At 33.3% G+C, this 144,179-nt stretch overlaps 3 protein-coding genes across 9 annotated transcripts; all 3 read right to left on the reverse strand.

The window, feature by feature from the left end:
- Positions 1 to 21,774: 21,774 nt before the first annotated feature.
- Positions 21,775 to 65,604, reverse strand: LOC143059884 (uncharacterized). 6 transcript variants are annotated; one of them, XM_076233463.1, is made up of 8 exons: positions 65,481 to 65,604; positions 57,189 to 57,335; positions 56,015 to 56,159; positions 51,187 to 51,300; positions 50,493 to 50,618; positions 43,182 to 43,292; positions 33,740 to 33,806; positions 32,673 to 32,984 (listed from the first exon to the last, which is right to left on the reverse strand). In XM_076233463.1, the coding sequence occupies exons 1-8, from the start codon at positions 65,481 to 65,483 to the stop codon at positions 32,915 to 32,917; spliced, it is 783 nt and encodes a 260-aa protein (XP_076089578.1). In that variant the 5' UTR covers positions 65,484 to 65,604; the 3' UTR covers positions 32,673 to 32,914. The 6 variants fall into 6 exon arrangements, with proteins under 6 accessions (XP_076089579.1, XP_076089578.1, XP_076089582.1 ...); XM_076233467.1 differs by having other exon boundaries at positions 33,725 to 33,806; XM_076233464.1 differs by lacking the exons at positions 32,673 to 32,984; positions 33,740 to 33,806 and adding an exon at positions 21,775 to 27,628.
- A 12,048-nt stretch (positions 65,605 to 77,652) lies between these two features.
- LOC143059886 (fibroblast growth factor receptor 3-like) lies at positions 77,653 to 90,480 on the reverse strand. The gene is made up of 3 exons (XM_076233471.1): positions 89,084 to 90,480; positions 81,339 to 81,588; positions 77,653 to 80,099 (listed from the first exon to the last, which is right to left on the reverse strand). Exons 1-3 carry the CDS (start codon positions 89,086 to 89,088, stop codon positions 80,046 to 80,048), a joined length of 309 nt encoding a protein of 102 aa, XP_076089586.1. The 5' UTR covers positions 89,089 to 90,480; the 3' UTR covers positions 77,653 to 80,045.
- A 1,722-nt stretch (positions 90,481 to 92,202) lies between these two features.
- LOC143059885 (uncharacterized) lies at positions 92,203 to 119,263 on the reverse strand. 2 transcript variants are annotated; one of them, XR_012973654.1, is made up of 6 exons: positions 118,677 to 119,263; positions 109,182 to 109,337; positions 107,671 to 107,791; positions 101,687 to 101,902; positions 99,585 to 99,860; positions 92,203 to 99,117 (listed from the first exon to the last, which is right to left on the reverse strand). XR_012973654.1 is itself a non-coding variant. In XM_076233470.1 (5 exons), the coding sequence occupies exons 1-5, from the start codon at positions 119,159 to 119,161 to the stop codon at positions 99,669 to 99,671; spliced, it is 1,170 nt and encodes a 389-aa protein (XP_076089585.1). In that variant the 5' UTR covers positions 119,162 to 119,263; the 3' UTR covers positions 92,203 to 99,668. The 2 variants fall into 2 exon arrangements, 1 of the variants encoding a protein (XP_076089585.1); XM_076233470.1 differs by having other exon boundaries at positions 92,203 to 99,860.
- Positions 119,264 to 144,179: the final 24,916 nt, after the last annotated feature.

A 144,179-nucleotide genomic window follows, 5' to 3' on the forward strand; every position in this document is an offset into this window, starting at 1 on the left:
TCATTATTGTTACAGGATAAATCATCTGACTGTGATAGACTGATTCTTACACTATGTCTATAACTCACAGTATCATCATTGTTACAGGATAAATCATCTGACTGTGATAGATTGATTCTGACACTATGTCTATAGGTCACAGTATCATCATTGTTACAGGATAAATCATCTGACTATGATAAATTGACTCTGACACCATGTCTATAGGTCAAAGTATCATTATTGTTACGGGATAAATAATCTGACTGTGATAGATTGACTCTGAATCCATTTCTATTGGTGAAGGTATCATTATTGTTACAGGATAAATCATCTGACTGTGATAGATTGACTCTGACACCATGTCTATAGGTCATAGTATCATTATTGTTACGGGATAAATATTCTGACTGTGATAGATTGACTCTGACACCATGTCTATAGGTCAAAGTATCATTATTATACGGGATACATCAACTGACAGATATAGATTGACTTTGACACCACGTCTTGAGGCCACAGTAACATTATTGTTACAGGATAAATCATCGGACTGTGATAGATTGATTCTGACACTATGTCTACAGGTCACAGTATCATTATTCTTATAGGATAAACCATCTGACTGTGATAGATTGTCTCTGACATCATGTGTATAGGTGACAGTATCATTATTGTTACGGGATAAATCATCTGACTGTGATAGATTGACTCTTACACCATGTCTATAGGTGACAGTATCATTATTATTACGGGATAAATCATTTCACTGTGATAAATTTACTCTGACACTATGTCTATAGGCCACAGTACCATTATTGCTACAGAATAAATCACTTGACTGTGATAGATCGACTCCGACACCACGTCTATAGGCCACAGTGTCATTTTTGTTACAGGATAAATCATCTGACTGTGATAGATTAACTCTGACATCATGTCTATAGTCACAGTATCATTATTGTTACAGGAGATATCATCTGACTGTAATAGATTGAGTCTGACACTATGTCTATTGACAACAGTACCACTAGTGGTACAGGATAAATCATCTGACTGTGATATATTTACTCTGACGCCATTTCTTTTGGTCAAGGTATCATTATTGTTACAGGAAAAATCATCTGACTGTGATAGATTGACTCTGACACCATGTCTATAGGTCACAGTATCATTATTGTTACTGGATAAATCATCTGACTGTGATAAATTGACTCTTACACCATGTCTATAGGTCACAGTATCATTATTATTACGGGATAAATCATCTGACTGTGATAAATTGACTCTGACATCATGTCTATAATTCACAGTATCATTATTGTTACAGGATAAATCATATGACTGTGATAGATTGACTCTGACATCATGTCTATAGGTCACAGTATCATTATTGTTACAGGATAAATCATCGGACTGTGATAGATTGACTCAGACAACATGTCTATAGGTCACAGTATCATTATTTTTCCGGGATAAATCATCTGACTGTGATAGATTGACTCTTACACCATGTCTATAGGTCAAAGTATCATTATTATTACGGGATAAATCATCTGACTGTGATAAATTGACTCTGACACTATGTCTATAGGTCACAGTACCATTATTGCTACAGAATAAATCACCCGACTGTGATAGATTGACTATGACACCATGTCTATAGGCCACAGTACCATTTTTCATAAAGGATAAATCATCTGACTGTGATAGATAGACTCTGACAATATGTCTATAGGTCAAAGTATCATTATTGTTACAGGATAAATCATCTGACTGTGATAGACTAATTCTTACACTATGTCTATAACTCACAGTATCATCATTGTTACAGGATAAATCATCTGACTGTGATAGATTGATTCTGACACTATGTCTATAGGTCACAGTATCATCATTGTTACAGGATAAATCATCTGACTCTGATAAATTGACTCTGACACCATGTCTATAGGTCACAGTATCATTATTGTTACGGGATAAATAATCTGACTGTGATAGATTGACTCTGAATCCATTTCTATTGGTGAAGGTATCATTATTGTTACAGGATAAATCATCTGACTGTGATAGATTGACTCTGACACCATGTCTATAGGTCATAGTATCATTATTGTTACGGGATAAATATTCTGACTGTGATAGATTGACTCTGACACCATGTCTATAGGTCATAGTATTGTAACGCCGTAGGGCTATGCTTAGTTCTTGTGTACCTTAAACCGTGTGATAAACGATTCGTATAATAGTGGGACTTTGACTGTTTATAGTTTTACCGGTCAAAGTTACACCAATATACAAGAAAGGACTGTACTATCCAGACAAGACTACTAAATACAAGAAGAACCTTTAATATAGCCACAACATTATGTTATCTATACGGGATCGTTGAGTCTCTGGCTTTTGGTGAATATGAATGAGAAAGTTGGATATACAATATATAATTTATTAATTAGTATATGAAATATTTATAATATATTATGAATAAAAATGTTTTATTATTGTCAATATATTTCTGGGTAGCTGCCTGATCCTCTTGCACAATGTATTTTTCTGCGGAAAAATACTCGGAACCTTTATATTGATATGGAAATAACGGACAGTCTTCTTTCTTTAACTGACGGTTGCTATGACGTAGTAATATTCTATATTATAACTCTATACAATTTATAAAGTATCTACTCGATACGTTATTTATTTGTACGATAATAATTTATACTGTTGCTTTAATTCGGACAAGTAACTAAATTCCTTTATATTCAGGAATTTTCTATAGGAAATAAATATACATATATTTTTCCTTAAATACTACTTTATTTGCTTTTAGCTGAATTTATATTTAAATTCAACTTTTGTACTTCTGAACCTTAATTGTTATGTACGAACACCGTTCACAATTTATTACTTGACTAAGTGTAAGTAAAAGACACCCTCTTTGTATATTAAATTAATTTCTCTTTCAGAAATATTCCGTCTATAGAAACCTTTCCTTGTTTCTCTTTTAGACAAATAATTAAAACTGCTCTTGCCTTCCGCCTAGCAGTTCTTTTTATTTTTTAGCTTCCGCCTTGAGTCTTGAAGCCAGACTGCCTAACACAGTCTGTGCATGATGTTTTATAATAATATTTACGTGCAATATCCTCGTGCTTCTCACGAGGTCCCCTATGGTTACCTCAACAACCAATCAGCCAATCAGAAACTGATTTCTACGGGAAACGTCATACTTCCGTTTCCTACCTGAACAAACTTTTGTAAATATCTCTTTATTCCGTATTAACATATTCGGGAAATTTGTATAATTATATTCTAGACATGGAGAGGAATTTAAGCATGTCTCGTTTATTATGATACGAGTTTTCTAAGTGATCAGCCGCATGAAACAGCCAGGAATATTATGCCGTCTAGATTTCGATCGGAACAACGTCAGTTTGTTATCAACTCTAGACCGTCTATTTGTATATTCAGCTGTCACCTTCTATTAAAATTGTTATGAAGTTATTCCTAGGATTATGTGTGTTCTATGGACTATTCATTTAAGCTGGTAAGACTTATGTACGCCGAGAACGACGATTATTGCATCCAGATTATCTACCTTGTTCTAGACAGTGTTTGTTTACGTCACATTCCAAAGAATGACAATGTCATAGATGTGTATAAAATTACAATACACATCTCTAAACGTTATAACGTTTGTAACAAAACCGATGTTACTATGAATTTCTATAACTACAACAATATTTATGTATAAGAATACATATTCTTTATCAACTATGATCATTACGACTCTTTGTGTAAGGAAAATAAATATAAAAACTGTAAACAGCCTGGCTGTTTGTTTTTCTTTAAGACCTCTACAGGCTCTTGTGCGTACTATAATTTTTCATAGATATTCGGCGTATGGTACATGGTTCATGGCCGTGACAGTATCATTATTGTTACGGGATAAATATTCTGACTGTGATAGATTGACTCTGACACCATGTCTATAGGTCAAAGTATCATTATTATTACGGGATAAATCATCTGACTGTGATAGATTGACTCTTACACCATGTCTATAGGTGACAGTATCATTATTATTACGGGATAAATCATTTCACTGTGATAAATTTACTCTGACACTATGTCTATAGGCCACAGTACCATTATTGCTACAGAATAAATCACTTGACTGTGATAGATCGACTCTGACACCACGTCTATAGGCCACATTGCCATTTTTGTTACAGGATAAATCATCTGACTGTGATAGATTAACTCTGACATCATGTCTATAGGTCACAGTATCATTATTGTTACAGGAGATATCATCTGACTGTAATAGATTGACTCTGACACTATGTCTATTGACAACAGTACCACTAGTGGTACAGGATAAATCATCTGACTGTGATATATTTACTCTGACGCCATTTCTTTTGGTCAAGGTATCATTATTGTTACAGGAAAAATCATCTGACTGTGATAGATTTACTCTGACACCATGTCTATAGGTCACAGTATCATTATTGTTACTGGATAAATCATCTGACTGTGATAGATTGACTCTTACACCATGTCTATAGGTCACAGTATCATTATTATTACGGGATAAATCATCTGACTGTGATAAATTGACTCTGACACCATGTCTATAGGCCACAGTACCATTATTGCTACAGAATAAATCACCTGACTGTGATAGATTGACTCTGACACCACGTCTATAGGCCACAGTGCCATTTTTGTAACAGGATAAATCATCTGACTGTGATAGATTGACTATGACACCATGTCTATAGGCCACAGTACCATTTTTTATAAAGGATAAATCATCTGACTGTGATAGATTGACTCTGACAATATGTCTATAGGTCAAAGTATCATTATTGTTACAGGATAAATCATCTGACTGTGATAGATTGATTCTTACACTATGTCTATATGTCACAGTATCATCATTGTTACAGGATAAATCATCTGACTGTGATAGATTGATTCTGACAATTTGTCTATAGGTCACAGTATCATCATTGTTACAGGAGAAATCATCTGACTGTGATAAATTGACTCTGACACCATGTCTATAGGTCAGTGTATCATTATTGTTACGGGATAAATAATCTGACTGTGATAGATTGACTCTGACACCATGTCTTTAGGTCACAGTATCATTATTATTACGGGATAAATCATCTGACTGTGATAGATTGACTGTGACACCATTTCTATCGGTCAAGGTATCATTTTTGTTACAGGATAAATCATCTGACTGTGATAGATTGACTCTGACACCATGTCTATAGGTCACAGTATCATTATTGTTACGGGATAAATAATCTGACTGTGATAGATTGACTCTGACATCATGTCTATAGGTGACAGTATCATTATTGTTACAGGATAAATCATCTGACTGTGATGGATTGACTCTGACTATATGTCTATTGACCACAGTACCACTAGTGGTACAGGATAAATCATCTGACTGTGATAGATTTACTCTGACGCCATTTCTATTGGTCATGGTATCATTATTGTTACAGGATAAATCATCTGACTGTGATAGATTGACTCTGACACCATGTCTATAGGTCACAGTATCATTATTGTTACGGATAAATAATCTGACTGTGATAGATTGACTCTGACACCATGTCTATAGGTCACAGTATCATTATTATTACGGGATAAATCAACTGACAGATATAGATTGACTTTGACACCACGTCTTTAGGCCACAGTGACACTATGTCTACAGGTCACAGTATCATTAATGCTATAGGATTAACCATCTGACTGTGATAGATTGTCTCTGACATCATGTCTATAGGTGACAGTATCATTATTGTTACAAGATAAATCATCTGACTGTGATAGATTAATTCTGACACCATGTTTATAAGTCACAGTATCATTATTATTACAGGATATATCATCTGACTGTGATAGATTGACTCTGACACCATGTCTATAGTTCACAGTATCATTATTGGTACGAGATAAATCATCTGACTGTGATAGATTGACTCTGACATCATGTCTATAATTCACAGTATCATTATTGTTACAGGATAAATCATATGACTGTGATATATTGACTGTGACATCATGTCTATAGGTGACAGTATCATTATTGTTACAGGATAAATCATCTGACTGTGATGGATTGACTCTGATACTATGTCTATTGGCCACAGTACAACTAGTGGTACAGGATAAATCATTTGACTGTGATAGATTTACTCTGACGCCATTTCTATTGGTCAAGGTATCATTATTGTTACAGGATAAATCATCTGACTGTGATAGATTGACTCTGACACCATGTCTATAGGTCACAGTATCATTATTGTTACGCCATAAATAATCTGACTGTGATAGATTCACTCTGACACCATGTCTATAGGTCACAGTATCATTATTGTTACGGGATAAATCACCTGACAGTGATAGATTGACTCTGACACCACGTCTATAGGCCACAGTACCATTTTTGTTACAGGATAAATCATCTGACTGTGATAGATGGACTCTGATACTATGTCTATACGTCAAAGTATCTTATTGTTACAGGATAAATCATCTTGCTGTGATAGATTGATTCTGACACTATGTCTATAGCTCACAGTATCATTATTGTTATAGGATAAACCATCTGACTGTGATAGATTGTCTCTGACATCATGTCTATAGGTGACAGTATCATTATTGTTACAAGATAAATCATCTGACTGTGATAGATTAACTCTGACACCATGTTTATAAGTCACAGTATCATTATTATTACAGGATATATCATCTGACTGTGATAGATTGACTCTGACACTATGTCTATTGGCCACAGTACCACTAGTGGTACAGGATAAATCATCTGACTGTGATAGATTTACTCTGACGCCATTTCTTTTGGTCAAGGTATCATAATGGTTACAGGAAAAATCATCTGACTGTGATAGATTGACTCTGACACCATGTCTATAGGTCACAGTATCATTATTGTTACGGGATAAATCATCTGACTGTGATAGATTGACTCTGACATCATGTCTATAGGTGACAGTATCATTATTGTTACAGGATAAATCATCTGACTGTGATAGATTGACTCTGACACTATGTCTATTGGCCACAGTACAACTAGTGGTACAGGATAAATCATCTGACTGTGATAGATTTACTCTGACGCCATTTCTATTGGTCAAGGTATCATTATTGTTACAGGATAAATCATCTAACTGTGATAGATTGACTCTAACACCATGTCTATTGGTCACAGTATCATTATTGTTACGCGATAAATAATCTGACTGTGATAGATTCACTCTGAAACCATGTCTATAGGTCACAGTATCATTATTATTACGGGATAAATCAACTGACAGTGATAGATTGACTCAGACACCACGTCTATAGGCCACAGTACCATTTTTGTTACAGGATAAATCATCTGACTGTGATAGATGGACTCTGATACTATGTCTATACGTCAAAGTATCTTATTGTTACAGGATAAATCATCTGGCCGTGATAGATTGATTCTGACACTATGTCTATAGCTCACAGTATTGTGATATGTTTCCTCTGACGCCATTTCTTTTGGTCAAGATATCATTATTGTTACAGGATAATTCATCGGACTGTGATAGATTGTCTCTGACACCATGTCTACAGGTCACAGTATCATTATTGTTACGGGATAAATCATCTGACTGTGATAGATTGACTCTTACACGATGTCTATAGGTCACAGTATCATTATTATTACGGGATAAATCATCTGACTGTGATAAATTGATTCTGACACTATGTCTATAGGCCACAGTACCAGTATTGCTAGAGAATAAATCACCTGACTGTGATAGATTGACTCTGACACCACGTCTATATGCCACAGTGCCATTTTTGTAACAGGATAAATCATCTGACTGTGATAGATTGACTATGACACCATGTCTATAGGCCACAGTACCGTTTTTGTTACAGGATAAATCATCTGACTGTGATAGATTGACTCTAACACTATGTCTATAGGTCAAAGTATCATTATTGTTACAGGATAAATCATCTGACTGTGATAGATTGATTCTGACACTATGTCTATAGGTCACAGTATCATTATTGTTACAGGATAAATCATCTGACTTGTGATAGATTGACTCTGACACCATGTCTATAGGTCATAGTATCATTATTGTTACGGGATAAATAATCTGACTGTGATAGATTGACTGTGACACCATGTCTATAGGTCACAGTATCGTTATTATTACGGGATAAATCATCTGACTGTGATAGATTGACTCTGACACCATTTCTATTGGTCACAGTATCATTATTGTTATAGGATAAATCATCTGACTGTGATAGATTAACTCTGACATCATGTCCATAGGTGACAGTATCATTATTGTTACAAGATAAATCATCTGACTGTGATAGATTGACTCTGACACCATGTTTATAGGTCACAGTATCATTATTGTTACAGGATATATCATTTGACTGTGATAGATTGACTCTGACACTATGTCTATAGGCCACAGTATCATTATTGTTACAGGATAAATCATCTGACTGTGATAGATAGTCTCTGACATTATGTCTATAGGTGACAGTATCATTATTGTTACAGGATAAATCATATGACTGTGATATATTGACTCTGACACTATGTCTATTGGCCACAGTACCACTAGTGGTACAGGATAAATCATCTGACTGAGATAGATTTACTCTGACGCCATTTCTATTGGTCAAGGTATCATTATTGTTACAGGATAAATCATCTGACTGTGACAGATTGACTCTGACACCACGTCCATAGGTCAGAGTATCATTATTGTTACGGGATAAATAAACTGACTGTGATAGATTGACTCTGACACCATGTCTATAGGTCAGAGTATCATTATTATTACGGGATAAATCATCTGACAGTGATAGATTGACTCTGACACCATGTTTATAGGTCACAGTATCATTATTGTTACGGGATAAATCATCTGACTGTCATAGATTGACTCTTACACCATGTCTATAGGCCACAGTATCATTATTATTACGGGATAAATCATCTGACTGTGATAAATTGACACTGACACTATGTCTATAGGCCACAGTAGCATTATTGCTACAGGATAAATCACCTGATTGTGATAGATTGACTCTGACACCACGTCTGTAGGCAACAGTGCCAATTTTGTTACAGGATAAATCATCTGACTGTGATAGATTGACTATGACACCATGTTTAAAGGCCACAGTATCCTGATTGTTACAGGATAAATCATCTGACTGTGATAGATTGACTCTGACACTATGTCTATTGGCCACAGTACCACTAGTGGTACAGGATAAATCATCTGACTGTGATAGATTTACTCTGACGCCATTTCTTTTGGTCAAGGTATCATTATTGTTACAGGAAAAATCATCTGACTGTGATAGATTGACTCTGACACCATGTCTATAGTTCACAGTATCATTATTGTTACGGGATAAATCATCTGACTGTGATTGATTGACTCTGACATCATGTTTATAGGTGACGGTATCATTATTGTTACATGATAAATCATCTGACTGTCATGGGATGACTCTGACACTATGTCTATTGGCCACAGTACCACTAGTGGTACAGGATAAATCATCTGACTGTGATAGATTTACTCTGACGCCATTTTCTATTGGTCAAGGTATCATTATTGTTACAGGATAAATCATCTGACTGTGATAGATTGACTCTGACACCATGTCTATAGGTCACAGTATCATTATTGTTACGCGATAAATAATCTGACTGTGATAGATTCACTCTGACACAATGTCTATAGGTCACAGTATCATTATTATTACGGGATAAATCACCTGACAGTGATAGATTGACTCTGACACCACGTCTATAGACCACAGTGCCATTTTTGTTACAGGATAAATCATCTGACTGTGATAGATTGACTATGGCACGATGTCTATAGGCCACAGTACCATTTTTGTTACAGGATAAATCATCTGACTGTGATAGATGGACTCTGACACTATGTCTATACGTCAAAGTATCTTATTGTTACAGGATAAATCATCTGACTGTTATAGATTGACTCTGACACTGTGTCTATAGGTCACATTATCCTTATTGTTACAGGATAAATCATCTGGCTGTGATAGATTGATTCTGACACTATGTCTATAGCTCACAGTATTGTGATATGTTTACTCTGACGCCATTTCTTTTGGTCAAGGTATCATTATTGTTACAGGATAATTCATCGGACTGTGATAGATTGACTCTGACACCATGTCTATAGGTCACAGTATCATTATTGTTACGGGATAAATCATCTGACTGTGATAGATTGACTCTTACACCATGTCTATAGGTCACAGTATCATTATTATTACGGGATTAATCATCTGTCTGTGATAAATTGACTCTGACACTATATCTATAGGCCACAGTACCATTATTGCTACAGAATAAATCACCTGACTGTGATAGATTGACTCTGACACCACGTGTATAGGCCACAGTGCCATTTTTGTTACAGGATAAATTTTCTGATGGTGATAGATTGACTATGACACCATGTCTATAGGCCACAGTACCATTTTTGTTACAGGATAAATCCTCTGACTGTCATAGATTGACTCTGACACTATGTCTATAGGTCAAAGTATCATTATTGTTACAGGATAAATCATCTGACTGTGATAGATTGATTCTGACACTATGTCTATAGGTCACAGTATCATTATTGTTACAGGATAAATCATCTGACTGTGATAGATTGACTCTGACACCATGTCTATAGGTCACAGTATCATTATTGTTACGGGATAAATAATCTGACTGTGATATATTGACTCTGACACCATGTCTTTAGGTCACAGTATCGTTATTATTACGGGATAAATCATCTGACTGTGATAGATTGACTCTGACACCATTTCTATTGGTCACAGTATCATTATTGTTATAGGATAAATCATCTGACTGTGATAGATTGTTTCTGACATCATGTCTATAGGTGACAGTATCATTATTGTTACAAGATAAATCATATGACTGTGATAGATTGACTCTGACACTATATCTATAGGCCACAGTACCATTATTGCTACAGAATAAATCACCTGACAGTGATAGATTGACTCTGACACCACGTGTATAGGCCACAGTGCCATTTTTGTTACAGGATAAATTTTCTGATGATGATAGATTGACTATGACACCATGTCTATAGGCCACAGTACCATTTTTGTTACAGGATAAATCCTCTGACTGTGATAGATTGACTCTGACACTATGTCTATAGGTCAAAGTATCATTATTGTTACAGGATAAATCATCTGACTGTGATAGATTGATTCTGACACTATGTCTATAGGTCACAGTATCATTATTGTTACAGGATAAATCATCTGACTGTGATAGATTGACTCTGACACCATGTCTATAGGTCACAGTATCATTATTGTTACGGGATAAATAATCTGACTGTGATATATTGACTCTGACACCATGTCTTTAGGTCACAGTATCGTTATTATTACGGGATAAATCATCTGACTGTGATAGATTGACTCTGACACCATTTCTATTGGTCACAGTATCATTATTGTTATAGGATAAATCATCTGACTGTGATAGATTGTTTCTGACATCATGTCTATAGGTGACAGTATCATTATTGTTACAAGATAAATCATATGACTGTGATAGATTGACTCTGAAACTGTGTCTATTGGCCACAGTACAACTAGTGGTACAGGATAAATCATCTTACTGTGATAGATTTACTCTGACGCCATTTTTATTGGTCAAGGTATCATTATTATTACAGGATAAATCATCTGACTGTGATAGACTGACTCTGACACCATGTCCATAGGTCAGAGTATCATTATTGTTACGGGATAAATAATCTGACTGTGATAGATTAACTCTGACATCATGTCCATAGGTGACAGTATCATTATTGTTACAAGATAAATCATCTGACTGTGATAGATTGACTCTGACACCATGTTTATAGGTCACAGTATCATTATTGTTACAGGATATATCATTTGACTGTGATAGATTGACTCTGACACTATGTCTATAGGCCACAGTATCATTATTGTTACAGGATAAATCATCTGACTGTGATAGATAGTCTCTGACATTATGTCTATAGGTGACAGTATCATTATTGTTACAGGATAAATCATATGACTGTGATATATTGACTCTGACACTATGTCTATTGGCCACAGTACCACTAGTGGTACAGGATAAATCATCTGACTGAGATAGATTTACTCTGACGCCATTTCTATTGGTCAAGGTATCATTATTGTTACAGGATAAATCATCTGACTGTGACAGATTGACTCTGACACCACGTCCATAGGTCAGAGTATCATTATTGTTACGGGATAAATAAACTGACTGTGATAGATTGACTCTGACACCATGTCTATAGGTCAGAGTATCATTATTATTACGGGATAAATCATCTGACAGTGATAGATTGACTCTGACACCATGTTTATAGGTCACAGTATCATTATTGTTACGGGATAAATCATCTGACTGTCATAGATTGACTCTTACACCATGTCTATAGGCCACAGTATCATTATTATTACGGGATAAATCATCTGACTGTGATAAATTGACACTGACACTATGTCTATAGGCCACAGTAGCATTATTGCTACAGGATAAATCACCTGATTGTGATAGATTGACTCTGACACCACGTCTGTAGGCAACAGTGCCAATTTTGTTACAGGATAAATCATCTGACTGTGATAGATTGACTATGACACCATGTTTAAAGGCCACAGTATCCTGATTGTTACAGGATAAATCATCTGACTGTGATAGATTGACTCTGACACTATGTCTATTGGCCACAGTACCACTAGTGGTACAGGATAAATCATCTGACTGTGATAGATTTACTCTGACGCCATTTCTTTTGGTCAAGGTATCATTATTGTTACAGGAAAAATCATCTGACTGTGATAGATTGACTCTGACACCATGTCTATAGTTCACAGTATCATTATTGTTACGGGATAAATCATCTGACTGTGATTGATTGACTCTGACATCATGTTTATAGGTGACGGTATCATTATTGTTACATGATAAATCATCTGACTGTCATGGGATGACTCTGACACTATGTCTATTGGCCACAGTACCACTAGTGGTACAGGATAAATCATCTGACTGTGATAGATTTACTCTGACGCCATTTTCTATTGGTCAAGGTATCATTATTGTTACAGGATAAATCATCTGACTGTGATAGATTGACTCTGACACCATGTCTATAGGTCACAGTATCATTATTGTTACGCGATAAATAATCTGACTGTGATAGATTCACTCTGACACAATGTCTATAGGTCACAGTATCATTATTATTACGGGATAAATCACCTGACAGTGATAGATTGACTCTGACACCACGTCTATAGACCACAGTGCCATTTTTGTTACAGGATAAATCATCTGACTGTGATAGATTGACTATGGCACGATGTCTATAGGCCACAGTACCATTTTTGTTACAGGATAAATCATCTGACTGTGATAGATGGACTCTGACACTATGTCTATACGTCAAAGTATCTTATTGTTACAGGATAAATCATCTGACTGTTATAGATTGACTCTGACACTGTGTCTATAGGTCACATTATCCTTATTGTTACAGGATAAATCATCTGACAGTGATAGATTGACTCTGACACCATGTTTATAGGTCACAGTATCATTATTGTTACGGGATAAATCATCTGACTGTCATAGATTGACTCTTACACCATGTCTATAGGCCACAGTATCATTATTATTACGGGATAAATCATCTGACTGTGATAAATTGACACTGACACTATGTCTATAGGCCACAGTAGCATTATTGCTACAGGATAAATCACCTGATTGTGATAGATTGACTCTGACACCACGTCTGTAGGCAACAGTGCCAATTTTGTTACAGGATAAATCATCTGACTGTGATAGATTGACTATGACACCATGTTTAAAGGCCACAGTATCCTGATTGTTACAGGATAAATCATCTGACTGTGATAGATTGACTCTGACACTATGTCTATTGGCCACAGTACCACTAGTGGTACAGGATAAATCATCTGACTGTGATAGATTTACTCTGACGCCATTTCTTTTGGTCAAGGTATCATTATTGTTACAGGAAAAATCATCTGACTGTGATAGATTGACTCTGACACCATGTCTATAGTTCACAGTATCATTATTGTTACGGGATAAATCATCTGACTGTGATTGATTGACTCTGACATCATGTTTATAGGTGACGGTATCATTATTGTTACATGATAAATCATCTGACTGTCATGGGATGACTCTGACACTATGTCTATTGGCCACAGTACCACTAGTGGTACAGGATAAATCATCTGACTGTGATAGATTTACTCTGACGCCATTTTCTATTGGTCAAGGTATCATTATTGTTACAGGATAAATCATCTGACTGTGATAGATTGACTCTGACACCATGTCTATAGGTCACAGTATCATTATTGTTACGCGATAAATAATCTGACTGTGATAGATTCACTCTGACACAATGTCTATAGGTCACAGTATCATTATTATTACGGGATAAATCACCTGACAGTGATAGATTGACTCTGACACCACGTCTATAGACCACAGTGCCATTTTTGTTACAGGATAAATCATCTGACTGTGATAGATTGACTATGGCACGATGTCTATAGGCCACAGTACCATTTTTGTTACAGGATAAATCATCTGACTGTGATAGATGGACTCTGACACTATGTCTATACGTCAAAGTATCTTATTGTTACAGGATAAATCATCTGACTGTTATAGATTGACTCTGACACTGTGTCTATAGGTCACATTATCCTTATTGTTACAGGATAAATCATCTGGCTGTGATAGATTGATTCTGACACTATGTCTATAGCTCACAGTATTGTGATATGTTTACTCTGACGCCATTTCTTTTGGTCAAGGTATCATTATTGTTACAGGATAATTCATCGGACTGTGATAGATTGACTCTGACACCATGTCTATAGGTCACAGTATCATTATTGTTACGGGATAAATCATCTGACTGTGATAGATTGACTCTTACACCATGTCTATAGGTCACAGTATCATTATTATTACGGGATTAATCATCTGTCTGTGATAAATTGACTCTGACACTATATCTATAGGCCACAGTACCATTATTGCTACAGAATAAATCACCTGACTGTGATAGATTGACTCTGACACCACGTGTATAGGCCACAGTGCCATTTTTGTTACAGGATAAATTTTCTGATGGTGATAGATTGACTATGACACCATGTCTATAGGCCACAGTACCATTTTTGTTACAGGATAAATCCTCTGACTGTCATAGATTGACTCTGACACTATGTCTATAGGTCAAAGTATCATTATTGTTACAGGATAAATCATCTGACTGTGATAGATTGATTCTGACACTATGTCTATAGGTCACAGTATCATTATTGTTACAGGATAAATCATCTGACTGTGATAGATTGACTCTGACACCATGTCTATAGGTCACAGTATCATTATTGTTACGGGATAAATAATCTGACTGTGATATATTGACTCTGACACCATGTCTTTAGGTCACAGTATCGTTATTATTACGGGATAAATCATCTGACTGTGATAGATTGACTCTGACACCATTTCTATTGGTCACAGTATCATTATTGTTATAGGATAAATCATCTGACTGTGATAGATTGTTTCTGACATCATGTCTATAGGTGACAGTATCATTATTGTTACAAGATAAATCATATGACTGTGATAGATTGACTCTGACACTATATCTATAGGCCACAGTACCATTATTGCTACAGAATAAATCACCTGACAGTGATAGATTGACTCTGACACCACGTGTATAGGCCACAGTGCCATTTTTGTTACAGGATAAATTTTCTGATGATGATAGATTGACTATGACACCATGTCTATAGGCCACAGTACCATTTTTGTTACAGGATAAATCCTCTGACTGTGATAGATTGACTCTGACACTATGTCTATAGGTCAAAGTATCATTATTGTTACAGGATAAATCATCTGACTGTGATAGATTGATTCTGACACTATGTCTATAGGTCACAGTATCATTATTGTTACAGGATAAATCATCTGACTGTGATAGATTGACTCTGACACCATGTCTATAGGTCACAGTATCATTATTGTTACGGGATAAATAATCTGACTGTGATATATTGACTCTGACACCATGTCTTTAGGTCACAGTATCGTTATTATTACGGGATAAATCATCTGACTGTGATAGATTGACTCTGACACCATTTCTATTGGTCACAGTATCATTATTGTTATAGGATAAATCATCTGACTGTGATAGATTGTTTCTGACATCATGTCTATAGGTGACAGTATCATTATTGTTACAAGATAAATCATATGACTGTGATAGATTGACTCTGAAACTGTGTCTATTGGCCACAGTACAACTAGTGGTACAGGATAAATCATCTTACTGTGATAGATTTACTCTGACGCCATTTTTATTGGTCAAGGTATCATTATTATTACAGGATAAATCATCTGACTGTGATAGACTGACTCTGACACCATGTCCATAGGTCAGAGTATCATTATTGTTACGGGATAAATAATCTGACTGTGATAGATTGACTCTGACACAATGTCTATAGGTCACAGTATGATTATTATTACGGGATAAATCATATGACAGTGATAGATTGACTCTGACACCATGTTTATAGGTCACAGTATCATTATTGTTACGGGATAAATCATCTGACTGTGATAGATTGACTCTGACACTATGTCTATTGGCCAAAGTACCACTAGTGGTACAGGATAAATCATCTGACTGTGACATATTTACTCTGACGCCATTTCTATTGGTCAAGGTATCATTATTGTTATAGGATAAATCATCTGACTGTGATAGATTGACTCTGACACCATGTCTATAGGTCACAGTATCATTATTGTTACGGGATAAATAATCTGACTGATAGCTCGACTCTGACACCATGTCTATAGGTCACAGTGTCATTATTATTACGGGATAAATCATCTGACTGTGATAGATTGACTCTGACACCATTTCTTTTGGTCAAGGTATCACTATTGTTACAGGATAAATCATCGGACTGTGATAGATTGATTCTGACAATATGTCTACAGGTCACAGTATCATTATTGTTATAGGATAAATCATCTGACTGTGATAGATTGATTCTGACACTATGTCTATAGGTCACATTATCATTATTGTTACAGGATAAATCATCTGACTGTGATAGATTGACTCTGACACTATGTCTATTGGCCAAAGTACCACTAGTGGTACAGGATAAATCATCTGACTGTGACATATTTACTCTGACGCCATTTCTATTGGTCAAGGTATCATTATTGTTATAGGATAAATCATCTGACTGTGATAGATTGACTCTGACACCATGTCTATAGGTCACAGTATCATTATTGTTACGGGATAAATAATCTGACTGATAGATCGACTCTGACACCATGTCTATAGGTCACAGTGTCATTATTATTACGGGATAAATCATCTGACTGTGATAGATTGACTCTGACACCATTTCTTTTGGTCAAGGTATCACTATTGTTACAGGATAAATCATCGGACTGTGATAGATTGATTCTGACAATATGTCTACAGGTCACAGTATCATTATTGTTATAGGATAAATCATCTGACTGTGATAGATTGATTCTGACACTATGTCTATAGGTCACATTATCATTATTGTTACAGGATAAATCATCTGACTGTGATAGATTGACTCTGACACCATGTCTATAGGTCACAGTATCATTATTGTTACGGGATAAATTATCTGACAGTGATAGATTGACTCTGACACCATGTTTATAGGTCACAGTATCATTATTGTTACGGGATAAATCATCTGACTGTGATAGATTGACTCTGACACTATGTCTATTGGCCAAAGTACCACTAGTGGTACAGGATAAATCATCTGACTGTGACATATTTACTCTGACGCCATTTCTATTGGTCAAGGTATCATTATTGTTATAGGATAAATCATCTGACTGTGATAGATTGACTCTGACACCATGTCTATAGGTCACAGTATCATTATTGTTACGGGATAAATAATCTGACTGATAGATCGACTCTGACACCATGTCTATAGGTCACAGTGTCATTATTATTACGGGATAAATCATCTGACTGTGATAGATTGACTCTGACACCATTTCTTTTGGTCAAGGTATCACTATTGTTACAGGATAAATCATCGGACTGTGATAGATTGATTCTGACAATATGTCTACAGGTCACAGTATCATTATTGTTATAGGATAAATCATCTGACTGTGATAGATTGATTCTGACACTATGTCTATAGGTCACATTATCATTATTGTTACAGGATAAATCATCTGACTGTGATAGATTGACTCTGACACTATGTCTATTGGCCAAAGTACCACTAGTGGTACAGGATAAATCATCTGACTGTGACATATTTACTCTGACGCCATTTCTATTGGTCAAGGTATCATTATTGTTATAGGATAAATCATCTGACTGTGATAGATTGACTCTGACACCATGTCTATAGGTCACAGTATCATTATTGTTACGGGATAAATAATCTGACTGATAGATCGACTCTGACACCATGTCTATAGGTCACAGTGTCATTATTATTACGGGATAAATCATCTGACTGTGATAGATTGACTCTGACACCATTTCTTTTGGTCAAGGTATCACTATTGTTACAGGATAAATCATCGGACTGTGATAGATTGATTCTGACAATATGTCTACAGGTCACAGTATCATTATTGTTATAGGATAAATCATCTGACTGTGATAGATTGATTCTGACACTATGTCTATAGGTCACATTATCATTATTGTTACAGGATAAATCATCTGACTGTGATAGATTGACTCTGACACCATGTCTATAGGTCACAGTATCATTATTGTTACGGGATAAATTATCTGACTGTGATAGATTGACTCTGACACCATGTCTATAGGTCACAGTATCGTTATTATTACGGGATAAATCATCTGACTGTGATAGATTGACTCTGACACCATTTCTATTGGTCACAGTATCATTATTGTTATAGGATAAATCATCTGGCTGTGATAGATTGTTTCTGACATCATGTCTATAGGTGACAGTATCATTATTGTTACAAGATAAATCATATGACTGTGATAGATTGACTCTGACACTGTGTCTATTGGCCACAGTACAACTAGTGGTACAGGATAAATCATCTGACTGTGATAGATTTACTCTGACGCCATTTCTATTGGTCAAGGTATCATTATTGTTACAGGATAAATCATCTGACTGTGATAGATTGACTCTGACACCATGTCCATAGGTCAGAGTATCATTATTGTTACGGGATAAATAATCTGACTGTGATAGATTGACTCTGACACAATGTCTATAGGTCACAGTATGATTATTATTACGGGATAAATTATCTGACAGTGATAGATTGACTCTGACACCATGTTTATAGGTCACAGTATCATTATTGTTACGGGATAAATCATCTGACTGTGATAGATTGACTCTGACACTATGTCTATTGGCCACAGTACAACTAGTGGTACAGGATAAATCATCTGACTGTGATAGATTTACTCTGACGCCATTTCTATTGGTCAAGGTATCATTATTGTTACAGGATAAATCATCTAACTGTGATAGATTGACTCTAACACCATGTCTATTGGTCACAGTATCATTATTGTTACGCGATAAATAATCTGACTGTGATAGATTCACTCTGAAACCATGTCTATAGGTCACAGTATCATTATTATTACGGGATAAATCAACTGACAGTGATAGATTGACTCAGACACCACGTCTATAGGCCACAGTACCATTTTTGTTACAGGATAAATCATCTGACTGTGATAGATGGACTCTGATACTATGTCTATACGTCACAGTATCATTATTGTTATAGGATAAATCATCTGACTGTGATAGATTGTTTCTGACATCATGTCTATAGGTGACAGTATCATTATTGTTACAAGATAAATCATATGACTGTGATAGATTGACTCTGACACTGTGTCTATTGGCCACAGTACAACTAGAGGTACAGGATAAATCATCTGACTGTGATAGATTTACTCTGACGCCATTTCTATTGGTCAAGGTATCATTATTGTTACAGGATAAATCATCTGACTGTGATAGATTGACTCTGACACCATGTCCATAGGTCAGAGTATCATTATTGTTACGGGATAAATAATCTGACTGTGATAGATTGACTCTGACACAATGTCTATAGGTCACAGTATGATTATTATTACGGGATAAATCATCTGACAGTGATAGATTGACTCTGACACCATGTTTATAGGTCACAGTGTCATTATTGTTACGGGATAAATCATCTGACTGTGATAGATTGACTCTGACACTATGTCTATTGGCCAAAGTACCACTAGTGGTACAGGATAAATCATCTGACTGTGACATATTTACTCTGACGCCATTTCTATTGGTCAAGGTATCATTATTGTTATAGGATAAATCATCTGACTGTGATAGATTGACTCTGACACCATGTCTATAGGTCACAGTATCATTATTGTTACGGGATAAATAATCTGACTGATAGATCGACTCTGACACCATGTCTATAGGTCACAGTGTCATTATTATTACGGGATAAATCATCTGACTGTGATAGATTGACTCTGACACCATTTCTTTTGGTCAAGGTATCACTATTGTTACAGGATAAATCATCGGACTGTGATAGATTGATTCTGACACTATGTCTACAGGTCACAGTATCATTATTGTTATAGGATAAATCATCTGACTGTGATAGATTGATTCTGACACTATGTCTATAGGTCACATTATCATTATTGTTACAGGATAAATCATCTGACTGTGATAGATTGACTCTGACACCATGTCTATAGGTCACAGTATCATTATTGTTACGGGATAAATAATCTGACTGTGATAGATTGACTCTGACACTATGTCTATTGGCCAAAGTACCACTAGTGGTACAGGATAAATCATCTGACTGTGACATATTTACTCTGACGCCATTTCTATTGGTCAAGGTATCATTATTGTTATAGGATAAATCATCTGACTGTGATAGATTGACTCTGACACCATGTATATAGGTCACAGTATCATTATTGTTACGGGATAAATAATCTGACTGATAGATCGACTCTGACACCATGTCTATAGGTCACAGTGTCATTATTATTACGGGATAAATCATCTGACTGTGATAGATTGACTCTGACACCATTTCTTTTGGTCAAGGTATCACTATTGTTACAGGATAAATCATCGGACTGTGATAGATTGATTCTGACACTATGTCTACAGGTCACAGTATCATTATTGTTATAGGATAAATCATCTGACTGTGATAGATTGATTCTGACACTATGTCTTTTGGCCACAGTATCACTAGTGGTACAGGATAAATCATCTGACTGTGATAGATTGACTCTGACGCCATTTCTATTGGTCAAGGTATCATTATTGTTACAGGATAAATCATCTGACTGTGATAGATTGACTCTGACACCATGTCTATAGGTCACAGTATTATTATTGTTACGGGATAAATAATGCATTTACGTTGGATAACTGTATATTGATTTGGGGTATGATCTTCATATCATATAAGAATAAGAATAAGAATAAGAATAATTTTATTGCATCATACACCCAAAAGAGGGTCAACGCAAAACAAACAAGTTCACAACATAAAGAACATAGACAATTATAGTCCAATGATAATCACAAGATAACAAAACAAATACAAATACATAATACTATCTAAAACATGAAATACATAGAAAAAATAAACGAAAAACAACAATCAAGTTTACAGGGTCAGAGTTTGATATATAAATATGCTATTGAGAATCTTACATTATTAATGGTCAATTATTATATTAAATTTAATCAATTCATTTGAAAGTTCACCTTTCAAATAAGTTCCCAAATGAACCCCGGAAATTTGTCTCCTGGTTTGATCTGCAATAACGTTTTGACGTCATATTTTAAATATTGTATATAAGTATAGGTCATTCTTTCTTAAATATTTATATAACTATAGGTACTGAATTTCAGTGAATGTTATATTAAAATGGGTACGTTTTTTGAGGCAAAAATGGCACACCCCTACCAAAAAAATATCGAAGTTAATACAACACATCTCAAACAATCTTTCATTTCTATAGTAAATCATTTTTTTTAAATTTCAGTTCTATAAGGGACTTACTTACTTTGAAAGCAAAGAAAGGGGACTGGGCACTGTGTGTTTGTTTTTTGTTGTATTTTGCTTAGATTTTGTTTTTTCGTTTTGTTTTTATTTATTTGATTTATTTGCTTATTTGCTGTTGTTATATTTTCATTTATCTTTTTTTAAGATTAAAAGTGCCGGAAAGAAGGAGGAGGTGGGGGGGGTGTCATTCAGATTCTTGAAAAAAAAACTAATTTGTCCAGACAACGGCGACGACAAAGTATTTTTAAGTATCCTATATGACTGTCCATTTTCAATGGATAGTAACATGTAAAATTTAAAAGAAAATATATTTTTGAGATCTGAAAAATAAACCAGTTAAGACTTTTGTCGTGTTCTAAAAAAATGGTATTGCTAAAAATTACTAGGAAAATGAGAAGGCTTTCTTCATATGTAATCCCCGTTTCAGAATCCTTGGAATTGACCCAAAAGGGGTAAGAGAAACAAAATTCAAAATCATGCAGTTCAAAAGAAGGCTCGCAATATATTTGTTTAAATCTAATGAAGTGTACATTACATTTATGGATTTTTAGGGTCATCGGACGCAAAAATGAAAATTGAAATGTCAAAAATTCATACGCATTTAAACAACAAGCGTGTTACATATAATGACTCCTAAAGGACACCGTAATTAACACCCCTGAAGAAATCAGTAGAGGACTTTGCTATGCACTTCACGTTACCCGTAGCAAAATACTGAACATCCATTTTAAGTGAACTAAGATGATCATATTCTGTGAACTATAGACATTTTGGTATTAAATGAGACTCTAGTAGGGATCATCCTGCTTGCCCTACATTCTCAGTTTTAGATTTTAATAGATAGTTGCCAAATTTTATGCAGTGTTTCTCCAGCCAGTGGAGGAATTTACAGAACAACAACACCCCCAGAAAGGATACGTTACAGGTCAGACATTTTAAAAGTTTTTGTTGTCTTATTTTGGTTTTCATTTTTTTTTTTATTAAATTTGACTATATACTGCACAATTATTGTAAAAAAAACACAGCAAAAGCGTACTTGGTATGTCCTACGTGGAGATTGTAAGTTCTCGTTGATGTTACAAGAAACAGTAAAATCATAAAAAAAACCGTCAGATCATAGATTTATTATCTATGTTCAGATTTACTGATTACTCGAATTCATGTCAATTTTTTCATGCAAGTGGCTCTCCGTACGAACAATTCATACGGCGAGTCCCAGGGCTCCTAGTACGAACTGCCATATAGATGAAACGTATACGAATTTCCAAATTTCGGTCTTGGAATAAATCCCGTGAATGGTGCATTGACTTTGACCCAAAAAAATCATTATGTCGAAATATAAAATCATTCAATTGATAGACTAGCCTGATGTTTAGTGACTATATGGACATGTATCCTACAAAATTTTAGATGAAAATGCCAAACACACTAAGAATACGCAAACATCTTAACTGACGATGGCTGGTTATTGTTAAAAGAATTGATGATTCAGAATAAGGAGCATCATGAATGGGATTGTTTTGCTTGTAAACAAAAACTTGGTGTTAAGGAAACTCTGGCATGTGATTGCTGTCTAGAGTGGCACCATCTGCAAATGTGTCCATCTGAAATGTGTGCCCAAACAAACGTATTGGATCTGTAAATCTTGTAAGTAGTTTCATGCGTTTAAGGCAAAATACAGATTTGAACTTAATATATTTAAATGTAAATTATATGTCTATTGTAACATTGAAATTAAATTTCCTACTTCCATGAACCCCATAGTACGTAAGTTCAATGATGGCTGATAATTATTTTAAGTAATTTATATTTCTTATTTGATATGAGCATGTTTATATTGATTCTATATTCATTATGTTTCCTTCTATTTCTCTCATTGCATGAATTTGTTTTCATTTTAAGTCATGTTTAAAATTTATTGACTGTTTTACATTTTATTTAAAATTGTTAAAGACATTTTAATCTGTGGCTCTATGTGGATTCTGCATATTTTAAGTATTTGATTTTAACTGGGATCAATATAAAACGATTGGGATTTGAATCTCTCAGTATTTCTATGATACAACAGTAAATTTTCTACGTCGTGTCTCAAACTTTCACCTATAACTTTTGATTTACTCATCATAAAATTATTCTAAAAATTATGCAGGGAAGCTGATTTATTACTGATTTGCAAGATTAAATTTTCTTTCGCATAACAATAAAATCCTAATTTTAGAAAAATAATAAAGGCATGAGGGGTAGTTTTCTTGTGAAAAGAGGTCGTAAAAATGTCAAGAAACCTTCCAATAAACAATTGAAGTTATCGATGATTAACGAGCGGCGGAATACTAGAAATCAAGAAAATTGCGTAACTTTAACTGGTTAGTTTACCTGTTAAATTCCACACTACTATTATGAAATTTAACCTGGATAAAGCTCTTAATATTGGCTTTGTAACCATATAAAATTTATGCAGGTGAGAATATTTACAGTGTGATTTTAGTTTTACTGACGTGACCCCACTAACGGAAATTTACATCAAATTTTTGGGGTTCAAAAACTGAACTTTTCATTATATATTTTTGAACTAAATATTCAACTAAATTTAAAGAAAAATATATCATAGGATGCCTCGAAGTTTCCTCTTTTCAGTCATATAATTTTAAAGTATGAAATATTTTTGGGAAAAATAGAGTGTTCCCAAATTCACGCCTACCAATCTCTCTCATTCACCACCAAATGTGATGCAAAGAAATTAATGAGAGAGACACCCGGTGCTGAATGAGAGAGATAAATTTTAGATCAATTAGAGGTAAGTACGTAAATTAAGACCCCTTATTCAATTTGTTTTAAAAATCAGAGAATGCTATTCTGTGGCAAATTCATTTCTCTATACGTTGGTATTCATTGCTTGCATGTAAACACAAAACTGACAACGTAAGACGTTTTCTCCTACAAACATGTCAATGGAAATACAAGAAAAAAAGTCAAACAATTGTCCAGAAATCAATGTTAATCTAATCTTATCTTACCAATTTCACTGTTGTAGAAAGTTTACCAGCAAGGTATCACTACCATGTCATATCAAGTGTCAGACTCTATCCGTTTTCTCTCAATCATTCTTTGAAGTTAGTGGTGATGCATGAGAACTAGTGGTGATGCAGGAGAAAAGTGGTGGTGCATGAGAGGACAATAAATTTCTTTATGCTTATATCAAAGTGTTCGACAATTATCATGTGAAATGACTGTTTCAAGTTTCAGTTATTCATCAAAACCTGAAATTGTCTTTCTGGGGACCTTAATTATCATGTTTACCTGGTTCAGTCGACATTGCGAAAGCAATGCGATGTCTGCCTTTTTGATTTTCTCTATTTTCTGATAATAAAGTTACCATTTTCATGTAATTTATCAAAATAGAGGAAGATTACCAAGAGCAATTTTTGTCCGTCCCGCCTGCAACAAAAGTCATGAAGGCGAGACGTAGCGCTCCTTAATTTCGTCGTCGTCGTCGGCGTTGTGATGATCAACATCTGGTACACCCTGTGTTTAAATTCCTTTAAACATTAATAACTTAATCAAATCATTATGAAATCATTTGAAATTTAGACAGTGACTTTATGTTGAGGAGGCACTATCTATAACAATATTTTGAGAGAAAAAAAAGTTTTATTATTTTTTCTGAATTTTATTGGCAAATGGACAGTATGTTGCACATCATATTTTGTACACGCTATGGTTAAAAAAAATTTCAAACATCAATGACTTCATCAAATCTTAATCAAATCATTTGAAACTTGGATAGCAGCTTCTTCATGATCAAGAGATATAGCATGTTTCAAAACTAAATTTTGAGAAAAAAAAAAAGATTTTCTTTCTGAATTTCACTGGTAATTGGAATAAGTTTTTTGCACTTTACATTTAGGTTCAGTCTGTAGTTAAAGTTCTTTAAACATCGTTTACTTTATCGGCATGTCTCTTTGGAATTCCTTCTAAATTGGATCGAGGCACCTTTATGATCAAGAAATTGTACCTAAAAATATTTATCTATTTTTCCACAATGTACTGATAAATGGACTTAGGTTTGTTTTTTTTTTTAATTTTTTTTTTTTTGCATTTCACATTAAAGGGTAGTGTATTGTTAAAGTTTTTAATTATCAATATTTATATCAAACCTTCATGAAACTAACTGAAACTAGTACCAAAGCTTTTAGTGATAAAAGTACAGTGTTTTTATCAAAATTTAACAACAATATAGATTTTTCCAAAATTGATTGATAATAAGACTTATTTTTTGTCAATTTACATTCTGGTACAGTCTGTTGTAAATCTTTCCGTCATCAGAGACTCTTATTAAGTATTATGAGGTGGGGAACATTTTTCTTCAGGACAGTTTTTGAAGATCAACAAATTAAGAGTTACATGTTATCACTGATTCCATGGAACCTTAACGAATTTTTATAGTATGGATTTATTTTTCCAAAGGCCACATCTGTCTAACCCCTCGCATGCATATGCACCAGTTCAAAGGCAGGAAAATATTGGCCATGGGTACATTTAGTAGTTCTATTTTGTATGTTTGTTGATGTTGTGACAAACTAATGTGTTATACTGTTCGATATATATTTTTTTTAAATCTTGTCGGGGTCATTCAGAGCTTGATACCCTGTTGAAAAACTTGAGGTGACCACAGTGAATTTGTGTCTTGTATTATGACCGTTTTTTATTCATGCCTATGCCGTTCTAAGCCAAGTCACCATTCATGCAAAAGTTACCTTTATCAATGAGCAAATTTGAAAATACTGATCATATACACCATTGGAAAAATAAAACCATATTATAAAAAACACTCCAGGTATTCTTCCTCTATTTTTACAAATTGAGATGCAAATGGTAAAGTTATACCGAAAATAGAGAAAAATCAAAAAGGCAGACACCGCATTGCTTTTGCAATGTCGACTGATTCAGGTAAACATGATAATTAAGGTCTCCAGAAAGACGATTTCAGGTTTTGATGTATAACTGAAACTTGAAACAGTCATTTCACGTGATAGTATAGAGAAATGAATTTGCCACAGAATAGCATTCTCTGATTTTTAAAACAATTTGAGTAAGAGGTTTTAATTTACACACTTACCTCTAATTGATCTAAAATGTATCTCTCTCATTCAGCTCCGGATGTCTCTCTCATTAATTTCTTTGCATCACATTTGGTGGTGAATGAGAGAGATTGGTAGGCGTGAAATTGCGTCATGAAGTGAAAAATTCTGCGGTAGATTTCTATAAAAACAAAAATTACCCAACTTTTAGAGCAAAATTTCTGTACTTTGGAATAAAACTCTCTGTCAAAAAACTATATCATCCCATGCAGGAATCTTTTCTCTTTAAAATTTTCGGATTAATCAGATGAAGCATTTTTGAGTTACTGTACGACATTCAAGAAATATGGCATTTTTTTAAAAATCAAAGTCCCATAACTCTGGACACATCGCAAAATTGGAAAAAAAAAGGTAACCAGACATTACCAATTCCAGCCTAATTTTAAAATTTCAGTTCAATTGGATGAAGCATTTTTGAATTCATGAACGACATACAAGAATAAAGAGCTTGGCCGAGTGCACCATGATATGACCGCAATGATCGACAAGTGTTGACACACTTCTAAAGTGGACACAATAATATGTTTGACACAGTAATTTGCTGGACACAGAAATTTCATTAGTACTAAAAAGCACCACTTTGGCCCTTAATAGGTTGGAAAAACTGCAAGTCCTAGCTAAAATTCTCTGTTGGAAATTTCATAAGGACTCTAAAGAAAAAAAAAACCTTTGAAATTGGACGAGAAATAAAAAAGTTTGTTTTTTGGGATTGAGCACCACTTTGGCCCCAAATAGCTCGGAAACGGTACAAGCTACGTTAAATCCTTCGAGACTCTATCAGTGCAGAAGTTCATAAGGAAAACAATGAAAAAATCAAAATGAAAATAAGATGAAAAATAAAAATTTCATGAAAAAAAAAGAGAAGTCCGTTTTAGCCCCTTTTAGCTCTGAACCCTTAAGTCCTAGCTCAGATCTGTAAAAATTCACTTATTTTCTATGATACTCTTTGATCTCACCAATCTTAGTATTTACAATTACGTGTATTTCATTTCTCAAACAAAATCTTCATATTAAGTAGTGTTGTCAAATTGAACAATTATGCCTAACCGGTTAACCGAATAATCGTTCGACCGATTAACCGGTTAACCGGTAGTTACGTTGATGTTCAAAGTCTTATACAAAGTACTTCACGAATGACTGGTTTTATGATACAATAAATTGACATTTATCCCAGGGTATTATAACACAATAATGCAAACACTAACACAATTAGGATTTCAATATGTAATAAATTACAAAAAAAACAAATTTATAAGTATGTACATTTAGAAAGAACGAAAGAAGAGTTATTCACATTTTTCCTCGGGTACATAGTTTTTATTCAGGAATATTATCTGGTCGATCACAGAGGAAGATAGTCGATTTCTCAGTTTAGTAACAATGAGACCCGCGCATGAAAAGATTCGTTCTGACGGAACAGAGGTAGCAGGAATACTTAAATATTGTCTAGCTAACACAAAGAGTCTGGGGAATTTACAATTATTTTCTTTCCACCACTCGAGTGGGTTTGAATCTTGCACAGCACGCTCCTTGATGTATAAGGACATTTCCGATTCATCTTGAAAGGACGTATCTTCGTCGGTGTCAAACAAAAGAAAGTCCAAAGATCGTTGGACTCTTTGTTTCTTGGCTGGTTGCTTGTCAACTTCAGTTCCAAGGTTTTTTTATGACGTTTTAACTGCGGGCTTTAATGGCACATCGTCTAACTTGGACTCTAACATTTCAATGGCGACTTTTTTTTGTTCTGGGGAGAAAAAGTTAAGTGTTCTATGCCTCGGATCAAGTAAGGACGCTAAAGCATGCTGTGTAGATGCAGTTTCAATGTCATACGGTTTAAAGCAGGTGATGAGTTCTTCTGAAATACTTGCTTTCATTTTATGCGCAAGAGCACTATCCTCTTCAGAGTTTTTTAGGTGTTTTTTTAAGAGTCCGTTGACAATAGGAAGCATTACAGAGGCTGATACGTCCTTTTCCAGACACATGTATGTTGTAACATGAGACATTTGCTTCAATACTGCGGAAATTTCAACCAGATAATCCCACTCATGATCTTTGAGAAGCATATGTGTGTCACATTTCTTAGTAACAGTTGTATCTAGCATTACATCCGTAATAACTCTGCGTTGTTCACATAGGCGTTCAATCATTAGCTGAGTCGAATTCCATCTCGTAACTACGTCTTGTATAAGTTCGTTCTGTCTTAGTCCGAACAACTTTTGTCTTTTCCTCATTTCTGCAGTTATTGTAGTTGAATGCTTGAAATGTCCCACTAACTTACGAGCACGTGAAGTAAGTTTGGCAATAGCGGGTATTTCCAAGCATGGTTTAATGCAAAGCTGAATGGTATGACCAAAGCATCTCATATCGTCAAAGTCACATTTCTCTGATGCACAATTCATGTTCCTAGCATTGTCATGTACAGAACTCACAATTTTACCGTCCAATTCAAACTCTGAAATTGTAGATTTCAGTCGTTCAGCAAGATTTTCGCCTGTATGGCGTTCAGGCATTTCACGAGTAACAAGCACATTTGACTGTAAATTCCAGTCTTTGTCAACGTGATGTTCTGGACTGTTAAAAAGCTTTTTGTAGCATTCGATGTCCATGTATCAGAAGTAAGGGATACGCTGTCAATGAGATTTAACTCTTTAATCAAACTCTCTTTTTTGTCACTATATGACTTTTCTATTCTGGATTTTATAGTATTTCTAGACGGAATTTTAAATTCTGGAGCTATTATCGACATAAGTTTTGAAAATCCTTTTCCCTCAACAATGCGAATGGGTAGGTAATCCAATATAATCATATCCACTATTGAATTTGTTATTAGTTCAGATTGAGTAGACGAAAATCTTCTAGATTTGGGTGTCTGAACAAAGTCTAAAACCGATGACTGCTTAACTTTCTCAGGCGTTTCAGAAAAGTCATTGGGATGCTTTAACTTCAGATGATTCAGCATATTACTTGTACCACCAGTATAGACTAATTCCATTTCACATAGTTTGCATTTCACTATTTTGGAGTCAGCATTACGTTTAAAAAAAGACCAAGCCTTAGATGACGGAGGTGGCATATTTACATGTACGCACACACAATATAAAGTCAAAGTGAAGAAATAAACTAAATCGTAAAATTTATTCAGCATGTTCAGCTTACAACTGTTCAAAATAAACTTAATATGCTAATTATGTTTACATTATACTTGCCCGGAGCTGACAGACAAGTTGTCTATGTGCTAATTAAGTAATAAAATTTAAATGTTTTCAAGGTTAACAAGATTAATCAATAAACTGAACAATTGATCTGTCTAATCAAGTACCAATCAATTCGTACAATCATTTCACATTATTTACTAATGATTTCAGTACACATTTACATCAATTTTATTAAAATTTTAAAAAGGTCCGGTTAACCGGTAAGCGTTTTTGGTATTCGGTATTCGGTCGTTCGACCGGTTAACCGTTGACAACACTAATATTAAGTGATCAATGACTTGTTTGTAGAGCTTTTATTGCTGATCATTTTTGCAATTTTTAATTTTTTTTTTATCTATTAAAACTTATTAGATAATAGCCAAAAACATTAAAATTGGCCAAAAATAGTCTTTTATATGCAATAACCCCTATGCGGGGGCCATCCGACAATTTTAACTCAAAAGTAACTAAGGTAGATCTTGTCAATCTGAACATTTGTCACCCTGTCAGATTTTCTCAATCTGTTACAGTTTCCAAGATGGCAGTTAATATTTGCATTTTACCCCTATGTTCTATTTTTAGCCTTGGCAGCCATGTTGGTTGTCCGGCAGAAATGTCGTTCACAACATTTAAACTAGTTACCCTAAGGATGATTGTGGCCAAGTTTGGTTCCATTTTGGCTTGGCAGTTTCAGAGAAGAAGATCTTTGAAAAAGTTAAAGGACTGACGATGACAGACGACGACGGACGCCAAGTGATAGAAATAGCTCACTTGGCCCTTTAGGTCAGGTGAGCTTAAAACTAGAAATTTATATACCTATAAATTTGCTTCCATTTGGTCTCATCAGTCAGGGTAGGAATCAAATTCATGGTTTCAAGAAATATCTATATCATCTGACTTTCCCTGAGACCTTCCTGGTTCTAAAAGTTAGTACATAATTGTTAATGTACATAACTATTCCAAACTTGAGCTTTTAATTTTTTAAAAATCATCAATTTTTATTTTCATTTCAAAAATTGTATTCAGAGGATATTTAATATTTGACAACAAATAAAAATAAATAATTCTAAGTTTAATTTAAACTGAACCAGGAAAGTTTCGACCTGCCAGTTAAGCATTAGGACATGCAAGTATTTACATATATATATGAACATAAATACAATAAAAATTTGATGCCTGAAAACTGTAGAAGCAAGACAAAATACTCTACCAACTGAGGATTACCCCATACAATTTAGCTAATCTATTGGGAGTCCTCAAAACAAAATTATATACATAAAATAATATACAAAAAGGTGAGTTGACCAAAGAAATAAAAAACAATACCTTATACACAACAAACAAGCAAGTAAAATGTCATATGAAACAAGTATTAACTATTATATTAATTTTACACAGTATTTTCAGAAAATTTCCAAATCTTCAACTGTCCATGTTTTATGGGTGAACAGAACTTCAGCTGATAATGTGATTAAACTTTTGTCGTATACATCCTTTGTATAGTGTAATTCATTAGTTTGAAGTGCAGATTTTGAATATTCTATAGGAAAAGTATGATTTAAGGCGTATAATACAAGCATATCAATAACAATATAGACTAGCTACATCCCTTTTTGATATTTATCCCATGGCTTTTTTTCAAGATGCACTTTATATTTTCTTATCAAGTTAGTTATAAGAATAGAGGATGTGGTATGATTGTCAATGAGACAGTCATCTGGAAAGGTTCCAAGTACAAATAAAAATTTATCTACAGGTTACCGTACGGCTTTCAACAATGGACAAGAATCCACAACATAAAGTAAGCTGTAAAAAGCCCCTAAACAAGAAAATGTGACACAATTCAAGATAACAACAAACCTTTATAAATTTAGATTTACCTTTATAAATCAAGGCATCATGCATCCCCTGTAGGTCGATATTAACAGAGATTTTCCTATACAATGCTATAAACCTCTTTATATAAGCAAAAGTAATACATGCATATAACTGCCAATAAGTGCACTCTAAATCTAAGACTACTTTTTAACTCATGTAATTTATATCAAAAGAGCAAAACCTAAGAAGATATAATTGTAACAGGATGCTGTTATAGATGTCCAAAGAAACACAAATTGAATTCTCCTTCAAATCAAAAACTATCTCCAGGGCCTGTATAATTCTAGAAATGCCCCTCAGGGCACTAACCTTGTATGATCAGTGAATGTGCCTTGCTAAAACATAGGGTAATCCATGATTACAAAGTTCGCCTCATCTGCAACATTCTTTGTACCTAAGACAAACCTATAAAACACAATAATTCATAAAAGTAAGAGCTTTACCTAAGGAGGGTCAACTATGCATGAAATGTAGGTCAAATTACATGATCCTAGACCATATAGTGACTGAGAAATGAACTCGACATAAACTTTAACCAAAGTCAATCAAGCATGAAATGTAGGTCAAATTGACCTATTTTGGTATGCATGCTGACAGGCTCCCAAAGTTACATCCCCACATCAAGTGACACGATCCTAGGTCATAAAGTATCCGAGAAATGAACTCGGATGTAAACTTTAACCAAAGTCAATAAAAGCATGAAATGTAGGTCAAATTGACCAATTTTGGTATGGATGTTGCAGGCTCCCAAAGTTACACTCCCACATCAAGTTATATGATCCTAGGCCACATAGTATCTAAGAAATGAACTTCGACGTAAACTTTAACCAAAGTCAATCAAGCATGAAATGTAGGTCAAATTGACCTATTTTGGTATGGATGCTGACAGGCTCGCAAAGTTACATCCCCACATCAAGTTACATGATCCTAGGCCACATAGTATCTGAGAAATGAACTCGGACGTAAACTTTAACCAAAGTCAATCAAGCATGAAATGGAGGTCAAATTGACCTATTTTGGTATTGATGCTGACAGGCTTGCAAAGTTACATCCCCACATCAAATTACATGATCCTAGGCCACATAGTATCTGAGAAATGAACTCGGACGTAAACTTTTAACCAAAGTTAATCAATGTGTACTTACATTTTTGATACTTACCAATCACTTGGTGTGAAAGTTGAAGGAGCCTTCCTTTTTCTCTTGCCAGTTTTGAGTGATACAACTTCTATTAATTCATTATTATTACAGGTTCAAGATAGGAATTAAATATTAAACAAGATGAACTGTGAGCTATTACTCACAAAAGTCTACCCCCGCTAACCATATCATTATAGGATCTGCAAGTTCGTAAACAGGAAGTAGAAGAGCAGCAGACCTGAAAACCACTTAAACAATACAGCACCCCAACCTGATACTTGATAACAAATATCTAATAGCTGTAATACATAGTAGTTGAGAAAAGTGTTACGAAAATTTTTCATTAATATCCCTGTCTAATTTATGTACTAAGTCCGTAAACAGGAAGTTGAAGAGCGACAGACCTGAAAACCGCTTACACAGTACAGCACCCCAACCTGATGCTTGATATCAAATATCAAATAGCTGTGATTCATAGTAGCAGAGAAAAGTCTTACGAAAATTTTTCATTAATACCCCTATGTCTAATATATGTACTAAGTCTGTAAACAGGAAGTAGAAGAGCGACAGACCTGAAAACCGTTTACATGGTACAGCACCCCAACCTGATGCTTGATACCAAATATCTAATAGCTGTGATACATAGTAGTTGAGAAAAGTGTTATGAAAATTTTTCATTAATACCCCTATGTCTAATATATGTACTAAGTCTGTAAACAGGAAGTAGATGAGCACCAGACCTGAAAACCACTTACACGGTACAGCACCCCAACCTGATGCTTGATACCAAATATCTAATAGCTGTAATACATAGTAGCTGAGAAAAGTGTTACAAAAAAGTGTTACGGATGGACTGACAGAGGACGGTGTTACGGCCAGAAATCGCCTTTAAATTGTAGCCAACAAAAGACACAAATCAATAGTAAAATTTAACAACATTTAATATACAAAAGTTTACAAAAGGTATTAAACAAATATTACTGTTAACTTAACTGTCAAAATATGAGTCCAATCTGTTATCTTTATCTGTATCCGGAAATCTTTCGGAATCCAATTTGAATATTACGTTCACTACTAATGTCACAATCCAGTATGATGTTGTCTTTAGAATAAAAGTGTCAATCCAAATGCTATGAATACTAATGTCTATCAATGTCTATGTCCAAGTTTAATTATGAGAGTTTAACTTTAGTGTCTGTATATATAGTGTTGTCATGGAAAATTCTAGAACACTCTATAATGGAACATTGTGGAAAATCCTGGAAAGTTTAAGGATCATTCTAGAAAGTTCCAATCATTCTGTGATTGTTCCAGTGATTCCTAAACTGCACAGTTATAAGATTATTTGGTAAACAACTATCAGGCCATACAACACAAATTAGGCCAACATAAATAAACATAATAATTACAATATCATAACACCTCCCCCCTTAAAAGAAGTTTTAGTGTAACAAAAACTTATCATGAATAATATGAACAAAAATACATAATATATACAAAGTGATTTAATAAGCTCTAGATAAAGCATCAGCTATTACATTATCTTTACCCTTAATATGTTTTACAATTACATCATATTCCTGTAACAATAAACTCCACCTAGTCAACCTCTGATTCTTGTTTCTCATTTTATGCATGAAGGTGAGAGGATTATGATCAGTATAAACAAGAATAGGATATACAGTGGGATTCAAATATACATCAAAATGTTGAAGTGCTGACAACATTGCAAAACACTCTTTTTCAATAGTTGAATAATTTTTCTGATGTTTATTTAATTTCTTAGAAAAATATGATATAGGTTTTTCAACATTATCATCTGTCTCTTGATATAAAACAGCTCCTATTCCTACATCGCTTGCATCAACGGCAAGTTTAAATTGTTTTTCAAAGTCTGGAGTAATCAGAACTGGACTATTAATTAAAAGTGATTTGCTATTTTCAAAAGCTTTTTGACAATTTCCGCTCCAGATAAATTTAGAATATTTCCGTAAAAGATGAGTCAATGGTTGAACAACAGTAGCAAAATTTGAACAAAATTTTCTGTAAAATCCAATCATGCCTAAATATCTCATAAGTTGTTTTCTATTTGTAGGAGGTGGAAATTTGGAAATAGCTTCCACTTTAGCCATAATAGGTTTTACTTGACCTTGGCCAACTGTATGCCCTAAATAATCAACAGTGGCCTGACAAAATTCACTTTTACCAAGATTAACAGTCAAATTTGATTTTGACAATCTATCAAAGGTATCATATAAATGTGTTAAATGCTGTTCCCAGCTATCACTACATACAATAAGATCATCAATATAAGCATAACAACGGTCTAAATCTTTTATAACATTATTGATCATTCTTTGAAATGTAGCTGGAGCACTTTTCATGCCAAATGGCATTACAGTATATTGAAATAAGCCATTTGGTGTAACAAAAGCTGATATTTCACGAGCTCTCTGTGTCAATGGAACTTGCCAATAACCTTTCAATAAATCAAATTTGCTCACAAATTTTGCTTGACCAATATTGTCAATACAATCGTCTATCCTTGGAATCGGATAGGAATCAGATTTTGAGACTGAATTTACTTTTCTGAAATCAGTCACGAAACGAAAAGTTTTATCTGGTTTTGGCACAAGGAGACAAGGAGAGCTCCATTCACTGTTACTCGGCTCAATAATATCATTGTCAAGCATATATTTAATTTCTTTTCTCATAACTTCAAGTTTGAGTGGATTGAGCCTGTAAGGATGTTGCTTAATTGGACAAGCATCTCCGACATCAACATCATGACAAACAGCAGTGGTTTTGTTTGGCACATCTGGAAAAAGATTTTTAAAAGAAAATACCAAAGTTTTTATTTCTTCTCTACGATCAAAAGACAGATGTGCAAGTTTTGAATCTAAATTTGACAAAATTTCTGAATTTTTCAATCTAACTGTCTCTTCCATAGTTTTACAACTAAAAATTGGTTCAATTACATCTGGTTTGTCATGATTGTTCTCAAATTTAACCATGCCTAAAGTGGCAACTGGTTTACTATCACATAGAACATTAGTACGCTCAAAATATGGTTTTAACATATTAATATGACACACTCTATTTTGTTTGCGCCGACCTGGAGTTTTTACAATATAATTCAAATCATTAATTTTACTCTCTATTGTATAAGGACCACAATATTTAGCCTGTAAAGGATGTCCAGGGACTGGCAAAAATACAAGTACCCTATCACCAGGCTCAAAAACTCTGTCCCTGGCATCTTTATCATACCATATTTTCATCTTGTTCTGTACATTTTTTAAGTTTTTCTGAGCAATTTGACAAGCAGTATACAATTTTTCTTTAAATCTAGATACATAGTCTAAAAGATTCAAGTCAGTATGTTCAGTAAGCCACTTTTCCTTAATCAATTTTAACGGTCCCCTTACAGTATGGCCAAATACCAACTCAAAGGGACTAAAACCAATGGATTCTTGAACAGCCTCTCGGACTGCAAAAAGTAGAAAGTGAACTCCATCATCCCAGTCTCTGTCAAATTGAAGACAAAAAGTTCTAATCATGTTCTTCAATGTCTGATGAAAACGTTCTAAGGCACCTTGAGATTCTGGATGGTACGCACTTGATCTATACTGAGCAATCCCTAACTGGTACACTACTTGCTGAAATAGACCTGACATGAAATTTGATCCCTGGTCGGACTGTATAGACTTAGGAAGTCCTACTAATGTGAAAAATTTGATAAGTGCTTTGACAATAGTAGGTGTCTTGATATTTCTTAGCGGAATAGCCTCAGGAAAGCGGGTAGATGTACACATGATTGTCAATAAATATGCAATTCCAGTCTTGGTCTTTGGTAAAGGTCCAACACAGTCAATTAGAACTCTGCTGAAAGGTTCGTCAAAGGCTGGAATAGGCAGAAGAGGTGCTGGTGGTATTTTCTGGTTAGGTTTACCAACAACCTGGCATATATGACATGATTTGCAGTATTCTGCAACATCATTTCTAAGTTTAGGCCAGTAAAAATGCTGCAAGATCTTAAGGCAAGTCTTCCTTATACCTAAGTGTCCAGCCAAGGGGGTGTCATGGGCAAGACCAATAATTTCTTGTCTATAAACTTTAGGCACCACCACTTGGTATATCACTCTCCATTCCTCCTCTGGGGTAGCATCAGGAGGCCTCCACTTCCTCATTAAAATACTGTCCTGATGGTAATAGCATTCGGCCACTTTGTCTGCTTCCTCCTGTGGTTGAGCCCTCTGGCTGAGCTGAAGAACCTCAGGGTCTTTATGTTGTTCTTCGAGTAAATTATTTCGGTCTAATGAATGGCTGTTCACATCTGGCCATGGCATAATAACATTTTTGTTAACACTAGGTGGTTTTATAATAGCCTTTTCTGAGTTACCAGGATCTTCAATATCAGCTATAAAAGTGTCAGAAAGGTCCATGTAATCAAACTTGTCTTCTTGCAAATTCTCATTTTGTTGTTTTCTAGCCATCGCCCTAGTAACAACACAAGCTGGATACAATTCAGCATCATCTTCAGGTGATTTAACATCCACCACCGGTTCACTGGTAACAATTGGTTCTGCAACCACTTTGTTCCTAGCTAGATCATTTCCTAGCAATAATGTAACACCCTCAACAGGGAGATTAGGACGAACACCCACAATAACTGGTCCAGTTATCAAATCTGACTTCAGATAAATACGATGGAGAGGAACATCTATACAACCCATCTCTACACCTTGTAACAAAACGGAGGCACCAACAGAAGTCTTCTCGGACAAAGGCAACACACCTTCTAACAATAAAGACTGAGAAGCTCCAGTGTCTCGTAAAATCTTAATAGGCTGAAGAGTGGTATCATCAACAATAGAAATAAACCCATCAGACATAAAGGGTTTATATTCCTCCATGTAATCACAAAAACTGGACTTAAAAGCCTGACGCGCAGGGCATTCCAATGTACTGGTAATATAAGGTGTCGTACAAGCACTGGTCTTCGGCTTATTATCTCGTTCATTCTTCTTCTGAAGTCTAAAACAATCAGCCATCAGGTGACCAATCTTCTTACAATAAGCACAAGTCAGTGACTTCTTCTCAAAAGTATCAAATTTTGGACTAGACATATTATAACTGGACTGACTCTTATTCTGTGCAACAGGCTTACTATCAGTACGCTCAGTGCTTTGATTTTTGTAATTTCCACTTGAAGTATTAACATTTTGACCCTTGAAACTTCTTTTATGTGAAAGAGTATAATTATCTGAAATAACAGCTGCATCATGTATTGTCTCAACAGTTTTGTCGTCTAAATGTGTTTTTAAGTCTAAATGAACACATTGTTTGAACTCTTCTAATAACATCAATTGTCTTAGGTTATCAAAATTGTTATCTGTTTTCTTTGACGTAAGCCATTTATCAAATAGATCTTCTTTTTCCCGAGCAAATTCCACATAGGTTTGTGAATCAAACTTTTTATAAGATCTAAATTTCTGTCTATATGCTTCTGGTACTAGCTCATAAGCTTTCAAAACTTCCTGTTTCACCGTGTCATAATCGGAACTTTTTTCTGATGGAAGTGCGGAGTATATTTCAGCGGCCTTACCCTCAAAAACACTCTGTAGCATTGTAGTCCAATATGGCTTTGGCCAATTCAAACTACAAATGAACTATGAGCAATTTTCTCAAACTGTGGAAAATATTTATCGACTGTTTTTTTCACAAAATATTGCTGCATCAAAATATTCTGATTTCGACTGGACTTTAGTGTTGCTTTCTTCTTTGACCATTTCAATTTTCATTTTCTCCATCTCTAGCCTTTCCCTCATTTCAAGTTCTTTTAATTTAAATTCATCTTCTTTTTCCTTTTTATCCATTTCCAATCTTTCCTTCATTTTCAGTTCTGCCTGTTTTAATTTAAATTCATCTTCTTTTCTTTTCTCCATCTCCTTCAAATTCATTTCCAGTTCTTTTAGTTTGCGTTCATGTTCTAATTCAAGCTGTTTTAATTTAAAGGCGTCAATATTTTCGACCTTAAGTTCAAGAGCCTCTTTACCTAAAATTTCTGCGTCAACTAATTTGTCTATAACCAAATTTTTTATAATTTGTTTTCTCATAGATACTTTAAAAACTAATTTCAGTTCTTTAGCAAGCAACACTAATTCCTCTTTCTTTAAATTATCAAAACTCTCCAGGTCTGGCGTTTTCAAAAAATTACCGGCATCAAATGCCATTTTGTAGAATTTTGTTGGCTAGTTATAATAAAAATATTGAATAAATTTTAAATAAGATATTTTCGTTCTCCCGGACGAGCCCCCAATTTCTGTTACGGCCAGAAATCGCCTTTAAATTGTAGCCAACAAAAGACACAAATCAATAGTAAAATTTAATAACATTTAATATACAAAAGTTTACAAAAGGTATTAAACAAATATTACTGTTAACTTAACTGTCAAAATATGAGTCCAATCTGTTATCTTTATCTGTATCCGGAAATCTTTCGGAATCCAATTTGAATATTACGTTCACTACTAATGTCACAATCCAGTATGATGTTGTCTTTAGAATAAAAGTGTCAATCCAAATGCTATGAATACTAATGTCTATCAATGTCTATGTCCAAGTTTAATTATGAGAGTTTAACTTTAGTGTCTGTATATATAGTGTTGTCATGGAAAATTCTAGAACACTCTATAATGGAACATTGTGGAAAATCCTGGAAAGTTACAACGGAAGTTTCTGGAATAACGTAGAAGTTTAAATTACGCATCTTTTATAAGGATCATTCTAGAAAGTTCCAATCATTCTGTGATTGTTCCAGTGATTCCTAAACTGCACAGTTATAAGATTATTTGGTAAACAACTATCAGGCCATACAACACAAATTAGGCCAACATAAATAAACATAATAATTACAATATCATAACAACGGACTGACTGACGGACGGACGGACAGAGGTAAAACACTATACCCCCCCTCTCCTTCGGAGCGGGGGTATAATTATTACTGTTAATTTACTTAGCTGGCACTGATAACGGTAATTAAAGAGAAATTTAAAATATGACAGGTGTGTTTTTTCTTTTATATTGTCTTAATTACATGTACTTAGCCAAGTGGCATTTATAACCATGCTAATTTTTATTCCGATTAAGTTGATGCCCTGACCTCTTTTGATCTCTAGTTAACACTTGCCAATAATATAAACATACAGACCATGAAAAGAAAACTTGTTAAGTATGAAAATGGGAAAGAACAAGAGCAAAGTCGGCTCTGGACCTGCAGCGCTGGCACTTCATGGAAACATAGGTGCTTACCAATCGCAGCATAATAGTATGTAGCATTGGATAATAAAGGGAATTGTGAAAACAAAAGGAAATTGAGTACAGGTTTTTTATATATAAAATGCAAGAAATATGACAATTTTAGCATGATATACATCTATTAAATTTTGGCCTTGGCAGCCATGTTGGTTGCCCGTCAAGGACTACGGATATAATTTTAAAAATAGATACCATAAGGATGATTGTGGCCAAGATTGGTTCCATTTGACCTGGTAGTTTCAGAGGAGAAAATTATTATTTGCGAAATTTTAACCCTCGCTAACACTCGGGATTAAAATTTTACACAAACAATGCAACCCATGTTAAAATCTCTGATAAACCATGGCTGCCATGAATTATTTCTTAGATAGTCAAAAACGTTAAAATTGGCCAAAAATCATCATTTATGGGCAATAACCCCTTTGCGAGGGCATCCGACAATTTTGGCATAAATGGAACTTAGGTAGATTTTGACATTCTGAACATTTTTGCATATGTCAGATTTTCTCTATCTGCAATGGTTTTCAAGAAATTAGTCAATATTTGCATTTTACCCCTATGTTCTATTTTTAGCCCTGGCGGCCATCTTGGTTGACTGACATGGACATCATACCCTAAGGATGATTGTGGCTAGGTTTCGTTCCATTTGGCCTGGCAGTTGCAGAGGAGAAGATTTTTGTTAAAAGTTAACGGACGACGACGACGGACGCCAAGTGATGGGAATAGCTCAGTTGATCTTTCAGGTCAGGTGAGCTAATAAAAAGTGAAAGGGAACCAGGCATTACAAATTCCAGCCTAATTTTAAAATTTCAATTCAATCGGATGAAGCATTTTTGAATTAGTGTACAACATACAAGAAAAACGCATTTTTTTAACACCAAAGTCCCACAACTCTAGAACAACATATAGAAAAATCAGAAAAAAAACGAAAGAGAACCAGGCATTACCTATTCTAGCCTAATTATAAAATTTCGGATTAATTGGATGAAGCATTTTTGAGTTACTGTACGACATTCAAGAAAAATGGCATTTTTTATAAAAATCAAAGTCCCATACTCTGGACACATCGCAAAATTGGAAAAAAACAAAAGGTAACCAGACATTACCAATTCCAGCCTAATTTTAAAATTTCAGTTCAATTGGATGAAGCATTTTTGAATTCATGAACAACATACAAGAATAAAGAGCTTGGCCGAGTGCACCATGATACGACCGCAATGGTCGACAAGTGTTCATTTGGGCAAGTGTTGACACACTTCTAAAGTGGACACAATAATATGCTTGACACAGTAATTTGCTGGACACAGAAATTACATTAGTACTAAAAAGCACCACTTTGGCCCCTAATAGGTTGGAAGAACTGCAAGTCCTAGCTCAAATCTGCTAAAATTCTCTATGTTGGAAATTTCATAAGGACTCTAAAGAAGAAAAAAAACCTTTGAAATCGGACGAGAAATAAAAAAGTTTGTTTTTTGGGATTGAGCACCACTTTGGCCCCTAATAGCTCGGAAACGGTACAAGCTACGTTAAATCCGTCGAGACTCTACCAGTGCAAAAGTTCATAAGGAAAACAATGAAAAATGAAAAAATCAAAATGAAAATATGAAAATTAAAAATTTCATGAACAAAAAAGAGAAGTCCGTTTTAGCCCCTTTTAGCTCTGAAACCTTAAGACCTAGCTCAAATCTGTAAAAATTCACTTTGTTGGAAAAAATATGACTACTTTTGACATAACTGAAAATCGAAATTGTCAATTTTATTTAATATAAAAAGAAATTCAGGTTTAAAGATATTTTTTAGCCTACAACTTTTGAAAATTTACTGGATTTTTTTTCCTTAAATTGACGATTGTTGTTGGAAGGGACTTGGACAATATTCATGACATGGTCAAATTACAACTAGATGGAAAATTAGACGCCTTTTTCGTGCCACCGTGACAATAAGTGAAGGGCATATTGTTTATACTGATCCATCTGTCCGTTTGATGTTTTAGAACAAAATAAAACATAAATTATGGATGGATGGACAACAGACAGACGATAAATAATGGATGAAAATGCTTAGTGATGGCAAAAACTTGCAAGCCTTTCAGGCTAAGTGACCAAAACAGAAACCAATAATACAAATCAGCAATTCTTACTTTTCTTGTTTTCTTGCTTTTCAGCTACTTTACTGCTGCTTGGAGTATATATTTTTCTAGGAATTCTTTTCCTTTTTGGATAGGAAATTGGAGTTTCCATTGTTGGTAGATCTGCAAAAGATGAATATCATATTTGACAGATGTTTCATTACCAGGACCAAAATAAAAAAAATAATGTATGATCTGACAAAAAAAAAAAAACAAGCTGTGTCAAGTCTTGTATTGCTGTTTTATATTTCAGAATATTTATGTGTCCGTGTCGTTACCAATTCCACTCTGAATGTAAATCATAATAATTTTGCGCTTGACACGAACCAGCTAGTAACTATTGCAAGAAAGGTAACTAGAGGCTCCAAGGAGCCTGTGTCGCTCACCTGTTTTCAAATTTGTCTAAATCTTCCTTTGAGGATGATTTCAGACCCACTGGCTGTATTTTTTAGATCTTGTCCTACTTAACATTTTTGCTGTTCAAACTTTCAATATATCTATAACAGTTTAAAAGATACTTTTTAAAGCACTAAAATCGGTGAAAATATAAAAATAGAGGATATGGTAATAAACAAGTAATAAACATTTAAGGGCAATAAATCCAATAACAAGTGGTCATTTGAACTGTGTGTAGAGCTTTTATTGCTGAACATATTTGCAATCTAAAATATTTTTTTTTCTATCTATAATCACTGTGCTTAAACAGCTGTGGGTAACTTAAGTTACCCACAGCCCAAGATGGCGCAAGACATCTTCTGTTTATATAGATTTTAGTTATTTTAAAGCAAAACAAAGTTGTTTAACGAAGATAAAGCTTTCAAGAAGATGTATATCAGTTTCGCCCGCACTAATAAAAGTAGAAATAACTTAAGTATAAAACAATAAGTCGAAAAACAACTGATTTTAAAAGTCCAAAAGAGGTACGTAACTTTTACAAGAGATATCCGTAACTTTTTTTACGTAATTTACAGAGATGTCCGTAACTTCATGATGTGTCTTTAACTTTTCTCAGAATTTATATTGTTATACACAAAAATATAAAGGTAAGCTATGAAATATCGTAAGTTGGTATACAACTACATTTAGTTACAGTAAAGAGTAAAGGTTAACGCCTTACTTATTCCCAAAAACGGCAAGGGGAATTCATAGTCAGAAGTTCCAATTTTCGAAACGATCCCTTAAAGCAAAACACTAAACCCCTTCAACATTTTTTATTCTAGATTATATGTGATATCACTCTGTCTGTTTTACTCATAAAATTACAGCAACACAGTACTGCAACATACATTTTTACAATAACAAACCACGGCTGTCCTTCATCAACTAGTTTAAGATGAATATTAAGAAGCCGAAAAATCTGAACATGTAGCTTAAATGTTTTTCTTCTATGCGGTGCCAATATTCAAATTTTCAGATGAAATTACAAAAGGGAATAAACCGTACATTAATACTGAAACAATGAAAATATCTTAGCCTTATTTTTAAAGAAACCAGGACTAGTTGGGTTAATAAACTTTCTTCATTATTTACTTGTGTTACTCATCGAAACATAGTGCAATTACATATATGTAATTTCAAATAGATTTGCCAGGATCACATTGTTGTTTTTCTTCAAACAGTTGAAAATAAAATTTCTACTGGGATAATGATTTATTGAGTTCTTTGAAACCCTGTCTCTCCTTCGGTAGCTGTTAATAGTGGAAAATCACTGGTATAAAGCCGATGCCCGTAAATGCAGTTACGGTTAGCCGTAGATGGCATACGAAAATATGGGCATTATATTTTCTAGCTTTTAAGCCTATAAAATTGTTACAATTGTTGAATTTTGCAATTTAGGAAAAGGTCAGTGTCTCAAGATTTAATATAGACCAGAATCATGTTTATTATATGTCTAGCTATTTCATTTTTAAAGCTCTTAGTGAGCTGTAAGATGCGTGTACCTGCTGCTTTTTCTACAGTTTAGATGCCCTTAACTTGTAAAGCGGATGCGTGTAACTTGCAGATCTAATGATTGTAAATTGCAGTAGCTGAAATGCTGAAGTTTATTGCATGTTTAATGTACAAATTATCCTGTATTGGTACGCAATTTTATGTTATATTTTCATGAACGTAGAGAGCGTGGCACTCTTCCTATACGAGGCATCGGATTTAATGTCCCTAATCTGACCGGACCTGACTGTGTATTTGTACATCCAGCACAGCTAAACGGACCAAAGTTAAGCGCTTAAGTTGGTATTATCCCCATGTTTGTGAGTGTCATTTTCTTCGGTGTCCGTGGAAAAGGAAAACAAATGTCAGATCATTATGTATAAAGAATCCTTATATACGCAAAAATTATGCATCCAAAGGCTACAACAGAAAAATTACCCACAGCCAGAGTTTTCGGTTAAGAAAAGTTACGGACATCTTTTGCCATTTTTAAAATTGTTCTTACGCTAAGCTAAGACAAAATGCATTACATTTTTTGTTTTCAGTTGATTATTTTGCCTTAGATACAATACATTGACAACTTGTAAAGAATTATTAATGCGTAAATCTAAAGATATTTGATAAAATTAAAATCGCATTATTTTACGCCGCCATATTGGGCTGTGGGTAACTTAAGTTACCCACAGCCGTTTAAGCACAGTGATAATAGTTTATGAGATAATAGCCAAAAGCATTCAAATTTGCCAAAAACTGTCATTTATGGCCAATAACCCCTATGCAGGAGTATCCAACAATTTTGACATAAATATAAATTAAATAGATCTTGTCATTCTGAACATTTTTGTCCTTGTCACATTTTCTCTGTTTGCAATGAATGGTTTTTGAGATATTAGTCAATACAGTCGAACATGTTTTTCATTAACAGCCATATGTTTAATATATGTACTAAGTCCGTAAACAGGATGGCTTAGTATGACGGACGAAGGGACAGACAAAGTCCATGATTTGCTATTGGAAACCGCAGAAATTGGTAGGATCAAAATCTAAATTAGGAGGTGCACAATGGGAACATGTAACAAAGATTCTCTGACAGTTTCATGGAATTCCCTTCAGTAGTTTAGGGACGGAAGGATGAACGGACGGACACAACGAATACTATATACCCCGTTTTTTTAAGCGGGGGTAAAACTAAATAATGTATCAAATTATTACAATAAAATATCAATGAAAGACTCATTTTTTTTTTTTACAAAATTTTAAAAATAAAGATTGATAGTCATGTTACTGTAAAGGACAGTTGAAAGTATAATTAAAGAAATTGTTCATTGAAACTTTAGGCCAAATTGTAATATATGGACTGGCAGGCCACTCCAAAAGGCCCTCAGTGTCTTGAACTATTTCTTAAATATTGACCTTAATCACATGAAATATTTGTACAAGGTAAATAAATCCTTGTATCCACCTCATCAAAAGTCATAAATTGTATAATATACAATTATGACCTTCATGGAAAGTTAATACAGTCAAACCTGTGAAAACCGGACCCTGAGTAATCCGGTTTCCTGTCAATTCCGGCCGAAAATTAAAGTCCCACTTCCTTCCCTTAATATTCTTTGCAAAAATGTCCCTTGTAAACCGGACCCTGTCTATTCGGAATTCCGATCTAATTATCTAGTCCCAATACAGTAAATTACTTTAATTATTACCTGTCAAAACCGGTTTGGCCTTTTATCATAACGGTATTGATTGATGTCAATCAACTGATCAAGTCGACAGAGATCCGACCACTTTTGAAACGAAATAACTGCTATGGAAAATTAATCTTCAATGCCTACGGAGGAAACTTATGGACAGAAAAACAACTCGTGTTTATCAATTCAAACAATGTGGAGATTCCGACGCAAACAAAATCTGCGAAAGTGAAAATGAAGCGGACGAGCCAGAAACTTTAACTTCATATGAGTATTTCTTCACAAACATTAAATGTATGAATCATTTTTCAAATTCCAAAGATGATGGATTTCTTAACTTTCTCATACCAATGAGAGCAATGATTGAAGATGTTTCGTTCGTAGAAAAATGGTAAAAAGCAGGGACATGTCCAAATATATATTGTGTTCAAATCATCGGCACTCTAGGTTAAATAAAATTAGTTTCAGAATTTTCTATTATTCAATACACTAATTTATAATATGTCAGTAATCTACTGTACTATACAAGCTTATTATTTGTTAATTGCATGAAATATGCAGTTCTGTAAAATATCTGACGTCATGAACCACTGACTTCCTGTCAATCTGAAAACCTGAATAAACCGACCCACTGCCTAAATCGGCCCTTTTTGACGGTCCCAGAGGTGGCCGGTTTACACAGGTTTTACTGTATCCAAAATTGATAAATCGAGGAAGAGGTTATTTCCTGCGGGCATAGCCAAAGGGAAATTCCCCCTTTCGAGATTTAACAATTTTGGATATTAACTTTTCATGAAGGACATAATTGTTTTATTATACCACACTAAACATTGGACTTGTTTTAACCCATTTTACAAGCATCAGCGTAAAAGTTTCATTTCAAAAACTAACTAGTCTTTGAGACTTTCAGGAAATTTACCAAAGTTGGAATTGCAACTTTTGGAATCAGAGCATTTCAAAACATTTCATTAGTTTTTATGATATATATATATGGTAAGTCTTGTAGAATGATTCCAAAAATCAAGCAGTCTTTTTAAGACTTTCAGAAAATTTACAAAACTTGGAATTGCAATTTTTTGAAATCTTAGTGTTCCATGTAATTCCAATAAATAAAATGTAGCAAAAGAGATTAATTGCAAGTTAAATTTTGAAAAAATAATGAGTCTTTGAGACTTTCAGGAAATTTACCAAAAATGGAAATCTGAACATTCAAAAATATTTTGTTTGTTTTTGCAATGTAAGAATAGTAAGTTTTGAAGAACATTTTCAAAGATTTGCCAGTCTTTGAGACTTTCAGGAATTTTCTTAAAACTGGAATTGGCATTTTTTAAAAATCCAAGTGTGCATATCTTTTTATATGTTATTGTAAAACACAATTAGTTTCAAGGAACATTTCCAAAATTTAAACAGTCTTTGAGACTTTCAGGAAATTTACCAAAGTTGGAATTGCCATATTTGGAATCCAAACATACAGTATTGTTCCAACTGTTATACTAATACATAATAAAAAGCTTCGCCGAGCACAGCATGATACGACCGCAGTTGTCGACAAGTGTTCATTTGGGCAAGTATTGACACACTACTAAAGTGGACACAATAATGTGCTGGACACAGTAATTTGCTGGACACAGTAATTTGCTGGATACAGTAATTAGCTGGACACAGTAATATACTGGACACAGAAATTAAGACCCTTGTAGCAGGGAAACCGTAAGTCCCAGCTTAAATTTGGAGAGAATCAAACGGGTTGGAAATTTGTTAAGGAATCCAAACAAAAAAAATGTTGTAATTTGACGAGAAATAAAAAAGTTCTATTTTTGGAGTTAGCACCACTTTGGCCCCTAATAGCTCGGAAACGGTAAAAGCTATGTTAAATCCGTTGACATACTATCGGTGCGGAAGTTCATAAGGAACATAATGAAAAAAACAAAACCAAAATAAGATGAAAAATAAAAATTTGACAAACAAAAAAGAGAAGTTCATTTTAGCCCTTTTAGCCCCTTGTAGCTCAGAAACCGTAAGTCCTAGCTCAAATCGGTAAAAATTTTCTGAGTTGGAAATTTCATAAGGAATGCAAAGAAAAAAAACCCGTTGAAATCGGACGAGAAATAAAAAAGTTTTTTTTTTTTATTTAGCACCACTTTGGTCCCTAATAGCTCGGAAACGGTAAAAGCTACGTTAAGTCCGTTGACATACTATCGGTGCGGAATTTCATAAGGAACATAATGAAAAAAACAAAATGAAAATAAGATGAAAAATAAAAATTTGACGAACAAAAAAGAGAAGGCAGTTTTAGCCCCTTTTGGCCCCTTGTAGCTCCGAAACCGTAGGTCCTAGCTCAAATCGCTTAAAATTTCATGAGGAATCAAAAAAAAAAAACCCATTGAAATCGGACAAGAAATAAAAAAGTTCGTTTTTTGGGATTTAGCACCACTTTGGCCGCTTATAGCTCGGAAACGGTAAAGGCTATGTTAAATCCGTTGCAATATTACAGTTGCGGGATTTCATAAGGAACATTATGAAAAAAATTTGATTAAAATTGAACAAACAAGAATGTGTCCTCAGTACACGAATGCCCCACTCGCACTATCATTTTCTATGTTCAGTGGACCGTGAAATTGGGGTAAAATCTCTAATTTGGCATTAAAATTAGAAAGATCATATCATAGGGAACATGTGTACCAAGTTTGAAGTCGATTGGACTTCAACTTCATCAAAAACTACCTCGACCAAAAACTTTAACCTGAAGCGGGACAGACGGACGAACGAACGAACGGACGGACGGACGAACGGACGCACAGACCAGAAAACATAATGCCCCTCTACTATCGTAGGTGGGGCATAAAAATAAATCCTCTACATCATATTTAATATAAACACTTATTTTGCCCTTTTTGGCCCCTATTTCAGGAACCGGCGGGGGCATAACCCCCAAAAACAATCCCAAGCTGTATTTTGTGGTTATATTCCTTGTGTTAAAATTTCGTAGCATTTGCTCTATCAGAACTTAAGTTATTGTCCGGAAACCATTAATCTGGACGACGACGACGACGCCGACACCGACGACGCCAACGGACAGGGGCGATACCATTATACGAACGCAAAATTTTTGCGGTGGTATAAAAAGTTAGTTGCTTGGATCATAATCATACCAAAAGATGTCGCATATTAATCATTTGGTGGGAAATCATTTTGCCCTAAGGGCAAAGTTCAAAATTCCGAAACCTTCGACACAGACAACTTTCATAGTACTACTTATACACTTATAATTTTCTTGTTTCTACCATGAAAGGTGTAAGAGGAGTTCGTGCAGAATCGATTTTGTCATTATTTTTAACCCTTAGGAAAATGCCCTCAGGGCTTGCAGGCAAAATACCATGCCACTGCTAGACTTGGTACCCATAATGGGAGGTCATACTGTTGGAACCAACTTCCTATTGTAAATATTTTGGAAGATTTCACCATTTTCTGCCTATCTCAAAAACGAAATTTCGCTCATAAATTTGCCCTAGGGCATGAATTTCATACCCTGATCACATACTCTAACATGCTACCAAGTTTCAAGTTTCCATCATTTCTAGTTTCTGAGATTTTGCATGACATTACATACATACAAACAGACGGACTGCATTACATACATGACATAATCCCCCCGCTTTCGCTTAGCAGGGGGGATAAAAACAGCACTTGACAATATTTATACCCTCTTCTTCATTGATAATATTCTCTTCTGAATCGATGAACTGTTCCCTCTCAAAATCTTCTTCTGCCTCTACACCTTCCATCTGAGTATTTCTATCTTCTTCTCTGTCTATTTCTAACTCTTTCTCTGAATAAGGAAAGATATTTCATTAACTAACATAAATTGCTTACCTGGATAGTCTTAACCAAACATATCAATGGCTAAATATAGCAATTTTAATGCCGTTTTAATTTTTTGTGTGTGATCTATGCATTCTTTTAGTAACAATTTTGAAGATGACTGAATAAAAAAAAAACTAGAGGCTCAGGTGAGCATCAAGAATTGCCCATGGCAGCCAATTTTGTTGTCCAATCAGGACGAAATGAGGCAATTTTATAACAGACCTTACATAGATGCATCCTGCCAAGTTTGATTCCATTTAGCCCAGCGGTTTCAGAGGGGAAGATTAAAGTGTGATAAGTTATGATAGATGTTTCATGGTGGCAAAAGCTCACATTACCCTAATAATAATCTATAAAGCAATCAACAATGCTCATCTTTCATACATGTTGTCTGAAATAAATTAAATATTCTGCAATCATGGACTAATGCAAAACATATTACAATTAATCATTCAATTATTAAACAGAAATCAAAAACACATGTTTTTGAATTCACAATTCCATTTGTTTCTTTGGTAAAACTCTAAATTTACCTGAATCAGAGTCCAAAATGCATTGCAGTTGTTCTATTACCCTGGGCCTACTTATGACGTACTGCATCACCACAGATGGATTTGCATCTGCAAATCTGGTCCATTTTTCTTTAACTGAAAATATAAGATTTTCATCCAATGATAAACAGAGGACAGGTCTGAGCTTTTTTTTTGCAAAGGTTTATTTTGCCTCTCAAGCTTAAAATGACTTAATTGACAGTCCAAAATAACATTTGAAATTACAGATAATTTTATCAATACAAACTGAGGTGCTCAACAACCTACTTTGTTGACTACTCAATAACCTATATTGTGGTCAACACAGGAATTGTGTTACCAGTAGCTTGCTTCATACAGTAATGTGTTTGATATGCTTACTTTCTTGACAGTCTAACTTGCTTGCCACGATTATGTTGGTAGTTCACTATTATTGAAATATATTGGAAATCAGAATTAGAATAAACAGCTGCGCCACAAGTGCAATATACGCCCATTCCGAATTTTTTTTATAGTTCATTTCAAAACATATGCAGTGGAACCTGTCTTATCCGACACACCTCGGGACCAGAGAAATATGTCGGATTGGACAGGGTGTCGGAATACTCGGGTTTCACATTTGATAAAAGTGAAATAAGCATGTAAGATACAAACGTGGGCAATAACACCCAAAATAGGTTTTACTAAGGAGATCCTTTAAAGAAAAATAGTGTTTATGAAACATTACACCACGTCAAGTACGAATTCCCAAGATCTTGTAAATATTTAGTACGATAAATTTCAGTGAGATTGACAAGTTCTTAGAACATTTACAGTGTTAGTCTTCATCAATTGTTTAACTATTTTCCCAGTCATGGTTATTTGTATCATTTAGTCGGAATATCGTCTTCGACACTGGTCACATAAATTAAACTGTCAAAATGAAATCATTTCACAGTCCAATTAGCAATATTTCTTCGTCTGGATTTTTTTCCCCAACAATTTACTCACATTGAATTAAGAAAGACATTATGAAAAGTATGTATTAAGATTTATATATTTTCCATATGTTGTAGAAATGTTTTTATCCCGTACTGAGCCTCAAATTTCCTATCCGATCAATAAAAAATAACAAGATATTTGTGTACACAGGTAATGGATTAAATTACCTTTAATAAAAATGCATGAAATACACCTGACTGAATTATGATTACCTTGTTTATAAATTGATTAAGGAGATCAAAGGGTCGGATTAAACAAGTATAATTAGAGTACTTATGAAGGCTGGGACTTGAAAATGCTGTCGGATTACGGAGTAGACGGGTGACGGAATACAGAAGATTTTTTAACAAAGAATGTTAAAGAAAACTTTCGGGACCAGTAAATTTTGTCAGATTTCACAGGATGTCGGAATATTCAGGTGTCGGATTAAGCAGATTCGACTGTAATTATCAGATCATGTCTATTTCAAACAAAACAAAAGAAGAAACACTATGTGAATTTTAAAAGCAAACAGACAATTATTTTTATAAAAATAAAATTTAATAAAATAATGAAAAAAATAATAAATTAAATATAGAACCAAAAAAAATCTAAATGAAAATAGGAAAAAAATATTCTTTAGTTATTCACAAAAAAAAAGTAAGTTACTTAGTCCGCTCCCAACTCCAGAACTCTAAAAGGACAATAGGGAAAATAACAAAAACCAAAGGCATTTACTCTACATAGGACCTACATGTAACATCATGTTAAAATTTAGTAAGAATTGGTCAAAGTAAACTTGAGTTTTTGTGAAAAATGTCAATTTTCAATGAACAAAGTCCCATAACTCTTGAACGACAAAAGTGAAAATCAATGAACCGTAACAAGACTCAAACTCAATCTGTAACATCAATAAATATCTATATACCAAAAATCAGTTCAATATCTCAAGGTGTTTAGTAAAAAAGTCTGGAAAACTGGTTGTTGCGCAACAAGTCAGAATGACAAACAAGGGTAAAACTATATGTCCCGACCACTTTGTGGCGGGACATAAAAAAGTGCTGAAAACTTCAAATTCACTGTAATTTTCTAAGTCCGAGGGCGTAACTTCCGTAAAAATTATTCAACCACAACCAAAGTAGAACTTAATCTGTAACTTCTCATGATAAGACCACATACCAAAAATAAAATCAATTGGTTGAACATTACAAAAAAAAGTGTGGAATACTTATAATTCACTGTAATTTTGTATGTATAGAAATATTTTATATTTTGGGCCACTTTTACCTTTAACCTATGTCTTTTACTTTTTATTGTTTTGTATGTTTTATATTTGGTTTGTTTAGCCCCACTGCCAGTGGTTTTACATTTACAATTTCTTTGATATTGAATTTTTCTATGTCCAAGGGCTGTAGCTTCCGTGAAAATCATTGAACCGTCACCAAACTCTAACTTAATCTGTAACTCTTCATAATAAGGCTACATACCAAAGATATTATCATTTGGTTGAAGCATTACCAGAATAAAGAGCTACGCCAAGCGCAGCATGATACGACCGCAGTGGTCGAACAGGTGTTCATTTGGGCAAGCATTGACACACTACTAAAGTGGACACAATAATATGCTGGACACAATAATATGCTGGACACAGTAATATGCTGGACAGAGAATTCTGATTAGTAATAAAAAAACTTTTTTTTGGTTTTTTTTTTATTTAGCACCACTTTGGCCCCTAATAGCTCGAAAACGGTAAAAGCTATGCTAAATCTGTCGTACTCTACTGTTGCGAAAGTTCATAAGGAACATAAAGAAAAACTAGAAAATGTGTCTGTAAGCCACAGATGCCCTGCCATTTAGATCAATATGAGGTTCCATGTTCTCTCATGTAAAAATTGACCAAAATGCTGCTGAAAAGAGCTGTATGGCAAATTTAAACCAAAGTCACTCAAGCATAAGATATGTCAAAGTGACCAAAAAGAGGTCAAACTGTGCTGCACTGTGCAAGAATACTACAACAGTGTAATATCATTGATACACTACCACAGATTCCGAGAAATGGCAGTAAATGCAAAACTTGACCAAAATCATTCAAGCATAAAATGTAGGTCATGGTATTCTAGAAGATGCTGAACTGTGCTGCACTATGCAAGGACACTACAATACATTAATATCATTGATATACTACATTAGGTTCTTGAGAAATAATCCTCGACACAAAACTTTACCAAAATCACTGAAGTATAAAATGTAGGTCATAGTGACCAAAAAGATGCTGAACTGTGCTGCACTAAGCAAGAACACTACCAATAGTCTAATATCATTGATACACTACCATAGGGTTCTGAGAAATGGACCTATACACAAAACATAACCAAAACCACTGAAGCATAAAATGTAGGTCATATTGACCAAAAAGATGCTGAACTGTGTTGCACTAAGCAAGAACACTACAACAGTCTAATATCATTGATGCACTACCATAGGGTTCTGAGAAATGGACCTAAACGCAAAACTTAACCAAAATCACTCAAGCATAAAATGTAGGTCATAGTGACCCAAAAGATGCTGAACTGTTGAACTGTGTTACACTACATAGGAACACCACAGTGGTGAAATATCATTCATATATTACAATAGGTTTCTTCACAATGGTCATTTATGAAAAAAGTTATTGAAGTCAATCAAGCATGAAATGTAGGTCAAATTGACCCAAATGTTGTTGATCAATGTAGTACTATTTAAGAAGAATATACTGATGAAATATCATTGGTACATCATTATCACATTCTGAGAAATGGACCTTAACGCAAAACTTAACCAAGATCGGGACAGACGGACGTACATACGTATGTACGGACGGACAAGGGTAAATCTATATGCCCCTTTCACTTCGTGGCGGGGCATAAAAACAAAACCAAAATAAGATGAAAAATAAAAATTTGACGAACAAAAAAGAGAAGTCTTTTTTAACCCCTTTTAGCCCCTTATAGCTCAGAAAATGTAAGTCCTAGCTCAAATCTGTTAAAATACACTATGTTGGAAATTCATAATTTGCTGTTATACATTTTGAAATTGTTTAAAACACTAAGGTTTTTCTACTTCAAGGCATAGGATTTCCTTGGTCTTATTTTGGTGCCCTGTTTCGGTATATTTTGGGTTTATAAGCTCTTCAACTTTATAGTGATTTTGGATTTGCATAGTTTTAGATACATGTAAGAGCGTCACTGATGAGTCTTTTATAGACGAAACGCGCGTCTGGCGCAGAAAAAATCTTGCCTTGAACTTTGATGTGATTTTTTTTTTTAACACCATGATGGTTTTCACTGCTGGTGGAGGTATTCTTCCTAGAGGTTAACCCGCTCCGCTAGTCAACACTTCGGTGCTGACGTGATTCATCAAACTAAATGTGCTGTTATAAATTTTGAAATTGTTTAAAACAATAAAGTTTTTCTACTTCAAGGCATAGGATTTCCTTGGTCTTATTTTGGTTCCCTGTTTCGGTATATTTTGGGTTTATAATCTCTTCAACTTCATAGTGATTTGGATTTGCATAGTTTTAGATAAGAGTGTCACTAATGAGTCTTTTATAGACGAAACACTCGACTGGCGCAGAAAAAATATTGCCTTGAACTTTGATGTGATTTTGGTTTTTTTTTGACTGAAAATGTAATTTTAAGAATTGAATGCAGATTTTGCATTTTATGGGCGTGTAAAAGCGTTGACCGTGCACACATTTTTTGTATGAAGCGCTTCCACGCTTTATATAAAATGTGCTTCGGTCAACGCTTTTACACGCCGATTAAGTACAAAAAATATGCATTCAATTCTTAAATCAATGTGCATATAAACATGATAAACATCATAAACTCACAAGATTCCACAGGTGCACACGTCTTTCTTGTTATGAAATTTTTTATCCAGGTGTAAAGTCTATTCTTTTCTTTCCTTTTCCTTGAATTCTGTCCACAACTGTCCTTCTCATCTAGAGGGGGACTGTCATACTTGGTTCCTACTTCCTAAAGATAACACACATGAAAATCAATATTCAGCAGTTACAAAACTGTACACTAAATAATAATATATGTATGCAAGAGCAAAACAAGAAATCTGTGTGAACTGATGCTTATTAGTGATACTCCGCTCCCGAACTTTGGCGCTAAATACGGAAAATTGAATAATAGATAGAAATAAAATTGTATAATAATAACATCATGAAATAATGGGTGAGATATCACTGATGAAGATGCGTGTCAAAATTCTTTCAAATCTCCTTCCCAAGGGTATGAAGTTAAACTTGTAAATGTATCATGTGTATTGAGTCTGCAATGAAATTCTTGTTCCATATTAAATCTAACTTGAAACTATGAGCACAACTCTATACCCCACCCCTTTTTCCCTCTCACTTGCCTAACCCTATAAGTCATGAGACTTACATCTGATATCGCAAGAAGTTCATCTTCCAATGATACAACCACCTAGGCTCTACAGTACAAAAGCTATGCCAATGATACAACCACCTAGGCTCTACAGTACAAAAGCTATGACATGAAGAACATGAAGAAGAAAAGCTTTAAAAATTATAAAGAAAAAAGTGGATGACATTTTACTATCATGAAGGTCAAGGGTCACATTGACCTAAATTTGGTACGTGACACATCATCTTCGTTTTGCTATCATGAAGATCAAAGTCAAGGTCATTGTGACATAATTTCATTCGTGACACATCCACCTCCCGTATATGATTCATCCACATACCAAGTTTGATAATCCTACAATGTAGGTACTAAGGTACAAAAGTTCTGCTCAGGACAATGAGCAGGACGGATGGACAGACAGACAGACAGACAGAGGTGATTCCTATATACCCACACAAACTTCATTTGATGGGGTATAAAAACGTCAAATAATGCCTTCAAGTTTTTACATGATGTTAACAGTCTACAAACAAACATTTGGGACCATCTTATATTCTTACAGGGTATAAAAAATTGTCATGCATGTCCATCAGACAGTCTATATCCTACTATCATGACTATAGTACAAACCTGAACAATGTCAGTTTCTGTTTTCATTTCCAGATATATTTTTAAAATATATATCTCCAGGGGTGATGTCTTTGGTGTTTTTTTGATGACTTCCATCAATTTTTCTTCAAACAAGATAAATGGGGATGTAGGTGCCATGCTCATAAACTATAAAAAAAATAAACACAGATTTGTTACAACAATATCATCTTTTGAGGAGAAAAACGTCACATTTCAGCAATGCGTATTGCACACATATTTGTGTCAGGATGTTAATGCTACAGATACATGTAGTGAATGGGCTATTCCAGAAATAATCCATACCCCCCCCTATAGAAGGTATATGGGGTTCAGAAAAAAATCCATGGAAAATTTGGGATGTGGTTCAGAAAAAAATCTGGAATTCCATGTCGGTCCTATAGAAGGCAAAAAGATAAATTAAAATATTCCATGGAAAATTATGCTGTTGTTATTAGAAAATTTCTGGAAATCCAGAGCATCCTATAGAAGGCAACAATAAAAGTTTAAAAATTCCATGGAAAATCTGGATTCTAGTCGCTTTCAGTAAACTTAAGATAAATTTGTGCTTGTATGTATATCTGTAGTTCATTAGGTAATTCTAAAGCCCTATGTATCTTTACAAACAATGTACCAGAAATTTAAAGTGGTTTAATAGGTTTTTGCTCGTTGTTGAAGGCTGTACGATATTCTTAAGTGGTTAATTTTGTATCTTTTGATCTCTGGTGGGGAGTTAGTACAAATAATTATGATGTCTAGGAAAGCTATTTTAAGCTTTTGCTTTGACGCCTTCCAGTGGATCAAAAGATGTGAAAATTGAAAAATACCCACAGCAGATGGCATGATTATCTTAACTATTGGAGAGTAGTCTTATTGGCAATTTGGAAATGATACCACATTTTATTATTTTAATACTACATGTATAAAGTGTGTCCATACATGTTGTAAGCCAGAGTTGTCAGTACTGAACTTAAGGCCGTACTTTAACCTATAATGGTTTACTTTTTAAATTGTTATTTGTATGGAGAGTTGTCTCATTGGCACTCACACCACATCTTCCTATATCTATTAAGTCTGAGAGTTGTAAATTTGAAATTGTTTGCAATAGGACCTAAAAAAAAATAAAAAAATGTACATTTGTTCATGTACCTCAGCTTCTAACATAACATTCAGGGGATATGATATTCATGTAGATATTGATAGTGATAATACTTCAAAAGAAATGCATACTTTCAACACCACATGACATGTTTACTATTACATTTGTAATCTTATTGGGACAATTCACAACTTCTAATTGGAGATTGAGATAATAATATTTCCCCCTCTTTTCTTTTACCATGGAAGTTACATGTACATGCATGTATATCAGTATATTGGTATTATAGAACTTGTTTGCTTTTTTGCATTTTCATAAAACATGTGTTATCATGGTTATGGTCATGGCATAAGGGAAAAAATTCTCAGAAAATAAATGCCTGTGATTAAAAAAAATATTTTGAAACTTGCATTTCTAGAACTAAGTGAAATTAAATTGATATGAATACTGTGTATATTATAATTTATTCATGACAAAAATGATAAAAAAAAAACCTTTATAAACATAACAAATGGTTCTAACATCCAAATTCCACTAATTATATTTAACTTTTGATTTTGTAATCAAACTTGATTATAGACCCATAGTTATCTTTTTGTTTCAAGTTTGTTTTTTATTGTGAAGGAGTCATATTTTAATGCAGCTATAAGGTTTATGATAAAAAATGCAAAACATCCATACTAAGAAATGAAGAATCAAAAGAAATGACTAAGTAAAAATACTGGATGTTGATAACAAATCAAGATTTTTACAACTATTTACAAGTCAGTGTTTTAATGGTTTTAAAATAAAAACAAAATCATAGTTCACTATCTGGATTTATAGGGTTTTATTTACAATGATTTATGTTCTCTACAAGTATGTTTGTATTGAAATTTGTGAGAAACCACACACCAGGACCTACTGCTTTTCATAGTTGTTGAGGTTGAAGATTATTTTATCTAGCCATCTAGTTGACAAACAATCAGTAATTAAAAAGCTTTAAAGAAGTCCCACTGTGAACACATGGCCATTTCTGTGGACTTTAATTATATCATAATATACTACATGCAAATACTTGAACCACATGTTATAAGACAAAGGAGATAAATACTAGGAACTATGTATCCATAATCCCTTGCTCTGCAAAAATAAATATTTAGTCTCAGTTTTAAAATTAGAAAAGTTTATTTTTTTATTATTTAAATTGTTATTTTTTCCGTTTATTTATCAATCATTATAATACATTGACTCTATTTGTCTAAGTGGATTAATATGATTACATCTATTATATGAATATGTTTTGAATATATATACATAATGTATCATCTTTCAGTTCCATAACTTATCTTAACTTTAAAAATGTTAAACATGTATACATTTAAAAAATCAAATGTCATTCATATTATACAAATTTAGAGTTTAACAATTGTTTAAAAGTTTTGTAATTTTCTTTAATTTCATGATGTTTTAGGAAATTATAACATGTAAAGAAATACAGGAATTTGAAAACAATAAGAAATTATATAAATCGTTCCCCAAAGAAGGATTGTTAGATGTCTAGATTTGGCCACTTTAGTTGCAGGCGACAAATAGAAAATTGTAAAACTGCATGTACAGGAAATTATATGAGATTAGAGACACATTTATTTTGTAATGTATTGTGAACTAATTTATAATTTTTTTAAAAACCATTTGTATTTGGAGAAAACATTTTCAAATTGTGACTGTGGTATGAGAACATTAAAGGAGTAGGTCCGGTAAGGGCCGATTTTGGCCCCAAATTTCAGTTTCATCTAACGAGATATTTAGGACACTTTTTAAACACTTAAGTGTATATTTCAATTGATTCGATTAGTTTATGTAAAAGATTTAAATGATCAGTCATTAAAAACGCTCCGATTGAAGCTTAAATATGAACAAGAGGCTGTCACAACGACAGCAAACCGGATTTATTAATATTTATTTGTGTCCTGGCAATATCACAAGAACCATTACTGATGAATGGTGAAAGTGAAAATTGTCAACATCAAATTTGACCTCCATTTTGTCATCAGTATCAACATATAAAAATTTGAAAAGCTTAGATTGAATGGTTCATGAGTAAATGCAACAACGTGAATGGAAACGCCATTTTACAATCTTTCAAGAACCATAACTCCTGAACGGTAAAAGTCAAAATCATCATTACTGAACTTGACCTCTATTTTGCCATCAGTAACAACATATAAAAATTTCAAAAGCTTTGGTTGAATGGTTCATGAGAAAATGCACGGACACGACTGGAAACACCATTTTTCAATCTTTCAAGAACCATAACTCCTGAACGGTAAAAGTCAAAATCGTCTTTATTGAACTTGACCTCTATTTTGTCATCAGTAACAACATATTAAAATTTGGGAAGCTTTGGTAGAACAGTTCATGCGTAAATGCAGGGACACGACTGGAAACTCCATTTTTCAATCTTTCAAGAACCATAACTCCTGAACGGTAAAAGTCAAAATCCTTATTATTAAACTTGACCTCCATTTTGTCATCAGTAACAACATATAAAAATTTCAAAAGCTTTGGTTGAATGGTTCATGAGAAAATGCATGGACACGACTGGAAACACCATTTTTCAATCTTTCAAGAACCATAACTCCTGAACAGTAAAAGTCAAAATCGCCATTATTGAACATGACCTCTATTTTGTCATAAGTAACAACATATTAAAATTTGGGAAACTTTGGTAGAACAGTTCATGCGTAAATGCACGGACACAACTGGAAACTCCATTTTTCAATCTTTTAAGAACCATAACTCCTGAACGGTAAAAGTCAAAATCGTCATTATTAAACATGACCTCCATTTTGTCATCAGTAACAACATATTAAAATTTGGGAAGCTTTAGTAGAACAGTTCATGCGTAAATGCACGGACACGACTGGAAACTTCATTTTTCAATCTTTCAAGAACCATAACTCCTGAACGGTAAAAGTCAAAATCGCCATTATTGAACTTGACCTTCATTTAGTTGTCAGTAACAACATATTAAAATTTTAAAAGCTTTGATTGAACGGTTCATGAGTTAATGCACGGACAACATTTGATTGCCGCCCGCCCGCCCGCCCGCCCGCCGTACATCCCCAAATCAATAACCGACATTTTTGTCACAAAAATCCGGTTAAAAATCTAACAAATATGCCAAAAAACGTCACTTTTAAGATGGTTTTCGTCAAAAATGAAAGTGGCCGCATCCGTGTTCATCCTCAACCTTTATATATCATGTATATGTTATGTATTATCATCAAATACAACTTACATTTTAATATTATGAATGAACACGAATGCGGCCACTTTACAATACGCACATTTAAAATTCAGTTCAAGAGAAGTCCGAGTCTGATGTCAGAAGATATTACCAAAGAAAATATTTAATCTCCTGAATAAATGTCTCAGAATATTCACATGACATTCATATTTACCAAGCCAAAATATGAAGAAACTCGCCCCTTTACCCTCGTTACCCGTAATGCTGTATACATAACTTCTCTTCATTAGAGGCTGCATTATCTAAGCTTTAGACGGAAACTGTCTAAAATTTAACTAAAATGCTATAATTGTGAAGATTTCAGTAATTTAGCATGACTTTATGATGCTAGTACACGATATATGTACATTGTATTGTCAAAAACAGCACATATTTATGTAGCAGAAGCATTCTACTTTCCAAAAAATAGCTAAAAGATTACATTTGCTCAATTTTGCAAAGCTGCTTAATTTTGGAGCCAAAAAGGGGTCTTACTGAACCTACATGTACTCCTTTGATAACTTCTCAAATTTCATTCCAGTATACAATTTTTTTTTGTAGAAAATCAGTCATTTCTTATTCAAATTTATATTGAAGATTTTATAATATAAATATAAAGATAACATACATACTAAACAAAAATTTTGTTTTACAAAAAAAAGGGGGGGATGTCTGGAGCTTATAAAATTCAAAACTCAGAAGATTTTGCCACTAGCTGATTTTGATAACCAATATAACAATCTATTTATGTTGAACCATGGAAGTATTATATTGACAGGAACTACAACGATTTGTTAGCACTTATTTATAACCCGGGGAGCTCTGTAGAAAAGATATGGAAACTGACTAATTAGTATGTTATCGTTAATAGCCCTTTGTGACCATGTGCGATGCCGCCGTCCTAAATTGACCAGACATACTTCTTATCATCACGTGGTTTTTATTGCGAAAGGTTATCTCTAATACCTGTCGGAAAACCCCTTTGTTTATTTCAATCTCGTCTGTGGTCTTTCAGAATTATTCAATTTTTCAAAACAAATCGACTGATGTACAAAACAAGAAAATCGGACGAGAACTTTGAATACTACAACGTTTTGAAGTGGTGAGTGACAATATTTCATTAGTTTGTGGGTTAAGTTTAAATCGTAATTAAGGTGTGTTCCGGTTACCGCCGGTTAAAAATAAATATATTTGATAAAAATAATTACTGTGAAGTTTCGAGTAGTCTATATAGTTAAGGTACTGGATAACCCTGGAAAGTAGAAATTTCCAGTTTAAAATACGAAAATTAATCGAACAAGTACCAACATCAACAAAATACAGAAGAAGAAAACAGAGATCTCACTTCGTTGTGTAGCTATTTATATAATGTTGGTTAATATCTTTTTAATTGTGAATATAAAAACTTCATGTCTACCCGCAATTGAAAGACCTTTCCGATCATATAAAGCCATGGTCAGTATTTTATCATTTGAACATGTATGACTATGCCAATATATATACTAGCCAAGATTTAAAAAAAGTCTTTATGACCCGAGTATTGTTTTCTCACAAGGACAAATCTTAAAGTTATCAACTTCTACTGTAAATCTTATACTTTATATATGCACTTAAAAAACAAGGTTTAATGTCTATTTCAAAAACGTAAACTGAAACTGTTTTACAGTGCACTTAACATATACATGTCCATGAAATCAGAAATCAGTGATGTATATTTGGCAGTCAGGATATTTCATATATCAGTGGCGGATGCAGGAATTTTCGAAAGGGGGGGTGCTAGCCCAGGGCAAAGGGGGGGTGCAAAACATATGTCCCGATTCAAATGCATTGATCTGCCAAAATAAAGGGGGGTGCGCACCCCCGGAACCCCCCTCTGGATCCGCCACTGTATATAATAATATACGTAAAGCCTTATTTAACATGGTGTTAAACCAGCCCTGGATTTGGAGTACATTTGTAAGTCTTATAATTGCTCTATAATAAAATTGTCTTTTTTTAAATCTTGATTAAATCGGCTCAATTTTCAATATGTACAGTCCCGAAATATGAATGAAATACATGCCACTGGACGTAAGACAAACAACTTTCAATCACAACTTATGATGTGCTTTTTCTACCCTTCAACCCTTTAAAACAAATCCAAAATAGTCTTTTTTTGTCAACAGATATGGTAAAAAATGGACCCAGACTATAACTGTCGTTTATGTGGAACTACAGAAAAGAGAACTGCTCACCACCTATAATACGAAAAATCAAAATATGCTAGAGACATTAAACTCTCACTAAACATTGATATTCAAAATGATCCAAGTGATTTTCCAAAATTTATTTGTATTAGTTGTCAATCTAAGTTGTATATATGTTGAATCATTGCAAACTAGATTTCGCAAAAAGACTTGTTTTTGACATTAGTGCCCTTGAATCTTTCTCTTTTGTTCCATCGCGCTTTAGCGTGCTGTACCATCGTACTTTAGGGAACAAACAAACATTGCACTTTAGCGTGAGACACCGTCATACTTTAGCGTAGACCATTGCACTTTAGCGTGACCATCGCACTTTAGAGTACCATCGCACTTTAGAGTCCTACATGTATAAACAAGAAGATGTGGTAAGAATACCAATGAGACATCTCTCAACCCAAATCACAGCGCATAAAAAGTTAACAGGTATAGGTCAAAAACATGGAGCCTTGGCTCACACCAAGCAACAAGTTATAATGGGCCCCAAAAATAACAGAAAACCAACTGTGGAATCTATATGAAAAAAAAAGAAACCAGAAACATGAACAAGTTACTACACCAACAAATGACAACCACTGAACAATGTCAATGGCATCTGATTTAGAAAAGGTGCATAAAAAAATGTAGTGTTTTAAACATTACAACAGGAGCCAACCTTCACCCTTACCAGAGACCGTAATGTATCATAACAATATAAAAAGACCCAAGATAAATTATCCATTGAATGATTGTACATTTGAAATGGATGAACTTGATCACAAAGACATTTAAACAAAAACAAGTAAGCATACAGCTGCCATACACTGAATGAATGCCAGTTTGATCTAATCATCTACATGTATGACACACAAAAAACAATATTAAAACTTATATGTTTCATGAAAATTGTTTATCTGGAATTTTTCTGTTGGAAATTAAATTTGTCTGGAAATATTTATTTCCACAGGATATTTTCTTGGAATTTTTAGTATTATTCTCATTTTTTTCCTGGAATATTTTTTAGAATTTTTGAAATAATCTGGAAATTATTGACAACTTACAGAATATTTTCTTGAAAATCTGAGATTTTAACAGATTTTTTTTCTGGAAATCCTTAACCTTCTATAGGGGGGTTAGTCCAAATAATTATGACGTCTTGAAAGGCTATTATAATTTTTTTCTTTGACGCCTTACATTAACGTCGTCGATGTAAGGCGTCAAAGAAAAAAATTATAATAGCCTTTTAAGACGTCATAATTATTTGGACTATAGGGGGGTATGGATTATTTCTGGAATAGCCCAATACGAGGGGGAGGACAGGGGGGTACCCTTCTCCCTTCTCCCACCCATCTTCTCCTTTCTCCTACCCCTGTTCTCCTTTCTCCCATTAGAATAAAACATCTCCTTTTGAGATATTTTTTCTTGAAATATAAGAAAAAATTTTAAAAGGAGATATTTTATTTTTTCTCCTTTCTCCCAGCCTTCCTCTCCTTTCTCCTACCCCCTTTCTCCTTTCTCCCACCCCCTTTCTCCTTTCTCCTACCCCCTTTCTCCCCGTCTCCCTTACGCCTGTCCTCCCCCTCCAATACGGCAATAGTGAATAATCAACAATAAGGGATTCTACACTTCAAGAGGATTTTCCAACTGAAGTGGTTCATCTGGTAAAGGTGGAAAATACGGGGGGGAGGGGTCCGCCACTGTCTCACCATTCCTCCATAATTATTTTTATGGTTGTGTTTCCTATTCTTATCGTTGCGTTTTGTTGTTAGCGCCTTATGACAAATCCATTAAATATGTGCATGATGTGTACACTGGTTTTGCTGACGTATCTATTATACAATAAACTGCATATCGGAATCGGTTTTTGAGATCCGGATTGGACACGACTGGTGTGCGACTAAACCCGAGACTCGCCGAGCGTTTTACACTCCTACCTAGGAGTCTACTCCCGTATTCGGAAGAAGAAATATTTAAAATTTAACTGTCGAGAGTGGATAAATATCGTATTACACGAGATTTGGTGGTGGAATCTGTTTATCTAATGATTTTCTAACAATACGCAGGCAAACTTATTCCTTCTTTGCGACTGATCTGCAAAAAGATGTGTTCTTTCTATGTGATGTCATCAGGCATGGTCGCCTTTTTTTCATGCCGTCACAATAGGAAATTCGGAGGAAAACAAGAAAATTCGACGTCATAATCGGATTTTAACCAATGAAGAACTGAGATCAAACGAAGCACACGTGGATTTTTTTTATACAATGGGTGCACTAGAAAGGGATAAATTGACTAAAAATTAGAGAAAAATATTTATAAAACTTCTGAGTAGTTGCTATTGTAGAGGGGGAGGACAGGGGGTACCCTTCTCCCTTCTTCCACCCCTCTTCTCCTTTCTCCTACCCCTCTTCTCCTTATTTTTTTTTTAATTTACCGGAAAAAAGAGAGATATTTTATTTTGTCATATTTTATTTTTTTGTCCAACTTTTTCTCCTTTCTCCCAGCCTTCCTCTCCTTTCTCCTACCCATTTCTCCTTTCTCCCACCCCCTTTCTCCTTTCTCCTACCCCCTTTCTCCTTGTCTCCCTTACCCCTGTCCTCCCCCTCATTGTACGTATTTTAAAAAATAACGATTTTTTAAAATAAAAAACAAATAAAATAATTGTTGAAACTTCATTTAAAAAAAACGGCTATTTTTAGGTTGTCCCGCGTAACATATTTCAGTTATTGTAACCACTAAACTATGATTTTCGTCAAAACTATTTAATATTTTGAAAAACGTGTTTTTCCATTATTAAACAGAATAGTTCCTCCATTCCTTTATGCATTTTTATGACGTTATGATGACGTCATAGAAAAAAAAACGCGTTCAATACTAAAAGGGCAAATCTGTCCCGCGGGAAAAAAAATTGGGATTCCAGATTTGAGAATCAAAAAATATTTATCTAAAATGAAAAAAGTGTAGTATTTGTATTTACTACATCAATGTTAATTTGCTTAATTTTATGAATTTAAAGACAAATATCCTGAAACATGATATATGGTAATTTATGAGCGATTTTTCAAAGGCTTACAAGTTTGTCGCACCGCCATTTTTTAACTTAAAAACGAACTCAACTCAAATTTACGTCCATTGTTTGCTTATCACTGCTCTTATAATGGTAGAATTTATGATTTTTTAAAATGTTATTTTTCTTAAATTTTCAAAAAACTGAAATACATCAATTTTCGATAAGTAGTTAAAAAGCACCGTCGATTTTGCCGAGTCTTACAAGAATGTCGCACTTGCTTAAAAACAACGTTTCAGTCGAATTTTCGGTTTGAACGTTACGAAATATTCGCGACGTTGTGTTACGCTTACATGTACGAACATATCGCGCGTAACGCCTTAGACATATCCTATCATATATTTTTTTCACTATGTCTGACGGTATTTTGTACAGAATATTCTACAATCAGACAAAACTATATAAAACATAATTAAAAATTTTAAGATGTGCAAATCACAATGACATTGGTGTCCTGTATACTGACAGTGTAGTATATTCTTCAGGATGACAGTGTTCAATGATTTAATTGTTTGCATCTTTTTGTTGACGGTTTACCGTAGCGGTTGTTCAGGTGCAGAATGGTCGTTCGTTTAGATTAGTTGCCCTTGGAAAAACGCGTACACAATATTTTCCCAAAAGGTGTAAAGCAATTTTCAAAAACATTTTTTAATGTGTGGCAACATGTCAACATGTCATATTTGCTGTATTTGAAGATGTTTTTGATAATCAAATATCAAATGTGTATTTATTTGCCCTTGTGAAAAAATAAATTTACCAATATCTGTCTAATAGACCACAATAGATAAAAATATAGCTTGACTGTACACTAGACAGGTCTGTGCCGATGATTTGCCATTAATTTTGAATATAGTGTACGGAAGTCATCGGGGTCGTTTGACCTCCAAAAAAATAGAAACACAAAATTAATATGCTACTACGTTACACAAATCCCTGAGTGTAAATCTGATGTCAATTTATATTTCCCAATAGATGTACATGTATATGTATTAAACGAGTACCAAGGTCCTAGCTGTAATATATACCAAATGAATGTGGTCTATGGTCCAATATCCAAAATCTAAATACAAGGTTAGATTCAGCATATCATAGAACCCCAAGAATTCAATTTTTGATGAAATCAAATAATGTCAATTTTAGACCTTTTAGACCTCAATGTGGACCAATTTGATAACCAGGACCAAATATTAAAAATCTAAATACATGATTAGATTCAGCATATTGAAGAACCCCATATATTCAATTTTTGTTAAAATCAAATAAAGTTAAATTTTGGACCCCGATTTGGACCATCTTGAAAACTGGGCCCATAATCAAAAATCAAAGTACATGTTTAGATTCAGCATATCAAAGAACCCCAAGAATGCAATTTTTGTAAAAATCAAACTAAGTTTAATTTTGGACCCTTTGGACCTTAATGTAGACCGATTTGAAAGTTCGAGGCAATTTGGACTGCAAATGGAAAATGAAGGTTAATTGGATATGGACCCTTCAAAGAGCTGTTACAATGGTTCTTATCTTGCAGTGACCGTAGCACTCTCTACACGAGGCATCGATTTACAGTATGTATGAAAATTTAATTGGTCTATACTTTAGGTTCAAATAATATGAACCTCATGAAGACAAAGCCTTCCAAACTATTTATGGCAATACATTAATTTATCATATCTGGGTATATGTAGGTAGAATAGTTTTGCACTTCCAGTCTTGAAGTAGTGTTGATGTGTATCTCAAGAAAACCAAGGCTGTCCAAAGTTGTGATGATAATACTTAGAATCCCAGTTGCTTACAAAGTATGTGTATATTTCTTTCACCACAAAGTATTTCTGTTAACAACTTAGTATCACTGTTCTCAAAGAAATTCTAATAACTTTCTAATATCTAAAAATGTTTGCACTAGCTGTTTCCTCTCTTCTTTTTTTAAGAAAATTGTATTCTTTGCTATATGTACCAACTGCTTCTTTTTTGCGTAAATATACTTTTCTAAACCAGTGAATGAATTTCGTTCAAACAAACTTCCACAAATTAATTGGGTTTTCGCTTAGCAAATATTTGACTGTTCATTGCTATATATGGGGAGTGTATATGGTGTATCCTCCATTTCTTCTAAAATTTTAGAATTTATTGAAACTTTCTTAGATTAATTCTTAACCATGTTAACTATATAATACCGTTGTATAATTTGTTTTTTTCCTAATGTGAATAGGCGTTGCCGTCAGTTCATATTGTTTTTCAGAAGATTGGTAGAAGATTATTTCTTTACCCTTTTAAAGTATATGTGCTTTTGAGACATTTTCTGACTCCTGTCCTGTTCAAAAGTTTGAACGATAAGCTGCAGATTCTTTTTGTTATCAGGGGGTCTCATTGGGGTGTGCCGATCCCGGATCCCGCTTACTGTTTTGTCACATTCCCGTTTCCCGCTTACACTATGTACGTAAGCAATTCTCATTTTTTTGTCATTTCCTGGATCCCGCTAGACCTCATTTCCCGTTTTCACGACACAATAATTTGACTTTCACGTTTCACGCTTACAAAATAATCGGCAATCCCGCGTCACGCTTAGACCCCAATGAGACCCATTTATCATAAAACTTGTCCTAGATTTTTTCTAAAGATTTTGATTGATTGGTATAGGCTTGCGAATTATGTGGACAGTTTTTTTTTTAATTACCATTGCTTACCATGCATGTACATATTGTATATGTCACATGCCTTTTTTCCTCTCACACAATGCTTTGAAGGGTACATAGAAACAACTTATATCAGAGGTTAAATCAGCAATGTCTTGGGCTCATAGGTTAAATCAGCTTTATCTTGGACGAGTTCAAAAATCAGTGTGGATTACTTACTTTAAAAAGAATAATGCCCGTTGAAACATGAACTATTTGGGAAATTGTATACTAAGCGCTCTCATGTGTACAACTCTTGCCATATTTTTTTTTATGAAATAATGATTTCACCCAACAAAGGTAGGTGTGTTATACATCATGGTGTAGAAAATCTATTTATATTTATAACATTTTAGTGGGGAAAACAAGCGGAAATGGAAATATAAGGGAAGATCACAAATTAAAAGGGTTTCCTTGTTAATGGTTTTAAGTACAATGTTATGTTTGGATTACCTGCTTTTAAATTATAATGTATAAAGAAATGTTGTACTGTCTTAAGGTGATTAGCTGTCATTGTATTTTTAGAAGTAACTGGTGTATTATGCATGATTGTTCTACCTCTGCTGTGCGCGTGCTTAATGGCAATACAGCAAAAAACAGCTGTAAATGCACAATGTTAGGATCATATAGTGAACAGTGAAAATAAGTATTAACAAGAATGTGTTCATAGTACATGGATGCCCCACTCGCACTATCATTTTCTATGTTTAGTGAACCATTAAAAAAGGGGGTAAAAAATCTAATTTGGCATTACAATTGGAAAGATCATATCAAAGGGAACATGTGTACTATGTACTATTTCATGTGGACCATGCAATTTGGGTCAAAAGTCTGAGTTAGCTTTAAAATTAGAAAGATCATATGATAAGCAACAAGTGTACTAAGCTTCAAGTTGATTGGACTTCAGCTTCATCAAAAACTATACCTTGACCAAAAACTTTAACCTGAAGCAGGACCGATTCTATTTGAATGAATTAATGTTGATGATCATTAATGACCCATCCAATAAACGGATAACCTAGAACAACAGATTGTGACACCTGATGTTACTGTTGATTAGCTTGGAGTCGTAAAGAAAGCCAGGTAAAATTTCGTTATTGGCGGATCATATCAATACGAACAAAATAATATACAATCCATCTTCAAAAAAAGGCAGGGCGCCCTGGAAACTGTACAAAGGGCACAGGGCGGCACTCGGGTAAGGGCGGGTGGACCGCCCTGTGAAAAGGACTAGCTTGAACACTGTCCATACACCAAATATAGTTGATTTATTGCATGTAGTATGTGATATTAGAACATTGATATTGAATTGAAAGTAAAAGGTTCAATGGGCCGGGTGTTTTATATATTATATATCATATCCATTTTACAATATCTTAACATTTAGATACAAAATGAAACATATTGTGCGCCATGTGGGAGCTTACATGTGTCACTCTATGCGCCATTTCTGAACAAAAAGCGCAATTTTCAGGTCTCGTAGCCCAGCTGGCTACTGATCTTTATAAGTTAATCTCTACCTCTGAGATCATCATCTTCCCACTCACTGGATGTATAACCCACATCAATGGTTTAATAGCTTTAGATTTTCAGTAAGAAATAAATTTAAAGATACCTTTGTGCCCTGTAACATAATTTTCAACTTCAAAAATTAAAAAACTAATGCTAAACAGCCTATACAAGTCCTTGTTCTATTAAAGTGTATCAATCCCAATCCCAATCAATTCTATACTCATATGTTATTGAGGTCAAAGGGCCCCGTTGAAACCTGAGGTAGATGTGTTGAAATTCATTGTAGGTAACTAACAATATTTCAACGGGAACAGACCTCACCTTTCTTGGCTTCAGTGCATAGAGTATACATTAAACTATTTAACAAACATCGGTGTTTTTTTATGTATGATATTACAACATGTATAATTAAGATTTGGTGATCAGGAAGCTTGATAAATAGCAAGTACTCTTGACCTGAAATAAGACGAATGTGTTGTTTAAAATAAATAATGACAGTTAACTTCTGATTTAAAAATACGCTGTTTGTGTAAAAGAATTTCAAGGCCGACAACCCAATGTGAAAAACTGTATTTGATGTACATGTCGTGTTTGATTGGTCATTCATTCGTCTTAGTGCAATTCGGACAAAATGAGCCCCGAATGTAATTTTGAATAAAGACTTTTGCCTAATTGATGAACCAATCATTGTATTAAATGTGTTAAAGTACTTTAATTTCCAAAGTAGAAAGATATTCAAAGACGAATCTGACCTCTCTCAGTATTAAATAACTAATGTTTACAATAAAAGTGACATCACCTCCTCATTCTGCAATTCATAAACAAAAATCCCTACAGTTTGCCTAGACCCAAAGACCCAGGTGGGTAAAGTTATGAAACATTTTAAATTGAGGCCCAAAGTTGGGGTAGGGTGACCCTAGCAACTAGAGTGAAATTTAGAAAGACCCAAATTCAAAGAAAATGGGGGGCAGTGGCGGATCCAGGAGGGGGGTTCCGGGGGTGCGCACCCCCCCTTTATTTTTGCCGATCAATGCATTTGTATCGGGACATATGTTTTGCACCCCCCCCCCCTTTGCCCTGGGTGCCCTGGGTTAGCACCCCCCCTTTCGAAAATTCCTGCATCCGCCCCTGGGGGGGGGGGGTAAAAGTATTAAAAAATTGCCACCACCTCTTCTTATACACGAAATACAATAAACAGCGTTGGTATGGCAATACTATAATATTAGTATAGTTAATTTCATAAAGTTTGATACAAATATGTTTTCTCTAATCTACAATGAAATAATATCTGTACAAAACTTTATGTTAACATATGGTTATTTTTCTACAAGTGGGTCCGTTATACCCAACCCTGCTTTCCTGCAATTATTTAGTCTCCAAAGTTTTTTTTTTTATCATTTCTTCTTCTTCTTCTTCTTCTTCCCACTACGAGTCGAACTCTGTAGTAAAGTGTAATTGACTCGGGCGCATCTCAAACAGACAGGAGGCCACTCTTCTGGCCAAAAGTAAAAGTCCAGGAAATAAACTGGACGGTGTTTACAATAAAATATGATATTAATTACATCTATGTACACTGGTTATCCTGCTGTCTATTTCAGATGTGGCTGGGTCCAGGGGATGGTATTCACTCTGGCCCTGAAGTCCTCTAGAGATCCAGACTCCACTACAGATTCGGGGAGTTTATTCCATTCTCTAGTTGTTCTTGGGAAGAATGAGTGGTAGTATACATCCCTCTTCACTCTAGTTTTTCTAAATTTATGGTTGCCCCTGGTCCTACTGTCCCCTGTTGTGTAGTATTTGGCTGGATGAATGGCAATCATCTCGTGTTGAGTCTTGTAACACAGCACCAGACACTGTTTCCATCGTCTGTGTTGCAGTGATTCCCACTGAAGTTGGTCCAGTAGCTTAGTTACACATCCATGAGAGATTTTTTTTACTTAACGAGTAGCTAGTCTATCTGCTATCAATATCTATGTAGCAGCTAGGCTAGCTACACGTTCAATAGTCATAATTAAATCTATGTAACTTAAGGCTGACTGTTTTGTGGCATTTCTTGTTTGTGAGATTAACAAAGTCTCAACGTGTTTTATTTTTAACAAACTGTCCTAGGTGGTCGTCAGTAGCGTACACAACAAAACAGAAATGCATTAAATTCTGTCCTGTGAAGTTGAATAGACTATGCACGGGAAATAGTGCAGCCACGCATATTAGAAGCATTTTATGCACACAAGCGCCTTGAAATGTCATGCCGTGCATATCGTCACATTGCACAAGGTATGTTCAATTTGCACCTTATGTATGTCATATTGTCCTTGGTCTTATGAAAATATTACTAGAGATAAGACCGTGGTGTCTTGTATATGTAATATATGGTCCATGGTCTTATGAAAATATTACTAGAGCTAAGACCATGGCGTCTTGTGTATGTCATATGGGGTCCCTGGTCTTATGAAATTATTACTAGAGATAAGACCGTGGTGTCTTGTGTATGTTATATAGGGTCCCTGGTCTTTGAAAATATTACTAGAGATAAGACCATGGTGTCTTGTGTATGACATATAAGGTCCCTGGTCTTTGAAAATATTACTAAAGATAAGATCGTGGTGTCTTGTGCATGTCATATAGGGTCCCTGGTCTTATGAAAATATTACTAGAGATAAGACCATGGTGTCTTGTGTATGTCATATAAGGTCCCTGGTCTTTGAAAATATTACTAGAGATAAGACCATGGGGTCTTGTGTATGTCATATGGGGTCCATGGTCTTTGAAAATATTACTAGAGATACGACCTTGGTGTCTTGTGTATGTCATATGGGGTCCCTGGTCTTATGAAATTATTACTAGAGATAAGACCATGGGGTCTTGTGTATGTTATATGGGGTCCCTGGTCTTTGAAAATATTACTAGAGATACGACATTGGTGTCTTGTGTATGTCATATGGGGTCCCTGGTCTTATGAAAATATTACTAGAGATAAGACCATGGGGTCTTGTGTATGTCATATTGGGTCCCTGGTCTTATGAAAATATTACTAGAGATAAGACCATGGTGTCTTGTGTATGTCATATGGGGTCCTTGGTCTTTGTAAATATTACTAGAGATACGACCTTGGTGTCTTGTGTATGTCATATGGGGTCCCTGGTCTTATGAAATTATTACTAGAGATAAGACCATGGGGTCTTGTGTATGTCATATTGGTTCCCTGGTCTTATGAAATTATTACTAGAGATAAGACCATGGGGTCTTGTGTATGTTATATGGGGTCCCTGGTCTTTGAAAATATTACTAGAGATAAGACCATGGCGTCTTGTGTATGTCATATGGGGTCCCTGGTCTTATGAAAATATTACTAGAGATAAGACCATGGGGTCTTGTGTATGTCATATTGGGTCCCTGGTCTTATGAAAATATTACTAGAGATAAGACCATGGTGTCTTGTGTATGTCATATGGGGTCCTTGGTCTTTGTAAATATTACTAGAGATACGACCTTGGTGTCTTGTGTATGTCATATGGGGTCCCTGGTCTTATGAAATTATTACTAGAGATAAGACCATGGGGTCTTGTGTATGTCATATTGGGTCCCTGGTCTTATGAAATTATTACTAGAGATAAGACCATGGGGTCTTGTGTATGTCATATTGGGTCCCTGGTCTTATGAAAATATTACTAGAGATAAGACCATGGTGTCTTGTGTATGTCATATGGGGTCCTTGGTCTTTGTAAATATTACTTAGGATAAGACCATGGGGTCTTGTGTATGTCATATAGGGTCCCTGGTCTTTGAAAATATTACTAGAGATACACCTTGGTTTGTTGTACGTTGCACCTTTTAGAAAAGGATTTTCAATTGTGTCCATGTCTCTGGTGATAACAATGTGTTCTTAGAGATGAAATGTGTTCTTATAGATGAAATGACCCGCTCGGTTTATATCCTGTTACTTATTCGTTCCTTAATCGCTTTTAATACGCGTGATTTACGTTGCACCTTGAAATAAATCGTTTTTTAATTGTGTTCATGTCACTGGTGGTAATTATGTGTTCTCTGAGTTGAAAAACCCCTATTAGCGCCTATGTACCCGTTTCACCGCTACACTGATATCCTGTTAATTATTCGTTCCTTATTCGCTTATAAAACGTGTGTTATGCGTTTCACTTTAACAAAAGAAATATTTTTGTGTCTCTGGTTGTAATTGTCGGTTCTAAAAGGTGAAATAACCTTAATAGAACATATCTTCCCGTTTCAGCGCTCGACTCAGTGATACCCTGTTACTTATTCGACCCTTATTCGCTTTTAAAACGTGTGTTATGCTTTGCACTTTAAAAAAGAAATGATTTTGTGTCTCTGGTGGTAACTGTCGGTTCTTAGAGGTGAAATAACCCTAAAAGAACATATGTACCCGTTTCAGCGCTCGACTGGTACCCTGTTACTTATTCGTTCCTTATTCGCTTTTAAAATGTGTGTTATGCGTTACACTTTAAAAAAGAAATAGTTTTGTGTCTCTGGTGGTAACAGTATTGGTTCTTAGAGGTGAAATTACCCTAATAGAATATATGTACCCGTTTCAGCGCTAAAGTGATACCCTGTTACTTATTCGTTCCTTATTCGCTTTTAATGCGCAGGGTATACGTTCTTATAATACGTTTGTTGTACGTTGCACCTTTTAGAAAAGGATTTTCAATTGTGTTCATGTCTCTGGTGGTAACAATGTGTTCTTAGAGATGAAATGACCCTATTTGCGCGCATGTACCCGTTCCAGAGCTCTGTTAATACCCTGTTACCTATTCGTTACCTATTCGCTTTTTTACGTTTGTTGTACGTTGCACCTTTTAGAAAAGGATTTTGCAATTGTGTTCATATCTCTGGTGGTAATAATGTGTTCTTATAGATGAAATATCCTTATTAGCGCGTATGTTCCCGTTCCAGCGCTCGGATAATACCCGGTTACTTATTCGTTCCTTATTCGCTTTTAATGCGCAGGGTATACGTTGCACTTTAAAATAAATCGTTTTTTAATTGTGTTCATGTCTCTGGTGGTAACAATGTGTTCTTAGAGATGAAATTACCCTATTAGAGCGCATGTACCCGTTCCAGCACTCGGTAAATACCCTGTTACCTATTTGTTACCTATTCACTTATAATACGTTTGTTGTACGTTGCACCTCTTAGAAAAGGACTTTCAATTAAGTTCATATCTCTGGTGGTAATAATGTTTTCTTATAGATGAAATACCCCTATTAGCGCTATTATTTTTATTGAATATTGCGGTGGACACGTTGCTTGTTTATGTGTTCTGTGTCATTTTGGTCTCTTGTGGAGAGTTGTCTCTTAAGCAATCATACCACATCTTCACATTTTTATATGTCTTATTATGTATATTTTATGTATATGTTCCGGACCATATGAGTATTTGGACCATACGCGTATGGTCATGACCATATGGGTATATACTGATATGGTCCGACCGTACGCGTATGGTCGGGGTAATTAACACTCTGTTACAGTTTACTTTTTTTAAATACTTCTAAACTCTGCATATGGTATGACCGTTCATTAAAAAGACGCTATCATGTAGGTAATTTTATTATTATATTATAATAAAAAGATAAGCTAAATAAAAATAAGAAGTTTCACATAGTTATTTTACTTAATTGTCAAATTTATAGTAAACACATTTTATACCGATGGTCATTACCGATGGTCATTACCGATTTGTTATTTCGAGTAAATGGCAATAGGTCGACTAAAAAATTAAATACCAAAAACTTCTTAATGAACTGTTACATTTATATAAGAAGTCACTGCACTGGAAAGTAACATTCAATTAGTTTATTTAAGTTGTGTTGTGAAGATGGTGTATTGCAGTCATGTTACGATATTTGAGATGTAGAGCTTCTTAAAAACACCGTAGACATCGGAATGGCCAAAGAGCTCGGTATCACTGTATGCAGCTGCAAGAAAGGCTTGTTTTCACTCGCAAACAAAATGTGTAAATGAAAACGATCGTGCACAAATTTCTTGCAAATGCAAAAAAGCTATGATACCATGTGGAAGTGAATGTCAACCAAGCCTACATGCACGAATGTAACTAGCGATGAAAACTAACTATGTCATCAATATTCAATTTTTACGAAGTTTTTGGATTATAAAATTAAAAAATTGTCATGTTTTTAGATAAAGTTTTTGTATTATTGAAACATTATATACCCTTCCGGAGCACCTGAGATCACCCCTAGTTTTTGTTGGGGTTCGTGTTGTTTATTCTTTAGTTTTCTATGTTGTGTCATGTGTACTATTGTTTTTCTGTTTGTCTTTTTCATTTTTAGCCATGGCGTTGTCAGTTTGTTTTAGATTTATGAGTTTGATTGTCCCTTTGGTGTCTTTCGTCCCTCTTTTATAATGTAATTTGAAAAAAAATATACCTCATATGGTCCGGCCCGTTAAAAACCAAATGAGTATTATACTCATATGGTCCGACCATACGCGTATGGTCGGACCATATGAGTATACGCATATGGTCATGACCATACACGTATGGTCAAAATACTCATATGGTCCGGAATATATATAATGAACGCATTTCTAACCCTTTTGAAACCATAAAGCACATGCATATGTATAAAGAAAATTGCAAAAGATTTATATTTTTTTTATTAGATACTATAATCAATAACAGATAAGAATAACAATACATTAAATCATTCGAAAACTGTTCATCTCAAAATGTTTAAATGTTCAATAAATGTTCAATACTGTTCAATCACACAATTGACCACTGAGCGTTTTTCAGCTCTATTGTTGCTTATCTATTCTCTATATGAGCAATCTCATATTTGATTATTGTTTTTACATATTTTAATTCCAGTGAAATATAATTTAATTAGAGCCGGCTAAATAGCAAATTTGCTATTTTGCCGCTGCCAGTCAAATAGCCACTGCCTTTTTTTTTACTATACATTCAATTTTTACTTGAGATCAACAATGTTAATTTTAGAACTGTATTTTCTTCAATTTAAGAACCTTGCTAAACTGCAAAAAAGATATGTTTTAGGAAAACAAAGTTCTCAATCACAACTTCGAAGATATTTATAAATATCTTGATCTTGGACTACTTGGTATTTTTTGCAATTTATTTTAATCTTTATATGATAATGTACTCCAAAGGTTAGTTTTATTTATAGACGAGATTAAAAAATGCAGAAGAATATAAGCTCTCTAAATATAAAAATGCTGTATATTATATTCCCATGAAGCATTTAAAATAAGAAAAGCAAAACCTGAACCTCGTTGGCATTTTGACTGTCCCTCTGGTATCTTTCGTCCCTCTTTTTTAGATATCCATGATTTATCCTTATTCTGTACATGGGATTTGAAAACTGACATGTATTCTTTTAACTTGCGAAAACCAAGAAAATGCTTATTTGGGCCCTTTTTGGCCCCTAATTCCTAAACTGTTGGGACCAAAACTTACAAAAACAATCCAAACCTTTCTTTTATGGTCATAAACCTAGTGTTTAAATTGCATAGATTTCTATTTACTTAAACTAAAGTTATAGTGCGAAAACCAAAAGTATTCGGACGACGACGACGACAACGCCAACCTGATACCAATATACGACCAAAAAATTAAAATTTTTGCGGTCGTATAAAAAAGTTAAAGCACTTTACCCATCTTGGTCGTTGGGTCCAAACAACCTTAGGTAATTCCCTATCATTTGTACTTATTGTTGACAAAGCTGTGCCGTAGGGAATTTTTGATAAATTAAAGTTGGAAGGTGGTAACACTACCCAAACTTTAAACCTTATAAAACCTTACCCACCTTGGTCCCATCATTTGAACTAAGTGTGGACAAAACCTTTCCCGATGGGATTTTTTTTTATGCATTGCAGAATAAAGGAGGTTGTTTCACCCTACCATAACTTTGGAACTCAACTAAAATAGTCCCACCTTTTACCACCTAAGGATTCGGGTCAAAGCAACCTTAGGCAATTGGCTATTATTGGTACCGTGTGTGGATAAAAGCTTAGCATAAGGTTGTCTTAAACACATTTCATTTACCAAAAACTTCTCATTTCCTCTTGCTAAACTGCATCTGCTATGCTTCTTTAATATGTACACATGTATGAATTTAAATGAAAATTTAATTCACTTATTTTCATTCTTCTAAATAATCAAAATTTGTACATTTGTATTCATTGAAATGTATACTAAAGTAATTCAACAGTATAACCAAAATCATATATAAAATAGTGTATAATGTTGCAAAGCATGAGCCAATAAAAAACAGTATTGTGCCTGCACAATTTCTACTTTCAGAATGATAAAACAGAAAAAACTATATTGACAATCCTGTGTATTGTTAGCTTAATTTTGTTGTAAAATTTAATATAGAAAATGTGGAAAAATGATGCAAATTTTACAGATCATAACTATAAAAGAACATTTTTGCTGTAAAATTAGTCAGTTGGCATTTCAACAACCAGGAGTATAGTTTCGTCATTTGATCGAAATAATTTGTTTAATACTCCCGGACAGTTCGCTGATTTGAATTTCATTATTTCTCAAAAGATCACAATTTGAAGTTCGTTCGTCGTCATTTGAACGCATTTTCGTCACAATTAATATAAATTGTCATCAAAAAACTTTGGACATTTCCATTTAAAAAATGACTTGAAATAAGTTCCTGTACTTTACATGATTAAACATATTTATCCTTGTCAACACAAATCACAAAAAAAAAAATCACAGACACTGGATTTCTAATAGTATTTCTTTGTCTTTGGTGTCAATGAGGTTGCACAGGTTGAACATTAGAGCAACAAAAACTTTTTTTTTGTTCACTATAGCACTTGTTGTAAAAACATGAGATTGAATAAGATGCATGGTTGTCTTCTTTGAACAATTAAGTCAAGTATAATTCAATATGTGGAAGACGATCTAGATGATTGAGATAATGAAACAACCACTGCCTATTAGTATAAAACACAGTTGTCAGTGAATGCCTCGTACATGAGAGAGACTATGATCATGATGATATGATGGGATGTATACTGTTACAATCATCTAGATTTGGATATGCCTGAAATGAAAAAAAAATATATTTGAAGAAGTATTGCAACTTTAGTTATAGCTAAAAATGGCAAAGTTTACTTAAAACTACTAATTAATAAGCAGGTTGTCTGATTCATTTGAAAATGTCAGGGCAGACAGATCTTGTCCTGATTAACAATATTACTCCATGTCAGATTTGATGTAAATGCTTTGGTTTCAGAGATATAAGCCAAATCTACATTTTACCCTTATGTTCTATTTTTAGCTATGGAGGCCATTTTGGTTATATCTTTTAAACACTTTACTCCAATGATGATTGTGGCCAAGTTTGGTTAAGTTTGGCCCAGTAGTTTCAGAGATTTTTGTAAAAGTTCAGGCTAGGTGAGCTAAAAATAGCCAAATAATTTTGATGAGAGAAACCTGTGTTCAAAACCCATAACAATAAGTTTGTTTCACTTTTTTGTCATAATTCAATAAGATGTATCACCTCAAAGATTAAATGAACCTGTCAAAACGTGGAAGTCGTCAAGTTAAAGTTAAAATAATTTGGAATTTTCTTGTTTCATAAATAATAAAAAAAACAAAAATCTTCCTTTTGGATAACAAATAGTTATCAAAGGTACCAGGATTATAATTAAGTACGCCAGACGCGCGTTTCGTCTACATAACACTCATCAGTGATGCTCATATTAAAATATTTATAAAGCCAAACAAGTACAAAGTTGAATAGCATTGAGGATCCAAAATTCCATTATTGATATTCAAACAGGAATGCATGACAACTGATGAATTCCAGGAAGACAACTATGAGGATCTGTTTGTGAAATGACAATATAATGTTGTCTTTGTCTGTAGACAAAACTTGGATGAGGATACCATACATTTTTTGTTTATAACCGTTGAGTAATTAAATTTCAAGGATAACAAATTTAAGAAATGATGACAAAATAGCATACCACTCATATTGTTAGAAATGTGAAAGATATTTTTTTTTACATATTTGTGGTCTTGAAAGATATTTTTTACTTTTTTTTCCTACCGACCAACCTGACTTTTTAATGTGAAAAATATGTAAACCAGCAAAATTGAAAAACCCTGGCCTAACAGAAAATACATACAAAATTACACTGACATTTGTATAATATAGACATATATTTGAGAACAAGATTTATAAAGTAAATATCAAACTTTAAATGAATTTATAAAAAAAACCATTTTGACTATTTATTTTTTCTGATAATTCCATAATTATAGAATAAATACTTACTTCACTTCTGTTGTCCATAGAGGTCAACATTTTATTAAAATCAATAACAAGGTTATTGAAAGATGGTCGCCCTGATGGATTCTCATGCCAACAGGACTGCATCGTTTTATTAATTATTTCTGAAGCATATGGAGGTCTGCCCATTCTATGACCTTCTTTTAAAAGTTCAAATAATCTTTCCACAGGTACAGATGGATAAGGATTCCCTCCGAGTGTAAATATCTCCCACAACAATACTCCATAGGACCAACTATGAAAAAAAGATTAAAATTGTAAAGAACAAGGATTAATATATTTATGAATAAATTTAAATTACTTAGTGAATCAAAATATGCTTTTATTTCAACCATCTTTGCAATTTATTTTTACTTGAAGCAAGGTCCTACAAAAATCAGTCATCATAAAGTATCTGTAAGGCCTTTTTTGGGGGAAAATATTACTGCTGTAGAACCTGTGATATAAATTCGTTAAGGTGGTACCCAACACTTTAACTCAAATTAATTTGGCTCCTTTAATTTTCTTAAAATGTTGACAAAGTATTTACTTTGACCCTTTGACAAAAATATAAAAATTTCAAAAAGTTTGAACCAACCGTTTGATCAGAAAAAATTACACTGGTTATATAGCAGTTTGACAAACACTTATTTTGATCATTGAGAAGCTTAATACTCCCTTATGATGCCCCTCATGGGGGGGTCCTAGTAATCACATAATCACCATTTTTTTGCCAATATAATCACATAATCATTAAATATTTGCTTATCGTTAGTAATCAAATAATCATAAACTAAAAATACAGTCCTAGGTAATCAAATAATCATGAAATATTTGGCTTAATAATCAAATAATCATTAAAAAAACGGCCAAGTAATCACATAATCAAAAACCCCATGAGGGCCCTCCCTTATGAACACAACGTCATTAAAACGTTCTGCTGATTTTACAGAGTTATCTCCCTGTAGTGTTAGGTACCATCTTAAGATGATATACAGGCATACATGTCAAGTGACATGATATTCGCGTGTAATACACGCTTTTTTAACAGTTTACACACGAGGATTTTGTCACTTGCGTGCATTGTACAGTACAATATGAAACAAGTTGAATTAAACTATAGTAGCAGTCTTTTGACCTTTGTTTTCGTAAGACTTAATTTCCAGAACATCTACATCATGTTTCTTATAAATGCTAACACAAATTCTTTATAGAATATGGAATCATTTTACTGTTTGTTCAAATCTTTCAGTATTTTAAGCTATAAAATAAAATCCTCTGTTCAAAACAGTTCTCTTTTTTATGTTTTTATTAATATCCAATAATGGCACTTTTCCCTAGTTAATTAAGATTGGAGTTGAGTGCACCTACACAAGGGTGCAATCAACATTTTTTTTCTCTATGACATCATATTTTAGGGACTATGCATGAGTGACCCTTAGTGGTGGAAGGATTAATAAAGATACTTGTATAAAACTAGATATCACTGAAATCAGAATGATCCCTAGTTTATAATGAAATAAAAAAAAAGCGACTTTTAATATATTAAAATAATTTCATCCAAAGAACATTGGGAGGGGGGGGGGGCTTAAAAAAAACTGAAATCAGGTCATGCACACACCTATGAAGACCTGATTGATGTCTTTTGGGGTATTGGTGGCAGAGTGCTCTATAGTAGTCAAAAAAATAACAAACCAGATGCCCCGCAGGGCGCAGCTGTATACTACCGCAGAGTCAAACCTTGAAAAGTTGGCGCAAGTATGGACACAACATAAAAGCTTGGTACAGCTCTGAATTTGGATTGTGATTAAATAGTTGACACAATATAGGTTTCTGACACGAATGAATGTGGTCTATGAACTTAAACATAAAAACTTAAAAATTTCAAATTGGACATTTAAAAACCAATTATGCCCAAATTGGCACCTCAATCAACCAGATGCTCCGAAGGGGGCAGCTTTATACGACAGCAGAGGTTGAACCCTGAACGGTTGGGGCAAGTATGGACACAACATAAAAGCTTGATACAGCTCTGAATTTGGATTGTGATTAAATAAATATAAATAGTTGACACAATATAGGTTTCTGACACAGAATGAATGTGGTCTAACAACTCAAACATAAAAACTTAAAAATTTCAAATTGGACATTTAAAAACCTATTATGGTCCAATATCCAAAATCTAAATATATGGTTAGATTCAGCATATCATAAAACCCCAAGAATTAAATCTTTGATGAAACCAAATCATGTTCAATTTTAGATCCCTTTAATTAGACCTCAATGTGGACCAATTTGATAACCAGGTCCAAATATTAACCAGATGCTCCGCAGGGCGCAGCTTTATACGACCGCATAGGTTGAACCCTGAACGGTCGGGGTAAGTATGGACACAACATTTAAGCTGGATTCAGCTCTAAATTTGGATTGTGATTAAATAGTTGACACAGCATAGGTTTTGGACACAGAATGAATGTAGTCTAATGAACTTAAAATAATTTTTTTGTCTTTGAGCAATCACTATGCTGTTGAATATTAATCCTCTCAAAAAAATGGTTGAAGAAATTTTCTTTTTATTTATGAAATCTGAAATGAGAAAAATTAACCCCCCCCCCCCCCCCACCACCATTTTTTTTTCACATCCCCCTTTCCCTTTTTTCAAAACTGATCTCAATTCAAATTTCTAATGGAGTTTGAAACAATAACTACTCATTTAAATACATCATAAAATATTAAAATGTAACAAAAAGTGCTTGTTATCACTGAATGGTAAAGAGTGTTTTAATTTATCAGTTGGTAGTAAAAGTGAATATACATTGTGCATTGTATAAAACAATGATTTAAGTTGATTCAACTACTATTCTGGACAAAGAAAGATAACTCCAATCAATTGAAAATTTCTTGCTATTGCACAATATTGTGCAATTAGATATTTCTTGCTATTGCGCAATACTGTGCAATTGAAAATATTTGCTATTGCACAATACTGTGCAATTGAAGATTTCTTGCTATTGCACAATACTGTGCAATTGAACATTTTTTGCTATTGCACAATACTGTGCAATTGAAGATTTCTTGCTATTGCTGAATACTGTGCAATTGAAAATTTCTTGCTATTGCACAATACTTAATATAATAATTTTGGATCCTGATTTGAACCAACTTGTAAACTGGGCCCATAATCAAAAATCTATGTACATGATTAAATTCAGCATATCAAAAAAGCCAAAGAATTCAATTTTTATTAAAATCAAACTTAGTTTAATTTTGGACCCTTTGGTATTTAATGTAGACCAATTTGAAAACGGGACTAAAAATTAAGAATCTACATACACAGTTAGATTTGGCATATCAAAGAACCCCAATTATTCAATTTTTGATGAAATCAAACAAAGTTTTATTTTGGACCCCGATTTAAACCAACTTGAAAACTGGGCCAATAATCAAAAATCTAAGTACATTTTTAGATTCAGCATATCAAAGAACCCCAAGGATTCAATTTTTGTTAAAATCAAACTAAGTTTAATTTTGGACCCTTTGGACCTTAATGTAGACCAATTGGAAAACGGGACCAAAAATTAAGAATCTACATACACAGTTAGATCAGGCATATCAAAGAACCCCAATTATTCAATTTTTGATGAAATCAAACAAAGTTCAATTTTGGACCCTTTGGGCCCCTTATTCCTAAAAACCTGTTGGGACCAAAACTCCCAAAATCAAACCCAACCTTCCTTTTATGGTCATAAACCTTGTGTTTAAATTTCAAAGATTTCTATTTACTTATACTAAAGTTATGGTGCGAAAACCAAGAATAATGCTTACTTGGGCCCCTTTTTGGCCCCTTATTCCTAATCTGTTCAGACCTCAACTCCCAAAATCAATCCCAACCTTTCTTTTGTGGTCATAAACCTTGTGTTTAAATTTCATTGATTTCTATTCACTTATACTAAAGTTATTGTGCGAAAACCAAGAATAATGCTTATTTGGGCCCTTTTTTGGCCCCTAATTCCTAAAATTTTGGGACCAAAACTCCCAAAATCAATCTCAACCTTCCTTTTTTGGTCATAAACCTTGTGTCAAAATTTCATAGATTTCTATTTACTGAAACTAAAGTTATAGTGCGAAAACCAAGAAAATGCTTATTTGGGCCCTTTTTGGCCCCTAATTCCTAAAATTTTGGGACCAAAACTCCCAAAATCAATCTCAACCTTCCTTTTGTGGTTATAAACGTTGTTTTAAAATTTCATAGATTTCTATTCACTTTTAGTAAAGTTAGAGTGCGAAAACTAAAAGTATTCGGACGACGACGACGACGACGCAGGACGACGACGCCAACGTGATAGCAATATACGGTCGTATAAAAATCTAAATACATGGTTAGATTCAGCATATTGAAGAACCCCATACATTCAATTTTTGTTGAAATCAAACAAAGTTTAATTTTTGACCCTTTGGTCAAAGGCTGTTCCAATAGATAAACCATCTAACATCATAGTACTATCTTACTACACCATAAAAAAACAATTATACCAAGGATGTTTCAATAGATAAACCATCTTACATCATATAATTATATTACTACACCATAAAAACCAATTATACCAAGCATGTTTCAATAGATATACCATAAAAAATCGTAGTACTATCTCACTAAACAATAAAAACCAATTATACCAAGCATGTTCCAATAGATAGACCATCTAACATCATAGTACTATCTTACTACACAATAAAAAGTAATTATACCAAGCAGGTTTTAATAGATAGACCATCTAACATCATAGTACTATCTTACTACACCATAAAAACCAATTATACCAAGGATGTTTCAATAGATAGCCCATCTTACATTATAGTACTATCTTACTACACAATAAAAACCAATTATACCAAGGATGTTTCAATAGATAAACCATCTAACATCATATAATTATATTACTACACCATAAAAACCAAATATACCAAACATGTTTCAATAGATAGACCATCTTACATGATAGTACAATCTTACTAAACAATAAAATCCAAATATACCAAGCATGTTTCAATAGATATACCATATAAAATCGTAGTACTATCGCGCTACACAAAAAAAAAACCAATTACATCAAGCATGGTTCAATAGATAGCCCATCTAACATTAAAGTACTATCTTACTACACCACAAGAGTGCACACACTGAAATGTCTCGCCTTCTTTACTAATTCCTGATACTATCTTGATAGACCTAAATATAAAGCTTTATTACAACTGTCACATAAACTCAACATTAACCAAGAAAAGGAAACATTTATCAATCAACCATGAAAATGAGGCCAAGGTCAGATGAACCATGCCAGGCAGACATGTACAGCTAACAATTTTTCAATACAACAAATATAGTTGACTTATTGCTTATAAATAAAGAAAAACAGACCACAACACACAAACACTTAAAACTTAGCAATGGACCGTGAAAATGAGGTCAAAGTCAAATTAAACCAGCCTAACCAACATAAAGATCATAAAATATGTCCATACACCAAATATAGTTGACCTAATGCATAAAGTATTAGAAAAATAGACCAAAACTAAAAACTTAACTTTGACCACTGAACCATTAAAAAAAAGGTCAAGGTCAGATGACACCTGTCAGCTAGACATCTACACCTTACAATCATTCCATACACCAATTATAGTAGACCTATTGCATATAGTATAAGAAAAACAGAGCAAAACACAAAAACTTAACTATAACCACTGAACCATGAAAAAATGAGGTCAAGGTCAGATGACACCTGTCAGCTAGACATGTACACCTTACAATCATTCCATACACCAATTATAGTAGACCTATTGCATATAGTATAAGAAAAACAGACCAAAACACAAAAACTTAACTATAACCACTGAACCATGAAAATGAGGTCAAGGTCAGATGACACCTGTCAGCTAGACATGTACACCTTACAATCATCCATACACCAATTATAGTAGACCTATTGCATATAGTATAAGAAAAACAGACCAAAACACAAAAACTTAACTATAACCACTGAACCATGAAAATGAGGTCAAGGTCAGATGACACCTGCCAGTTGGACATGTACACCTTACAGTCCTTCCATACACCGAATATACTAGACCTATTGCTTATAGTATTGAAAACGGGACCAAAAATTAAGAATCTACATACACAGTTAGATTTGGCATATCAAAGAACCCCAATTATTCAATTTTTGATGAAATCAAACAAAGTTTAATTTTGGACCCTTTGGGCCCTTTATTCCTAAACTGTTGGGACCAAAACTCCCAAAATCAATACCAACCTTCTTTTTATGGTCATAAACCTTATGTTTAAATTTCATAAATTTCTATTTATAAATACTAAAGTTATGGTGCAAAAACCAAGAAAAATGCTTATTTGGGTCCCTTTTTGGCCCCTAATTTCTAAACTGTTGGGACCTTAACTCCCAAAATCAATACCAACCTTCCTTTTATGGTCATACACATTGTGTTTAAATTTCATTGATTTCTATTTACTTATACTAAAGTTATTGTGCGAAAACCAAGAATAATGCTTATTTGGGCCCTTTTTTGGCCCCTAATTTCTGAACTGTTGGTACCAAAACTCCCAAAATCAATCCCAACCTTTCTTTTGTGGTCATAAACCTTGTATCAACATTTCATAGATTTCTATTTACTTAAACTAAAGTTATAGTGCGAAAACCAAGAAAATGCTTATTTGGGCCCTTTTTGGCCCCTAATTCCTAAAATATTGGGACCAAAACTGCCAAAATCAATCCCAACCTTCCTTTTGTGGTCATAAACCTTGTGTTAAAATTTCATAGATTTCTATTTACTTTTAGTAAAGTAAGAGTGCGAAAACTAAAAGTATTCGGACGACGACGACGACGACGACGACGACGACGCAGACGACGACGCCAACGTGATAGCAATATACGACGAAATTTTTTTCAAATTTTGCGGTCGTATAAAAATTTTAAAAAATCTTGATTTATTAAAACAGGGGACAATATTAGAAATTTCATCTAACATTTTGATCCTAGTTTTATTAATTTCTGAACATGTTATGATAAAATGAAATTCATCTTCCACCTCTTTATGGCATAAAGGACATATTCTATTTTCTAAAGCTGTTTTGTTGTATCTACCGCGATCAACAGCCAACATACTATAATTACTTATTCCTATTTTAGCATAATTTTTTGTAACATTTTTATCTAAATTCAATATAAGGTACTTTTCTAGTTCATACTTTACTTTAAATTTTCTGTAGGTTCTTAGTTTATTTCCATTTATTGAATTATCATCATTAAAGAGACAATTTCTCCAAAATATAATGTAAATTCCATTGAGCTTCTTCACGACGGCTAAAAGTAATCGTTTTTTTAGAGAAGAACCTACTACCACTTCATCAACAGACCACAGCTCACGTGGGGCTCTTGCTTCGTGGCTTATTCTACTATGCACACTAACAATTTGAAACAAAAGGGTTCTCATTTTATAATGAAGTTTGATGTCTTAATAGCTATTGTAGAATGAAGAACAGCAATCGAAAGGTAGTTAAACATTAATGTATGCTAGAAGATATGTTTCAGGTATTTGTCGAACCTGGGACACATGTCGTAGAAAGCTCGCTACAAGGATAGGGCGGCGACTTCGGTGGCGGCGTTATCTACCTGCCTAAAAGCTTTATATTTTAGAAAGTGGAAGACCTGGAAGCTTCATACTTTGTATATAGATACCTCATGTTACGAAGTTCCCGTCTGTCACATGTCCATTGTCCTTGGCCTCATTTTTATGGTTGTGTGACGACTTGAAAATAGTTAAGATTTTTTTTTAATGTTAATTTCTCTCCTATTAAGAGTACTAGTAATATGAGTTATATGATAACTATATTTGGTATGTGCGTACCTTGCAAGATCCTCATGCCCGTCAGACAGATTTCACTTGACCTCAACCTCATTTTTTGATCAGGGAACAAGGTTAAGTTTTGGTGGTCAAGTCCATATCTTAGATACTCTAAGAAATAGGTCTTGTATATTCGGTGTATGGAAGGACTGTCAGGTGTACATGCCCAACTGACAGGTGTTATCTGACCTTGACCTCATTTTCTTGGTTTAATGGTTATAATTAAGTTTTTGTGTTTTGGTCTGTTTTTCTTAATCTGTTTGCAATAGGTTTACTATATTTGATGTATGGAATGATTGTAAGGTGTACATGTCTAGCTGGCAGGTGTCAATTGGCCTTGAACTCATTTTCATGGTTCAGTGGTTACAGTTAAGTGTTTTGAGTTTTGGTCTTTTTTTCTATTACTATATGCAATAGGTCAACGGATTTGGCTATACTTCTTGGACCTTTTGGATTATAGCTCTTCATCTTTTATATAAGCTTTTGATTTCAAATATTTTGGCCACGAGCATCACTGAAGAGACATGTTTTGTCGAAATGCGCATCTGGTGCAAGAAAATTGGTACCGTTAATATTATTATTTGTTGTATGCAAATATATCATTATGTATTTGTCATTATCGCTATTTTGTGCATTTTGCCTTTGATCTTTTTTTGTGATAATTTTTCAGTTCGTGCTACTTGCTTGAGAAGGAAAATTATAGCTAAAAACTAAGCAGGCACGTGGCGTTGCTAGAATAGCTATAAACAGATTATCATTGGTCATCTCAACTCGATTGCCTTTCTCGATTTCGCCGTCCCGGTTCAAGCGAGAAAATCAATCTCGTTGAGATGATCAACGATATTCTAAATAAAGTCTCGCAGGTTTAATTGACTTTGATCTCATTTTCACGGTTCATTGCTCAGGTTAATTTTTTGTGTTTTGGTCAATTTTTCTTAAACTATAAGCAATAGGTCAACAATACTTGTTGTATAGAAGAATTATAAGCTCCAATTTGATTTCATTCAACAAATTAATTCATGACCTGCATGTATACGCTTAGAACACGGCAACGTAACAAATGGTGAATATTTATCATCCGTGTAATTTGGTCATAAGGATATTTGCAAACTTTCAACGGATTGCCAATGAGACAACTATTCACAAAAGACCAAAATGACACAGACATTATCAACTATAGGTCACCGTACGTAAGAGTTCATAAAATACAAATATTCCGCGTGGAACACCTCCTTTTGCTTCCTTTATTTTCACCCTTTGGATGGGACCTTCAAATTTAATTTTGCTTTCTAACCGATAAATGCATATACAAATCATGATGCATTTTTTATGTGTACTTTAAGGGCCCTTGATTGGAACAATATTCTTCTTTTTTTCTATCATAGAAATTACAATAAAACTTTCCAACAGGCTGTGTCTACTTAACGTTAACATTAATTGGTACTCGTTTCCCCTGATACATGTTAGACTGAGTCCTTTCGCCTGTAGAGTCTGTTCATCAGAAGTTCACAAAACTGTCAACGTTGCTATTACAAAAGGAGTGATTACATTAATTCAAAATCCATGACCCAAAATTTTTTACAAATGTAGTTTATGTCATAAAACATGAAGAAACAAATTTGGGAAGGGTATAAAAATATAGCAAGTAACACACTGTTCACACTAGCAATATTGACTAAGGTGATCAGACACCACTCTTCATATGTTGTCTTAGGTTAACTCTGCTCACCTTGAACACATATTGACAATGTTTACCTCTGGTCCAGTTACAATGATTCTTTGATCAAATAACACACTCATTTATGTTGGTAACCTCTGGTCACCTCGTACATATATTCATTATGTTGACCTCTGGTCACCTTACTATAATGCTCACATAACACAATCGTTCACTTTGGTTACTTCTGGTCACCAAACACATTCATTGACGTTTTTTACCTCTGGTCGCCCTAAACCGCTATTCATATATTAACTTCGGTTCATGTTTGTAGATAATATCAGTCAGTACTTGAGGTACAGTTAATGTGTACGTCAAAAAAACAAAGCATTTTCAAAGTTTTAATGGTTGCATACAATTCAGTACTCACGAGCGTTGGATGTTTGTAGATCATATTGGTCAATGCTTTAGGTACAGTTCATGTGTATGTCAAGAAGGCTGGGGATTTTGAAAGTTTTAATGGTTGCATACATTAGTACTCACAAGGGTTGTATGTTTGTAGATAATATCGGTCAGTACTTGAGGTACAGTTTATGTGTACGTCCACCAGACATAGCATTTTAAAATTTTTATGGTTGCACAACTTAGTATTCACTACGATTGGATACTTATAGATTATATTGGTCAGTACTTGAGGTACAGTTAATGTGTATGCCAAGAAGACAAAGCATTTTGAAAGTCTTAATGGTTGCATACATTAGTACTCACAAGGGTTGGGTGTTTGTAGATTATATTGGTCAGTACTTCAAGGTACAGTTAATGTGTACACCAAGAAGGAACACAAGGAATAAGATTAAGGTTATACTTATATCTATTCATGTTATCATAGTTTTGTAACAGAAATAAACAGGCCCTTAAAATTACATAGAAAATCTATTCGTAACACCAAGTTCAAAAGACAATGAAAGAAGAAGAACAAAGGCTTCATCAGAACATGACATACAAATTACACTGACTTGGGTCAGACAAATGGATTTTTTAAATAATAACAGCAACAGATTCTATTCCTTTTCAATTAAAAACTAAGATTGGTTTGCTCATTGGGAAAGACTGTCCTGTAACCTTTAGTTAATGACCTTCTACATAATGTAGTCCCTGGTGGAGCGTGGTAGCCTTGACAATCATACCACATTTTCTTGTGTCAATCAAATATTATCAATTAGAATGATTCATTTGATTCATATTTAATTAATCTTTATTGCTTTTAAGAATATTAATCAAAATGATAAACAAAAATTACAAGTATATACATTGTTTATTTCTTTAACATATACATGAATGGGAATATTATAATAAAGAATAAAAATTATAATTATAATGTTTACATATCAACACGAAAAACTGATTACATTTTCTGCAAAAAAAAAAAGTAATAATTCAATCGGTTTATAAATATATATATCTGCTATTAAAATATTTCCAAAATAAAAAGTAATTTCACCCGTTGCCTGCATTAATAATAAATAAGTGCTTATTCAAAAATTACAAATTTATCTTAATCCATAAATTCATTGTGTATATAAATAAGTTCATTCAACTTCAATAAATATAGTTTATATGTATAAGCTTATTCAAAGAAAAATAATGATATAATAATAAACTGGCATCAATTAAATGTAAAATGTTTTTGTACAATGTATAAACAGAATAGATTTGCATAAGTTATCATGTTGACTGAAGTGTATAAGTCCATGAAATGGAAATGCATCTACATAATAAACACATAAATGAAAATTACAATTTTTCATCACAGCTACACCAAAAAAGTTCTTGCCAGCTTATGCTATCTCAAATATTCCGACAACAAAAATCTACCTAAATTCAGGAAAATATCTCATGTCATTCAAATGTTATTAAAATTATTGAACTTAATATATACTTATCTAAGTCCAGTATGTTACATTTTAAAATTGATTATGATTCTATAATGTGTTTTCAAAAATAAATATATCATTCAGTGGTTGTTAATTGCAGGCTTATTTACTTATGAGTTTGTTACTAAATTTTACCAAATCTTGACTTTGATAAAAAAAAAAAATCAACACAGAGCATGTGGATCACTTTACAGATGATTTGTTGTATTAAATTTATTCTTTAAGAAACATTTTTTCTACTAGTATTTACCTATCAGTGAATGTTTGATTTTTGTTTCCCACTCCATTTGCACTGCAAGGTTGATGAAGTTGAAACAAGAGGCCTGGTAGATATTGGAAAATATCAGTGAATTAGTGTTTAGAAGCCAATAATTCAAAAATAGTAAAGGGGAATACACCTTTGTCTACATTGTCAGTATAAAAAGTATATATCATACCAAAAAGCAACATCACAAAAATACTGAACTCAAGAGGAAAATCTAATCAGAAAGTCCATAATCACATGGCAAAATCAAATGACAAAACGCACCAAAAACGAATGGACAAGAACTGTCATATTCCTGACTTGGTACAGGCATTTTCAAATATAGAAAATGGTTTGTCGTCAATAAACAACATAAAAAAATGCAAAAATCGGTGTTCCTTAAAATTACATTATAGGGGCAGCAACCAAACAATGTGTTGTTACGTTTGTAGATAATCTTGACCTGAAAAACAATTTTATCCTATGTCAGAAATGCTCTAAACTCTATTTCTTTGTTAGGTTGTGTAAGAGGGTGAGAGCGAGTTGCTTATTTGATTTTTTTTCACATAAACACATTAATTGTGCGTTTAAATTGAGAATAAGGACATCAGGATGAAAGAAAACAGGTTTTAAAAGTCTGCTAAATACATTTATGTTGTCAAAACGCTCCAGATTACACATATACATATGACTTCTTATGAGAAACACAATTTCTATAACTTGACAATCAAACTCAAATAATAAAACCACATGAAAAGTTATAATAAATTAAATAAAGATTTGTCATGTGTTCAATCAAACAAAAGACTTAATATAACAATGTATAAGATGAACTGCAAAGGAAGCATAAAAATGTGTGATCCAATAGTCTTAAATAAATATATCTCAAATGCAAGTAACTCAAAAATTCATTCGATAGGAATACCACATGTAAAAATATAAATACATCTTTGTATTAACACAGACTGAAGTATTGATTTATGCTAAAATAAGACCTCACCTAATATGGCTAACACACTTACATTGATTTTTAAAAGTTGCTGCCTATTAATTTAAACCTACAATCATTCTTCAGATTATATGAGAATTGGTTACAGCCAACTTCAGTCATCAATTTTCAAGAAAGAGGATTCAGGCCATGTGGACAAAACAACATGCATACGAAAAGTCGTGTATCGATATCGAATCTACATTGGTCTTCTAGATACTAGATTAGTCCATGTTGATTTTATTAAGTTTAAGATACAATTTCTTGGTAGTGTAGATTTATTTCATTGTCCTGCTCACAAGCAAACTTAAAACTCACAGTAAAACCCAGTAAGATAATATAATTGAAAAAATTAAAACATTTTTTACTTCCATTAGTAAAATTCAATACATTTGTTTCGAGTTTACACTATTCAAGATGGTTTGCACTTGTTGATAGACCTAAAAGCAAAAAGTGCATACATAATTAACTTAAATTTCTGTATTTGTAAAAAACATGACAGAAGACACCATGTTCTTCATTTAGAAAAAGTTTAAGGAATGAATTAAACATTCTTCTTTTAAAAAATTGCACATTTCTTTAAAAATCTAGGCAGATAGTTTTCTGCTACAATCCAACATGGCAGACACCATTTGATATAGCTTAAGCAAATAAACAAAATAGAGTGGACATAATGTGTTTGTGGTAGGTTTTAAATTTTGGATTTTTATATACTCAGATATGATTGGTAATAATATTAATTTTGTAATCAGGAATGCATTTGACACAAGTTCTTCATTGACAAGATCATGAAGATATAATCCTTATTTCACAAAATGGGTGCATTCTTTCAATAATTGGAACAAATAATTTTAAACAATGACTAACTTGTGAAATTTAACCAATACATTTAAAAAAAGACTGCATTTGACATCTTTTCACATATATTATTAAAATAGTAGTCACAGTACTAATTGATATTTTAGTCTGCAAACATGATTCATTCATTAGTTGTTGCTGCAATTAATTGGAAACTAGCTTGCAGTAACTGTGAGTACTCATAGATCAGTACTTTATGTCTCTAGTGTTTTAGTTTAATTTTGTGATGATGTTAAACCACTGTCCTGGCTTAGAGGAGGGTTGAACCCTGTTCAAATTCAGGAGACTTTAATTCCGAGGTTATGTTTTTTTTACTGTCTCAAGGTAACAAGACTGTAATTCAGTGGTTGCACTTGTCTAATACATATGTTTCTGGTTATTGTTTGGTTTTACTTTTTATCAGATTAGGGTCTTTCATAGCTTGCTTTCAACTATGGATTTCTATTTACTTAAACTAAAGTTATAGTGCGAATACCAAGAAAATGCTTATTTGGGCCTTTTTTGGCCCCTAATTCTTAAAATCTTGGGACCAAAACTCCCAAAATCAATCCCAACCTTCCTTTTGTGGTCATAAACCTTGTGTTTAAATTTCATTGATTTCTATTTACTTATACTAAAGTTATTGTGCGAAAACGAAGATTAATGCTTATTTGGGCCCTTTTTTGGCCCCTTATTCCTAAAATCTTGGGACCAAAACTCCCAAAATCACTCCCAACCTTCCTTTTGTGGTCATAAACCTTGTGTTAAAATTTCATAGATTTCTATTCACTGTTACTAAAGTTAGAGTGCGAAAACTAAAAGTATTCAGACGATGACGAAGATGACAATTTCAATGTTGACATTATTTTCCTTTTAATTAGTGAAAACGCCTAGTTCATTATCTTCGCTAGCCAAAGGTTACCATCAACACCCGTTCTCTTCACCCTTGGTGGATTGAGTCAAGATTTGTGATAACAATGTTGCGCCATCTATTGGAAGATTAAAGTCACACCCATTCCAAATACATTATTCTTGACCAATGGTAGAACTTGAACTCTTCAATTTGGAGGTAAAAACATGTAGATTCTACACACTTGGTAAAGCCGGAAACGAAAAATATATGTCAACATTCATGCATTTGTGCATGAGACATACACACAGGAACTTCTAATAGTTGATTAAAAACCTTCAAGTTGTCAATTAATATTTTCATATGTTTAGGGATGTAAAGACTTGTTGCACAATAAACATGTGGCAACTGTTTACAAACACGTCTTACATTTACACGTGTTCATGTTATAGGCGCTTTTTGATTGGATGCAGCGAGTTTCGACTGCAACCAATAACAAGAGGCTGTCACAACGACAGCAAACCAGATTTATTAGCATTTATTTGTGTCCTGGCAATATCACAAGAACCATTACTGATGATTGGTGAAAGTGAAAATCGTCAATATCAAATTTGACCTCTATTTTGTCATCAGTATCAGCATATTAAAATTTGAAAAGCTTAGATTGAATGGTTTGTGAGTAAATGCAACAACGTGAATGGAAACACCATTTTACGATCTTTCAAGAGCCATAACTCTTGAACGGTAAAAGTCAAAATCGTCATTATTGAACTTGAACTCTATTTTGTCATCAGTAACAACATATTAAAATTACATGTTTAGCAAGTACAATTTTTGCAATTGAAAACTCTCTTTAAAAATTTAGTAAATATATAGAATATTTCACCCGTAATATACTGATTAAAATAAAAAAACACTATTTATTAAATAAATTATTTGAATGTGTAGTTACTCAAAAATATAGCATTTTATAGGCGAGTCTGAAGTTTTGTTGTGGCTCAGGTAAAAATAAAATCTGGTCAAGAAAGTTCAATGCATTATATTGTTACTATTTATATATATGTTCCTGCACAATTCATCATCTTAAACAGAAACAAAGTAAGAATTGATTTTATTGTCCATAATAATAGAAAGCAAACTTATATTCAAAGTAAAACACAATCAAGTAGATTATTTTTTGTTTAAATATCACATATTTCTTTTACAAGTTATCTATTAATGTGTATAAATAACTGCCATCATTTTTGCATATGCACAAATAAGAATAACAATATAGATATAAGAACAAAGTCGAATACATTCAGTTAAAATTTAACACCTGTCTTTTAATGCTTTTGTCAATAAACAGAACTCTTAAAGAGCCTGTGTTGCTCACCTGCATCTTTCAGAATGGCCACTTTTAAGTAAAAATCATCATAAAAGGAGAATAACTTTATTAGTTAACTTGCAATTTAAGTCATTTTAACACATTTGTAGATTCTATTCAGCTGAATATTTTTTTGTTTTTAAAGTTTCTATATATCTATTATAGTTTTCAAGATAAAAGGCAAAAAAGAAAAAAAATAGTAATAATTATCATTAAATGGTAAATAACTCAAAAAATTTAATCAAATCAACTAAAGATTTCAGCCATTATGGCTTATCTGTAGATGTTGTCCTGGTGATCATTTTTCTATTACAATTTTTTATCTATCTATATAGTTTTCAAGGAAATAGACAAAACTGCAAAATATTGACTTATTTGTTGATCTTGTCTTGCCAATAATTTTTGCATTTTAAAGTTTTATTTATCATAGTTTTCAAGAAATTGGTAATCCTGGAAAAAAAGGGAAACATCGTCATTAAAGGGCAACAACTTCAATAAGGGGTTGACTGGGGATTTCAATAATGTTGACTTATTTATTAATTTTCTTGTCTTGTTGATCATTTTTGCTATTTAAAGTTTCTGTCTATCTATCATAATTCGAAATAATAGGCAAACATAACTTTTTACTAAACTCAATTAAGGGCAATAACTCGTATAAGAAGTGATCTGACAGTTTTGATGTCAAATGATATTATGTAGATCTCATCATTCTGAAATATTTGTTCCTGCCCAATTTTCTTTATCTATAGCGCTTTCAAGTTAATAGACAAAAATTGCTCTTATATTTTTAGCCATGTGAACCATGTTTGTCGGCAGGCAGGTTGAGATGACACACTTTTTAAAATAGATATCCCGTTGATAATTTTTGCCATGTTTGGTTAAATTTGGTTTAGTAGTTGCAGAGGAGATGATCTATGTATAATTTAACAGAAGACGACAGTTGACAATAAGTGATGTCAAAAGCTCACAGTGGACCTCGTGCCAGGTGAACTAAAAAGGCAAATAGTAATAAAATCTGTATGTATGGTTAAGAGAAAACAGGTTTACAAATAAATAAGATGTTTACTGTAAATATACTTTTATATGTCAGGGCTGGGCTGATAGATGTTACATGATGGTAATTTTTATACAAGAACGGTAAAAGTGACGCCCCAAAAATTGAAACATGATCTGTGTTTTGTGGTAATTGGCATTGTGCATATAAGAGGGGCGAAAGATACCAGAGGGACATTCAAACTCCTAGATCAAAAATAAACTGACAACGCCATGGCTACAAAAGATAAAGACAAACAGACAAACAATAGTACACAAAACACAACATAAGATTCATAACATTTGGTTGAGGCAAACTAAAGTAAGAGAAGGGATACCAAAAAGTCAACAATTTTTCCATTTGTAGAAGGGCATAACTTTAGAACAGTAAAAGTGACGCCACCAAAATTCAAACTTGATCTGTGTTTTTGTGGTAATAAGCATTGTGTATAAATTTCATAACATTTGGTGGAGGCAAACTAAAGTTAGAGAAGGGAAACCAATTTTGGGACGGACGTACAGACGGACAAGGGTTAATCGCAATACCCCCTCCGCTATGGCGGGGGCATAAAAATTGATCTGCACTGATTTTTCAAACTTGTTCTAGACATTGCTGACCTTCAATATAAATTCTATAAATATCTTGCAAGAATAGTACACAGGAGAGCACTTACAAGACTGGATGGATGCAGGGTATTTCTATGTCCCTTGCAATGTGTCAAACAGGGGATGATAAGTAATGGATAATAGATGAATTTCACCATTCTTGCATTTTCTAGTACATTTCCTATGTCACAATAATGTTAATATATATACATATCTTTATATCTAGCTCTGAAAATAACTCTGATGCTGTATAAATAAACTTTTTGTTGCTTTGTTCTTGAATTACAAAATGTTGTGGCAACAATTTCACTAAGATTTTGTACTAAAAAATAAATGTATTTTAAGAGATTCCACCTCTAGGTGTAATACCATCATTGATTTTCCCCTATTAGTCTTTGTTAAATTTGCACTTTTCAAAAAATTGTGCAGAATTTATCTTTGTTTCAAATAAAGAAATACTTGGCATGAGTAAAGTTTTATCCTGTCCAGTTCTATAGAAAAAGTTTCACATAACATTTCATTGCATATAAGAAAATAAAAATCATTGGAAGTTAACCAATCAAATTTCTCCTCTTATTCTATCTGTGTACAAGGTTTAGTAACCATGTAACCTCAAGATTACAAAATTTTCTATAGAAATCACAAATAAAAATAATGGTGTTTTGAAATACCCAAGACATATGTTTATGACACAGAAATAGTTTTACTGCAATAAAATGTAGGATTAATTACCTACAACGGTCAAATTCAAGGGAATATTTTTTAAGACCTACTTTCGTATGCAACCAGATGTGACGTACCATGATTTGGTGGTATTACACCTCTATATTCATTACTATGAATCAACTTTGGTATTCACTTTAGCTTTGATAGGGTGAGCAGATTCTAGTAACACAAAAGGCAGATTATACTTTTGGTATTCCTAATCTTTGTCGGTTTCCTAAACGTAGAAAAGCTTTTATCAGCTGGCTCCTCTCCCTTGCCTTTAATATATCATAAGGTCCAATAAAATGCAGAGTAGCTTTGTCTTCTGGACCTAATTTATCTTTGATATATGTACAATACCTGGGTGATGTAGACAGGCATGTTATCAGTATCTGAAAAGAAAAATCAGTTATACTTAATTAGTATACCACTAGAAAGTTACTTGTTACCTGCCCAAGAGATGGTATAAAAGACACTTTAAACTGATATTTGTGAATATAGCACACTGGAAAAAAAGTAGAAGTACCCAGTGATCTTGCTCCACAAAATGATAAACCCTTCCCCTTGCAAAGTCCATGATTTGCTAAGGGGAAACCCTAAAAATAATTTTAATAAAAAAATTAAAGAACCTCACATACCCCACACCCCCACATTGTCACTTGACAAACAAAATCTCACCAGATTCCTAAGTTCAAAGACTCATAACTCTACAAAAGTCAACTGATAAAAATTTTCTTGTGGATATGCACAATTAACATATTATGTCCTCATAAACTACAAAGTTTCAACTGTTGCAGTAGTATAATTGGGCCAAAATTCTAAGTTCTAAGGGGCATAACTCCTAGAAAAAAAATTGAATCGTAATTTCCTGCAATAAGTTCATCTACATAGTATGTCCTTATTATCTACAAAGTGTCATGAAATTTTGTTGTGTGGTTTCAGAGAAGTTGCAATGACAAACTGTTGCAGTAGTATATTTTGGCCAAAATTCTAGGTAAAAGGGGCATAACTTCTAGAAAAAAATTGAATCGTAATTTCTTGTCGATATGCACATCTACATAGTATGTCCTTATTATCTACAAAGTTTCATGAAATTCTGTTGTGTGGTTTCAGAGGAGTTGCGATGACAAACTGTTGCAGTAGTATATTTTGGCCAAAATTCTAAGTTAAAGGGGCATTACTCCTACAATAAAAATTGAATCGTAATTTCCTGCCGATATGCACATCTACATAGTAAGTCCTTATTATCTACAAAGTTTCATGAAATTCTGTTGTGTGGTTTCAGAGAAGTTTGGATGACAAACTGTTGCAGTAGTATATTTTGGCCAAAGTTCTAAGTTACAGGGGCATAACTCCTACAAAAAAAAAATCGTAATTTCCTGTCGATATGCACATCTACATAGTAAGTCCTTATTATCTACAAAGTTTCATGAAATTCTGATGTGTGGTTTCAGAGAAGTTGGGATGACAAACTGTTGCAGTAGTATATTTTGGCCAAAATTTTAAGTTAAAGGGGCATAACTTCTACAAAAAAAAAAATCGTAATTTCCTGTCGATATGCACATCTACATAGTAAGTCCTTATTATCTACAAAGTTTCATGAAATTCTGTTGTGTGGTTTCAGAGAAGTTGGGATGACAAACTGTTGCAGTAGTATATTTTGGCCAAAATTCTAAGTAAAAGGGGCATAACTCCTACAAAAAAAAATTCGTAATTTCCTGTCGATATGCACATGTACATAGTAAGTCCTTATTATCTACAAAGTTTCATGAAATTCTGTTGTGTGGTTTCAGAGAAGTTGGGATGACAAACTGTTGCAGTAGTATATTTTGGCCAAAATTCTAAGTTAAAGGGGCATAACTCCTACAAAAAAAAATCGTAATTTCCTGTCGATATGCACATCTACATAGTAAGTCCTTATTTGTTGTGTGGGGTATAATTAACTGCTGACACAGAGAAATGTCTTGCTGTCAGCAGAAAATTCTGAAAAAGACAATTTGAGGGACAGCAGCATTGACAATTAATACAAAGTCGCTAGACCATGACATCGAGACAGGGCATCCAAATAACTAAACTGATTTGTACTGATAGTAATGCAATTTTATAGAAAATATCATTTATCTATCAAAAGGGATCATTAATTTTACTGGACTGAAAGTGTTAATCATTTAAGAGTTGATCGAAACATTTTAATCAATTAGCTATATATTAACATTACCTTTGTCTCATGGAGCAAAAGGCCAAGACATTCTTTTTTGAAGCAAGAATTGCCTAGTCCAATGATCAGCTGTCCAACATGTTGGCTAAATCCTCTTATCTTTGATGGATCCATAGTTTGAAGTGTCTCCTTATCACATGTATCAATAGCCTCTGGTTTTTGTCTAGTAACATGAATCTTTTGATCAACTAATGAATCATTGGTTGAAACTTTAACCTAAGAACAAGGAAAACCATATAGGACCCACTAATTCATAATTAATAACTACTGTACATTCAGAAATTATTGCAAGGTTTCTTTATACAAATAATTTGACTGGTTTAATATCGCAATAATAACTAGAGGCTCTTAAGAGCCGGTGTTGCTCACCTTGGTCAATGTGTTGCAGTGCATATTAAACAAAGGACACTCTACATTATTTAAGACAAGAATAGAATTCATGACAAAACTCTCTGTTTTTGTGTCAGTGACTTGTTTGTAGAACTTACTTTACTGAACATTCTTGCTTACAGTTATCTCTATCTATAATGAGCTTGGCCCAGTAGTTTCAGAGCAGAAAATTTTTGTAGAAGATTAACTCCTGAAGTGGTCAATTGACAATTTTGATCATGGTGACTTATTTGTAGAGCTTACTTTGCTGTTTACAGTTTATCTCTTTCTATTATAATATTCAAGGTTATAACCAATAAACTGCTTCGCTGAGCGCAGCTGGATACGCCCCCAGAGGTCCAACCCTGAACAGTTGGGGCAAAAATGGACACAATATTCAAGCTTGATACAGGTCTGAATTTGGATTGTAATTAAATATTTGACATATTATAGGTTTCTGAATAAATGTAGCCAAAGAACTTGGAATTGGTTATATGAATAAAACCCCAAAACTTGGAAACGGTAATTCTGAAATTTATAAAAAATGAAAGGGAGCTCACGTCAATAGATATAAACAATTCACCAAAGTTTCATGCATATTGGTTAAAGCTTTTTTGAGTTAATGTCCGACATGTTAACGAAGGACGGACGGACAGACGGTCAACGGTATACCATAATACGACCCGTAAACGGGCATAAAAAAACTGCAAAATTTCCTTAAAATTAACAATTCAGGGGCAGCAACCCAACAACAGGTTGTCTGATGCATTTGAAAATTTCAGGGCAGAAAGATTTGTACCTGATAAACAATTTTACTCCTTCTCAGATTTGCTCTAAATGCTTTAGTTTCAGATATATAAGCCAAAATCTGCATTTGACCACAAGGTTCTATTTCTAGCCATGGCAGCCATCTTGGTCAATGGGTGTGGTCATCGGATACATTTTTTAAAGAAGATACCCTAAGCATAATTTAGGCCAAGTTTGGTTTAATTTGGCACAGTAATTTCAGAGGAGATTTTTGTAAAAGACTACAATAAAATGCTCCGCTGGGTGCAGCTTGATACGACCGCAGAGGTCGAACCCTGAACAGTTGGGGCAAGTATGGACACAACATTCAAGCTTGATACAGCACTGAATTTGGATTGTGATTAAATATTTGACATAGCATAGGTTTCTGACACAGAATGAATGTGCTCTAAGAACTAAAAAAATTTTTAATTTACCTATTCAAACCATATCATTATCATTTGCTTTTATATATAAATCATAAATAACCAATTTAAAATGGAAAATTTTAAAGAAGAAAAAAGGGAAAAAAAATCCCCCCCCCCTAATTTTGTGAACCCCCTTATGATTCATCACCCCCAAACTCAATACCAGCCTTCCCTTTGTGGTATGGTACCTTGCAGTACAATTTCATAGAGATCTATACACCTGAACACAAGTTATTGTCTGGAAACTAGAACCAGATGCTCCACAGGGCGTAGCTTTATACGACCGCAGAGGTTGAACCCTGAACGGTTGGGGCAAGTATGGACACAACATTCAAGCTGGATTCAGCTCTAAATTTGGATTGTGATTAAATAGTTGACACAGCATAGGTTTCTGACACAGAATGAATGTGTTCTAATGAACTTAAAATTTTTGTTTTCTCTTACAGCAATTCACTATGCTGTTGAATATTAATCCTCTCAAAAAATGTTTGAAGAAATTTTCTTTTTATTTATGAAATTTCAAATGAGAAAATGGAACCTAATTTTTTTAATCACATCCCCCTTTCCCTTATTCCAAAACTAATCTCAATTAAAATTTCTAATGGAGTTTGCAACAATAACTACTCATTTAAATACATCATAAAATATTAAGATGTAAACAAAACTGCTTGTTATCACTGAATGGTAAAGATTATTTTAATTTATTAGTTGGTAGTAAAAAGTGAATATACATTGTATATTGTATATAACAAAGATTTAAGTTGATTCTGGACAAAGAAAGATAACTCCAATTAAAAAAAATTCTTGCTATTGCACAACATTGTGCAATTAGATATTTCTTGCTTACTATTCTGGACAAAGAAAGATAACTCTAATTAAAAAAAAAATTGCTATTTCCCAATATTGTGTAATTAGATATTTCTTGCCATTGCGCAATACTGTGCAATTGAAAAGACTTGCTATTGCACAATACTTAATATAAAAATTTTAGATCCTGATTTGGACCAATGTAGACCAATTTGAAAACAAGACCAAAAATGAAGAATCTACATACACAGTTAGATTTGGCATATCAAAGAACCCCATTTATTCAATTTGTGATGAAATCAAACAAAGTTTAATTTTGGACCCCGATTTGGACCAACTTGAAAACTGGGCCAATAATCAAGAATCTAAGTACATTTTTAGATTCAGCATATCAAAGAACCCAACCGATTCATTTTTTGTCAAAATCAAACTAAGTTTAATTTTTGACCCTTTGGACCTTAATGTAGACCAATTTGAAAACGAGACCAAAAGTTAAGAATCTACATACACAGTTAGATTCAGCATATCAAAGAACCCCAATTATTCAATTTTGATAAAATCAAACAAAGTTTAATTTTGGACCCTTTGGGCCCCTTATTCCTAAACTGTTGGGACCAAAACTCCGAAAATCAATACCAACCTTCCTTTTATGGTCATAGACCTTGTGTTTAAATTTCATAGATTTCTATTTACTTATACTAACGTTATGGTGCAAAAACCAAGAAAAATACCTTTTTGGGTCCCTTTTTGGCCCCTAATTCCTAAACTGTTGGGACCTAAACTCCCAAAATCAATACCAACCTTCCTTTTGAGGAAAAAAACATTGTGTTTAAATTTCATAGATTTCTATTTACTTATACTAACGTTATGGTGCAAAAACCAAGAAAAATGCTTTTTTGGGTCCCTTTTTGGCCCCTTATTCCTAAACTGTTGGGACCTAAACTCCCACAATCTATACCAACCTTCCTTTTGTGGAAAAAAACATTGTGTTTAAATTTCATTGATTTCTATTTACTTAAACTAAAGTTATTGTGCGAAAACCAAGAACAATGCTTATTTGGGCCCTTTTTTGGACCCTAATTCCTAAAATGTTGAAACCAACACTCCCAAAATCAATCCCAAGATTTCTTTTGTCGTCATAAACCTTGTGTCAAAATTTCATAGATTTATATTAACTTAAACTATAGTTATAGTGCGAAAACCAAGAAAATGCTTATTTGGGCCTTTTTTGGCCCCTAATTCCTAAAATATTGGGACCAAAACTCCCAAAATCAATACCAACCTTTCTTTTGTGGTCATAAACCTTGTGTTAAAATTTCATAGATTTCTATTCACTTTTACTAAAGTTCGAGTGCAAAAACTAAAAGTATTCAGACGACGACGACGACGCAGACGACGACGCCAACGTGATAGCAATATACGACGAAAATTTTTTCAAATTTTGCGGTCGTATAAAAATGCCTGTTTTTTGGCCTCTTTTTGGCCCCATATTCCTAAACATTTAAAGTAATTACCCCCAAACTCAAACCCAGCTTTCCCTTTGTGATATGGAACCTTGTAGTACAATTTCATAAAGATCCATACACTTACACACAAGTTATTGTCATGACTCTAGAAAAATGCTTGTTTTTTGCCCCTTTTTTTGCCCCTAATTCCTACAATTTTGAGGCAATTACCCCAAAATCAATCCAAACATTCCCTTTGTGATATGGAACCTTGCAGTACAATTTCAGAGAGATACATACACTTGCACAAGTTATTGTCTGGAAACTAGAAAAATGCTTATTTTTGGCCCCTTTTTCCTAAACGTTTTGGGCAATTACCCCCAAAACTCAATTCCAGCTTTCCCTTTGTAATATGGACCCTTGTAGTACAATTTCAGAAAATTCCATACACTTACACACAAGTTATTGTCATGAAACTAGAAAAATGCTTGTTTTTTGCCCCTTTTTTAGCCCCTAATTCCTAAAATTTTAAGGCAATTACCCCCAAAATCAATCCAAACATTCCCTTTGTGATATGGAACCTTGTGGTACAATGTCAGAGAGATCCATACACTAACACACAAGTTATGTCAGGAAGTTACAAAAATGCTTATTTTTGGCCCCTAATTCCTTAACTGTTTGTACCATAATCCCCAAAATCAATCCCAACTTTCCTTTTGTGGTATCGAACCTTATGGTAAAATTTCATAGAGATCCATTCACTTAAACTAAAGTTAAGAGTGCGAAAACCAATCGGTCTTCATAGACTAAATGTAGTTTTCATGATTTTAAACACCATTTTATATGATAAAATAAAGAATTTATCAGATTTGAGAGGAGTATAGAGATAAAGGGTTACTTTGAAAATAATGTCAAAAATATTACTTGAATAAGTTATTTTTAACATTTTTGAAAAAAAATAGAAATTACACTTACCTATTAAAGGCACATAATTGAATTAGGTTACAAATTATAAATAACTTCAGGTCTTAATTAATTCACAAGTATCAATCTATTTATATCAGTCTACCTTCAAGATTTTAGAGGAAAATGATAATTTAATAGTCCCAAGAGACCAATCTTTGACCCAGAAGCGTTGGTATGTAAGATAAGTGTGTGGGAAAGTTAATTAGTGTTTCTGAAGAATTAGTTTTTATATATCAAGGGAAAAATAACCAGATAACTGTGAAAATTATTTAAAGCTAGTAAAATCTGTATTCTTAAACACCTATAAAAATAATATTTAGAAAAATAACTTGTATAAGTTATATTTAAATTAGCCTCGTTTTCAACATTACTTGTATAGGTAATTTTAATTGTTACTTGTTTAAGTAATGCCCCTGACTGATCTATTATAATATTCAAGATAATAACAAAAAACTGCAAAATTTCCTTAAAATTACAAATTCAGAGGCAGCAACCCAACAACGGATTGTCTGATGCATCTGAAAATTTCAGGGCAGATAGATCTTGGCCTGATGAACATATTCACCCCTGTCAGATTTGCTCTAAATGCTTTAGTTTCAGAGATATAAGCCAAAAACTGCATTTTACACCCATGTTCTATTTTTAGCCATGGTGGCCATCTTGGTTAATGGGCGGGGTCATCGAATAGTTTTTTTATAACTAGATACCCTAAGGATGATTTAGGCAAAGTTTGCTTTAATTTGGACCAGTAGTTTCAGAGGATATGATTTTTGTAAAAGTTAAGGGACGACGATGATGATGGACGCCAAGTGATGAGAAAAGCTCACTTGGCCCTTTGGGCCAGTTGAGCTAAAAATTGCATTCTGATATCTGATACATAGTTCTGTATGCAGATTTCTTAAGTCTAGTCTTGTAAGTGCTCTCCTGTGTACTATTTTTGCCAAATATTTAAAGAATTTATATCGAAGGTTTATATCAGATGGCTTAAAATTTCTCCACTGATTTTTTTCAAAAAACTAAAATCCATGAACATGTATTGTAGCTTTTGCTCATACCACATGTACCACGAAAATATAAGTACTTTCACAGTTTTTGAGTTATATGTTTTACAATTGGAAATGAAAATTAATTGTTGACACACAAGCCTGAATTTTTTTTACTTTATTTATATATGAAGAAGTACCTCTGCAACTGTCATTATCTGTATTACATCAGGCATTTCATTTGATGAAATTCTGAAAGTTAAGTCTGGAACTGCCACAACACGTACATCCTTGATCATGGTTTCCTCGACCAATCCTATACTACAAAAAGAACCATTTTCAAAATTAACCTTTCATCATTTTCATATACAGGGTACCAGGATTTGATGATTTAGGTCGAGTCAATCGATTGCGATCTTGTTTTAATCAGTTATTTAAGGTGGTTACAATATTTCATGGATTTTAAATATGTCAAGGGCTAAATATTTTTGTGAGGTTTTTTGTTGATGCTTTTCTTGTCACTGATTTTGATCTTCCTAAATGTTTATAGGACAAGGTACAATTTGGGCTAAAAGTGAAAACTGTATGACTGGCATGAGGACCTTGCAAGGTACACACATTCCAAATATAGTTATCCTATTACTTAGAATAAGAGAGAATTCAACAATACAAAAAATTTTAACTTTTTTTTCAAGTAGTCACTGAACCATAAAAATGAGGTCAAGGACATTGGACATGTGACTGACAGAAACTTCGTAACATGAGGCATCTATATACAAAGTATGAAGCATCTAGGTCTTCCACCTTCTAAAATATATAGCTTTTAAGAAGTGAGCTAACACCGCCGCCGCCGTAGCCGCCGCCGTAGCCGCCGCCGTAGCCGCCGCCGGAACACTATCCCTAAGTCGAGCTTTCTGCAACTAAAGTCGCAGGCTCGACAATAAAACCACTGCAAGCAAAACGCATTTTTATTGTGCCATTCTTTAATTCTTATCTGGTGTCTATTTGAAAGCAGAAGTCATTGATATCATCTTTCACTGTGGATAGACAGGATAATGTTCCATGTCTTGGGCATTCGTCTTTACCAAACATAATACCTTTATTTCCTGCAGATGTTGTTTGATCTGTTTTAGAATCCTGCAACCAAAACCAGACGTCTTTAATCATGTTTTCAAAAATTAAATTGCCATAAAAGTTATTGCCTTTATTGAGGACATATTATTGCTAAAAGTTTTGAGATGTTCTGGTGTTTTAAAGTGGACACGCTTTGCAAATAATAATAATTGAACACCTTTGGATCATTTAGGATTTTGAGGACACGTTTGGGCATTGTTGGGGAGATTGACACTTTTGGAAGTGTTACATATACATTGTATCATGTCTGTCTGAATTTCAAAATTATAAAGAAATAACATTTTCATTCCACTAATTAAGCTTGCTCATGTTGTTTCAATTCTTGTTGTAGCAAGATGTTGGTAAGGAATCTTACTGCTATTCTCAATTTAAAAAAAACAAGATCTTACTGGTTTTACATGTATGTACATGTATTGTAACACAATAGTCCAGCAATGTGAAAAAAAACCCTGAAAAGTCAGTCCTCATTCTGCAGTATGTTAAGGTTAAGCACAAAGTGGTTAAAGAAACAGTCTTGTCAATAGTCATGATAGTAATGGTCAAAATTTATTTTCACCATATTTTTTAAAGAATTTACCTTCCCTTTAGGTTACACATTCTGCAAAACTTCTCCAGCATTGTTGTGAACCTCATTTCTTCCACTGTTCTAGAAGTCAACAACAAATCATAAAGTATTTCTTTTAGGTCATTTTGAAAGTCATGTCTTCCAGCTTCAATATGATGTATCAAAACTCTGAAAAAAAAATCCTAATTATTTATATAAGAACTGGACACTGCTTAGAGGTGCATAGAATCTGCTGTCGATTTGGAAACTTGTTCTATAATCTATTATTAAGTCAGACTTGGTGTCTATTTGAGTCGTACCTGTACATATATATATATGCAAAATCAAATAAATGGGGAATATGTCTATGGGACACAGATGATGCCCCCGCTAGCATATCATATAAAGTTATAAAGGGCAGGGTTTTCCCCGAGTCAATTATTTTTTTCACCAACTTACATAAATATATTTTTCGTTTAAAATGTTCCTTCTTTCTAACTCCCCCCCCCCCCCCCCCCCCATTTACTTTTTAAAAGATACTATAAAAATAGCAATATAGACATCATAATTTTGACTTCTGGGACACAAGATTCATCTTCAAAAGTTTATCGGATATACATTTCCCTTCCAGTTGAAGGATAAAGACTAAAGGCAGAGACTTTTCTTACTTTTCAACAGGTTTTGGAACAACCCTCCAAATGTGGGATATCCCTTAAATAAGGGACTGTCCCTCAGACAAGGGATCATTTTGCTGTTGTAGAAAAGTAAAAAGAAAAATTTAGCTTTTTTTTAACTTAAAAGGGGAAAAATTCATTATATTTGGAACAACTTTTCTTAAAGAGGGGTCCACTTATTTTTAAAAATAAAGAAGATACATGTATAAGTCCAGGAATATTACAAAATTCTTGGACATGTTTTGACCATATAATACCAGATAGTTGTATAGTTCTTTGGGAAAAGTTTCTTCAAATGATATGAATATGTGCCCTTTTGTACTAAGAAGTGGTTTTTACAACAAAACATTTTTTTTTTATCACTTGAAATTGATCCCTGATTTAAGGGATAGTTATTACATTGAAGGGTTACTTATTTGAGGAGTTGTTCCCAACCTGTTGAATATATTTCTTCATAACAACAGTTTTCTTTTCTGGACCATCGTAAATGAAAAAGTTGAGACGTAAAAATATGCTTGAAACACGTGCGTCGCCAAAACGAAAAATAAATAAGATGGATGAAATCAAATCATTATGTATATTTCTTTCGCCAAATTCTTTCGCAAATGATGAATTTTAATGGCCACAATTTTTATTTTTTTGCAAAATGCGAAAATGGAGAACGCCAGCGGTAACCTTGAAAGGGACATAACTGAAGAACAGTAAAAGTGACGCTACTCAAATTTGTACTTGATCTGAGTTTTGTGGTTATATGTATTGTGTATAAGTTTTATAACATTTCGTTGAGGCAAACTGAAGGTAGAGAACAGAAACAAAAAATTCAGCAATTATTCCATTTGTAAAGGGGCATAACTCTAGAACAGTAAAAGTGACACCACCAAAATTCAAACTTGATCTGTCATGTCTGTATTTTGTGGTATTAAGCATTGTGTATAAGTTTCATAACATTTGGTTGAGGCTAACTTTAGTTAGGGAATGGAAAGGAAAACTAGTATTTTTTCCATTTGTAAAGGGGCATAACTCTAGAACAGTAAAAGTGACACTACCAAAACTCAAACTTGATCTGTGTTTTATGGTAATAAGCATTGTGAATAAGTTTCATAACATTTGGTTGAGGCAACCTGAACTAGATTTGATTTGATTTTTGGTGTTTTAACGCCACTTTTAAGCACCGCTTTTGGGCCAATTTTTATTGGTGGAGGGAGACGGAGTGCCAGGAGAAAACCACCGACCTGTGATAGGAAAACTGACAATCCTAGTCAATTTAGATTGGAGTCTAGTGCACCCGCACAAGCGGGATTCGAACTCACAACCTCAGTGTTGACTGGCTAGTGATTACAGTAGTAACTACTTAGACCACTCGGCCACTGAGGCCCCTCCTAAACTAGAGAACGGGAATGAAAAATTCAGCAATTTTTCCATTTGTAAAGGGGCATAACTCTAGAACGGTTTAAGTGACGCCACTGAAATTTAAACTTGATCTGTGTTTTGTGGTAATAAGCCTTTTGTAGAAGTTTTATAACATTTGGTTGAGGCAAACTAAAGTTAGAGGACGGAAACCAACTTTGGGAAGTAAGCCAAAATATTTATCAAATGGAATTTATTTTAATATGTTGCATTAGAATGGAGATATCTGTATTGTATTTCGTTGCTAGCTCAGTATATAGGTAAACTCAATTTGTGACAGTCAAATCTACGTTTCACGAAGGCCAAGCTTAAAATACAATACAGATATCTCCCAATTACAGATATTTGAATTTTAATGAGGGCCTGTAAATAATGAAAACTTATAAATGTAAATAAAATGCTCCGCTGGGTGCAGCTTGATACGACCACAGAGGTCGAAACCTGAACAGTTGGGGCAAGTATGGACACAACATTCAAGCTTGATACAGCACTGAATTTGGATTGTGGTTAAATATTTGACACAGCATAGGTTTCTGACACAGAATGAATGTGGTCTAAGAACTTAAAGATATTTTTAATTTACCTATTCAAACCATATCATTATTATTTGCTTTTATATATAAATCAGAAATAACCAATTTAAAATGGAAAATTTTAAAGAAAAAAAAGGAAAAAAAAGGAAAAAAAAATCCCTCCCCCAAATTTTTTGAACCTGTGGCCCTTATGATTCATTACCCCCAAACTCAATCCCAGCCTTCCCTTTATAGTATGGTACATTGCAGTACAATTTCAGAGAGATCCATATATACACTTGAACACAAGTTATTGTCTTGAAAGTAGAAAAATGCTTGTTTTTAGGCCCCTTTTTGGCCCCAAATTCCTAAATGTTCAGGGCAATTACCCCAACCTCAAACCAAGCTTTCCCTTTGTGATATGGAACCTTGTAGTATAATTTCAGAAAGATCAATACACTTACACACAAGTTATTGTCTTGAAAGTAGAAAAATGCTTGTTTTTAGGCCCCTTTTTGGCCCCAAATTCCTAAACGTTTTGGGCAATTACCCCCAAACTCAATTCCAGCTTTCTCTTTGTAATATGGACCCTTGTAGTACAATTTCAGAAAATTCCATACACTTACACACAAGTTATTGTCATGAAACTAGAAAAATGCTTGTTTTTTGCCCCTTTTTTGGCCCCTAATTCCTAAAATTTTAAGGCAATTACCCCCATAATCAATCCCAGCATTCCCTTTGTGATATGGAACCTTGTGGTACAATGTCAGAGAGATCCATACACTAACACACAAGTTATGTCTGGAAGGTTTTTTTTGTCCCCTTTTTGACCCCTTATTCCTTAACTGTTGGTACCATTATCCCTAAAATCAATCTTAACCTTTCTGTTGTGGTATTGAACCTTATGGTAAAATTTCATAGAGATCTATTCACTTAAATTAAAGTTAGAGTGCGAAAACCAATGTGTCTTCTGACGACAACGACAACGACGCCGACTTCATACCAATATACGACCACAAAAATTTTTTTGCAGTCGTATAAAAATGGAAAAAAAATGGTAACATTTGTCATTTCCATGTGTAAGGGCAATAACTCCCATAAGAAGTTGTCTGACAGTTTTACAGCTGTGAGGTTTAATTATGCATACAAATTTTCCAAAATGCTAAAATTATCACTGATACCTTTATCTTACATTCATTTAGAGTATTTTCCTGAAGAAATAACTGTGAAGAACTTCTTAAAAGCAATCGTGCTTTGAAAACGTACACAGATTTAACATATCCGTCTCTGGTCCATGTTTTACCATTGTCAAGTCAACATCCAGTATTAGAAAAATGTGATTTTTAAAATATAAAGCAAAGTTGTTGAGAACATAATGTCTGTCACCATGCTGGTGACGATTTGTCTCGGTGCTGAAGTGTCTAGAATGCTGCAAACTTGACACATTCAGTCAGGGGTACTACTTGTACAAGTTATTATTATCCACCCTTAGTTGATCCGGCCCTATAATAAAATAATAATGAATAATTAACTTCGGCGGATTTTGTGACATATCTGAATCAGTATAAATGGAATTTGTAAAAAGTATCGATGAATAGTGACAGCAGGTAAGTGAAGGATGCCTAATATTACCTTTAGCATGTTTAGAGAAACATTCAGATGAATTACTTTAAATCGATACAAAAATGAGTAATCAGTATGATTTGTACAATTTGTTAAGCAGCATCGATATTAGTAGAGTGGGGCGCTCATATTCGCCGTGGACACAATTTCGCCGTTTTATGATTTTGAGGTGTAAAAACTTCAAAGGATGGTTGAAATGGAAGAAATATGCTGTTAAATCATATTTTTATAACAAATATGATTATTTTAGAAAATGTGACTAAACTTCGGCACCTACGGCAAAGGACCGAAAAATGGACAACGATTTTCAGCCAATTTCCTGAATGACAAAAACGATTTCAAAGAAGCATTCCTAAATAATTGTTTGACTGATTGCCCTAAATTTCAGTTTTTTACATCTTTCAAATGTCTGCTATTCGTCTATAATGAAATTTATTTGATAAATAAAGTTAAAAGCTGCAGTTATTTGGTTTTAAATAGATATGTCAAAACGGCGAATATGTGTCTCCCATCGACAAAATGTTAGGAAATTTCAAACACCCTTTAATCCAACTCTGCAGATGATTTTACTCAAAACAAACACGCTTTCAAGCTAAGAATATTTTGCATTTGAAGTTATCTTCATATAGAAATATCAGTATACTTCAAAAACATAAAGACCTGAACATAAACTGAAGAAAACATGGAAAGATATGGCGAAAATGAGCACCCCACTCTATATGAATATGAAGTTATTTTCCATGATAACTCAGAATACAATTGGGAAAAGTTTATATTCAATTCCGACACATAGAAGAGATAAATAGATATTCACAATCCACTGGAACACATAATAATGTAATTACCATAATGATCATTAGTCTATAGATACATTTGTAATTGGTTTGTTTATTCAACAATTGTCTGATGATCGTGAACCAAAGTAAGGCTGGTCGTAATCACTTAATTCAATTAAAATCATAGCTATTAAAATTTACTAAGAGCTAATTTCCTAATTCTTGTAGAGTAAAACTTTGGTGGCTTGCTTGCTTTGTTTGTATAAACTTTTAACTCAAGCTTTGACATCTTCAAACAATATATATAGGCATAGTTAAACCTGTATATATTATATTTACATTTAATTGGACGTTATCCCAATAAAATTGTACAATATACAAACAAAGCAAGTAAGTAAGCTAACCTGAAAGTCTTGCTCTACATGCATTAGGAAATTAGCTCTAAATAAACAATTCACAGGGCTGTAACTAGGCCTTGGGAACAGACGAGGCAGGGGTTTAATGGGAGCCGCCGATTGAGGCCCCCTGGCCGAAAATTGTAACATTATGGTTCGAAATATATCTTGTTACCTCCGTTGTTTGTATCATATTTATTGTTTTTGTTTCATATTTACGGTAAAATATCGGGAAACAAAGTGTGTTCTAACGTCTGTCAAATATGAAGTCGATTTTGTCAAGTCATTGTGCATTTATTTTCACACAGGATCGTATTTAACATTATGCACATAGGAAAAATAACAGACCACCGGCGCAATCTCTTTGACAATTGTATTTTCCTCTTTTAAACAAGACGAAACAAGTCTACAGATTATGTTTGCTAACATCCCGTTGGAAACAAAAACAATGTTTAGACCTAGTATTTCGTACATCCGGCCGTAATGGCGTTATCACATGTTAGTCACATGTTTCACGTATGACTGGAAATGATTAGAACTTTAGGACAAAAACAATTTTAATATATAACTGGACTTCTGTTTCCTGTGAAATGTAACGCATAACGATAAAGTAATTTTCTTACTTAATTATTACGAAGATCAAAACAAGAATGTAAATCATCTTGGATTTATCTGTTTGAACATCTCGCAAGAGTTCATATTTGCATATTGTTTTTAAGAATGCTATTACAACAAAGCAGATTACATCATCTAAAAATTGCGTTACGAAATCCGACACAAAAATCACGCCACTGTTCTTACATCTGCTACATAAATACTTATAGTTCTGGGCATTTTCTTCTCACTATTCTTATTGGTCGCGAGAAACGACACAAAAATACGGTTGTAGAATCTTTGATATTCGTATATTTTATTTTTTTTTCTAGGGAAGAGTAGCATACACTTGTATGTTGATAAAAATAATGGCATCTTTAGATGTAGTTGCAACTTTTCTTACAGTAATTCACATTTTATCACTTTTCTATAGTTATAGGAAACGGAGCCCAATAGCAAATTATGGTCCATATACATGGTTTAAAAAATAATAGTAATGATACAAAAAAAAAATAATGAATAAAATAAAATAATGTAGATAAATTACATATATATATTATATTTATATAATCTTCCTTTATTTCTTATCATTTAAATTTAGAAAAAACGATTGAATAAATTCAATTAAAATATATATGTCTTTATTTTCTATTAATAATACTCCACTTACAGGTGATGTTTTGTTTGTTTTTGTATGTTTCTTAGGTATGAAAAACCAACACTGTCAGAACAAATGCTGAATATAATTATAATAAATAAAGTTGTACAGGATTCTTTAATAAAATCAGATTATAATATGTCTCTGATTAAATTTAACAAATCTCACACTTTTCATCATTTTTGTGACTGTCATTTAATGACAGGAAACACAAGAAATGTTTATTGTAGTCATCTACTAATGGCACACTTCAAAGGTAATCATAGCAATAAAAATCATGTTGTTGGGAGAAACCACACCAAGGTAATAAACAATTAAGGAGTTTTAGGGAGGAATTAGTCCAAGTTTCCTCCCAAGATTTGGAGAGAGTTGCTGGAATTTCTTGGTGTGACACCAAGTTTTTACAGTGTAGGGAGTATGACATTACATCCTCTCTGTGTGTACTGTAGTACACATTATTGTTTAGAGGCCAGCTGAAGCACACCTCTGGATTCAGGATTTTCTCGCTGTACTGAAGACCCATTGGTGGCCTTCGGCTGTTTTCTGCTCTTTGGTCGGGTTGTTGTCTCTTTGACACATTCCACATTTCCATTCTCAATTTTATTACACCCAATCAATAATGATAAAAATTAAATACTCTCTAGTCACCTTTACCATGGTTAATTGTGCGACCGTCTTTATTTCACAAGCCCAAAGTATTCCCACAATACTCCATGGAAATTCAAAGTATCAAGCAATCAAATTGTCATTCTGCCAAGGTCTTGTCCTGTCCTTTTAACATTTGAATGGAATAATCACATACATTTTGTAACTTGCTCTCTATATATAGCTAAAAGAAAGCCTACTTCATGTATTTGCCGTTAAACCAAACAAATCCTCCATCCATCCAAAATAAATGTTTTGTTTTCGAATAGCAGCCAGGTTTGTAGCAAAACATTTGAAAATGCCTCAAATCTTCATTTTATTTGAAAGAGAACTACATACAAATTGTGGGGTGTTTAGGTATTCATGTGTGATCTGTGAATGCTTCTTTAATAATATTAACTGAGCAAGGTGAAGAATTCAAACTATTTTAATTTTGATTTACTTTGCGAACTGATAATGTTGGAAATATCCATTATCAATAATTCATTTTAACGGGAAATAAATAATTACAGAACCAAATGCCGGTTTACTGGCGATGGTAATCAGATACAGAGATATTACGTTGAAATAAAAGTACAGAAGCTGCACGTCAACATAAATTACTATTCGAAGTATGCATTACTTAATTCTTGATGTTAAAATGCAAGGATGTGTTCTACCCTCTGCATGCATGCCTAACTTTCTCCATTTTCTTTTTTTCCCTTATTATTTTTTTTTGCCAGCAATTGCCTCGTCTGCCTCATTGTAGTTACGGCCCTGATTCAAGGTCTTTATAGTTGGATCTTTTATTAGAAGTTCTAATAACGTTTGTCAGGACCTCAGCAGGAATATCAACTCTTCCTGCTGCTTTTCGAAGATAAGCATGAAATACATGTACAGCTTTTAAGACTTCTTCTTATATCTATCTATAATAATATTCAAGATAATAACAAAAAACTGCAAAATTTTGTTAAAACTACCAATTTGGTGGCAGAAACCCAACAATGGGTTGCTCGATTTGTCTGATAATTTCAGGGCCGATAGATCTTGACAAATTGAACAATTTAACTCCATGTCAGATTTGCTCTAAAAGCTTTAGTTTTTAAGATATAAGCTAAAAACTGCATTTGACCCCTATGTTCTATTTGTAGCCATGGTGGCCATGTTTGACCATGGATCAAATCTTCGGAGTTTCAGAGAAGAAGATTTTTGAAATATTTTATGACAACAGACGACGAAGGACGCCAAGTGATGGCATAAGCTCACATGGGGCCCTTTGGGCTCCGGTGATCTAAAAAGGGAGACAATGCCATTTAATATAAGGCAAAATAATAAAAAAAATCTTAAAGATCCATTATCTTTAATAAATATGTACAATGATGTATGGAAAAGTTTGACACAAGCTTTCTGTTTTTTTGGTGGTTTTTTTTTCGATTTTAAAGACTGAAAATAAAATATATTGACTCTGAAATTAAAATTTTGGGTTATATATTAAAACCACTATATACTCATGATACTGCACAGACTTTAAACCCATTGACAAGGATGATGGTGTCTAAGTAACTGCAATTCAGAATACCGAACATGTTGAATGAGGGCATTTTTTTAAAGAAAATACTTTTAACCATGCTATTGACATTCTTATCTTTATCTATAATCATATTTTTTACTTTTCTTTATTTTCTGTTTTTTTTTATATTTTTGGTTTATTTTTCTATTTCAACAATTTCTTTATCATATTGGCTTGAATTTTTTTATTTTGTTCATCTAAAGTTCCTTTCTTAGTGGTCCATTTATAAACATGATAAAACATCATTTCCTTAAGTTCTAGTTCGTTAATATATGATCATGATGATAAACCTGTCATCCATACATGTTTACTACGCATGGACGGACTTACCGGACAACCACACTTCTGTGAAAACAGAGGTGACCCATTTGTCTGATTGATTTTCAAATCTTTTCAGATATATGATTGCGGAAATAAGATAGTAAAAAATGTACGTAACATTGAGTTTTCAGTGAATAGATTCAAATCAAATTTGATGCAATTTTTATATAATAAAGAAGAAATATACACGATCAAAGCCTTAGATGGGCGGAGTTACAAGACTGCATCGTATCTTAATTTTTATTCCCTATAAATATTTTTTTATATTGGGGCGGATCGACTAAGGGCCCGATTGACATGAAAGCTACAAGAACTTGAGAAGTACCTGACTGACATTGCAGTAGTGAATGAAAAGATGGTAATTTTAATTTTACCTGGAACTACTACCCACAGTTTTCATCAACTCTTCATCATCATGGTGTTCATCTGAATCAGCATCAACTTTGGGAAGAAAGTTTTTAACAAGATATTCTCTAACTTTAACATAATTTTCCTGTTCAAGTTCTTTGACACTTGTGTCAAATGTCAAGTTAGCATTCAAATAATCCATCATCTTGATTAAATCTGCATCGAGGGGTGGCAAACCTGCATTTATATTTGAAAACATGTCGAAAAATTCATCAATGCTCTTCGTGGATGGGTCGATCCAGTTCCAATTAATCTGAAGATTTTCTAGTTCGCTCATCGTCCAATCACTTGTTTCACGCGGAATGTAACTACTCAGTGCAGTTAATTTCTTCTTCTTATCGCTTGATGCGGAATAATAATCGCCATCTAATCTATTTGTCCACAGTGGATCATCTTCTGAATTTGAGCTGTGCCGTTGGCGTTTGCGTTTAGGTTTCGAGGATGACGCCATGTTGTGCCGAGGATAATTGTTCTCAACTCATCAGTATACGGCAGCCGGTACGGTCACAGAACCGTTCGAATGCAGCACCGGAATACGTCCCCAGAACCATTTAAAAGTCATGCGCAGCACTTGTTAGCTAAATACCGACAAACAATTGTGACCTGAATGACCACAAATAAACACAACATAATATAATATATTATATATATATATTGTAATCACAGTAGTCTTAGATTATAATTATCAGTTTCGTTTGTTTGTCTCAGTGATTAAGGAGGTTATATGAGACATATAACCTCCTTGGTCTGATTAAATGATAACGAGGTGTTTGTCGCTCCTTTTTTTAAATAAATTGTGACCTATATTATAGTTGTTATAGTCATATCCCATAATTATTGTAGCTGAATATTTCTCTTATGTAAAAAGTACCCAGTAATCAATAAAAAAATTATTTGATCTATATGTATTCATCCATACGGAGACGCCCTTTAATTTCAACGATGAGTATTAATGGTATTAATATCAAAAGTCTATTATAGTTTAATACTTGTATACGTTATATTATTAGATCTTTAATTATAGGTATCTCCCAAGAGCGTTGCTGGAAAAGCTGGTTTGCGGGACGGTGACTTGATTTGCTACATTAACAAAGCTTACGTCGCTGACGTCACACATCAACACATGTTGATTTTCATTTGTAAATGAGTGGTTTGGCAAAGTTGCATGTCCACCGATGTCCAGACAAACCAAATTCTATTTGGAAGTCTCATACCTTGATAAACTCGTAATATTATATATAGTGTAAATCTCAAAATATATATAACTTTCATTTTCTACAGATTGTACATAAAATCAAATGTCCTTCACATTACATGTGATGTATTTCATCACGTGAGATTCATTGCTAGAAAAAAAAACTTTTAACGAGGCGTATATATCGGTTTATCAAATATATCTTTTTAAGGATGTCTGCTTGTCATGTTTAGAAATTTTTGAATTTGAGCGGTGCCGTTTGCGTTTAGGTTTCGAGGATGACGCCATGTTGTGGGTTGTGCCGAGTATAATTGTTCTCAACTCGGACTACCAGATATCTCGGCCCAAAACAAACTCGGCCTATTACAAAGTCGGCTTCACAAACTTGGTCTATAACAGACTCAGCCTATCACAAACTCGGACTGCTAAAAGATAAAAGTATGATAAACGAAATAAGTATTATTTTATTTGAAATTAACTATCAGTACTTTATCTTAAACGTTTTTACACTTTTGGTATTTGGCTGGATGTTGTCTCCAAATGACCTTAGATCGCCTCCAAATAACCCTTTGACGTCAAGCAATAATCACTTTTTTATTGTGAATTGTTATGTCAAAGTTTACGGGAACCTGTGTGATTCTACGTAATGGCGGACAAATTTGCATACAAGTGTAAATACGTCAAATTGCACCCATTTCAACAGTTTTTCACCTACATTTATTCAAAGAACAGACAAAAATGTTCATTCTGGGTTTTTTGTAGACGTATCCAATTTACTAGTTCAACACTGAATCACCGAAAAATGGGTTTGAACCTTCCTCCAAATAACACAAGAATCTGTAATGAAGAGTATCTAAACTTGCAAGTGAATATAGTTCATCAGCAATGTTTCTGAGCTTATTTTGTCAAAATTGAAGCAAACTTGCCACTAAAAGCGTATTATTATTTCACTGTTTGACTATGAATGAACTTGGCCAAAAATAACTATATCTTGCTTTATTATATTTCTTGTAGCTAAAACCCTTTAAACATTGTATTTTTAAAATCAATATGAGATAAGGTATCTTCTGCTACCAGTCATACTTTATCAATTATTTTTTTTATCTTAAGTGAATTTTGGTGGAATTAGACCTCAGTCAATTATTCTCTGAACAATTTTTAAAAAAAAAATTTCCCCCGTCTTATTCTTTAAATTGCAAGGTTTTCTTGTTTTAAAAAGATGTTTCCAAGTTATTTTATATATGATATCAAGCAGATTATACATTATTGAAACTGACCCAGTTTAACTGAACGCCTTTCTTCGTAAGAGTTATCTCCCCAAACACTATTTTTCTTGTTATCTCTACTACTTTAATTCACAACAGTAAAGACCATGACAAAACTACTTTCCCACATTGGTATTAAATCCTCAGGATGTTGACCACAATTTTGACCAGATAAATAATTAAAATGGCAAGGTGCACAACTATAGATGTCATGATGGAAGTACACCACTAATTCATATGGCCCCATTGCTTTCTATGTTAAATTCCTCAATTTCAAGCACTCAGGCACAGCTCTTTTGTTTTAAGTTCAAATAAAATGACAATCATTGCATGTCAAAGCAACACTTCATGGTGTCTTGTACTGACAAAAAATCAGCATACCTTTAATGGCATATAAGAAAGAACTGGTTCCCAAAACTTCGGATGTACCAAAATAGGTACTTCAGATCTGACAAACAGGCAAAATGTACCCTCTTTTTTAAATTTCATGCAATTTTTTTTATTATTAAAAATTATAAGTCAAAAAGTGTTCAACAATGATCACCAGTCATTCAGCTTTCATTTGATATCAAAATTGCCTAAATATTCTACATATTTTGAAAGTTACACCCATGCGTAGGAACTATTTTGTGTTAAATACGTACTACTTTCTGGCAATGGTATGTGCTTTCCGGCCGGGCCCGAATTAGTGTTGTTACACCTATAACAAAACCAAACTTGCCATATTGACTTCAGCATTTCTTAATTTCATTCTATGATATATTCTAAGCAATAAAAAACATATAAAGCTTTAGTCCAAACACTATTTTACTGATTTTAAGCTCAAATTGGACTGGTAGTAACATATGTGTTATGCAAAAAAAACCTGCATATAGGGATATTACCAATGGCCAGTATGATTTTTTTTATTCTCAATATCGTGGTTCTATTTGTTAATTTAAACTAGGAAAACAATGTGCTTACCAATAGTCATATTTTTGTCAGAGGATGTTCATTTAATAAAAATATATTAGTCCAAACCTAAGACATAATTGAGAATATTGTCCCCCCTTTTTTCTTCAAATTAGAAAAGGGACATTTTTGGTACAAACCAAACTTCTGTGGTACAATACAGATTATTGAGAGCAATTTATATATCCCTCAGCTGGATAACATGCAAAACTGGTTCAAAATTGCATGTACAGTGAGATTTTGGAATTCTTATATGAGTGTATAAAACCAATAAAACTTGAAAAATCATTGGATTATTTGACCAAGAGCTATTTTTTTTTAAAAATAAACAAGTCATAATATGCATGTTTTATTGATTTAAATCCCAAATAATGCAAAAATAAGAACTTGGGGTGACAAGTCTTAACTGCATGCATGTTGTATGACCATAAAAGGCTAAAATACCTTATTGTGTCAATTTAAGAGCTGAAACTTGGCATAAACAGAATTGTTCATCCACAAAAGTTGATTAATCATGATTACTGACATCAAATATGACCAATTTTCATTGGAATAGGTAAAACTTCTAAAAATTGAATTTCTGATGATTCTCTGTAATAGGAAGTACACCACTAATTCATGGCCCCATTGCTTGCTATGTTAATTCCTCAATTTCAAGCAGACACAGCTCTTTTGTTTTAAGTTCAAATAAAGTGACAATCATTGCATGTCAAAGCAACACTTTATGGTGTCTTAATGTACTGAAAAAAATCAGCATACCTTTAATGGCATATAAGTAAGGACTCTGTGGGAACGTCACGTCAATAAACTCATATCTGCCGTAATGCATAATTGGTGTTATCGACGTTGGTAAAAAATTACAAAAAAAGACTTTTTCACTCGATGTCCGTTAAAAATTAAATATCACAGGAAACTTAAATTTTAGCTCTTCAAACTAGGCTAAAAGTTATAGATTTTACCTTTTTGTATCTGTAATTCATAACAATGTGAAAATCGGTAATATTATCCACAACGTTTATTTTTCGCTATCATATGCAACAATTTAATATGCTATCGGGACCTAGCGCTATTTATAGAATCGTAAACAGACATCAAAATTTTACATGCATCATCCTGAAGTTGAGAACAGTAAAGTTTTGTAGGTATCCTAATCCAATGTTGTCAATAAGGTGTCTAATTTTGAAGAAAATCAACAAAATTTTGAGTTTTCCCCCGAAAAGATACCCATTGTTCACATATTTTTCAAGGATCTGTAATGTTTATTGGTCGTTATGGTTATAAATCAAGTAGAATCTTAGTGTAACAATGTATGGTTTACGCTCGAGAAAGAGTTACGCAGATTTAGACGTTTGGCGGGGAAATTAGTGGCAGGGTCGAAAGTTATAGGGGTGATCGTAAAGGACTCGCTATGCTCCGTAAGGGTAACATTTAGAGAACACCCCTATCAAGGAAATAGTATAGTCGCCCTGGGGTATATAACAGAGTGAGAAACGGCACTCGAGGCTGTCGGTTGGCTGTCGATGAGCCGTCTCAAGTCAACAGAGCGTACGTTGATTATATTAAGCGCTAGTAAGAGCCTTAATATATAAAGGACACTTTGTACCGGGTACAAAGTGAACGTACACATTGACAGGATTGACAAGGCAGACTGTCCAACTCGGAGGACAGGCTGTACCAGCCCGCCTTGTCTGGTAGTGACAGGTTGTTCCAGCCCGCACTGTCTGGTAGTGACAGGTTGTCCCATTCGGAGGACAAGTTGTTCCAGCCCGCACTGTCTGGTAGTGACAGGTTGTCCCACTGGGAGGACAAGTTGTACCAGGCCGCTCTGTCTTGTATTGACAGACTGTCCCATCCGGAGGACAAGCTGTACCAGCCATATTGTCTATCAGTGACACATCGTCCCATCTTGAGGACAGGCTGGTTTATTGTATTATATTTGTATATATATAATTGTCCATTGTTACTTTATATCGACAAAGAGTCAATGTGTATATTTTAGTTCATTGTGCATAATTTAGATAGTTGTAGTTTTTAGCATTACCGTATTGTTTGTGGACAACTTGGATCCAAGTATTGACTGGAACGGACGTTTGGGATATTAACGCCTGGTTACACGTTACATATTTGGTGGCTAGCGGTTGGGATTCAAGTTGTCTATCAATTAATTTTTGGATTGATTTGTCGTCATTTAATGTGTTTTCAGTATTGATTTGAAAGATTAAAGCGGATCAACCGTGAGGCATAGTTATTAGTCACGGCTGAGTTGTAACACGAGTGTATTATTTAATAAAAATTGTATTATTTTGATTACACTGTACTGTAATAAATATGTCAAATATTGACGATCAGATTGCAGAAATAAGTAGACAAATACAGTCTCTTAGTGAAAGCACAATACAACATGGACAAGGTTTTATATCATCTACACCTAAAGAGCAGGGTGTACGTCCAATGGTTGTTAAAGATAAAGATAGATATTTCAATCATAAGCAGGAATTAACGAAAAATCAAAGTACTGCTCATACTGTTTGCTATGGTTCGAATGATTTGAAAATCAAACCTTCAAAATATGATGGCAATACTCCTTGGATAGATTACTTAGCACACTTTGAGATGTGTACACTTGTTAATATGTGGTCTGAATACCAGAAAGGTTTGTACTTGGCCGTGTCACTGGTTGGAAAGGCTCAAGCAGTCCTTGGTGATTTACCAAAGGAAAAGAGACAAATATTTTCAGACCTAGTATATGCATTGGAGGAACGCTTTGCTCCATCTTGTCAAACTGAACTGTATCGTGTACAATTCAAGGAATATCGACAAAAAGCAAGTGACACTTTGCCGGGGTTAGGTCAGTCAGTTCGAAGACTTTCTAATCTGGCATACCCGACTGCTCCGTTAGAATTAAGAGACACGCTCGCCAAAGAACAATTTATAGATGCGTTAGTAGACTCTGAAATGAGATTGAGAATTAAACAGTCTCGTCCAAAAGGTCTTAACGATGCTATACGGTTGGCAGTTGAACTTGAAGCATATAACAAACCTGAGAGTAGAGCAATAGAAAGTATAGGTCACTTACGACGGACTACTAGTGACGAACGGACAGAAGCACCTACTAGTCCTGATACGGCTGTATCTATGACACAAATGACGACGTGGATGCAGACAATTGAAAATAGTATACAATCCTTAACAAAAGAAATTAAAGATTTAAAGTCCCAAAGAAAGTTCCAACCACGGAGAAAGATAAATAACTTACAAAGTAAAGGTAAAATGGGTGGTCCTTGTTTTAGTTGTGAAGAAATAGGACACTTTGCAAGAAATTGTCCCAATAATATTCAGATACTTAGTACTCGGGAAACAGATAATAACGGAACATATACGGACGGTACGGTCAAGACACTGAAGTCTGAGGTTAAGTATAATGACAAAGGCGCTGTTGTTGTTACAGCATCAGAGAATGCAGGAATGTTTGTTGAGCTGAGCATTCAAGGTGTACCAGTCAAATTTGTGGTTGATACCGGAGCTACACTTACTTTAGTTTCTACAAGAGTATATGATTCAATTCCTGATTTATGTAGGCCACATTTGAGTAAAACTAGGTCACAGATAAAGTCCGTCAGTGACAAGTATTTAAGCCCTCGGGGAAAAGGTAATTTTACACTTGATTTTGGTCAAGAGAAGCTTACTTCAGAGGCTGTTGTAGCTGACCTACAAGTCGAAGGAATTCAAGGTTTAGACTTTATGAAGAAAAATAAGTGTTTGATTGACGTGTCTGCTAACGTATTACACATCGATAACGTCAAGGTCCCCCTATGTGTTCAAGGTACCCAAAATAGAAATGCTGATGTTCAGAGAAAACAATGTCGGTTAACATCAGACAGACAGTCAATAACGGTTTCTGATTGTTCTAAGAGAGAACAAAGTCAGGTGAATACAGTTAAAAGTCAGATGCCCGACAAAAGTAAAGACTTGACTTTAATAGAGTTGCAATCAAATGACTCGGACCTTACACTTGTTAAGCGGTGGCTGACAGAAGGTCAAAGGCCACAGTGCAATGAGGTATCAAGTAAGGGATATTCTCTAAGGTCATTATGGAGTCAGTTTGGTTGTTTAGAAGTCCTTCGTGATGTAGTAGTTAGACGTCACGACGATCGGGAGCGGAACATTGTGAAATTACAAGCGGTAATTCCAATGTCGGAGCGCAAGCAAGTATTAGAATACTGTCATGACACAGACTATGCTGGTCACTTAGGTACGCGTACGACTCGAGAGAAGATATGTCAGTCTTACTATTGGCCTGGTATACAGTCCGACGTTAGGGCATATGTCGCTAGTTGTGCTAAGTGTTATAAGAGAAAACGCCAAATGAAAAGGAAGCGTGTCTCAATAAGATTAGAGGAGGGTAATGGTCGTCATGAGAGTAAGAGACCAGCATGTATGGCTGATAATGTAAATAAGTGAAATTCATATTGTGTCTAAATTTTGTTGAATTATATTTTGTAATTTTGAATGTATCATGCGGGACGCATGTAGATTGAGGCGTGGGTTATGTAATGTTTATTGGTCGTTATGGTTATAAATCAAGTAGAATCTTAGTGTAACAATGTATGGTTTACGCTCGAGAAAGAGTTACGCAGATTTAGACGTTTGGCGGGGAAATTAGTGGCAGGGTCGAAAGTTATAGGGGTGATCGTAAAGGACTTGCTATGCTCCGTAAGGGTAACATTTAGAGAACACCCCTATCAAGGAAATAGTATAGTCGCCCTGGGGTATATAACAGAGTGAGAAACGGCACTCGAGGCTGTCGGTTGGCTGTCCGTAAGGGTAACATTTAGAGAACACCCCTATCAAGGAAATAGTATAGTCGCCCTGGGGTATATAACAGAGTGAGAAACGGCACTCGAGGCTGTCGGTTGGCTGTCGATGAGCCGTCTCAAGTCAACAGAGCGTACGTTGATTATATTAAGCGCTAGTAAGAGCCTTAATATATAAAGGACACTTTGTACCAAGTACAAAGTGAACGTACACATTGACAGGATTGACAAGGCAGACTGTCCAACTCGGAGGACAGGCTGTACCAGCCCGCCTTGTCTGGTAGTGACAGGTTGTTCCAGCCCGCACTGTCTGGTAGTGACAGGTTGTCCCATTCGGAGGACAAGTTGTTCCAGCCCGCACTGTCTGGTAGTGACAGGTTGTCCCACTGGGAGGACAAGTTGTACCAGACCGCTTGCTTGTATTGACAGACTGTCCCATCCGGAGGACAAGCTGTACCAGCCAAACTGTCTATCAGTGACACATCGTCCCATCTTGAGGACAGGCTGGTTTATTGTATTATATTTGTATATATATAATTGTCCATTGTTACTTTATATCGACAAAGAGTCAATGTGTATATTTTAGTTCATTGTGCATAATTTAGATAGTTGTAGTTTTTAGCATTACCGTATTGTTTGTGGACAACTTGGATCCAAGTATTGACTGGAACGGACGTTTGGGATATTAACGCCTGGTTACACGTTACAGATCCATCGCTCCACGCAATCTACAACATATCATCTTTACAACAATGGCCAGTTTAGGTAAATGTGTTACGAATTGACGAGGCGCCAGTGCGTCAAAGGCGGCAAGGTCCAGCATTAAAAGAACCAAAAAGCGCCGTAACGTTAGATTTATTCACTGTTCACATCATCATGCAGTTAGTTAAACTTTCAATTTCTGCTAAAAAAAAAATACACTGACGAACGTAATGGTTGCGTTATTCACGATCCATTGTTGTCAATTAATCAGATTATAAATTCGAATACATATTTACTTCCATGCACAAATACGACAAAGAACGCTCGAAAACTAACTTCATGAAATATTGTCATATAAAGGTTAATTCCCTTTGTTTATAAAAAATAGTTTGGGTTACTTTGCAGAATATTCTGTACACTTGAATTCACATAACTTAATAAAAACTGTAATGCAATAGTAAGAGTTAAGTATAAATAATTTATTTACTCAACCAATTAATACTTTCCTTTAAAGAAAAAATATATTATTATAATTGAATTCAAACAGTCCACGTTTTGTAAAAATAATTTGAAAAAATAAACTATTCCCCCTTTTTCCAAAAGTAAAAAAAAAAAACAAGACGAAAAAGAAAAGTCAAAATGATTAAACGAAAAATTAAAATGAAAATAAGCAAAACAAGCAAAAAAGAATTAACAACTTCATGTTTTATTTTAAAACAATATGGATACAAAACAAAATAAAAATAAGGAGATGTGGTATGATTGCCAACGAAAAAAAATATCCATCAAAGTTCAAATGAAGTGGATGTAGCAATTAAAGACAACCGTACGGCCTTTAACAATGAGAAAAAAACCATACCATATGGTCGGCTATAAAAGCTTGTTATTGATTGTCCTCAGTTATTACCATTCAGTATTGATTAAATTTGAAAGCAACAAGTATAATATTTATAATAAGCATTTGATTCAACATTGAATTTGTGTCACGGAACACATACTACACGAAACACGTCTTCTTTAAAATATTAGACCCCGTTTACAATTGTACGAAATTGAACTGATCTTTATTTGAATCGATCTTAAAAAGACCAGTTCGCGTTTACATTTGCAAAAGCAAGATCGATCGAGATCGATCTTATTTAATCTAGTGCGTTTACACTGCATCATAAACAGAAACGGTCTGATCTGATTACTTTACATTTCGTAAACAAATAATCGTAAAAATAGAATTGAATAATAACGAGCGCATTTCGCGCGGACTATCACACACTGCAAAATTATGGAGAAAATAGTTGGATCATTGGAATGTGGTATGCAGTTATCAATTATCTTTTTGGTTCACAAGTCACAAGTTATTAAACAAAGAAATGCGAGACGACTATCACTTAAAAACAAACTGTCAATGCCTTTGAAGATAAGGATTTGCAGCAAAGAACTAGAATTTATCGGTTCAGAAAAATGATCCAAAAACGGCGGAATCATTTCCCATTCATCGTTTTTAAACACGTGTGTTTTTGCCACCGAACATGCACAGATTTATTTTCATATCCAAATAGAACATTCACTTGAAGAAAGCTCGATCACGATCGATTGCGATCGATCTTAGCGTTTACACTTGAAGAAAGATCGATTCAAATCTTTTTAAGTCCGATTAAAGATCGATCTTTCCCGTTTACATTAGACTAAGAATCGGTCTCAAAAAAGATCGATCTCAAGAAAGATTGATCTCTTTTACAAGTGTAAACGGGGTATTAGAAATTTACATAAATACTTCCAATCAAAAAATACTAAACCACTCACTAAATTCATTTCGAAATTGCAAAATTGCTGCACTTATTTGAACCAAGCGTATGTCAAAGTGTTACATGTATATGTTTAAAATCTAATAACATATCCCAAGTCAAAGTTAAAGGCAGTTTCTTGGCAGTTTTTTAGCCTTCCCAGTTCAGAAATTTAGCAGTTTCTGATGCTTGGTAGTTGTTAACCTTTCAAAATTAACCAGTTACTTCATATAAAAAAATAGCAGTTTTTCTAAACCTTCACAGTTATTCTGGCAGTTCAAAGCAGTTCCTTAGCTGTTTTAGGCAGTTCGTTAGCATTTTTTTTTTACGAAATATTTAAATTAGGTACAAAAAACTGCTTTCAGTTCATGAATATTCATATCTAACTGCTTCAGGTTAATTGATATTCATATAACATTGGGAAATAACTACTAAGGAAATGTTAATATGGTCATGATCTTATGCATTATTCATACTAGTAGCTGTTAAAAAGTAACATAATTATCTAAAACAAAAATATACTTTCTGAACAAATTTATTGTTGTTATCCATGCAACTGACACAAAAGACATAAAGTTACCTTAAATAACAAGTGACAAATGAAGAACATATTATTGTCATTTTTTATTATACAATACTAATAATTAAGTAGAATACTGGAAAGAAATATTTCCGATGAAGAAACTACTTTTTATTTTTTGAATTCGCCCAAAGGTCCCATATTTACTTATTTTTTTTCAACCAAAGATACCTTTTATTTATAAAAAAAACTTCAACCTTAAGGTAAAGACCAACTTATGTTTATGAATTTTTGAAGCATGACATCTAACCTTCTTTAATATAAAGCATAATGCTGTCATTAATGATAAGCATTTATCTAATATAGTAGTGTATTATATAGATAATTAATTGCTTATACGCACTAGAATATATTTTCATATTGAAGCATATATTGTTCATAAGTTATTTACACAAAAATGTTGCATTTAAATACAAAGGCACATCCGATTAGAAATGGAAAACATGGACATTTTGCTAATTAAGGAAAACTCAACATCTTGAAAGCGGAACAATTAATCAAGAAATTTGTCTTACGCCTTACCCTTTTAAGAAGAAAGGTCATATAAAGTTTGTGTGCGAAAAAAAAAAAGACACAACGTTACCTTAAATAACAAGTGACAAATGAAGAACATATTATTGTCCTTTCTTGATACAATACTAATTATTGAATAGAATATTGGAAAGAAATAACTACGATGAAGAAACTATTTTTATTTTTGAATTCGCCCAAAGGTCCCATATTTACTTATTTTATTCACCCAAAGGTCCCTTTTATTTATCAAACAATTATCAACCTTAAGGCAAAGACCAACTTATGTTTATCAATCTTAGTTGCATGAATTTTAACCTTCTTTCATATAAAGCATAATGCTGCCATTAATGATAAGCATTTTACTAATATAGTAGTGAAGTATATAGATAATTAATTGCTTATACGCACTAGAATATATTTTCATATTGAAGCATATATTGTTCTTAAGTTATTTACATAAAAATGTTGTATTTAAATACAAAGGCATACCCGATTATAAATGGAAAACATGGAGAGTTTGCTTATAAAGGAAACTCACCATCTTGAAAGCGGAACAATGAATCTCGACATTTGCCTCACGCCTTACCATTTTAAGAAGAAAGGTCCTATGAAGGTGGTGTTCGAAAAATAAAGACACAAAGTTACCTTAAATAACAAGTGACAAATTAAGAAAATATTATTGCCCTTTTTTGATACAATACTAATAATTAAATAGAATATTGGAAAGAAATAACTCCGATGAAGAAACTATTTTTAATTTTTTAATTCGCCAAAAGGTCCCATATTTATTTATTTTATTCACCCGAAAGTCCCTTTTATTTATCAAAAAATTATCAACCTTAAGGCAAATACCAACTTATGTTTATCAATTTTAGTTGCATGAACTTTAACTATCTTTAATATAAAACATAATGCTGCCTTCAATGATAAGCATTTTATTAATATAACAGTGTAGTATATAGACAGTTAATTAATTATACGCACTAGAAAATATTTTCATATTGAAGCATAGATTGTTCTTTAGTTATTTACACAAAAATGTTTTATTTAAATAACAAGTCATATCCAATCAGTAATGAAAGACATGCAGAGTTAGCTAATAAAGAAAAACTCACCATCTTAAAAGCGGAACAATGAATCAAGACATTTGTCTCACGCCTTACCCTTTTAAGAAGAAAGGTCATATGAAGGTGGTGTTCGGAAAAAAAAGACACAAAGTTAACTTGAATAACAAGTGACAAATGAAGAACATATTATTGTCACTTTTTTTATACAATACTAATAATTAAATAGAATATTGGAAAGAAATAATTCCGATGAAGAAACTATTTTTTATTTTTGAATTCGCCCAAAGGTCCCACATTTACTTATTTTATTCACCCAAAGGTCCCTTTAATTGATCAAAACATTATCAACCTTAAGGCAAATACCAACTTATGTTGATCAATTTTAGTTGCAATAACTTAAACCTTTTTTAATATAAAACATAATGCTGCCTTCAATGATAATCATTTTACTAATATAACAGTGTAGTATATAGATAATTAATTGCTTATACGCACTAGAAAATATTTTCATATTGAAGCATATATTGTTCTTTAGTTATTTACTCAAAAATGCTTTATTTAAATAACAAGGCATATCCAATCAGTAGTGAAAGACCTTTTATTTATCAAAAAACTACAAACCTTAAGGTAAAGACCAACTTATGTTTATGAATTTTTGTAGCATGACATTTAACTTTCTTTAATATAAAGCATAATGCTGACATTTATGATAAGCATTTTTCTAATATAATAGTGTAGTATAAAGATAATTAATTGCTTATACGCACTAAAATATGTTTTCATATTGAAGCATAGATTGTTCTTAAGTTATTTACACAAAAATGTTGTATTTAAATACAAAGTCATATCCGATTAGAAATCGAAAACATGGAGAGTTTGCTAATTAAGGAAAACTGACCATCTTGAAAGCGGAACAATGAATCAAAATATTTGCCTCACGCCACACCCTTTCAAGAAGAAGGGTCATATGAAGGTGGTGTTCGAAAAATAAAGACACAAAGTTACCTTAAATATCAAGTGACAAATGAAGAACATGTTATTGTCCTTTTTTGATACAAAACTAATAATTGAATAGAATATTGGAAAGAAATAATTCCGATGAAGAAACTTTTTTTAATTTTTGAATTCGCCCAAAGGTCCTATATTTACTTATTTTATTCACCCAACGGTCCCTTTAATTGAACAAAAAAGTATCAACCTTAAGGCAAATACCAACTTATGTTTATCAATTTTAGTTGCATGAACTTTAACCTTCTTTAATATAAAAGATAATGCTGTCATTAATGGTAAGCATTTAACTAATATAACAGTGTAGTATATAGATAATTAATTGCTTATCCGTACTAGAAAATATTTTCATATTGAAGCATAAATTGTTCTTTAGTTATTTACACAAAAATGTTTTATTTAAATAACAAGGCATATCCAATCAGTAATGAAAGACATGCAGAGTTTGCTAATGAAGGAAAACTCACATTCTTGAAAACGGAACAATGAATCAAGACATTTGCCTCACGCCTTACCCTTTTAAGAAGAAAGGTCATATGAAGGTGGTGTTGGAAAAATAAAGACACAAAGTTACCTTAAATAACAAGTGACAAATGAAGAACATATTATTGTCCTTTTTTGATGCAACATTAATAATTAAACAGAATATCGGAAAGAAATAATTCCGATGAAGAAACTTTTTTTATTTTTGAATTCGCCCAAAGGTCCCATATTTACTTATTTTATTCACGCAAAGGTCCCTTTTATTTAAAAAAAAAATGCAAACCTTAAGGTAATGCCCAACTTACGTTTATGAATTTTTGTAGCATGACATTTAACCTTCTTTGATATAAAGCATAATGCTGTCATTAATGATAAGCATTTTACGAATATAATAGTGAAGTTCATAGATAATTACTTGCTTATACGCATTAGAATATATTTTCATATAGAAGCATAGCTTGTTCTTTATTTATTTACACAAAAATGTTTTATTTAAATAAAAAGGCATACCCAATCAATAATGAAAGACATGCAGAGTTTGCTAATATAGGAAAACTCACCATCTTGAAAGCGGAAAAATGAATCTAGATATTTGCCTTACGCCGTACCCTTTTATAGTGAGTTGCTTATAGGTGTTACTGTAAAATTTTACCTATAGCTCAACCTGTTTTTAAAATTGTCAACACAATAGGGACATTTAAATTGACCAGTTGGTATTGTTAAATTTAAATCTACCTTGATGCTACCTGTAAAAATATTTATTCACCTAACCAAAAGTTTCAGCATGCTTTTTTCCTGAACTTTTTTTTACCTAGGATTATTCTATTGAGAGATTTTTATTTTACTGTCATTCAAAATCTTATGAGTGATCAAGCCAAACAAGAATGACTTTATCATATATTTTATTTTCTTGCAGTTAATTCAAAATTGCATGACCTAAAATGCACTACATTTCATCTAAATGTTTGCATAGCCACTACTAGCAGTGTTTAATACCCCAAATAATCCAGTCGTAATATTTCACTCACTATAATGAAACCTCAAAATCATATTTGAATAAACAATTTCCTTTATTTTTTTACACTAATATTTGACATCTCATCCAGAATTCCAAAGATTTTAAATAATTCCCAATTTTATTCATTTTTCACTACTTCACAAGATTTTTTTCTAAATCCATAGTATGAATTCTGATTAACTTCCAATGATATACATCCTAATTTAACAGGTGCAGAATTTATACATAATTCAGAATCATTTCCATTACTTTATTCCAAATAGTTATCCTCACTTATATTTTGTAAAATTTTATTTATATTTTTACTGTATATCACCTGATTTTAATATATCCACAGTAAACATTTTATTTCATTTCCTATAATAAATTTCCAAATCAAACAATATTTGATTCAGAATTTTATAATGACTATTAACAATTTCACATTCACTTAAAACATTGACTCATGTTAGGAGTATTTTAGAATATTTTACTTTCATTTTTCACTTTATCACTAGATTAGACTATATCCACTGCATTACTTCAACATTTTATTTCATTTCCAAGATCCCATTTAAATAGGGAATCATCTTAAATTTGTAATAGATCCCAAAATTAATAATGAATATTTCAAAAATCACATTTAAAGCCACAGAAACATGTTGGATGAACACACACTATATCTCCTACTTGAATTCCAGTTTTGAAATTTTTAAATCTTTAACATAACTAAATCCCATCGTATGAAAAATTGAATTTCCTTTAGTGATCACAGCATTTTATGCTCAAAACTCCCACTTATATTATAATTGAATTCAAATAAAAAACACATCAAGGTATACTCCAAAATTATTTTGAATTTTATATGTACAACATCATATGTAAGCACCACAAAACGGTTTGAATGAATTATTTCCTCCTTGATGTCCTTCATGACAATAAAATCTTGAAAGAAACACACCACATTTTAAGAAGCAAAATTGCTATAAAAAGTCTGAGTAGTGAATTCAAATAAAATAAATCCAATATTGTACACACAATGACACCAAAAGATTAAAATATTGCAAATAATAATCCAAAATGAGAATCTTGAAGGGTCATGTGAAGAAAAGAACAACATATCCCTCTGAAAATTTAAACTGTAAACACCTGAGCAGCTATTTCTTGTTTCACTGGCAGCTGGACAATACTATACATGTATAAGGGTTAGAATACTATACATGTATAAGGGTTAGAATTTTAAAGAAGCATTTTGGTGTAAAAACAGTTTAAATTTTCAAACAAATTAATACATATTTATTTTAATCTTTTACTGATTTAGAATTTTAGGTAAAAAATAGATAAATCATATATATCAGGGATTTAAAACAATGAAAACCAAAACTATTTTCTTCCCTATCAATTTTTAATAGAATAATCCTAGGTAATAAAATCTTCAGGAAAAAAGCATGCTGAAACTTTAGGTTAGGTGAATAAAAATCTGTACAGGTAGAATCAAGGTATATTTTAAATCTAACAATACCAACTGGTCAATTCAAATGTCCCTATTGTGTTGACAATTTTAAAAACAGGTTGAGCTATAGGTAAAATTTTACAGTAACACCTATAAGCAACTCACTGTAAGAAGAAAGTTCATATGAAAGTGGTGTTCGAAAAATAAAGACACAAAGTAACCTTAAACAACAAGTGACAAATTAAGAAAATATTATTGTCCTTTTTTGATACAATACTAATAATTAAATAGAATATTGGAAAGAAATAATTACGATGAAGAAACTTTTTTTTATTTTTGAATTCGCCCAAAGGTCCCATTTTTACTTATTTTATTCACCCAAAGGTCCCTTTAATTGATCAAAACATTATCAACCTTAAGGCAAATACCAATTTATGATTATCAATTTTAGTTGCATGAACTTTAACTTACTTTAATATAAAACATAATGCTGTCATTAATGGTAAGCATTTAACTAATATAACAGTGTAGTATATAGATAATTAATTGCTTATACGTACTAGAAAATATTTTCATATTGAAGCATAAATTGTTCTTTAGTTATTTACACAAAAATGTTTTATCTAAATAACAAGACGTATCCAATCAATAATGAAAGACATGCAGAGTTTGCTAATAAAGGAAAACTCACTATCTTGAAAGCGGAAAAATGAATCAAGATATTTGCCTTACGCTGTACCCTTTTAAGAAGAAAGGTGATATGAAAGTGGTGTTCGGAAAATAAAGACACAAAGTTACCTTAAATAACAAGTAACAAATGTAGAACATATTAAAAGACATGCGGAGTTTGCTAATAACGGAAAACTCACCATCTTGAAAGCGGAACAATGAATCAAGACATTTGCCTCACGCCTTACCCTTTTAAGAAGAAAGGTCATATAAAGGTGGTGTTCGAAAAATAAAGACACAAAGTTACCTTAAATAACAAGTGACAAATGAAGAACATATTATTGTCCTTTTTTGATACAACATTAATAATTAAACAGAATATCGGAAAGAAATAACTCCGATGAAGAAACTATTTTTAATTTTTGAATTCGCCCAAAGGTCCCATATTTACTTATTTTATTCACCCAAAGGTCCCTTTTATTTATAAAAAAACTGCAAACCTTAAGGTAATGCCCAACTTACGTTTATGAATTTTTGTAGCATGACATTTAACCTTCTTTGATATAAAGCATAATGCTGTCATTAATGATAAGCATTTTACGAATATAGTAGTGAAGTTCATAGATAATTACTTGCTTATACGCATTAGAATAATTATATTTTCATATTGAAGCATAGATTGTTCTTTATTTTTACACAAAAATGTTTTTTTTAAATAAAAAGGCATACCCAATCAGTAATGAAAGACATGCAGAGTTTGCTTATAAAGGAAAACTAACCATCTTGAAAGCGGAAAAATGAATCAAGATATTTGCCTTACGCCGTATCATTTTAAGAAGAAAGTTGAAATGAAAGTGGTGTTCGGAAAATAAAGACACAAAGTTACCTTAAATAACAGGTGACAGATGAAGAAAATATTAATTGTCCTTTTTTGATACAATACTAATAATTAAATAGAATATTGGAAAGAAATAATTCCGATGAAGAAACTTTTTTTTTATTTTTGAATTCGCCCAAAGGTCCCATATTTACTTATTTTATTCACCCAAAGGTCCTTTTAATTGATCAAAACATTATCAACCTTAAGGCAAATACCAACTTATGTTGATCAATTTTAGTTGCAATAATTTTAACTAACCTTCTTTAATATAAAACATAATGCTGCCTTCAATGATAAGCATTTTACTAATATAACAGTGTAGTATATAGATACTTAATTGCTTATACGCACTAGAAAATATTTTCATATTGAAGCATAGATTGTTCTTTAGTTATTTACTCAAAAATGTTTTATTTAAATAACAAGGCATATCCAATCAGTAATGAAAAACATGCAGAGTTTGCTAATAAAGGAAAACTCACTATCTTGAAAGCGGAAAAATGAATCAAGATATTTGCCTTACGCTGTACCATTTTAAGAAGAAAGTTGATATAAAAGTGGTGTTCGGAAAATAAAGACACAAAGTTACATTAAATAACAAGTAATAAATGTAGAACATATTATTGTCCTTTTTTGATACAATACTAATAATTAAATAGAATATTGGAAAGAAATAATTCCGATGAAGAAACTATTTTTTTATTTTTGAATTCGCCCAAAGGTCCCATATTTACCTATTTTATTCACCCAAAGGTCCCTTTTATTTAAAAAAAAAATATCATCCTTAAGGCAAATACCAACTTATGTTTATCAATTTTAGTTGCATGAACTTTAACATTCTTTAATATAAAACAGAATGCTGCCATTACTGATTAGCATTTAACTAATATAATTGTGTGGTAAATAGATAATTAATTGCTTATACGCACTAGAAAATATTTTCATATTGAAGCATAGATTGTTCTTTAGTTATTTACACAAAAATGTTTTATTTTAATAAGAAGGCATATCCAATCAGTAATGAAAGACATGCAAAGTTTGCTAATAAAGGAAAACTCACTATCTTGAAAGCGGAAAAATGAATCAAGATATTTGCCTTACGCTGTACCCTTTTAAGAAGAAAGGTGATATGAAAGTGGTGTTCGGAAAATAAAGACACAAAGTTACCTTAAATAACAAGTAACAAATGTAGAACATATTAAAAGACATGCGGAGTTTGCTAATAACGGAAAACTCACCATCTTGAAAGCGGAACAATGAATCAAGACATTTGCCTCACGCCTTACCCTTTTAAGAAGAAAGGTCATATAAAGGTGGTGTTCGAAAAATAAAGACACAAAGTTACCTTAAATAACAAGTGACAAATGAAGAACATATTATTGTCCTTTTTTGATACAACATTAATAATTAAACAGAATATCGGAAAGAAATAACTCCGATGAAGAAACTATTTTTAATTTTTGAATTCGCCCAAAGGTCCCATATTTACTTATTTTATTCACCCAAAGGTCCCTTTTATTTATAAAAAAACTGCAAACCTTAAGGTAATGCCCAACTTACGTTTATGAATTTTTGTAGCATGACATTTAACCTTCTTTGATATAAAGCATAATGCTGTCATTAATGATAAGCATTTTACGAATATAGTAGTGAAGTTCATAGATAATTACTTGCTTATACGCATTAGAATAATTATATTTTCATATTGAAGCATAGATTGTTCTTTATTTTTACACAAAAATGTTTTTTTTAAATAAAAAGGCATACCCAATCAGTAATGAAAGACATGCAGAGTTTGCTTATAAAGGAAAACTAACCATCTTGAAAGCGGAAAAATGAATCAAGATATTTGCCTTACGCCGTATCATTTTAAGAAGAAAGTTGAAATGAAAGTGGTGTTCGGAAAATAAAGACACAAAGTTACCTTAAATAACAGGTGACAGATGAAGAAAATATTAATTGTCCTTTTTTGATACAATACTAATAATTAAATAGAATATTGGAAAGAAATAATTCCGATGAAGAAACTTTTTTTTTATTTTTGAATTCGCCCAAAGGTCCCATATTTACTTATTTTATTCACCCAAAGGTCCTTTTAATTGATCAAAACATTATCAACCTTAAGGCAAATACCAACTTATGTTGATCAATTTTAGTTGCAATAATTTTAACTAACCTTCTTTAATATAAAACATAATGCTGCCTTCAATGATAAGCATTTTACTAATATAACAGTGTAGTATATAGATACTTAATTGCTTATACGCACTAGAAAATATTTTCATATTGAAGCATAGATTGTTCTTTAGTTATTTACTCAAAAATGTTTTATTTAAATAACAAGGCATATCCAATCAGTAATGAAAAACATGCAGAGTTTGCTAATAAAGGAAAACTCACTATCTTGAAAGCGGAAAAATGAATCAAGATATTTGCCTTACGCTGTACCATTTTAAGAAGAAAGTTGATATAAAAGTGGTGTTCGGAAAATAAAGACACAAAGTTACATTAAATAACAAGTAATAAATGTAGAACATATTATTGTCCTTTTTTGATACAATACTAATAATTAAATAGAATATTGGAAAGAAATAATTCCGATGAAGAAACTATTTTTTTATTTTTGAATTCGCCCAAAGGTCCCATATTTACCTATTTTATTCACCCAAAGGTCCCTTTTATTTAAAAAAAAAATATCATCCTTAAGGCAAATACCAACTTATGTTTATCAATTTTAGTTGCATGAACTTTAACATTCTTTAATATAAAACAGAATGCTGCCATTACTGATTAGCATTTAACTAATATAATTGTGTGGTAAATAGATAATTAATTGCTTATACGCACTAGAAAATATTTTCATATTGAAGCATAGATTGTTCTTTAGTTATTTACACAAAAATGTTTTATTTTAATAAGAAGGCATATCCAATCAGTAATGAAAGACATGCAAAGTTTGCTAATAAAGGAAAACTCACCATCTTGAAAGCGGAACAACGAATCTGGATATTTGCCTTACGCCGAACCCTTTTAAGAAGAAAGTTGATATGAAAGTGGTTTTCGAAAAATAAAGACACAAAGTGACCTTAAATAACAAGTGACAAATGAAGAATATATTACTGTCCTTTTTTGATAAAATACTAATAATTAAATAGAATATTGGAAACAAAAATTCCGATGAAGAAACTATTTTTTATTTTTGAATTCGCCCAAAGGTCCCATATTTACCTATCTTATTCACCCAAAGGTCCCGTTTATTTATCAACAAATTATCATCCTTAAGGCAAATACCAACTTATGTTTATCAATTTTAGTTGCATGAACTTTAACCTGCTTTAATATAAAACATAATGTTGCCTTCAATGATAAGCATTTTACTAATATAATTGTGTAGTAAACAGATAATTAATTGTTTATACGCACTAGCATATGTTTTCAAATTGAAGCATATATTGTTCTTTAGTTATTTACACAAAAATGTTTTATTTAAATAAGAAGGCATATCCAATCACTAATGAAAGACATGCAGAGTTTGTTAACAAAGCAAAACTCACCATCTTGAAAGCGGAACAAAGAATCTAGATATTTGCCTTACGCCGTACACTTTTAAGAAGAAAGTTCATATGAAAGTGGTGTTCGAAAAATAAAGACACAAAGTTACCTTAAATAACAAGTGACAAATTAAGAAAATATTATTGTCCTTTTTTGATACAATACTAATAATTAAATAGAATATTGGAAAGAAATAATTCCGATGAAGAAACCTTTTTTTATTTTTGAATTCGCACAAAGGTCCCATATTTACCTATTTTATTCACCCAAAGGTCCCTTTTATTTATAAAAAAAATATCATCCTTAAGGCAAAGACCAACTTATGTTGATCAATTTTTGTTGCAATAATTTGAACTAACCTTCTTTAATATAAAACATAATGCTGCCTTCAATGATAAGCATTTTACTAATATAACAGTGTAGTATATAGATACTTAATTGCTTATACGCACTAGAAAATATTTTCGTATTGAAGCATAGATTGTTCTTTAGTTATTTACTCAAAAATGTTTTATTTAAATAACAAGGCATATCCAATCAGTAATGAAAGACAAGCGGAGTTTGCTAATAAGGGAAAACTCACTATCTTGAAAGCGGAACAATGAATCAAGACATTTGCCTCACGCCTTACCCTTTTAAGAAGAAAGGACATATGAAGGTGGTGTTCGAAAAATAAAGACACAAAGTTACCTTAAATAACAAGTGACAAATGAAGAACATATTATTGTCCTTTTTTGATACAACATTAATAATTAAACAGAATATCGGAAAGAAATAACTCCGATGAAGAAACTATTTTTAATTTTTGAATTCGCCCAAAGGTCCCATATTTACTTATTTTATTCACCCAAAGGTCCCTTTTATTTATAAAAAAACTGCAAACCTTAAGGTAATGCCCAACTTACGTTTATGAATTTTTGTAGCATGACATTTAACCTTCTTTGATATAAAGCATAATGCTGTCATTAATGATAAGCATTTTACGAATATAGTAGTGAAGTTCATAGATAATTACTTGCTTATACGCATTAGAATAATTATATTTTCATATTGAAGCATAGATTGTTCTTTATTTTTACACAAAAATGTTTTTTTTAAATAAAAAGGCATACCCAATCAGTAATGAAAGACATGCAGAGTTTGCTTATAAAGGAAAACTAACCATCTTGAAAGCGGAAAAATGAATCAAGATATTTGCCTTACGCCGTATCATTTTAAGAAGAAAGTTGAAATGAAAGTGGTGTTCGGAAAATAAAGACACAAAGTTACCTTAAATAACAGGTGACAGATGAAGAAAATATTAATTGTCCTTTTTTGATACAATACTAATAATTAAATAGAATATTGGAAAGAAATAATTCCGATGAAGAAACTTTTTTTTTATTTTTGAATTCGCCCAAAGGTCCCATATTTACTTATTTTATTCACCCAAAGGTCCTTTTAATTGATCAAAACATTATCAACCTTAAGGCAAATACCAACTTATGTTGATCAATTTTAGTTGCAATAATTTTAACTAACCTTCTTTAATATAAAACATAATGCTGCCTTCAATGATAAGCATTTTACTAATATAACAGTGTAGTATATAGATACTTAATTGCTTATACGCACTAGAAAATATTTTCATATTGAAGCATAGATTGTTCTTTAGTTATTTACTCAAAAATGTTTTATTTAAATAACAAGGCATATCCAATCAGTAATGAAAAACATGCAGAGTTTGCTAATAAAGGAAAACTCACTATCTTGAAAGCGGAAAAATGAATCAAGATATTTGCCTTACGCTGTACCATTTTAAGAAGAAAGTTGATATAAAAGTGGTGTTCGGAAAATAAAGACACAAAGTTACATTAAATAACAAGTAATAAATGTAGAGCATATTATTGTCCTTTTTTGATACAATACTAATAATTAAATAGAATATTGGAAAGAAATAATTCCGATGAAGAAACTATTTTTTTATTTTTGAATTCGCCCAAAGGTCCCATATTTACCTATTTTATTCACCCAAAGGTCCCTTTTATTTAAAAAAAAAATATCATCCTTAAGGCAAATACCAACTTATGTTTATCAATTTTAGTTGCATGAACTTTAACATTCTTTAATATAAAACAGAATGCTGCCATTACTGATTAGCATTTAACTAATATAATTGTGTGGTAAATAGATAATTAATTGCTTATACGCACTAGAAAATATTTTCATATTGAAGCATAGATTGTTCTTTAGTTATTTACACAAAAATGTTTTATTTTAATAAGAAGGCATATCCAATCAGTAATGAAAGACATGCAAAGTTTGCTAATAAAGGAAAACTCACCATCTTGAAAGCGGAACAACGAATCTGGATATTTGCCTTACGCCGAACCCTTTTAAGAAGAAAGTTGATATGAAAGTGGTTTTCGAAAAATAAAGACACAAAGTGACCTTAAATAACAAGTGACAAATGAAGAATATATTACTGTCCTTTTTTGATAAAATACTAATAATTAAATAGAATATTGGAAACAAAAATTCCGATGAAGAAACTATTTTTTATTTTTGAATTCGCCCAAAGGTCCCATATTTACCTATCTTATTCACCCAAAGGTCCCGTTTATTTATCAACAAATTATCATCCTTAAGGCAAATACCAACTTATGTTTATCAATTTTAGTTGCATGAACTTTAACCTGCTTTAATATAAAACATAATGTTGCCTTCAATGATAAGCATTTTACTAATATAATTGTGTAGTAAACAGATAATTAATTGTTTATACGCACTAGCATATGTTTTCATATTGAAGCATATATTGTTCTTTAGTTATTTACACAAAAATGTTTTATTTAAAAAGAAGGCATATCCAATCACTAATGAAAGACATGCAGAGTTTGCTAATAAAGCAAAACTCACCATCTTGAAAGCGGAACAATGAATCTAGATATTTGCCTTACGCCGTACCCTTTTAAGAAGAAAGTTCATATGAAAGTGGTGTTCGAAAAATAAAGACACAAAGTTACCTTAAATAACAAGTGACAAATTAAGAAAATATTATTGTCCTTTTTTGATACAATACTAATAATTAAATAGAATATTGGAAAGAAATAATTCCGATGAAGAAACTATTTTTTATTTTTGAATTCGCCCAAAGGTCCCATATTTACCTATTTTATTCACCCAAAGGTCCCTTTTATTTATAAAAAAAATATCATCCTTAAGGCAAAGACCAACTTATGTTGATCAATTTTAGTTGCAATAATTTTAACTAACCTTCTTTAATATAAAACATAATGCTGCCTTCAATGATAAGCATTTTACTAATATAACAGTGTAGTATATATATACTTAATTGCTTATACGCACTAGAAAATATTTTCATATTGAAGCATAGATTGTTCTTTAGTTATTTACTCAAAAATGTTTTATTTAAATAACAAGGCATATCCAATCAGTAATTAAAGACATGCAGAGTTTGCTAATAAAGGAAAACTCACTATCTTGAAAGCGGAAAAATAAATCAAGATATTTGCCTTACGCTGTACCCTTTTAAGAAGAAAGTTGATATGAAAGTGGT

Source organism: Mytilus galloprovincialis, unplaced genomic scaffold (genome assembly GCF_965363235.1).
Source record: "Mytilus galloprovincialis unplaced genomic scaffold, xbMytGall1.hap1.1 HAP1_SCAFFOLD_37, whole genome shotgun sequence".
Taxonomy (NCBI): domain Eukaryota; kingdom Metazoa; phylum Mollusca; class Bivalvia; order Mytilida; family Mytilidae; genus Mytilus; species Mytilus galloprovincialis.

Bases quoted from the DNA above. Each gene is read 5' to 3' on its own strand.
- LOC143059884 (XM_076233463.1), bottom strand. The intron at 51,301-56,014 runs GTGAGTTTATGA...TTATATTTTCAG, and splicing joins GTGTGCACCTGTGGAATCTT to TTAAAGAAAAATGGACCAGA. The intron at 43,293-50,492 runs GTATAAATATTG...CATCTTTTGCAG, and splicing joins TATTATCAATGAAGAAGAGG to ATCTACCAACAATGGAAACT.
- LOC143059886 (XM_076233471.1), bottom strand. The intron at 80,100-81,338 runs GTAAGTATTTAT...TTTTCATTTCAG, and splicing joins CTATGGACAACAGAAGTGAA to GCATATCCAAATCTAGATGA.
- LOC143059885 (XM_076233470.1), bottom strand. From the start codon at position 119,161: ATGGCGTCATCCTCGAAACCTAAACGCAAACGCCAACGGCACAGCTCA. The intron at 101,903-107,670 runs GTACTTCTTCAT...CCTTGTTCTTAG, and splicing joins AGATAATGACAGTTGCAGAG to GTTAAAGTTTCAACCAATGA. The intron at 99,861-101,686 runs GTAATGTTAATA...TTTTCTTTTCAG, and splicing joins TTTTGCTCCATGAGACAAAG to ATACTGATAACATGCCTGTC.